Source organism: Leucopleurus acutus (genome assembly GCF_964270905.1).
Source record: "Leucopleurus acutus genome assembly, chromosome: 17".
Classification (NCBI taxonomy): Eukaryota; Metazoa; Chordata; class Mammalia; order Artiodactyla; family Delphinidae; genus Leucopleurus; species Leucopleurus acutus.
In genome coordinates this window covers 61,713,441-61,857,619 of record NC_139159.1, presented here as the reverse complement: position 1 = coordinate 61,857,619, position 144,179 = coordinate 61,713,441, and positions in this window count along the sequence as shown.

The following is a 144,179-nucleotide window of genomic DNA, read 5'->3' as shown; positions in this document are numbered from 1 at the left end:
ACTAGGTTGGTGACCGACAATGGGTGAGCGTAGATTTTTATCTTGGTCTATGTGCATTTGGGGGAAAATGTGTCCTACGCTTACCTTTGAATTATTGAGTACTTTTTGAAAAAAATGTTTCTGATCCACTTTATTTTCAAAGTTTTATTGTCTAAATAATTACACATTTTTCTGCTCAGAATATTAATATTAGAGCTGTAGCTTTAAAATCTCTGATTTTTCTCAGATAAAAGTCAAATTAATAATTTTATGATATCCCTCAGGATATTTCAACTATTACTAAACACTTTTATGACACATTTAAAACTTTGTCGGGCATTTCTACTGTACTATTTACTGAATTAAAGGAATTGGGTCCAGGATATCAAGTAATAAAAGTATTGTTTCCAAGAATTAATTTCAGCTCTACAAATGATTCTCTTTCTGATTTTGAAAACATGATCTACCCACAGGTTCTCCAATTCATTAGATCTTTTAAAAGATGATTGTCTCTATGAACTTTCAACATGCAATTTTGTGCACTCTTTAAATTGTTGCTAGTCAATAAATATTACTGGGGACTTATTTTATGTATAGTGTATTCAGGTTCATGCAATAAATTCTGCTCTGTAATTTTAAAGAGCCGTTTGTAAATAATTTTTTAGATGATCACTTTAGGTATAAAGTATTAACATTTGGGGATAGTTAAGAAGTAGGACGGAGGATGGTAGGGAAACAGTCTTTGCTAATCAACTCACTGTTCATTTTTATCTTTGGAACTGCCAGGTGATGATTTATATGTATATTTTCTTGTAAAACCACAATTCATTAACTTCTCTGAGACCTGTAGCTATGGAAAGTTAAGTTACATTAGATCTGCAGCACTTGCTTGAACTTCAGTAGGTTCGTGGCTAGACTCTCGGTCTCTTTCTGCAAACCTTGCACCAGCAGAAATGCCAGCGCTGCCTTCTGGCACCCTAGTAATGCCATGCTACCATTTTACAGCATATTGAGAACATGGTAAACACTTGAACCTCCAAAGCAGCAATGAGATCAGACTGCGTGACTACTCTCTTGATGGTGATGGTGCCAATGATAGCATTCTACAGAGCTAACCCCTCCAAAAAATAGCATTCTCCTCCTCCTAACTGAAACTATGTTCTTCTTTTACTGAAAACCTTTTTCTCTTCACTCATTTATTTATTTATTTATTTATTTATTTATTTATTTATTTATTTATTTTTACGGTACGCGGGCCTCTCACCGTTGTGGCCTCTCTCGTTGCCGAGCACAGGCTCCGGACGCGCAGGCTCAGCGGCCATGGCTCACAGGCCCAGCCGCTCCGCGGCATGTGGGATCTTCCCGGACCGGGGCAGGAACCCGCGTCCCCTGCATCGGCAGGCGGACTCTCCACCACTGCGCCACCAGGGAAGCCCTCTTCACTTATTTTTGCTCTCCAAATTTTACAATAAAAGAAATGAAAGGCACACTATACATAAATTAACATAAGTTAAAAGCATATCCTTTTATCTCCCCTAACTCTTGTCTCTATAACAGTGAGGCTTATAGTGTCCTCCTTGTTCTTGCTGTTGAAAGAAAGTTTACAATTCATGCCACAAAGTATTCTGGTAAAGCCTCTGGCAAATGCATACAGTACATCAGCCCCGCCCTGGCCAAACTTTTAATTTGCATGCCTGTGTCTCTGGGAACATTCCGGAGCCTTCTAAGACAGCATTCCAGTGTCTGCCTCGGTAAGAGCCCATATGGCAAATGCCTCTGAGATCACAGGACTTTTCTTATTTGAGGCCAAACATACCCCCCTTTACGTTTGGAGTTCTCAGTAGGAGCCTAACAAAGATTCTGGAAATTATGGGGAGAATAAAGGCAAAGTGGAGTCCAGATAATGAAGGAAGTATATCGGAAGACAAAAACCTATATGTGCTGATTAAGCGACCCTCATGTAATGCACATCTTGGAACAAGACATACTTCTTGCTCTTGGCTTCAGGAAATGAGAATGGAGAGGGCATATATCAGATGATGGAGTTGATTAGGTTAGCAGTTCAATTAAAATGTTTAAACGTACCCTCCGATACATACTGATTTTGCATTTATTTTACTCAGGGGGGAACCTACCATGAATGTCCTTTAAAATGAAAGAGGTAGAGATTTTCAGAGCATGTGATTTTTTGAATGTGGCACTTTTAAATGTCCTGAGTGTGCAAACAAAACTTTAATGTGTGTGCTTCCTCAGCTCAGCCCTAAATGTAAAAGGCAGTCATGCTTCTGGAAAAAATAAATCACAACATCAATTTAGTCTCTGAAATGCAAAATTACAACTTGGAAATCACATTTAGGACCTTGTCCTAATGATGAAGGAACTTAAAAGGAATAATAAAAGGAAAGCTATTTCTAAGTGAGTCTTTTCCCCTGAAGACATTGGTGGTATCCATTCATTGCACAAGCATTCATCCAGTGTTTGTTCTGTGCTCTGCACTCCACGATGTGCTGGGGGGAAAGGGAAAATTACACCATAGTTCATCCCTTTAAACAGTCTAGTGGGGAGACAGACATATAGTAGATGACTGTGAAACCATGAAGGGAGAGCATGACAGAGATGGCTACAGAGTTAAATTCCTATTCCCACCACCACCGCTAACCTGATGGAGTCAAGGGTCTTATGAAAAATAATCACTGACTGAGTCTTAAGGCTAGGAGTTAGCCAAATAAATTGGTCTGGGATTGGAATGGCAAAGAAGAGGGAGTGCGAGCACGGGTCAAAGAGGTGTAAGAAAGAGCCTGGAATGTTCTCTTAACCACTCAGAGTTCTGCACAGCTAAGGTGTTAAAGGTCAGGAACGGAGTGATGAAAGGTGATGTTTAAGAGGTGAGCAGGCGTGAACCAGGTGATGTAGGTTCTTGAATGCTTATTAAAGAGCTTGGATTTTTTTTTTTTTTTTTTTGCGGTACGTGGGCCTCTCACTGTTGTGGCCTCTCCTGTCGCGGAGCACAGGCTCCGGACGCGCAGGCCCAGCGGCCATGGCTCACAGGCCCAGCCACTTGGCGGCATGTGGGATCCTCCCGGACCGGGGCACGAACCCATGTCCCCTGCATCGGCAGGCGGACTCTCAACCACTGCGCCACCAGGGAAGCCCTGGATTTTTTTTTTTTATTCTGAGTCTGGGTGTCCCAGAGTTCACGGTTTTTGTCATAGCTCTGCATCTCCTGAAATATATTCTTTCCATTTATCCTTCTTTTTACATCAGTAAATTTATTTTAAAAAGAAACTTTAAGTATGTTGGTCTCAGAATCTCGATTTTAAAGGGGAGTCACTGGAAGTGTGTTGGGTGACAGCCGTGAGGAGGTTTGGGGGTGCGATGGAGCTGCAGACATAAACATGCAGGGAAGTGAACAAGTTCTCCGTTAGTGATAGGGACTCAGGACAGTGCTAACCACACAGCTGGCCCTGAGGTCTGGCAGAAAGAGGAGCCTCAACTGTACAAGCCACAGAGACAATATTTTCAGGGAAAACTAGGTTCCAGTTGAGGGCAAAGGCAAAAGAGTCCTCTGCCAACATTGGGAGGCTATAATAGAAGCTGGTAAATGAAACTTGTGTTCCAGAGGCAAGAAGCAAGGGAGGGTGGTCTACAGTCAGGCGTTCCAGGGGAGGACATTTATGACAAGAACAACAGGGGGGGACTAGAGACGATGACAGCCTTTGTGGGGAGTAGAAGGTATCAGTGAGAGCCTTGGAGAGTGAGTGAACTCGAATTGTCAAGTTTTTACCCAGTTGTGTCTATTGCAGAACTGGTTGAGCCACTGGAGGTCTAGGATGGTATCAGAGTAGACTTGCGATGGTGGTTTGTTTTTTTTAATTTTTATTGGAGTATAGTTGATTTACAATGTTGTGTTAGTTTCAGGTGTACAGCAAAGTGAATCAGTTATACATATACACATATCCACTCTTTTTTAGATTCTTTTCCCATATAGGTCATTACAGAGTATTGAGAAGAGTTCCCTGTGCTCTACAGTAGGTCCTTATTAGTTATCTATTTTATATATAGTAGTGTGTATATGTCTACCCCAATCTCCCAATTTATCCCTCCCCCCACTTTCTCCCTGGTAACCATAAGTTTGTTTTTTACATCTGTAACTCTATTTCTGTCTTTTAAATAAGTTAATTTATATCCTTTTTTTTAGAGTCCACATATAAGCGATATCATATGATATTTGCAATAGTGGTTTTTGATTGCCCTTTATTGACCCTCTCCCAGAGTCCAAGCTACAAGGGAACCGAATTCTGTTACAGTAAGTCCCCTACATATGAATCTTCAAGTTGTGAACTTTCAAAGATGCGAACATGCTACTACCCAGACATCACTAGATCATTTTTTCAAGAGGGTAGATAGAATTGAATCCAGCAAGGAACCAGAACCAATGCCATCAGCGTCAGGCGTGAGTGAGATTGCAGCTCGCCCTCCGTCTCCTATTGCTGAGGATCCTTCAGCTCTACCATCTCTCACCTCCTCTCCCTCCTCCAGTCAGTAACTCTTCTTGCCTGTTCACTCGATGCCAGCCCCTGTATGCCAGCTGTTGTACTGTACTACTGTACTTTTCAAGGTACTGCACTGTAAGATTAAAATTTTTTTCTTTATTTTTTGTGTTTGTTTTTTATGTATTATGCTTGTGAAAAGTATTATAAACCTATTACAATACAGTACTATATAGCCAGTTGTGTTAGTTCGGTACCTAGGCTAACTTTGTTGGACTTAGGAACAAATTGGACTTATGAAAGGGCTCTCAGAATGGAACTCGTTCGTATGTAGGGGACTTACTGTATTAGGATTGCAATGTTGACTTGGCTTCTTACTTGTGTGATCCCATCGCTCAGTTTCCTTAGCAAAAAAATGGGTATAATCACACATACTTCATAGAGTTGAGGCACTCGTTAAATGAGTTAATGCATATAAAGTGCTAATCAGAGTAAGTTTCCCCCAATTTTAGCTAGCGTTATATGGAACTTGAATCACTTGGAATAGAATGCTTCATTCCATTTTCACTATTGTTTAATGAAGTTTTAGTGGAGTATCTTTATAGAGAAATACTTAGGGCATATATTACTCTTGGGTCGTATACAGAATACTTAAAACATTCCAGCATTCCAGGAGCATTCTGGGTTTTTTTGTGTGTTTGTTTGTTTGTTTTCTCTTCCAGGCACTTAAAATTGTCTTTGAAAAATCAAAATCAATGGGACAAGCTATCTTCATGACAAATAATTTAGTCTAAGACACAAGATACGGTATTTAATAGCCGATATGTACACCCATGCCTGCTTGGTGAGAGCTCCTTTTGGTATGTCAGATACCCTTTTGCTCCCACTGCAATATGACTGCCATTTCACCTCTGGGGAAATACTCATTTTTTCACTGTTTGCACAGCTTCCTATACAAAGTCCCTCCCAAGGCATGTTCTTGTATTACTTATATATATTAAAGGAATGCTTTCCATCACTCAGAAATACAGTAAAGCCCTCAGTAGTTTTCCAGGAGCCAGCTCCTAAACACTCCTTAATGGGAACAAACTATTGGAAAGGGAATGGATATTACAGACAGGGAGGATACAAATTAGTGATGGCTGAATCCAAAGGGTAATATTAGGGGTGTTATGGGACCAAGAAATAGAAGGATGGATTCTCCAGGTTTCCTTGTCCTCATACCCTACATTTCCTTGCCTCTCCCAAGTTGCTCTGCCATCCTTATTCCCATTATAAACTTATTTGGCCAAATGTGGAGGGGTGAATAAAATAGAAAGCATTTTCCCAGAAGCTCAGGAAGCAATACCATTGGCTCCCAGAGAGATTGCCAGGCTCTTAGCTACCTCCCTATGGATCAAGTCCAAGGAAAGATACAGGAATTGATGGAACGGTGCAGTCAACTCATCCATGTTGCAGAACCTGCCACGAAACAACCTGGATTTCCAGAAATTTTATCTATGCAGATTCTTACTGTTCTCTGAATTGGCTCCTAAAAAATAGTAAGATTTATTGTCTTTGTTTCCATCCTTTTCTTTTCAAACTTCTGACATCAAATACTTAAAGCCTTCCCAGGATTTTCTGCCAGGAAGAAAAGTGATCTGATCAATTAATTCACATTGAAATGACTGTGACTACATGAGTTTATTCTCCCTGGGGTATATTTAAGGTCTGTTTAAAACGAAAGAAAAAAAATCATTAATAGTAAACCTTTAGAGAAATTGTATTGAAAGGGAAATTTCAGCCATCCTTAATTTTCATCTTCTCTGCCTATCCATAATATCTATTTATTTTCCAATAAAATGTTCCTACATGGTCCTTCACCTATCTGTAGATAATCCTAAAGGCAATATTAAATTTATTTTTTTCTTTTCGTTTGCTACTTGATTTATGTGAAAATTATACTTAAAAGCATTTTTTCCTCATAGTTACATCATGAGAGCAGTTATGCCAGATTGTAAGCAAAAATGTAACTATTCATTTCAGCCTGATTCATCTTCACCTCTTCTTTCTCTTAAATGCCTTTCCTGCAATTTCCTCCTTGAAGTCTAATCTCATCTTACCTTCCAAGGTAATGAAGGGAAAACAAAAAACAGAAAAAGGGAAAAAGAATTCTCACCTGAAGCTATTTGTGTCTGAGCAATGAAACAGCAAAATATGTTTAATTTAATCTCAATATAAAAGTGAATATTTGTTCCACATATATATAATTTTACCTGGGAGAGGCTCTGTGCGTGCTGGTCCTTCATTAGCTCTCTGACCAAGTTTCCTATTCCCCTCCCCGACTTTTACTCAGCTACAACCACTCTGACCTCCTCGTTGCTCTCTCTGTTGCTCTCCAATTCAGAGCCTTTGTATTGCCTTTTCCTTTTGTTGGGAGCAGCACTGTCCACTAGAATCTCCTACAATGATGGACCCGTCCTACGTCTGTGGTGTCCAGTATGCTATCCACATGAGCCTAGGAGCCACTGTATTTGTACAGTATGTGTTTAGAGCCATTTTTCCCTTAGCTACGTTACTCATTCCTTTCCTCTTTGGGATCTTTAATGTCACTTTACCTAACATTTTGGCACCCCCTTTCTCAGCATTTTCTATCCGCTTCTTTGATTTATTTTTTTCTTCTTAGCATTTATCACTGTCTACTATACTCTACATGTATTAGTTATCTCTAGTGCTTGTTTGCCTCACTACTATGTAAGCACCACAAAAGCAGGGAATTCTTTTTCTTCTTTTGTATTGGTTTTTGTTTGTTTTCATTCACTGTTGCATTCCCAAGAACCTAGAACAGTGTCTGGCACAGAGCAGGTTGCCCCAAATATTTGCTAATTGAATGAATAAATGACTATAAATTAATACTTTATAAAACAGACACCATGACTTTTGTGTTGGTAGTGACACTTGCTGAGGGTATTGGGGGTAAATAATAGAATAATTCAATGCCTCTGAAATTCCCTGTGCTTCTGAGTTTTGCACTACCCAAGCTCAAGGAGGAACTGCTATAATTCCAGGCACTAGATGTTCCTGATGCTGTAGTTACTGCACAGGCCTGTGTAATACTCCTGTGTAAATTTTGCTCGAGCTGGGAATCTGGGAATACTCTTTTTCTTTCTTTGTCCAACTATTTTATTTGTCAATTAAAAAAACCTTTCAGGTTGGGTCAAAAAAAAATTCCCATTACTAAAAACAAAAAAAAAATTCTTTAAATTTATTTTATTGAAGTAGAGTTGATTTACAACTTTGTTTTAATAATAAAAAAAAAGAAACATTTAAACACAAAGAAAATGACTCCATGATCACTTACTATTTTAAAAAATCAAACCTACTCCTTCAGCTGCAGCCACCTGGAAGTCTGTTATCTAACAGTATTATGTTCCCTTATGCTGGGCTACATAGGAAGATAGAAATCTAATTGACAAAAGCATACTTCCCTCACAAAAGTGCACAGAGTTTTACTATATCCAATTAAAGCTCTGAATAACTTCCAAAAAACCTGAAATAATACATAAATAAAAATTTCAAAATAATTCCTTTGGCCTTAACCATCTTAGCCCTCAGATGGTGGCTTTAAGAGGAATGGAAGAACACCAGTAACACACTGTAAATTTCATCTGATGCTAGAAATTATCTTGCTAAGGAAATATTAGGGAACAGAGCTTAAGTTTGATTTTATTTAACTGAGTATTGAACACAGTACCTTTATTTTTCTGGTTGGTTTTGGGAGAAGGCGCTTTAAAACGTACTGAACGTGCCCATGATTCTAATAGAATGGGAGGGCAGCTGTCTGTCTGCACTTTTAACCACTCCCATCCCACCCTGCCCCCACCCAAGAAAAAATAAAGTCTGACACACATCATCAAGCTATTTCCCCATGATTACCTGCAGGTTAAACACCACCTTCTGAAGCAGATGGTCAATTGCCAGTCTAACAGAAGGAATTGTTATCCTTCCTCTCATCCATTTGAATATGCTTTTGATACTCTCAGTGCCAGCAAATTGCTACAGGTTCAAATAGTGCCCTGTGTATCATCGAGAAACTGAATAATTGAGACTGTCAGATAGCCTCTCTTTTCCCATCCTTTTCCTTTGTACAGGAAAATTGTTCTACTTTTATATAATTAACGTTCAAGAACACAGCACAAGGGAATACCCTGATGGGATCTTACAACTCCATCAAAATTAAAATCATAACAGTATGTAAGATAAAGGATTAGCAATAAATGCAGAGTTCCCAGAGCAAAAAAAAAGTCTGTTTTCACAAATGGGCATACTCTAGCATGAACCCAAATCCTTTTTGTTAGCCAAAAAAACAGAAAAGAAAAAGTTAACTTGGATTTTTAGTTGAAGCTGTCACAAAGGTGAACTGTCCACCACGGTTCTATCACAGCACCGCAATTTTGTGTTGAAACTTATCTTTGGGAAATTTGTACTTATTAAAAGTGGGATATTCTTGTAGATACAATGTCATTTATTTCTCATATTGAAACTCAAATTCCACAGACAGATGTAATGATGTGGAATGAGCATAGAAAGAAAAAAGTCTGTTCAAGTTCAGTTACGCCGTTGACTGGCCATGTCATCTTTGGCAAGTTTGAATTTCGGTTCCTTCATCTTCCTACTTTATGTGGTTAATTTAGGGGTTAAATGTAAAGTAGATAATGTATCTGGGATGTTATGGATGCTAATAACTTATGGATATCATCATTATTATTATTATTAAATTGTGCAAGGGGTATAATTACAACTAAAACATGTTTAAGAGAATGAATTCATAGAGAAATAAAGAAAAGGATCCACATCAAAGTGTCAACAGCAGTTGTATTTATGTGATAAGAAGCCTTTTTTCTAGTTTCCCGTATATTTCTGAATTTTATTTAATACATTTAATTTCACTGTTAATGAAAACATTTGTTTCCATTTTTATACTAAAAATTCCTTCTATGCTTATCAATATGTTCTACCAGGAAAAGATAATCCAAATTATACATTGGTTTATATAAAATATGAAAGTGCTTTTTTAAACATTTTATATTTGAGAAATATCCAACTTAATCTGCCAATATAATTATCTCCTTAACACTTTTAAAATCTCTGTGAATCTGAAAGAAAACTAGTTTCAACTTATCAATTAACATTTTATTAAGAACTATTTGGGCTTTCCTGGTGGCGCAGTGGTTGAGAGTCCGCCTGCCGATGCAGAGGACGGGTTCGTGCCCCGGTCCGGGAAGATCCCACATGCCGCAGAGCGGCTGGGCCCGTGAGCCATGGCCGCTGAGCTTGCGCGTCCAGAGCCTGTGCTCCGCATCGGGAGAGGCCACAACAGTGAGAGGCCCGCGGACTGCAAAAAAAAAAAGAATTATTTGATGAAGAAGTGTTCTGAAATTTTTATGAATTTTTTTCTTTGAAATAGAAGTTCCTTTTCACCAAGACTGAACAAACTTCTATTCTGAAAACCACAAGATCTGAATAGAAATTCTGGGCAAACCATTCTTCCTATTCTAGTTTCTGCCTCACATCATAGCAGTTTAAACTTTCCACTAACAGCAACTTTTCATTGAAACTGTATAGATTCACACATCTGAAAAAACTGCAGCCAGGGTTTAAGATCACTTCATCTTTGTAAGTTTAAGAACCAAGAGTAATCATTTTTTAGTAGAAAACTTTCCATAGTGTGTGTATATATATATTCTTGAATGCATACCGTCTCATAACATAATGGTCCCAGGCAAACTTTCTGCATTGGTTTCTCTTGGCTCTTTTTTTTTTTTTTTTTTGCGGTACGCGGGCCTCTCACTGTTGTGTCCTCTCCCATTGCGGAACACAGGCTCCGGATGCGCAGGCTCAGCGGCCATGGCTCACAGGCCCAGCCACTCCGCGGCATGTGGGATCTTCCCAGACCGGGGCACGAACCTGTGTCCCCTGCATCGACAGGCGGACTCTCAACCACTGCGCCACCAGGGGAACCCTCTTTTGGCTCTTTTTTTTGGTCATTTATCCTTACTCATCTATCCACCCCTTCTCTTTCACTTGGTTTATTTTTCTTTGTTTGTTTGTTCTTTGTATAAGATATTACAGAGTGTCTTTGAGTTTGAAAGAAAAAAAAATAGATGTGATGGAAGGTAAAAAGGCAGAGAAAGGGAAAAGAAGAAAAAAGAAAAAGAAACCTAGGACAAAAACTTTTCTTACTTCTTTCTGTTCATGATTATCTCAGCCTTCAATGGCTGGATAGCAAAGAGTCACGTGCACAGCACAAAGATTCAGTGAAAATTTGCCAAGAGGTGAGGGACAGTGATACTCTCTTTTACCCATACAGCAAAAAGACAGACAGGACTTCTTCAAATGTAAGTCTCAGCTCCACTACGAAGATGAGGTAGCTGTCTTCTTTGGACAGATACCTCCCCCTGGAAGCATCATTCCTCTCTCTGTGGCTTGTTTGGCCTATTGTTCAACCTTTACATCATTCTGAGACACCACGTAAGCATTCTTACCCCTTTCCCCCAGAAGGTGGCAGGTGCTTATTAAGCACATAGGAGGGGGTGTAGTTTTCCTTTGTCACTCTATTTATCTTTCCTTGAGAGAGAAATCTAAATGTCCCTTGTCACCTTGAGTCTTCCACGAAATGGAAAGAGCTTTGCAAATATCCTCCACAGAACCCTCTGATTTCATTCACAACCTGACATGAGAGCTCAGAGCAGTACTTTATCTGTCATTAATCCCATGGCAGCATGTAGCAGTCATTAAGGGGGTTACTTACAGCTTTCTCACCAATGAATATACAGAAAGGAGTAGAAAGGAAAGTTGGCAGAGTCCATGACAAATGATCCCTGTGACGGGGAACTGAGACCCGGCTACTCTGACTGTTGGGGAGCTATTTCCCCTGTGTCAACACACAGCCCCCAGGGCAGAGGTAATTTTACCATTTTATGATCTACTGTACTTGGCATCTGTTCTGGCACTGGAGACTGTCTATTCTGGGGATCAGTTGTATATTCCCAGATTGCCATTTTCCTCTGCCTTGCGCTCTGTTAAATATTCTACAGTATATTATCACTTCATTTGACTTCAGTTCTTTCCTTTGACAGTGGTGCAGGGCAGTCTGGACTCAGAGTCACTTCCTCTCTCAAACTCAATCTGTCTAAATGTCAAAAAGAAAAAAAAAAAAAGTAGAACTCTTTATGATCGCAGCAATCTGGCATTTCTGAGGAAATATTTGATAGGTGTTGCATTTCTGAAGCTTTATTTGCTGGAGGCAGGGGCGGGGAGGGGGGACACTTGGGGTTGAAAATACTGTTACTTTCAGAGTTCGCTTTTTAGGAAGAGTGATATTTTGTTCTTAAAAGCCCCAGTCACAAAAACAGAGGCTGTGTTGACATAAAGGTTTTTTTGTTTGTTTGTTTTGGACAGTCCTTCCAGCCTTTACTTACAGATCTCAGCTATCTGGCGACAAATTTGGGCAAATGACTTGGAACACAATTTGTAACACTCACGAAGCTGAGAATTTTCTGTGATTTCTTTCCTCTCTCCCCAACTCCCCTCCTGGGTTCTCTCTTTATCCCTCTCCCCTTTTCCCTCTTTGTGTTTCCATGCTGAAAGATTGTCAAATCTACTGACATAAAAGGACAAATCACAGAAAAGACCTTACAGAAGGTTTTGCTTTTGGGGAAGAGTGTCGGCATTAAATATTTTCAGGCTGTTTTGGACCATCCTAATTGAAGGCTATCAGAAATAAAGTTAGAGATGACTTCGCTAGGTCAGCAGAATTCAGTGATCACATATTACTCTGCAGTGGAGTAGCTGGGATTAATGAAATGTTTTACCTAAAAGGGCTTCTATGGAGTAACTTTCAGGAATGATCCTGTGCTTAGAAGCGGCGATAGATCGACTGGATCGACGAATAATGCTGAATAACTCAAGCCACACAGAGACAGGATGTGCCTGTTGCACCACAGATTTCTTAACTTTTAGAAGTCAGGGTAGCTTGATTCCTTTAGTTTCAGTTAAAAAAAAAAAATGAGAAGGAGCGGTCAGTATAGTCAGAAAGCAAGAAAAAGCAAGAATAGTGTGAAGGAGAGAAGAGGGCAAGGGAAATAATTTTGGTTGAGAGTCCACAGCATGAGTCAGGCTCCAAGCTAGGTATTTAAAAGACAATAAATCATTTAACTGTCAGGCCCTCTCTGGGAGATGTTTCTTTCTCCATTTTCAAAACAGAGAAACTGAGGCTCAGCCAGAAAGAGCCATTTGCCTAAGATTACAACATTAATAAATAGCGGAGCCAGGATTTTTTTTTCCTCTTTATTACTAAAGTCCATGCACTTCCCATAACTCTAAACGGAGATCTCAAGTCTGTGTTGACCAGGCTTTTTTTTCCTTCTTCTTTCTTTAGAGACTTGCCTGCTTTCTAAGACTTGAAGCAGATTGTTAACCTTCGAAATCACTGCCCACTCATCTGGCTAGAATGCATGCAAGGCAAAAGGAAAATTTATTCTGGATTAGGAAAATCATCACTAATTTCATTTTCTCACTCCCGAGGACAAAGACATGTTGGTCAAAAAAAAGGAATAGTGTGATAAATATTTTCAATTCATTTTTAATGTGAAAAAATATTGTGAAATATTTTTAAACTTTAAGCTATTTTGCATGGAAGGACTTTATCATTACTATAGTTGCGTATCTCTAGGCATTGAAGAAGAAAGAGGCTACATGAAAATATCGGCCAAAATTATGTATTAGGTTTCAGGAGATTACAACCCTAGCTTTGAAAATAAATAAAACTATTTTTTCTGTATTTTTAAAAATCTATTGCCATGAAAATACTCAGGATCACCTGAGTGGTCAATTTCTGACAAACATGACCCTGATTTTTTAAATGTCATTCAAATATGTTTTTAAATCAATAAAATTTCCAGGACAGAATTTCCTATTTTTCAAGTTTGGCAGCGTTTTGGTAAGGAATTCTGGGTCTCTTCCCACCCTTCCAATGTGGGGTTATTTTCCAGAAGAACGGCCAATAGTTCAGTTATCTTCTTGGAAGAAACAGAGTTGTCTGGTTCCCCTGCTGCCTTGTGAGTTATTTCTTAACTCGACAGGAATAAACCCATTCCCTTAGACTCACATGGCAGAGGCTGGATATTTGAGCCTGATTTTTGGCTGTTTCGTCAGAACTCTTCCTCTGTTGGCAAGCCTGTGTTCCGGATGGTTCCTTTTTTATCAGAGGCACTTTCCATCTACAGGTTCACGGTCTATATCTAAGCTTAGGAATGGTGGAGGGAGACAGTCATGGGGAGATCTGACCCTCATATTCCACACACTCTGTGACAGCAAAAATGTCTTTTAAAAAGAGCTCCAGTACAAGAGACATTTAGTCCGGTCTGGCTACAACATGAAGGATAAGCCTAGAGCAATTTACCCCATGTTACTCTTTCCTTTCACTCTGATTAAATGTGGTCTCTTTGAACACTCTTGAGTGGTAACTTCTAATACCACACCTAAACTTTTTTTTTTTAAATTAAAAGAAAAATAATGCCTGAAGGTACAAAAAGCCGTACGGCTTCTGACAAAGTAATTTCAGAAGGCAAGTGATAGCTACAGACCCCAATCACTATCATATAGTTAGACTGTACAAACAGAAAAAGGATGACTCTAGAATGTTGAATTCTTCCTGACAACATGATGTGATAAGTTTTGGATAATCTTGGGAGCAGGCTTGGGTTACAGTCATGGAAACTCATTACATACATACACAGACACTCATACATAAATACCATATATGTGTGTGTGTATTTGATGAATATAATGTGCTACTGTTAAGACAGTTCTATTTAGGAAGAGAATAGTAAGTTTATTTAGGGAATATATGTACTCTGCAGTTAAGTGGGAATTATGTTTTTCTAAAGCCACTAGTAGCAACAACAAAGTTGCTTTATCAAACTATCATTAAACAAAGAAGCTGCCTTCTTCATCTCTATGTCACTCAGCCCAAAAGTAGTAAAAAATTCCCTGTCTCTGTTGCATCTTAGCAGTTTACGAACACACGAAAGGGGCAGGCACACCCCAACATTTCCATTTTAAACCTTCATTTTTTTCAGTGTGCATGTTGAAATGAGGAGACTGATGAATAGAAATTTATATTCCTGGTATAAGTCTGATTGATATCATTCCAGTGGTATTTTTGTTTTATTTCCACCATAACTCAGATTTCTCTAGAAAAGCCACACTGCATTCACTAAATGGCCTCTAGCAAGGAGAATAAGAAAAGGACCATAGTTTTCTATCAGATTCATAGAAGAGGGTTCCTTTCAGGGAAGAAAGAACCTTGAAGTGTTTGCCAAGAATGTGAAATTCCTGGTTTATCTAGAGTTCAAGTGTCTTCTTGGTGATTCTTACGTAGGGAAAGAATTTGAAGTAAAGAGAAAGGGTTTTTTAAAAATATTATATATTCCAAGGGAGCTAGACTGAGAAACTGAACAGCCTCACTGATCTATGGAAAACTTAGATGTACCTAAGAATTGTCACTGACCTCAGCTGTTTCTGAAACCTGGATTAAGCCATTTGTAGTGGAAATCTAATTGAGTTTCATTCACTTCATTTATTTGCCAGTATCTACTAGCTGCCACAAACTGTGCTGCGTGCTAGGGATACAGGAACGTAGTCCTGCTCTCACAAAGTTCATAAGCTAGTGGGAGAGAAAGCAATTAAACACAATGTGATTAGAAGAGATAAGTAGTATGAGAGAGATGCAACGAAAGCACTAAGTCTGGTGGGCTTTGCAGGGGATGATCAAAGAACACTTTCTGAATAGCATGGCCCTACCATTGATTGCTCTATGATGAGTGTAGAAGGGAGAGGGTGTTCCAAACCTGACCAGGAGGAAAAATCAGAAAACCTCAAGCCATTCATTAGCCATTTATTAGCTACTTGCTGGGGACAATGTGAGATCCTAAGCAGTAGAAAGGACTCAAATCTACTCCTTTACATATTCCAGTGTTTAGAATTTATCCTCAAAGGATTTTTATTGAAGGATTTTAAATAAGAGAGTGGCATGCTTAGATCCTTTTTCTTCCTTCTATGGTTGGAGACAGGTTGCTAAGAGGCTTGGGGATAAGAGTTTGTACAATGGCACTAGTTTGTTCAAAGCAGATTCCAAAGTCTCCACCAAAGCGGTGGAGACCCGCACATGGTTTCTGTGTTGGGGTCTGATTATCAGAAAGAAAAGAAAAACCCAGTTCTGCTCAGGAATTATTCATGGGTGGCTGTGGAGGAATCACATGTGCTCTACACTCTTTCAGCTTAGATAACTCTGCAGCTTCATTGAATATTTATCTCTGATTTTTTTTTTTTGGCAACAAAGACCAGTTCCGTTTCCTTTGAGTCTGTATGACTCAGGAAGGATAGCTCATCGCTCATGACACTTAGGTAAAGCCAAAAGTTAAAATGATTTTTCAGGAAAAATAAACTTTTCATGTAAGCTTCTTTTCTAGTTAAATTTATCATTTTGTTAACAGAGTGAACATAATGACTCATCTTTATCTCTTTCTTTTCCTGTTTGGGGAAGTAAAGGTGGGACACATCTTACTTAAAAAGGCTTCAGGCAAGGACAGTGCCACTTTTGGCAGGAAGCCTGCTATTATTCCTTTAATAGGACACATTCACATTTCTTTCCTTAGCACTACCGTTCTAAGCAAGCATGAGTTGCTAATATAAATTCATATTTAAACTTTTCTTCAAGTGTACTTATTTTTTATAAATCTGCATGGTGGGCTGTGCTGGTTCTTAGAATGGAATCCTCCACATAATCATTTGCCAAAATAAACCACTGCTCTTTTAATTCACTAGAAAACTCGTTACCATTTTACATTTGTAAGTTAATCCATGAGGTTGGAATACAGTGCTGACCTTTCAAAGTGCCCCTCTATTAAGAATATCACTTCTTGGGCTTCGCTGGTGGCGCAGTGGTTGAGAATCTGCCTGCCAATGCAGGGGACACGGGGTCGAGCCCTGGTCCGGGAAGATCCCACATGCCGCAGAGCAACTAGGCCCGTGAGCCACAACTACTGAGCCTGCGTGTCTGGAGCCTGTGCTCCCAACAAGAGAGGCCATGTTAGTGAGGGGCCCGCACCCCGCGATGAAGAGTGGCCCCCGCTTGCCGCAACTAGAGAAAGCCCTTGCACAGAAACAAAGACCCAACACAGCCAAAAATAAAAAAAAATAATTTAAAAAAAAAGAATATCACTTTTTACGTTTATTTTCTGCCCCAGAAAATATGTTCTCTTTGTTTTTTAAGAAAACTCCATAAGACTTCCCTGGTGGTGCAGCAGTTAAGAATCCGCCTGCCAATGCAGGGGACATGGGTTCGAGCCCTGGTCCAGGAAGATCCCACATGCCTCGGAGAAACTAAGCCCGTGCGCCACAACTACTGAGCCCACGTGCGGCAATAACTGAAGCTTGCGCACCTAGGGCTTGTGCTCTGCAACAAGAGAAGCGTCTGCAATGAGAAGCCCGCGTTCTGCAACCAAGAGTACCCCCCCCCCGCCGCTCACCGCAGCTAGAGAGAGCCCACGTGCAGCAACGAAGCCCAACATGGTCAAAAAAAAGAAAACCCCATAAAGACTTTGCTGATCAAGTCAGAACCCTCTAAAAGATATTTAAGAAAGTAATTGGGAAAATATGATTATGTTTAAAGGTAGAAAGTCCCCTTCTAAAAGTCAGATCCTGTTGTTGGTTTTTTTTCTTTGAGTCTCTCTTATGCATTTACACTACCCTCACCCTGTTCCAGGCTGCCTTTACTTCCCTATTGATTTCCTCTTCCGTTTTTCAACTAGCTTATAATGTCATTGTCCAGCTAGTAAAAAATAGCTAGAATTTGTAAGACTCCATGCTAGGAACTAGGCATGTATTATTTCATTTAATGCTCACATTAATCCTAAAAGATGGGTGTTACCTCCCCATTTCTTTACGAAGAAAATGCAGTTCAGAAGAGTTTAGCAATTTGCCCATGGTCATAAAAACAGACAAGCTCACCTGAATCCAAAGCTGATGTGCTCCCTGCTCCCACACTCAATCTCCCAAAGTATGATCACTTAAACCTTGACATTTCTGTGATCAAGAAGTCTTCATTAATTCATCATATTGAATCTAAACTCCTCTGTTTGATTTTGAAAAACCTTTCCTAATTTGCTTCAGTTGAACTCAATAAACAGTAATTGAGGGCAGACTGTGTACCAGGCACTATTCAGGGTACCAAGGATGATGTGTTTACTCTTCACATTCAAAGTCATTGGCCATCACTCCCTGACCTCTTCACCCCTTCAGTCAAATCAGTATCCTTGTTCTTCACGGCAGCCATGTTCCTTCTCACTCTCACACATTTTTTTTTGCCTCGTTGAGCGTTTTATTAACATGCCGTTTTAATATATAGGATAGGATTTCTCAGACTTTGCTCTTTAAGATATTAATAGGTGCTTTCAGAAAGAAAGAAAAAGAAGAAAGTAAATTTGGATACTTGGCAAATGCTGTCAAGTATTAACTACCCATTGGTTACTAACAATGATAACTAGCCTACAGAATTCTCTGAAATACCTGGAAGTAAAGAATTCCTAAATTTGTTTAAGCCAGTCTTTTCCAAACTTTTTTGCCCACAGAACACATTTTTCTTCCAAAATTCTTAAACTTCATTGCATTTAGAGAAGAAAATTCTTAGGATGCATTCTCTCATTCTTCTTAAAATTTAGTTTATTCTTTTGGGTAAATAATCCATATGATTCAAACATCAGAACAATACAGAAACATTACATTTAGATTTTTCTTTTCCATCCTGTTCGTATCAATCACGCTCATGATTAGCCACATTTTTAGATTCTTGTGTTTCTTTCTTCAAACACGAGAAAATTAAAACCATGTATATTTTACTTATCGTTTTTTTTAATAGCACAATATATTACATTTTATTCTCTATATCCTGTAGTGAGGTTTTTTTTGTTGATTTTTTTTTTTTTGCGGTACACGGGCCTCTCACTGTTGTGGCCTCTCCCGTTGCAGAGCACAGGCTCCGGACGCGCAGGCTCAGCGGCCATGGCTCACGGGGCCAGCTGCTCTGCGGCATGTGGGATCTTCCCGGACCGGGGCACGACCCCGTGTCCCCTGCGTCGGCAGGCAGACTCTCAACCACTGCGCCACCAGCGAAGCCCATGAGTTTTCTTTTGTATTTTCAAAGTATAGTCTTCTTGCGAGGCCTGATTTAAATCTCACTTCTTCAAGGAGGCTTGCCCAATCCTTGCTGAAGTAGCTGATGCCTCATGGTTTAAACTCTCAGTATCTTATTGTTTCCTATCTGTTCTTTTGATCTCACCAGTGAGATGATAAGCTGTATTGAACATGGGAATCAGAGGCACTGCTTTTTTCACTTCTTACATACCACCAAGCGTGCAGTAACTGCTGAGTTAATCATCCTGTCTACACATTGGCAGTCAAGAGAGACAGCCACAGAGACCTGTTGGAATCTGACTCATTGCCTAGAATTATGGGAACTTTCTCTCCACATTGCTGCATACAGAGTCTTGTCCAGTATCATGAATCATAGAATATCACCAAATTAATTCTTCCCCAATATGAGAAAATAAAACATTGAAAATATTAAAAAGTATGGTAAATCATAAGAGTAGTCATCACAAAATATGGGCCATGTTCCTAGCTGTAACATTTCCAACCCTTGTATAAGCCAATAAACATTATCTGCACCTATAGAATGAAAATAATTACTTATAGCTACTGAAGTTGTTACATGTAAGGCCAAGAATTAAAGTTCTTAAGATTTAGGTTACTTAAAAAGCAACAACAACAGCTCTTGGAATCCTCATTATTACAACGTTTTGAACAAGCAGCTTTTTCAGAGAAATCCACTAAGATGACGGCTGCTGAAATAAATAAAGCATATTGCGGTAAGATTCAAGTTCAGCAAGCAATGAATGACTGCCCACCTTGGCAAAGCCACATGCAAAACTTGAGGAGGTAAAGCTTGAACAAGACAGACTCCCTGTCTTCTAAGAGTGACAGTCCCAATGCCTCCAATTGACATGAGATATTTTGTGATGAGATGTAGAGAGGTAGAAATTGTTGTTGGCACTTGGACAGATGCCTGGGGGAGAGAAGTCTTCACATTTATTCCCATAGAACGGATCTCATGTAGAGGACTCGAGAAAGGTTTAGGAATATTTATGAAATCAATGTAAAATAATGAGATGCATAACCTGGATATAGACATGATTGTTTTCCTTTCCCTCTCTCCCTTTCAATTGAAACTCAGAGTTTCAGTATTGAAACTCTGGTGCTTTTAAAGTGAAAGGTACTCCTTGACGGATACCCCTGTTGGCAAAAAATCAAGTTTCCAGGTAGACCAGGGAGCATGGTTTTCAGATTTTCTGATAACGCTATCAACTGAAATCTCAGTTCTAAGTACAGAATCAATCATTCCAATATCCTGCCGGGGTTGTCTTTCATAGAATAAGAGAGATGGCAATCACATAACTAAGCCTCAGGTTAGAGTTAGATCATATTCACCACCAGGAGTTTCTATGTAGGATATGGGAAGACTGGCAAGATAAGCCCTTCCTCTTTTGGCTGCAGGGTTTCTGATGTGCCCCTGAGGTTTTTCTGTATTAAATGGCCAATACTTTCCATTGCCTTTAAAGACACACACGATGCCCATTCCTTGTTTCTTTGCACAGTACATTAAACACAGGAGGTTTTCTTCTGGTTCTAGATTGTCAAAAGAAATGAATTTAATTGACTCTAAAAAGGGCCAGAAATAAGCCTTTTTGTGACTGAGTTCTGCCATTTTTACCTGGAAAGAGGGATTATATCCTTTCCTGTGGCTGCAAAGTAGATGTTATGCTTGAGAAGAAGTTTTCGCCATTTCAAAACATGGCTTTTCTTTCCCAGTGACCCATCTGCACTCTCCTGTTAAGATTCTGAAATAAGGAAGTTAACAGGCTCAGAGATCCCACTGTTTCCTATTTCTATTTCCAGTAATAGCTCTCAGGGCTACTTTGTCACCAAGACCCACAGAATTGAATGTGATTGCAGCAAAAGGTACTATGAGTAGAAAATGAATTCCTTATGTTGAAAAGAGAAAAATGTGTGGGTGCTTTAGGAATGAGGCTGTAGACAATGGTAGAGTTTTCAACAACGTGTTACAAAGGGATGGCTAAACTGACAGTTGATTAGATGATTGACACAATTTTTGAAAGTAATAAAACTGAATTTTCCAATTTATTATGGCTTTCATGCATTTTCCTTTTAAACTGCTGGTTATAATGCTTACCCCCAATTTTTATGTGCAATCTATTTTGATGTGTTTTGTCAGCAAAAATCCATAAAGCAATATGAACTCACATAAAGCTGACTTAACCTTGTCGTTTACTTCCAGGAAATAAAAGTCCTTGGCTGGAATCTTGACCAATGATTCTTACAAACAAAAGGCACCCAGATACCCATAGCTACTCAGTCAAAACTGAAATGGAGATGTCATTTGAGATTTGGATACTTAGTGACCTAATGAATTCCGAGAAAACTATTGGGGATTTGAACAATTATCTATCATACTGTGCCCTATATTTTCGTCCATAACATATGTCTAGGCTGCCTTGTTTCACCCTTCTGCCATAACCAGTCTTCTTAAAATTTGAGGAGCATATTCAGTGCAGTTGCATCGTACACAATGATCAGGTTAGAAATTCAGCTTGTAAAATCAATAATTACACAATAAAAATTACCAGTTAAAACCTCTTAAGTTACCCATGAATTATAATAAAATGTGTATCATTTATATAAACAGTCTCATACAATATGTGTACATATGTGATGTGTAAAGTACAGTATTTATTAGCAAATGCATTTTTTATAATTGTGGTAAAATATACATAACAAAATCTACCATTTTAACCATGTTTAAATGTATAGGTCGGTGACATGAAGTGTGTTCACATATTTGTGCAACCGTCACCACAACCCATCTCCAGAATTCTTTCCATCTTCCCAGACTGAAACTGTGGCCTCTTTAAACACTAACTCCCATCTCCCTAATGGCTGGTAACCACCATTCAGCTTTCTGTCTCTGTGAATTCGATTATTCTAGGTGGCTCGTGTACGTGGAATTGCACAATATTTGTCTTTTTGAGACTGGCTTATTTTACTTAGCATAATGTCTTTAAGATTCAACCATGTTATGGCAGATGTCAGAATTTCCTTCCTTCTTAAGGCTGAATAATATTCTGTTGTATGTGTATACCACGTTTTGTTTATCCATTTATTGATTGATGGATTCTTGGTTTACTTCTGTCTTTTAGCTGTTGTGAATTATGCTGTTATAAATCTGTGTGTACAAATATGTGAGTCCCTGTTTTCAAATCTTTTGGGTATATACCCAGAACTGAAATTGCTGGATCATATAGTAATCCTGTTTTTAATTTGTTAAGATACCACCAGTTTGTTTTCCAGAGCTGTATCATGTTACAGTCCCACCAGCACTGCACAGGAGTTTCAGTTTCTCCACATCTTCGTCAGCATTTGTTACTTTCTGGTTTTGTGGTGTTCAGTTTTTATAATAGCCATCCTAATGGCTGTGAAGTGGTATCACATTGTGGTTTTGATTTGCATTTCCCTAATGATTAGTGATACTGACCATCTTTCTTATGGACTAATTGGCCATTTGTATATCTTCTTTGGAGATATGTATCTTCAAGTCTTTTGCCCATTTTTTAATCAAGAGGTTTTTTGTTGTTGAATTGTAGGAAGATTGATGGATTTTTAATTACATTATATACATTTGAACAAGTTGAATGCATGATATGATTCCATTACAATGCATTCTGGGGAATTCTGATTCAGGGGAACTTGAGATATAATGACTTACTATTACACAGCCAATGCCTTGACAACATACTGGATGTTATCAATAGTAGAGGAAAAAGAATGAGTAAAGAAGATATTTAAGTAAAGAGAAGACAGGCAAAAACCACTGAATTGCTGTTCAGGCAAACTTGCCGATCACTGTGTTAGCTCTGATGGGTAAGTTACAAATTTGGAAGTGAGTGACTCATTTTTCCATTCCTTATGATTGTGTTACAGAAAGTATTGCGTGCACTCACCTACTCACCAGCAGTGAGCACCCAAACATATCAGGTCGGCTGGGTGAGTGTTTCAAGGTTGTTGAGCAGGGCTGACTTCTCGGTCGCTGGGCTGTGCAGAAACAGCCTCAGACTGTCTTGACTGAGCAGGTCACTGTGACCTCCAGTGTTCTGGTTCCACCTCTGAAATCCCTCCTCTAGCCCTGCAAGTTCTGCCAAACCCTCTTGACAGTAAATAGCCTCCAACAGGTTAGTCTGCCGCCGCCGCCGCCGCTACCGGTGCTGCTGTGGTTTCCTAGCTGTGTCTTCCTCACCTCTGTCTGGCCCCAACTTGTCGGTTCGCATGTTTCTTCTGCTCACTCTGCCCATGCACTCCTCACTTCAGCATCCTTTACAGCAGTGCTTGCAAACCCCGCCGTCATCCATCCCGAGCACGTGTCGCAAATCATGGGAATCTGTTGCAGCAAGCACTGTTGGGACCTGGGCTGTGTTCCAGAATCTGGTTGTCAGGGTTCCTTCTTACTGTTTTAAGAAATAAGGATCGGGCATGATGCTGATGAAATTGTTTAGAAAGCTGAATGTAGTGCCTCTGGAGTAGGTCTAGGTCCTATCATCTTTAGAAGGATGGTGGTGGGTGGGGGGACTTGCCTTTCAAGTCTGGGTGGATGCACAATTGCAGGGATGCCCCGAGGACTTTCTACTTTAAATGCATGCAGGGCAAATCCCATTTTGAAAACTCCAAGAGGTTGTTTACTTTGCCAACACTATGAAGGTTCTTCACTGATGCACAGACAGATTTTTTTTTTTTAACCACATGGAAGGAAGTCTTACAAGTTTTTTCATACTTCTCTCTATCATACACTTGAAACACTCTTCTTCATGCATTCCTTTCTTTATTCAACAGACAGTTGTTGAGCACTTAGCATGAACCAGGCACTGAGCTAGGGAAAAGGAAGCAAAGCATCTTGGGTGAGATTGCATGCTTAGGAGCCATACGACATGCTTACGTGGCACTCCAGCTCTGCCACTCGGTAAAGGAACTCAGGGCAAGTGTCCCCACTCCATTAGTACTCATTTATCTCATTTGTAAAACTGCAAAAGTGATAGTATTCTTCATAACATAGCAAGGATAGCAAGGATTTTCGGATATTGATGTCTGTAAACTGCTTAGCAATGCCTAGCTTGGAGTAGGCATTCAATAAATGAAATGATACTTTCGCTGTTATTCTTGAATTGAGAGGTGGAATATCAGGTTTTTACCCTCAAGTAATGCATCAGCTAGTATCGAGACAAGCGTGTAATCAATTACAAGATAATCTAAGTACTATAAGGAAGATAGTGAGATAGAAGCTCTAAAGGGGGGGTGCTAATTAATTCTGTCTGGAAGTTGGGGGTATGGAAGTTTTGTGCATGGCATCTCAAAGGAGATTTTACTTGGGCTGGAACTTAAACAGAAAAGATTTTGACAAATCTTTTAATGTTGTAAGATTTTTTTTTGTATTTAATGTATCTCTCAAAATGCCCCTTCAGCCCTCAATATCCTTTCTCTCTTCCATTCCCAAGCCCACATTTTATCAGTCCTCTGATCCTTCAAAGACTCTGCTCAAATGTCAACTCTTTCTTGATTCCTTCCCTGATGAATGAATAAATTAAATATCACTTGAAAGTATACTTGTATGCTGGGGCCTGAAAATAATTCTTCTTATAGAGAAATTTATTTTGTCAAGAGAATTGCTGTAATGCAATATAACCTGTATTAACATGAGTGCCATCCATCACTCTCTGAGATGAGTACGATAAACATTTCCATTTTTGATCCAATTAAAGCTAGTGGAGCTAGAAAAAACCATATGGACTCCTTTTCCTTTTTTAAGTGGGGTATAAATTTTCAAGGCATAACTACCCAACTGATTCAGAGACAATAATATGCCAGTAGAGTTTGGATACAATCTGCTGATATAACATAAAGGTCTTAGAACAATAAACGAAACCCATAATATAAGGAACTGATGGCATCGGGATAATTAGATCCATCAGGACATTCAGTAACAACCAAATGAAAGAAAACCACAACCCAGCAAGCTAGAGGCATATTACTTGTCCCTTTCTGCTGAATATCTCCAACTAGATAATATTCAGTGATAATAAGAAAAATCAGTAAAGTTTACTGCGTAAATAACCAAGGCAAATTATACCTATAATAATTCCAGAAAAATAAAACCCAGTAGGCAGTACACAACATACACCCACGTTTTTATCTCCCACAAAGTATTGCCCAAGTCCTAGTGCTGAGAATGTAAATATCAGCTGCAACAGACACAGGACCATCATTCAGACATGAAATGCTAAGCATATACCATAAAGGTTCTAGCAGAAAGGCAGGAGAAACTGCTGTATCTCATGCAGCGCAGAGGAATATGTGAAGGGAAGATAGAGAGTGGGTTGCTGGGGTTGAATTAGCCATAAGGTGCAGAACTGACATTTTTGCATAGAAAATGGATAATAAATGGATGAAGGGTTGAATTTTACAGAAAACACAAATTGGATATCTTATGTATAAATTCAGTCTATTGGCATGTTTTGTTTGTTTGGCCCATCCAATATTTAAATTAATTTTTAATGAGAAGATTTCACATGAAAGTCCAGATTGCTCTTTTCATTTTAAAACTGGAAACTTGGATACTCCACGTGCAGATATTTGTAATGCTCTCACCCTCGCCTCCTTTAATTCTTAACTCAGAATTCTAACTGCACAGATCACCTTATTTGCAGTCATCTCCTAACTATTCCTTCAAAACTTGCACCCCACACACTCCCTATCACCCTCCTCTGTTTTGTTTTTCTCATAGCACCTGTGACCTTTAATATAGTGCTTAATTTACTTATTTATGAAAGCTCTGGGTGTGCATGGATTTTGTTGGGTTTGTTCATTGTCTCTTTTTCTCTATTTTTCACAGTGTCTAAAATGTGAATATAGTATATACTCAATAAATATTTATTAAATAAGCCAAGCTGCTCTCATTGGACAGGTTCCACAGCCCCCAACTCAGCACCCCCCAATCCTCACACCTTAGCCCTCTCTCAACACATAGTTTAAAAATATCGGCTTCATTCTAATCATACAGTACTCCTACAAGATTAAATGAACGTACAAAATAAGTTTTAAAATACAGTACACAATACGCTGTGTCAAATGCTTTTACATACATCAACATCTATTTTACAAAAGAGAAATCTGAGGTTCTGGTAGGTATGGTCAATTGCCTGAAAAGGGAGCCCTGAGATTTCAACCATGATTTATCTCATCTCAAAGCTATGCTCTTAACCCCTAAGGGTCTTGGAATTTATTAAGACATAATATGAGTATTTTTATCTGTGGCAAAGAGAGATTGAAATGTCTTTATAAAACCAAGGCTTTAGTCATCCTAAATCTAAGAAAAGCAAAAATACCAGCTCTAAGAAAAAAAAAAAAGAAATGTTTCAGGAGATTACTCAAAGATGCCTCAGTAAAATCAGAAATAATGTTTGAGGTGAGGGGTGGAACAAAGACCCCAGATTTGTTCTCTAGCGGGCAGTTCTCTGGGCAGTCAATGGAAGCACCTGCAGATTCTCCTAGTAAGTTGTAAATCCTCCCACCAGCCCCAGTTCAAGACAGCGCAGAAGTTTAGAAAACTTCTGCTTGATATCACTCAAGTCTATGCAGAACCTGTATAATCCCAGAATCCTGATTTTAACGTCAAAAAGAAAAAAAGAGATCTGGCGGAATTGGCGATTCTTATCTCCACCATGGAAAAAGACTGTATGGGTGATTTAACTGTCAATCATGATCTGATTGGTGCTCTCACCTGATAAACGAGAAAATGTCAGCTGTTGCATCCCTGTTTAGTCTTCATGAGTTATGTGACTTTGGACATATCTCCTCATTTTTTATTTTCCTTTGACATAAGCTTGGCTGCAGGAAAATTGCAGTTTCCCTATGGGCCTCATCAGTTGTGAAAAAAGACAAGGGGACAATAACACTTCCTGCCATCTTTGACTATAAATCCACAGAGGACAGTGCCTTGCCCCAAAACCTATAACAATACTTTCTGCTTCTGTTCACACTTGCTTTCCAGAATCCAACCCCAGGTTAACATAGCTCTGATCACTCACAGGAAAATGTTGAGCCATAACTCCTTTCATTAAAGAATGGCCTTGGGGATTATGGGTGAAAAACAAAAGAAACAAACAAAGTTATTTTGTTGTGTTGCTGCCATCATTAAAAAGCTTGGCTCCAGTCCATGCAAATATAGTAAGTTGATATTCAGAGAAAATAGCCACCCCTCGGGGCTCCCCAGTTTTCTTCCTCTCCATTTCTGTCCTCATATGGCCGGAGGAAAGAACTGTTGCCTCCCTCTCACCTTCTTGCTTGACTGTTGGACTTCACAATCCCATCTCAATTGCCTGTTCTGCTCTTGTATGAGGGTAGTACTCATATTTCTGCATCCTCCCTTATATGCATGATGTTGGTATGAAACGAAATTAAAAAATCACCTTGCTGGTAACTCCTAAAGACCTGTTTTTGTTTTTTATTTGGTTGATTGATTGGTTAGTTGGGTGGGCCTACTTTTGTTGTTGTTGTTTGTGTGTGTGTGTGTGGTACGCAGGCCTCTCACTGTTGCGGCCTCTCCCGTTGTGGAGCACAGGCTCCAGATGCGCAGGCTCAGTGGCCATGGCTCATGGGCCCAGCTGCTCCGCGGCATGTGGGATCTTCCCGGACCAGGGCACAAACCCGTGTCCCCTGCATCGGCAGGCGGACTCTCAACCACTGTGCCACTAGGGAAGCCCTGTTGTTTTTTCAATTCTTTTTTTATTATACTTTTTTCAGTGTTTCTTAAGTACCATGATGGGGTATATGTTTTTGGCTTAAAGTGTTTCACAAGTTTGATGAGATATAGAAAAATGTGAAGGGAGCCCCTTTGTTATTAAACAGTTCAGGTCCTGGCATGAAATGCCCCAGGCCTCAGCCCCAGGAAGCCTGGCATGATAGAACCTGTGGTCCCAGACAGCACAGCTCCAAAGGAAGTGCTCAGTGTGGTGTTTGTGCAAACAAGTGACACCCCTTAGGTGGTGCTAAGATGCTAAGACACTTTAAGATGGAGTTTTAGAAAACTTCTGCATGCTATCACTCAAGTCTATGCAGAAGCTGTATAATCCCAGAATCCTGATTTTAATGTCAAAAAAAAAAACAAAAAAAAAAAAAAACAAGGAAGGGGAGGTGATTTACTCTGATTTCTCAATCAAAATGAATAACTACTTGGTTAATGGCACCAAAACCTGTCAAATTGAGGTCAAACGTAAAATGCCCTGATCTTAGGATATCGAACTCTGATCCAAACAATTCAGAGGCGACATGAGAGAGAATCAAAAGTGAGCATCCACAGTATTAATACAAAACATATTTAAAGATGTTCTTCACCCCTCGTGGTATGGAACATTCGTTAGTTAATCATTGAACACGTTTTTTTCAAAGAGATGAATTGATTTTGATATGTACCTTTTTCTCACGATGAATAGAAAAAAAGAGGCCTTTTCCAACAGAAATATTTTTACATGCAGTCTAAGTAGGTATCCTCATGAAAACTTTCCTCAATTCTGGAATGTCTAGGCCCTCACTGTGTTTGAAGATTGCCACCGAGTGTGGAATTTGTTTTTTGCCCATCTCCCAGCTGCCCTGCATACTGAGATCATGAGGTACACTGCTCTTTGGAAAGGAAAAGTAAATATTGGGTTGCTCTAACTGAGGTCATAGTTTCTCCATGTCTAGACATCACTAGTAACTGGTGCCCCTTCTGGACCTGCTGTGCTTTCCATGGATTTATAAATGTATGAATTGCTTTCTATTTGGTTGCATAAAATGTACTGCACTTCCGGACAAGTTTGGAAATTGTATCTCAGATCTTTCTGATAAGTCTCTGCTTGAGCTACTTTTTCCTCCACCTAAAGCAAACGACTGTACTTAATGAATTGGTGGACAATATCATGGCCATTTTCCATATTTTCAAACTGACCAGACAAATCATTTTTAATTTTTGTAAGCTAGCTATATTTTTTTCCCATTAGTATGGTATCTTTCCTCAACAGCTCTGAGTTTAAATGAAAAAGAGGGAGTAGAAAAAGAAATTTCTACTGAAAGTAGTATGAAAAAACAATTGCTTGTTGTAGGAAAAAAAATGAATGGAAATTATTTTTTCATTGTACACTTTTTTTCTCCTTGTAGATGGACCATTTGCTTTGGTTCTTTAATTGCCTTACTATGTCACAATGTATAAGAAAAGTGAAGTATGAAAAAAGACACAGTCATACACATATGTTTTTAAAGATAGCCCAAGGAAATAAGTCTTTATGAATAGGCCTGAACAATTTTACAAATGGTATAACTTTCGAATTCTATATAGTTACTTTCTTAGACTCACCAAATAATCACAAATGCAGATCTATATATGTACTTGTGCAAACAAAAAATAATTTATTACTTGTTATGCCAATGTCCAAATAAAATTTAGGTTCTGTGTGTGTGCCTGCTACAAAAAAAAAATGTGTTCTAAAAAATACCCTGTGAGCCTCTGTGACTATTTCAAGACACAAAGTATTTTTTTCAGCTTCTTTCTATTCTGTGCATAGGATATTCCATAATCCTTATGTCTCCAACTGATCCACATTATGTTATTTAGAGAAACACATTATAATGTATTCTTTGACATTTGATTCCTAGTGATGCTTCAGTTATTTGTGGTTTTAAATTGAAAATAAGATATTAGGAGACTACAAAACCATTACAAAATCTCCTCCTTATACTTGCTATAAAAAATTTTAAATTATATTGATTTGTCTAAAGCTAATTGTTCCCTACAGTAATCTCTTAGCAGTGATTCCACTTTGTTGGTTTTGCTTTGGGGGAAGAGCAAACCTACCTTCATGCCAGCAGCAGCAGCATCAATACTCTGGAAGAGTATTACCCTTGCCTAAGTTTCAGGAAGGCCAAGCCGTAGTAATGAAGATACGTCCAGTTGGCTTTCTTCTCGATGTGTGCAGGGATTTTTGCTTTCTTGAAGGAACAAGGGGGTGTATTGATGATCCATACGTTGTTTCATTCACTTGCCCCATTTCTACTTGCCCTTCAGTTTGTCACCTTATAAAGCCTTCCCATTGTCCTCCCATTTCTGTTAAGCAACCTCAGTGTTTCCTATAACATTTTTTACTCTCTATTAGAGTACTGGTCATATTTTATTGTATCAAGTTATTTCTATGTCTCTTTCCTTCTCTGAGTTTTCTAAAAGCACAGACCTCCAGGGCCTTACCCAGCTCATCAATAAGTGTGAATTAATTAACCAATTAATATGTATTAAGTGAATGTTTTTAAACTAGTTAGCATTTTGAAAGACAATTAATTTCACTCCATAAGTTATATAAAGTAAATTACAGCTAGAGCAAAGGATCAAATGTTAATAATAATACTATAATGAAAATATCAATGTAAGAATCAGGAAAAAAATGTGTTTTTCTTAGCAGTTGAATTTGCCCCTAAGAAATGACCATTTTTTGTTGATAGCTGCATGGGATAAGACCGTAAGAGCAAGACTGAGCAATAATAGTTATTTGCTGAGATTTAGGAAATCAAGTTCAGTTAAATTAAGAGCTTTTATCGTCCTAACTCAGAGTAAGTATGCAAAATTGGAGCAAGCACTGAATTGTTTCAGAAAATAGAAAGAATTTCAGATACTGAAAAAAAAATAAAAAGAAGGAGAGAAGAAAGAAGAGATTTTTGACATACACAAAGGGAACTGGGGGCAAGAACAGCAATATCTATAGAAATACCATGTGAAAACCGTATGTATTTTGAGGGGTGAAATGGAATCATGAATCCAGTTTCAAGATTGGTATAAGACAAGACCACACCACATCCGTGTTTACACTGGTCAATCTAAGAAGCATGTTTATTGATTTTGTGGAAGCATAGAAATGCTTTAGAGTCTAAAGGAATAGGAAGAATAAAGAATAATATTAACATATTCAATTGTAAAAAATTTAAAATTTTATATCGTAGAAAAATATATATAAAATTAAAACTCACCAAGAAAATATTTGTAAAACAGGGTTACTTCAGCTGTAGGAGCTCATAAAAATCCATAAGAAAACATCAAGACACTAATATGGTAAAAAAAAAAAAAAAAAAGTGAAGAGAGTTGATAATTAGTAAACAAACATATTGGAAAATGCTCAAACTCACTGGTTATTAAAAGCACGTAGGGCTTCCCTGGTGGCGCAGTAGTTGAGAGTCCGCCTGCCGATGCAGGGGACATGGGTTCGTGCCCTGGTCTGGGAAGATCCCACATGCCGCGGAGCGGCTGGGCCCGTGAGCCATGGCCTCTGAGCCTGCGCGTCCGGAGCCTGTGCTCCGCAACGGGAGAGGCCACAACAGTGAGAGGCCCGCGTACCACAAAAAAAAACAAAACATGTAAATTGAAAAAAATAACAAGCTACCTTTTTATATTATTAAATAAGTAAAAATTTTAAGTAAAAATTTTAAGTATCATTTTAACCTTGTATGAACATAGATGTTTGCAAAGTGATATGCACACATTCTTTGCTATTGGCAGTTTAAATTGAGCAACTTTTTCAGGAAAAGAAAACGTTACTTTATGTTTCAAAACCCATAAATATGTTCATATTCTTTAACCTAGTATTTCTGGAATTTATCCCAAGAAAACAATCGAAAAGGCAGAAAATGTCATATGGATAAAGTTGTTCATGACAGCAAATTAAAACTGTTGATTTTAAAGAGCAGTGATATTTTAAATGCTTTAAAAGTTTTACTTTACATTATTCTTGTGCTGTATATGAAGTTATTTTTTTTAAAAAAAACCTTAAAGCTTAAGTTTTTTTAAATAAGATCTTCATTTTCTTTTTATCAAAACGTAATCAAGATCATTTTACTTTATTATGCAAATTTTGCTCAAAAATAGAGTGAACAAATACTATACCAATTAAAATATAGCTTAGAAAAGAGTACTTCGGTTTCAGAATTGTCGTGATGTTGAAAAATACATTAATTGCTCTTTCTTCCACTTAATTCATATATAGTGTTGTTCCGCTTTTAAACAAAACAAGATTGGTTTTACAGTACACTACTGAGGCATTATTACAGATTTCTAATAATATTTAGGCTGGACAAGGCTTGTTTTTTAAGAATCCCTTTTTTATGATCAAAGAGTAATACATAATCACTGCAGTATATTTAGAAAAAAAACAGAAATGAAGAAAAAAATAAAATCTTCAGCCTCCTATCACCCCAAGATAACCATTGTAAATATTTTGGCCTCTACTCATTCTATATCTATGAAGAAAAATAGAATCATAACGTGCAAAAAAGTGTTGTAAACCTTTCTTTGCCTTTACATAACATGATGCATTTGTGCATTTTATTAAATATTCTACCGCATCATAATTTTTAATCCCTAGGTTGTATCTAAACCTGCCTCGTTTTTTTTTTTACGGATATATATGTATATTTTTAAGATCTTTATTGGAGTATAATTGCTTTACAATGGTGTGTTAGGTTCTGCTTTATAACAAAGTGAATCAGCTATACATATACATATATCCCCATATTGCCTCCCTCTTGCGTCTCCCTCCCACCCTCCCTATCCCACCCCTCTAGGTGGTCACAAAGCACCGAGCTGATCTCCCTGTGCTATGTGACTGCTCCCCACTAGCTATCTATTTTACATTTGGTAGTGTATATATGTCCATGCCACTCTCTCACTTCATCCCAGCTTACCCTTCCCCCTCCCCACGTCCTCAAGTCCATTCTGTACATGTGCGTCTTTATTCTTGTCCTGCCCCTAGGTTCTTCAGAAACTTTTTTTTTTTTTTAGATTCCATATATATGTGTTAGCATACGGTATTTGTTTTCCTCTTTCTGACTTACTTCACTCTGTATGACAGTCTCTATAAACCTGCCTTATTTAATTAAATATCAAATGGTGAATTAGATCTGTTCTTCTAAAAGCAGAATGGAAAAAGAAAAAGTCATTCAAATGCCTCATAAAGAAAGATAAAATAATAGTACCAGAGAAACGTTTTAATAAAGAACACTTTTGTTCACTTGACCCCCTGTAAGTCTGCTTCACAGAGCAGATTCAAATGTTTTTGCTTTATTGTGATTTTTACCATAGCTCAAAGTCAATATTCTGCTGTCAGATGTGAGCTTATATGTGAAGAATAGGAAAGGAACTTAACTAGGAAGTATGAAGCTCAGAGAATTGAATTTGCATCTAATTCACTAAGCATACATGTTTACATGACCTTTAGAAAAAGGAATTAAACCAGTTTTTCACTAGCTCTAGGCAATCCAAGTTAAAGAGGCGAATGAATCAAGAATCTGAAATACTCCTTACAAGATTGCCAGACTAACAGAAAATTACTTTAATTCAAATATATTTCACTATTAAATTCATAGTTGCATTAATGTGGTACTTTGAGCCTAGTAAGAAACTGAGTGTAACTTTTAGTTCTAGCTGAGTTGTTCCATGAACCACAGATTATTTAACAAAGCACCAAAACAATCCTACTTCTCCCCCCAAATTCAAAAGCAAGATTTTTAAAGTCCCATTTGGAAGCACCCAGATTTTCTTTTGGCACTATTTTAAATCAGTTCCAGAACTCTGAATAGAGATATTGTCTAGTATAAAATTGATATAAAATCAGGAAGCATAGGTTAGGGGCCGCTTTCATCATTAAATGTCTATATGATATAAAGAAGTAACATAATCTTTGTAGAACTTACTTTTATCACCTGTAAAAAGAATATTGGGTTATGTAAACTTTGAGATTCTGTTTAGCTGTAATACTTTGGTGTTCTAGTCTGCATTCCCCACCCTTTCTGAAAAGATAGCAAAGTGGTATGAGTATCTTGCAAGGGACCTGCTGCACTTTGCCGTTGCAAAGATGGGATAAAATAGCTAAATCTCACCTCGTTCTCAGACTTCCTCACTAATGCTGAGGAACATATGACTAAATATTTACTGAATGAAATGAATGTATGAGTAAACTGCTATAAATATGTATGTAGGGCAAAAAGAGGATTGGATTAGTATGCCAATACAGTATTATCTATTGCCAGGGTTGTATAAAGCACAGCTCTTTACATATTTTTTAATTTTATTGAAGTATAGTTGATTTACAATGTTGTGTTAATTTCTGCAGCATATTGACTCAGTTATATATATATTCTTTTTCATATTCTTTTCCATTATGGTTTATCACAGGATATTGAATATAGTTCCCTGTGCTATACAATAGGACCTTGTTGTTTTTCCATTCAATATACAATAGCTTGCATTTGCTAATGCCAAACTCCCAATCCAATCTTCCCCAGCCCCCCATTCCCCTTGACAACCACAAGTCTGTTCTCTATGTCAAGCACACCTATACTGAGCAGGCATACCGTTCTCTTTCCTTTACTATAGACCAGCTCTTATATATACAAAAGATTCTGACCTTATAGGAAAGGCAGTAAGAAGAGGACAGATTAGGGTCCGAATAGATGAGACAGGAATAAATATTCCAGTAGTTAAAAGTTATTTTAGTATTTCTCTTTTTTAAAAAAAAATCTATCTTAATTTCGTCTAAACATTTTACTTAGGAGAGCTGAAGAGATGTGATCAGTGAACAGGAAAGGATCACCAATTTGGAGAGAATTCAGAAAAGAAAAATTAAAAAAAACAAGCTCCATGGATTTCAGAAAAAAATGATTAAAAGAATTACATATAGCCCGACTGAGCAGAGACTGAGAATTTAACGATATTTTTGCTACATAGAATTAAGTTCATACACTTGAGTAAGAGGGATGGGCAGGGCGGCAAAGCTAATGAAATTAATGTGAGAGTCCTGATATTTGAATCCATAGAACTGGATGAGATCACCTAGTAACTGATTGTAGGTAGATACAGATACAGATCTGTCACCATCAATTGTTGCCCTTGGAGTGTGTGTGTGTGTGTGTGTGTGTGTGTATGTATGTATATACATCTATATATGTATATATATATATAATTTTTAAATGCAGATGTTTATGGATTAAAAAGTGAAAAATCATTATTTATTTCCTACAGTTTTTCCACATCTAACTCTTCTCATCACGTCACCCTGCCAAGTCCTTCATCCTTATAATTTTATAGAAATTTTAAAAGTTTACGCTTCAAATGTATCACTCTCTTTTTTTGTAGCTTTTTTTGTCACTTAATTAAGACCTTTTTTTGTCACTTAATTAAGTGACTTTTTTTGTCACTTAATTAAGACCTTTCCCACCTTGAGATCATAAAAAATATTCTCTAATATATTTTTTCCGAACTTCCAGCTTTGTTTTGTCATTATTGTCCAATTGTCCCAACAAAGTTATTGTCCCTTTTTTCCCCACTAACTTAACCACTGTCTTTATCATTGTGTTGGAGAGCTGCTCTTTTTGTCACATGCAGCCATCTTCTACTAACAATAGCTCCACCTTCTTGGGGAGGTACTGTCAATCTTTGCTTCCACACAGTTCTCACGGAGTTGTCAATGATATAATTCCATCTGCTGAGGCAAGAGTGATGGTCAAATCACCAATCCAGGTCAGTCCAATTGTGTCTGTCAGGAATTTGAATTCTAAGAACTGACACACTATGACAAAAGACAATAAATAGAGCCAATGACCTACATTTTGCCAAAGTCAATGACCATCCTTAGCCTTTTCTCACTTGCTCTCTCGGCAGCACATCACATATTTGACCACTCCTTCCTGAAATCCTTTTCTCTAGTCTTCCACATCACCGAATCTAGTTGGACTGCCACCTATCTCACTGGCAGCCCTTTCTCAGTCTCCTGTACTTACTTCCCATCCTCCTTCATCTTCTGCATGTTACCTGGGGCTCTGAACTTAGCCCTCATCCCTGATCTATTGCCTCTTTCTGAAATGATCTTACTTATATAATTGTTGAGGAATTTATTGTTTGCTTTCACTAAAATATAGTTTCTGGGAAGGCAGAATTTTGTCTGTTTTGTTCACTGCTCTATCTGCAGCACCTAATATAAGTACCTGACACATGGTAAGTGATCAATACATGTTTGCTGAATACCTGAAAAAGAATACAGCTCATTAAGAAGCTGTATTTTAAAGTATACATCTTTCAACATACATATTCCTTGTGTGTCTTCTGAGTATCAGGTACTATATTAGACACTGGCTATAAAATGACATAGAATATCTTCTCTATACTTAAAGACATTACAGTCTAGTCAGTGGTTACCATAGAAAAAGAGATGCCTTGTAATTGCGATCATTGTTGCTTTTGTTGTGGTCATCCATTTACAATGCTTGGTGTCAGTTTATTTATCTCTTGTAAAAATAAAATACAGTGTGTGTGTGTAAAAAAAAAGAAAGAAAGAAAGAAAGAAAAAAAAATGAAAAAGATGCCTTGAACATTATGGGAAAAACATCAGAATCAGGTGGGAAAAAGATAGGTGAGAAACTTTTCAGTAAAATAGAGCCAAGATATCCTCTGAGATTAGTATAGAAAGGAAAATAAGTGAAGTCCTTTGCACCAAGATAAAAGGCAATATCTGAGAGAAAAGCTTTACCTGGAAACATAGCCATAGATGGAAGCATCTGATGCTAAGTTCCATGACTATATTCTCACCATTTTGGCAGCCATTAGCTAGAATGCTCCAAATGATCTAATGTGAGGGGAGTAATCCATTTCTAAAAACACCCAAATCACATAACACTTCATTACTCAAAGATAACATCTTCAGTCATACTAGGTAGTAAATCAGCAAATTTATAGCAATAGGCTTGCAATATATTCAAGAACTAGAGTACAATTTGTCTTGACTGAATTTTCATTATGGACTTCAACATTTAATATATGATAATATTCATATATAGAAGTTTGAACTCTTGGTCCTAATAAGTCATTTTAGGGGCAATGAGAAGAGAATACAAACTATGCGGTACACCAGATCCTGACAAAGGGCTTTACTAAGTCCTTCTACCATTCTGCTTTCGGTGCCTTTTTCATGTCCAGGCCAGTTACCCTTTTCATGCTTACCTTCTCTTTAATCCAAAAGTCTCTGGAGACACAGCCAACATCTCCTTCCTTTTTAAAACAGTTCCCATTATACGTCAAGTTGTGGGGAAGTATCCCATTCACAATAGCAACAAGAGATCTACAATATCAAGAACTAAATATAACAAATATGGAAGGAAACCGAACCTGAAGGAAAAAAAGAACAGTTTAATAGAGAGTATGAAAAAATATCTGAATCTATGGGAAGGCAAACAGGCCATGTTTACATGAAAGGATTTATGGAAGTATGTCAATTCTTCCAAAATTAATTTATAGATTATTTGAACTTATTTGAAATTCTAATCTAACTGCCAATGATATTTTTTGGAACTTGAAATTTTAAGTTCATATGGAAGACTGGGCAAAAAGAATGAAGATAATTTTGGAAGAAAATTTTAAAAAAGAACAAGAGAGCATTTGCTCTCCAACAAACAAAATTTTGTAGTAATATAAATTATATACAACTGGTTTTGGAGTAGATGAATGGATCTAAATAATAAACTGGAGAATACCAAATATGACCCACATGTGTAGAAATTAGCATATGATTATGTACGTTCAAGTTCATTGGTTGTAAGCAACAGCCATGTGAAGTGATTAATTCAGAGATTTTCTGAGTAGCCCATGGAATGGAGAGTGTTTTAAATAAGAAATTCGGGAATAAGGGAAGCTCTGGGATTTTCAGGATTAAAAAGAAAACACACAGCAACAACAACAACAAAATCTCATGGGTTATCTCTGCGTGGTGCCAGTATAGGTCTTTGGTGACCACAATAAGGTCAGTGAAGTGGTGAAAAAAACTCTGGGTTGGTGTTGGTTGAAGAAAAAAATGGAAGGGGAGAAAAAGAGAGATGATAAATGTATACAATCATTTGGAGGACTCCTGTTATGATGAGTTACAGAAAAAATGGGTAGTAGCCAAAGGAGACAGTGGGTCAAGGAAAGTTTTTTGTTTGTTTTGTTTTGTTTTTTAAGATGTGTAATATTAAGACATGTTTGTATGTCAGATTGAATGAGCCAGTTCGGATATACGCATTAATAATGCTGGAGAGACAGTGTTCCATTATAGGAACAAATTTCTTGGGGAGGCAAGGTGGAAGTCAAGGTTTTTAACAAGAGAGAGAACATTTCTTTTAATAAGAAGAATGTAAAGTATATGGATTCTGATGCAAAACGATGGTAGAATCAATAGTGGGGAGATAAAGTGGTTCTATTTTCTTCTGTGAACTATGCAATCACCTGAGAGTGAATCAAGAATGGGAGAGTGGAGACTTAAAAAAAGAGAGGAGGATGAAATAGTCACCCCACATTGAAAACATGAAAGCAAGCGAAGGGAGTTAAATGCAGTAAGATCTCCAGACAGTGCAGTAATGTGCAAAGTGAGAGCAATCAGTACAGATGCATGTTTGGGGTTTTTTCCCTTAGTGTTTAACTTCTCTGGTACAGTAATGAGAACAGGGATAGTTAGATTTAGCACATAAATAGCTAGGCTTGGATGTTTTCCAGACTAGATGAGAGGAGAGTGTTTAAAGGAAATCAAGGTTATTTGCAAAGAGACGTTGTATGCTGAATCACAGAATTTAGGCTGGGTGAAGTGGGGAATGAGGATGTGAGGAGAATGATGCAGTGAAAACACAGTACAGTCCATGGATTAGAAGTACCAACAAGGTATCAGACTTGCTCGAGGAAGACTAGAGATAGTGAGATAGGAAGAGTAGTAAAGAAAGCCAAAGGGTAGGATATTTGACTTAGAGATTTTGGATTTGCTCCAATTTTCCATGTTGTTAGGAAAAGGGAAGGGCAACTTGAGTGGGTAGCTGAGATCATTGGAATTAAAGGGTCACTAATTAAAGAGGTCAGAGAGATGGGTGGGTCAGAGACTGTGAACCTTCAAGTCACCAATTATAGCACTAGCGGCAGTAGTGCTGAGAGAATCAGTGAGCTGGATGCTAATGAAACGAATCAATGAATGAGGATGGCTTAGAAGGGGACTGTGGTAACACACTTCAAAGAACTTTTGAAGGAAGAAGAAAGAAGGAGAGTTTGGGAGCAGTAATATGAAGGAAGGAGGACACCCATGCACGTGAAGCCTTGAGGACAAAAATCAAACTACTCTGCTTAAGAGAAAAATAGTGAAAAGAGCATCTTCAAAGCACAACCATGTTTCAGTTAAAGCAACAGGATGAAGGGAATGTCCATAAAATAAATAGAAGATTAAAGTGGTTTGTTGATGATGGACCATGGCTTCCAGAAGGCCAAGTGGAAGAGTCCTGGCAGGGGAGAGAGGTGTTCTAAATAATACACTACAGAGAAGTGTGAGGATGGGTGCTCATACCATGACAAGGCCCAGAGGATGAGCTGGATGGCATGGGCCTGAAGCACCAGGCAGCGAGCATCTCAGGGTGGTCTGCCACTCCGGAGATACAGAACTGAAGCACAATGGAGCACGTAGAGACATTTTCCTTACATTTTTCACTAGGAATTCAGTTTGAGATTTTTAGATTCATCTTTGAATGAATTCACTGTAGGCGGCACTTACTAATCTATATAAAATCATCTTTTTAAGATGAAAATATTCATGGTTATTTTCATAACCATGAAGTTTAAAAACTTCAAATAGTATGGAGGGTTGTAGGGTGAAATGTAAATGCCCCCTCTTATTCCAACCCACCATCGGATATATGCCCTTAAAGTAACTAGTGTTAACCATTTCTTACGTGTTTTTTCAGAAATAGTAAATCCAGAACCACAGATATAATTATGCATATTATCCTATACTTTCTTTTTTCCCTTTTGTTGAATAAGATGGAATTTCTTTAATTCCTCTAACAGTATACATCTCCATACCTCATCCATTTACAGGCTGCATGGTATTCTGTTATGACATATACCCTATAAAAGGTATATGTAATATTACCATACTGGCCACTGTTATTCCTGAAGACTTAGAAGCATCAGGGCTAATTCTGATTAAGACCATCAATCAAGTATCTTAGCGAAGACCTGACTCAGAGCAAATAAATGAATGGAAATACTGCCTTTCAGCAAGCATCTCACCTGGCTCAGTGACTTGCTAGACTTCCCTGCTACTGTTACATATTAAACAAGGAGTCAAAGCCATGATCAGGCTCAGTGGTACCACCATTCAGAAGGAAGCACTTGCACTGATGTTAATGAAACCATTTTTTTTCTGAATTACTGAGAATGGGAATGATGACTCATCTGTGAACTGGGATCATTTTATCTCCTGGTTTTTCTCCTAGTGCCCTAGGAAATGGTACACTATTATCCTCTCCCTATGAATAATTTCTATGTGTTTTATTTAGCTAAATTTGTATACTTTATTTATGTACTCATTGCGGGGAAAAGCAATAACGAAAATAAAAACAGGCACATCACAGTGAAAGACTTAGCATCTGGCACTTCCTAGAACCAGCGTTTCTACAAACTAGTTTTTGCAGAGATACTCCCCATTTTACAGAATAGATGTAGTCCTGGAAAATTGATTTAAACATGAAACTTTTTCCCACTGAATTTTATACAAAATGAAAAATAGTTTGCCTCATAAAATCCATAATCTGTTGATTTTTAAAAAATATTTTTAGAGCAGTTTTAGGCTAAAACCAAATTGAGAGGATGGCACAGAAGTTTCCCCTAAGCCCCTGCTCCAACACATGCAAAATGTCCCCCATTATCAACATTATCCATCACAGCGGTACATTTGCTGTAACTGATGAACATACATTGACATAATCACACAAGTTTAATCACCTCCCAAAGTTCCCACCTCCTAACTCCATCACATTGGGCTTAGGATTTCAACCAATAAATTGGGGGAGGTAAGGGAGCACAAACATTCTAACACGCAGCACCCCCTCCTGAAGACTATACGGGTACTTTCTGTTACATTAGAAAAATAAACTTTTTAAAAATTTTTATTGGAGTATAGTTGATTTACAATGCTGTGTTAGTTTCAGGTGTACAGCAAAGTGAATCTGTTATGTACATACATACATCCACTCTTTTTTAATATTCTTTTCCCATATAGGCCATTACAGAGTATTGATTAGTGTTCCCTGTGCTATACAGCAGGCCCTTGTTAGCTATCTATTTTATATATAGTAATGTGTATGTGTCGATCTCAATCTCCCAATTTATCCCTCCCCGCCTTACCCCCTGGTAACCATAAGTTTGTTTTCTACATCTGTGACTCTACTTCCATTTTGTAAATAAGTTCATTTGTACCCTTTTTATAGATTCCACGTATAAGCAATATCATATGGTATTTGTCTTTCTCTGTCTAACTTACTTCATTCAGTAAGACAGTCTTTAGGTCCATCCACGTTACTACAAATGACATTACTTTGTTTTTTATGGTTGAGTAATATTCCTTTGTATATACGTACCACATCTTCTTTATCCATTCCTCCGTTGATGGATATGTAGGTTGCTTCCATGTCATGGCTATTATAAATAGTGCTGCAATGAACACTGAGATTCCTTTTTTAAAAAACTCATCATCAGCCACTTTGAACAGGGCTTTCTGTCACTTGTAACTGAAGTATTCATCCTGATGAAAGAAAAGGGACATGTGGGGAATTTTGATCTTCCTTAGCACAAACCCGTAGTGCCCAAGGGTAAAGAAGCAATGTGGAGAAGCAGATTGAAACCAGGCTCCCAGGCCATGTTGGTGTTTAAGCTGTTTATTGTTAGTACGGTAAGAATTTGTCCAAAAGTTGGCAATTGGGAAGTGATGTCATTTGGTAGGGAGAGGCAGATGTGGCTACAGGGAGACGACGCTCTAAATAATCCATGTGACAGATGACAAAGGCTTAAACCAAGTGGTGGTAACGGAGATGGGGAGAATTAGATGGACATGAAATATTCTGTAGAAAGATTTATAGGCCATAAATCATAGGCTTCTCCAGCTCTAATATTTCCCATTTATTTGACCAAATGGCACAATTGCTAGTCTTCATTCGATATGCTTCCTTTATGTTCTAAAGATTTCTTTTTCCATTTCAATTTTTATGAGTCTCTGGAGGTAGCACTTGAATATCGTGGATCATTCTGCTTTCCCCTCCCATTAGCATCCCCTGCTCCTTCCTCACCCTTCCCTTCTCCGAAGGAATAAGATACATAAAATCATAATCAATGAAATTTGGACTCATTCTCCTAATAGCCAGCCAATATTATTCCTTAATTGTGTTTTTTTTTCTTTTTAATTCAGCAGTGTGTTTAAGGAGATAAGTTAATCCAGCTGCCAGGATGACATGAAGGGAGACATAAAAGTTATTGCGTTGGGGGCTGCTTCAGTCAACCCTCTTTCATTTTGCTTTACTGTCTCCCTATCTGTCAGAAAGGGGAAAAATATCTTTGGTGTTTGCTGATCTCTTGCACTGTCGTACACAACTAACCAAGAAATAATATTTTTCTAGGTAATGTACTTTCATGTTTGATTTGATGGAATTTCATGAAGTCTTGACATAGTTTTGAAGTTCTCTTTAAAGATCCAGTGACTTTTGCATTTACTGAGCTCCGTCTTACAGAAATGCATTCTTTCAAACCTCCAAAAAAATCTGCAGTAGCATTTATTACTTTACTCCCCCTAAATCCAAATAAGCCAACAGTGTACAAGTCAGCAGCTTGGTAAATTGTAAAGTGTGGGAATATATAGATTTGCCTCACTTTACAGAAAGATGTGCTCCTGAAAAGTTAATCGGTTTTAAAATAAATCAATCCTATTTTTAAAACTCTGCGAAGTGGACTATTTAAGGGAACTCAGCAGCTAATCTTTTTTCTGTGTGAAGCTGTATCCTTTTGTAATGCAAATGTTCATGACTGAATTTATCTGCTTTATTATCTAAAAGCTTTGTATTTGGTTTTGGTTTTTATGAATGGCATGTTTATATTATTACTTTTTAATGACCAGTAATTATAATGACAAGAATCTCTTTCTCAGTCAGGTGCACAAACTTAGTACCAAGGTATAAATTCCCAAGAAAAGAACATTTCATATATACTTCCGTTCTTTCTAAACGAACATCTCTGCACTAAATTATCAATGTGGTGAAAATATCAATAACATTAACATTGGTAATAAGCATAAACAGCTAATTAGGGTCTTATTTAAGTGACTATTGTCTAATATAACCACTTGCTTTTCACTCTTGTGATTCTCTTCATTAAGCTATTACTACCCCTAAACAAATGAACCATTTAAAAAAATTTTTGTGTTGTTCATTTTAAATTTCATATGCTATATATTTGAAAGCAGAAATCCAGACTCTAGACAACCTATCCATGTATATACACCCATAATCAAGGTACCATGTCATTATTTAGATAACAAATGTCTGGAATGGAAAGAAAACAGACATATGGGAGAAAAAAAAAGTCTTGTGCAGTTACATGTTACAGGAATCTGTTTGTCATATCAAAAGTTTTGAAGCATCCCATAGTGAGAGGTACCAAGAAAGGGCTTCTTGTGCCAGAGGAGAGCTTCTGCTCCACCAGGCATAAGAAGCCCCTTCCGAGCAAAGGATAAAGAGTGGTTATCATAGATCAGGGAAAAGAAAATGTGTGATCAAGGGAACATGATGTGAACCCATAATTTTGGAATCACTTAGATGAGGAATGTGTTGGATAGCATGGGTCTTAAAAGAAAATAAGTGAAGTGCTAGAGAAGCATTTACATGGGCATGTTGCTACTGTAATAAAAATTCTCAATACTTCTACTGTAGTATGGGGCTGGGGTCCCGGAAAGGCTAAAACAAAACTTTAGAACATTAAAAGCATTGATTATTTAAGATAATTCTTCTGAATATTTTCCTTCAAGAGTGAAATTTCAGGGTCTTGGGCTAAAATTAGCATAATAAAGAGAAATTCAAGCGATGATAAAATCATTCCAATATTATGTATCTAATGAGTCAACTAACAATGAGTCTGCTACTCAGCCCTCATAAAATATCATGTTTTCCTAACACAAATTATATGGATTTTCTTTCTAGTGAGAAGACACTGAGGAAATCTCAAGTATCCTCATCCCGAATCCCCTCTATCTTCTAATACATAACCAGTTTCTTGAGCTGCACTGCTGTTGCCCCAGGAAACATTTCTTTTCCTTCCACTGAGCGTTTCCAAACCCTCCAGCTCTTAGTTGGCTTCATCTCACTAAGTCTATGCAAGGCTCGTGGAAATTTAACATTTCGTAAGTTGGAATGTAAAACAAGAATGAAGATCTGTTTTCGAAAGTCATTTTAGACATATTTATAATGTCGTATTTCAATGGATGCCCTCCAATAGCACCAGATATCTATCTATAAAGTGCTTCTGTTAATTGCCTTGAGCAATTTTTTTTTTACTCTACCCAAGTCAGTACTTTAAGTTTTCTCTTATTCTTTGACCATATTCTTTAAGAGCTTAAGTAGTCATTCAATATATATTTATTAGAAGACACTGTTAATGTAGTCAATAGACACGGAAGTACAGGATTCATAGAACATAAATCTTGCTTCCAGGAGCAAGATGGTCTGGTAGGAAAAATAGGAAAGCAAAACAAGCAAAGAGCAGGAACACAGACAATAAAATGGGATAAGTGTTATGATGACCATAACTGCAGGGTGCAGATGGTCTACAAAAGCAACTGTAATTTTCTGTGGAAATTACTTTTAGACTTGCTAAGACTATAACGTATAATGTTGAGTGGCAATGATGTTCAGCCGTTAATTAGACTTTTCATTTCCATTTGAGGGGGAAAAAAAAGTAAAACTGAAAAGAAAGAAGATGGGTGATTTAACAGGTGAACCTATTAGAAAAATGTCCCTTCATTATTCTTACCCCGGCCAGTCCCTTCAATACTCAGTTGGGACGGTTTGCAGAGATTGTGGTGACACTCGATGACTTATAAGATGTAATAAGCGATATCCAGGGTTGCTTCTAAAGGATCATATTGAGACAAGAAAATAATAAACAATGAATGTGGATAGGGATAAAAGTCTTACTTTCATGTAATTAAGTTATAATGTGGAGCAAATAGAGACCAGATATTATACTTAGTACATTCATGTTCATACTTTTATATATTTATACTATGCTTCTCTACAAATGCTTAAAATGACTTTTGAAATTTCATTAGCAGGGGGAAGGATATTGCCTACATGATGAAAGTGATGTGGTTTTGGATTAGATATGCTTAAATAGATTCAATGTTTGAACATGATAGGGAAATTATCGATTATGAGATAAGAGTAGACATAGAGCTAATCACCTTATTTATGCAAATAGATTAATAAGAAAATATTGGTTTAGTTGGTTTGTACATACAACAAACAGAGGAAGATGATTTTCACATTTCTCATCTCAGTGACCTAAAACTCCAGAAAGTTAAATCCAACTAAATACAGAATATGTATAAAATATTCACCCTGGGAGTGGAAAAAAGTCTCTTATTTGTTGACTAGTAATATGAACTTCAGTGAGACTGAGAACTCTAATATAGGGAAAACTCGAGGAAAAAATTTTTTTAGTCATCTTAGGAAAATAGAATGCTTGTAAACCACATTTTTATTCTTCTTCACTTTTTTTCACTCCATCACCGGTCTTGATATGATGTAACACATTTTTTAAATTGCTTTTTTTCTTCAATCTTCATCTGTCCCACTTACATTGTCTGGATATTTAATTATTTTTCACTAGTGTGAACCACCTTTTAAGACAGGAGAATGAGCTGGTGATACCAGCTTTATGTATGGTTTGACATGTTCTAGAATAATCCACGTACTTGATTTGTTAAAGCCATGATCCTTCCAGACTTAACTTTCAGATTTACTAGCCATGTAAAAGAGATGCTGTTCTCTCAGTGGGAAAGGATACCCTACAGAATGACTGCATCTCAGCACCCCTCCCCATGGAATGCTATAATGTTAACACACTTCCCTCAGAGGGAAAGCAATTCAAAGGTAAACAATCAGCTACCTCTCCCAGACATCTGACACATTATGTACAAAGTACCCTCAGTCCTGGAGGCTATTTTGTCAGCCTCAATCTTTAAAGTATATAGCATAAAGATTTAAAAGAGCCACCCGACAAGGGCATGGACATGCCTCAACCTTCACTTGGCTACATTTCAAAGAAACTGCACTGGCCATCTGAGCAGCTCTGCTTTATATCGTACAGAAAAGACAAATCTTCTGAACAAGGGGGAAAAAAAAAATCTACCAGACTAGAAAACATCATGGCCAGCATGGTTGTGGAAGACACAGCATACCTGAGCAGTAATGAGCCTCGTCCACATGATGTGAAAATGAAGTGATGTTTCTGGTTTGTTTTGTTTATTTCTTTTTTGTTGTTTGGGGTGTTTCTCAACCTGGTTTTTGCATCTGTAGGAGCTGAGTCTGGTTGTGATCTCTGGGGAGCATGTGGTGACGTGCCGTCAAGCAGTGTAACCCTTTGGAGAGTTTGATGACGATCTGTCCTTAATAGACTGTCTCATTTTCTTCCATCGAAATACAGTTTTGTATTCTAAAATTATCCTGACTTATGACAGTTGCATTTCGAGTGTTTATATCAGTTTGTGCCGATTTACACAACTCCCAAGAAACCAGTTAATGGTCTAGAAGCTGGTTTCTCCAGAATTCTTTAAAACTTTTATTAGGGTGTCGATAGCGTTTTTGGTGATCTTTATTATGTAATTATGAACAAATGCTCTATTATCAATTTGAATCCTTTTGTCCACATGGGCATTTATGATCACGTCTATAGATTTTTACCTATGAAGAAACATGTTGGAGTAAATTGTTCTTGAATAGGAAGAATCACATTAAACTGCACAAGAGTCTGGCATTAGTCCCTAGCTCTCCGACAGAGGGAGCCTTGACAACCTCAGCAAGTATGGCCAAGCATGTTTTGGCCCACAAGGGTCCTCCTGTGTGTGACCTACTAAGTTCCTGTTCCATGCTGTTTGGTTCTGTGTTACAATGGCTGCTTCTTGCTTTAAGGCCTTCTGTGTAAGTTTTGGTTTTAGCACATGTGCTTGCTTTAAAAGAGTCTTTAAATATGAAATCTTCATCGACTGATGTCAATGGAAAGTTTAGCATTCTGCAAAGCACTTTGAAAGCCAGCCATTTGATGAGCACTTGCTTCCCTTTCTCTCTGTGTGATCAGACATCCCCTCCTTCAGAGCTGTACAGTAATCTTCTGCAGTGTAGGCAATGGAATAGATGCTTTGAACTCCTCTTGCCCAAAAGATTATTTCCTACTTCATGTCTACACTGAAAAGAGTCACTCTATAGGCCTAACACCCCACTGCAAGTCCACAAAACTAGCCGAAAGATGGCATTAAAAGAAATAATAACACAATTTCTTCATTGGATGCAAAGAGGTATATTAAAAAAGATGTCCGTTTTGAAGGCTTAGACTTGGTTCAAATTGCAGCTCCTCACTTACTCTCTGTGTTACCTTCAGCAATGCATGATTTAGATTTCTGGGCTCCTATTTAACAGGGATTGTGAAACATAATGCCAGAGCAGCTGGCACATTAAACAGTTCTGAAGTACATGGCATTTGTGGTAGTGACTTGAGAATTGGAAAATTGGCAATAAGTGAAACGTAAACTCTAACTACCCAAGAAGGAAAGAGGAGATGGAAACGCTGCTTGGGTTTGCCGTGTAGCTAAGGTGCCTCTCATGAAAGCACGTGTCCTAGACAAGTTTTGTCCCTCAAGGGCGTTGGTCCTCAAATGCCTAAGGCTGGGTTGGAAGTAGCCGTAATTCCTGACATGCATGATTCCCTTCTGTCATTGTGGTTCAGATAGCACTCCTTATCTGTTCTCCTGCCATCTGTGTTCAGATGGGGTCTAGTACTGTATGTCCAGGAAAAACATTGGAGGAGTAGGTAGAATTTGTCTTTTGTCCACCCTGACTCGACCATTTCTTTGCTTTTGCCTGATTAATCCTCTGTCATGCCTCTCTGCCCTTTCCTTATCTCCCTAATCTATCCCCTTCAAATACTCTTTGGTTTTGTGAATCTTAATTTACGGACTTTTAAAAACTATTTTAGTTCAAAAGGAGAATTATCAACGATAGCTCATTGGTTCTTCACCCTATTCTCAACCCCTCTACTATTTCCTATGTCTGTCCTTTTGTCACAATTTTTATTCACTTTCAATTTGCATTCTTAAACTTTTGTTGAACAGGCTTATATGCCAGTTACTAAGGCGTACAAACCCAAATCACACCAGTGCCCTGCCCTCAGAAAGCTCATGTTAAATGTAACAGCAAATGGTTAAAATCCATTCATGGATATTATAATGTATGTATTTATTCAGAAAACATATACTGAATGACTGCAAGGGGCCAGTCTCTCATTTTACCACTGGTAAGTGAAATGATTGCTTTCTATCTTGGATTTATAATATAGTGTTTCCATGATGGATTTATAATATACTGTGTGTGGGGGGGGAAGATAGAAACTAATTATACAAATAATTATATGATTGCAAATTCTGATTAAGTGATGTAAAGAAGTAACAAATGAATTACAGAGACTAACAAGAGACCAGAAATGCTAATTTTGCTTATCACGTGGTCTGGTAGGAATACATACAGGCAAATGGTCATACATACATATATACGGGAATACAGACAGGCAAATGAAGTTGGGAACTTTCACCTTTTCACTGAAAGGAAGCACTTTACAGCTTCTTTGCAACATTGCCAGAAGCACTACTCCTATGCTTTGGGGCCATTATTAAGTAAAATAAGGGTTACCTGAACCCAGGCACTGTCTTTCATAGCTGATTCTGGTTTTTTATCCACTTTGATCACCTCTGCCTTAAAATGTAATAATTATATTCTGTTAACATTTAATATAATTTTTGATATAGTTAGATATTGATCAACTGTTTTATTAATAGTTTTCTGTTTGTTCCTCTGTGCTTTGGTACCCTTCTTCCCTTCTCATGTCTCATTTGAGATGATTTAAATATTTCTAAAAATTCCACTCTAATTTATCAATTGCGGGGTTTTTTTGGTTTTTTTTTTTTTTTTTTTTTTTTTTTTGCGGTACGCGGGCCTCTCACTGTTGTGGCCTTTCCCGTTGCGGAGCACAGGCTCCGGACGCGCGGGCTCAGCGGCCATGGCTCACGGGCCCAGCCGCTCTGCGGCATGTGGGATCTTCCCGGACCGGGGCACAAACCCGTGTCCCCTGCATCGGCAGGCGGACTCTCAACCACTGCGCCACCAGGGAAGCTCTCAATTGCCTTTTTTAACATATGTTTCTTTGTATCTTTTTAATGACTGCTCCAGGGATTAAAATATACAACCTTAACTTTTCACAGTCTAACTGCAGTAAACATTGTATCACCCCAAATAAAATATAGGGAATTTGTTTATTCCCTCTACTTGAAACCTTTTATTCTAAGGTTGTCAAATGTAATCAATTTAATATACTACAATCCCCAAAAGAAAATATAAATTTGGCTTTAAGTAGTTCTATGAAATTTAACTGAACTTAGAATGAACTTTTTTTTTAATATTTACACAGATATTTGCCACCCTCAAGGCATTTTGTTCTTCTATGAAGATCAAATGTTCCTTCTTGTTCCATTTTCCTCAGACTAAAGATCTTTTATCATCTCTTGTACTGTTAATCTGCTATTGACAACTTGTTTAATTTTCTGTTATCTGAAAATGTGTTTATTTTGCCTTAATTACTGATGGATATTTTTGGAAACTAAACATGTCTGAGTTGATAGATTTGTTTTTTTCTTTCAACTTTTAAAAAATGTTGGTCCACTGTCTTCTGACTTACATAGTTTCAAATGAGAAGTCTTCAGCCATTTGAATCATTTTTCCTCCTATGTATATGTTTGTTTTTTCCCTAGATTCTTCTAAGAATTTCTTTTTATCTTTAATTTTTATCAGGTTGAGTATAATGTGCTTATGTTGGCTTCCCTTTATTCATCCTGTTTGGGGTATGCTAAGTTTCTTGATGTTGTAAATGTATGTCTACCATCAAATTTCGGTCGTTTTTGGCCATTATATATTTAACTGTTTTTTTCTGCTCTTTACTTTCTCTTCTCTTTCTAGGACTCCAATTACACACATGTTGTAACTTTTGATATTGTTCCCCTGGCCCTTTAGACTGTTTACTTTTTCAATATTCTTCTCTTATTTCAAATTACATAACTTGTGAGGATCTCTTGTCAAGTTTACTGACTCTTCAGCACTTTAGTTATCTCATTAAGACCATCCTATGAATTTTTAACGTTAGTGTATATTTCATTTCTAAAGTTTCCATTGGGCTAATTTTTTCATAACTTCGATTTCTCTGCACAGAGTTTCTAATATTTCATTCATTACCAATATAGTTTTTGCATCCAACTGATGATAGTTCTACCAGCTGCTTTAAAGTCCTTGTCTGATAATTTCAACATATGATTCATCTTGCCTGTGGCCTCAGTCGATTGTCTCCTCCTTTCAGGACACCTTACATTTTCCTGGTTCTTTGTGAGAATAATATTATATTGTTTCCCAGACATTGTGAATGTTGTGCTGTGGAGACTCAAAATTTGAATTTTGTTAGATTCCTCTGAAGAGGGTCGGCATTTTGTTTTAGCAGACAGTTTGCTTGCTTACGCCTAAACTGCAAAGTCTCACTCTCACCTCCAGTGAGGCATTTCCTATCTCGGTTACTCCTGTTGTCCTAATTTGAGGTGTTTGAAGTCTGCCTTGTACAGGTGTGAGTCAGGATATACAGTGTAATATTAGCCATAAAAAGCGAAATACTGCCATTCGCAGCAACATGGATAGACCTAGAAAATATTGTGCTTAGTGAAATAAATCAGGCAGAGAAAGGAAAATACTGTATGTTATCACTTATATGCGGTAAATAATACAAATGAAAGTATATGCAAAACAGAAACAGACTCACAGTAATAGAAAACAAACTTGTGGTTACCAAAGGGGAGAGGGAAAGAGGGAGGAACAAATTAGGGGTATGAGATTAAGAGATACAAACTACTACATATAAAATAGATAAGCAACAAGATATACTGTATAGCACAGGGAATTATACCCATTATATTATAACAACTATAATGGAGTGTAATCTGCAAAAATACTGAATCACTATGCTGTATGCCAGAAACTAATGCAATAATGTAAATTAACTATACTTCAATTAAAGAAGACATATTTAAGGGGGAGGGATAAACGTGGAGTATCAGATTAACAGATACACACTACTATGTATAAAATAGGTAAACAACAAGGATTTACTGTATAGCATAGGGAACTATATCCAATATCTTGTAATAACCTATAATGAAAAAGTATCTGAAAAAATATGTATAATTGAATCACTTTGCTGTACACCTGGAACTAACACAATATAGTAAATCAACTGTACTTCAATAAGAAAAAAACATATTCAGTAAATATCTCATTTGAGCTATTGTAATTTTCACTCTTAGACATTCCTCTTGTGTCTTTTCATAGCCTCCATATTTCTATTTCTATGGTTTCCTTTAAATACTGCAATATATGATTACAATAGCTGTTTAATGCTTTTGTCTACTAATTTTTTCTTTGCTATTATTTTTATCTGTTTCTAATGACTGATTTTTGTCACCTAGTTATGGGTCACATTTTCCTGCTTCTGGAATGGCTGATAATCTTTCATTGGATGCTGAGCACTGTGAATTTTTAATGTTACCTTTCTGGATTTTGTTGTCTTTCTTTAATGGCTGTTGGCTTTGTTCTGAGACAGTTAAGTACTCACATTTTGATTTGATCTTTTGAGGCTAATTTTAATTCCTAAGCTTTGTTTGTGTGGGTCTCAAATAGCCTTTACTCTTGGGATATTTTAGTCTCACTACAAGAACCAGCCCTTCTACAGTTTCCACTAAATTTTCCAGTTGACCATGAAGCAATTTCTATTCTGACTGGTGGAGACTTAAATGCTTCTCAGTCCTGTGTGAGCTCTGAGAACAATTCAACTCACAGAACACCGGTTATAATGTTGCACAGTCTTATGGATTTCTACCATACATACATGCATGTTTGTATTCCAGAGATTATAGAAATGTTTTTCATGATTCCCTCCTCCCCAGAACTATGCCACACAACTTCCCACTAGCTCAGACTTGATGACTTCTTCTCAGTTTTCAGACTTCTCAACTCAACAATGCCTCTACCTTCTACTTAGGATTCCAGCTTCCCGTTCCATAGCCCAGAATGTGTCCCCAGTCAGTACAACGTGGTCTTAAGTTTTACCTCATTTTTCCCTTTCTTTCAGGGGTTAAGGTCCTGCATTGCTGGTGTTTCAAAGTCTGAAAAGAGTTATTTTATATATTTTGTCCAAGTTCCTGTTTTTTAAAACAGGAGGTTAAATATGGTCCCCATCCCTCCATTATCCCTTTAGAGTTTTTAACAAATATTTACTGCTGAAGATAAAAGGTGTAGCAAACATGATGGTATAAAGAGGAGAGATGGTGTTTGTTGAGATGCTACAAACCCCATATTTGGTCATTAGTATCGCATCTCATTCAACTTGCAAAGCAGAAAAATAATTGCTTAAATACATTTATTGATTGACTTCCTGGTATATTTTACTTAAAATATTATTAGCAAAGAGCACAAACTCCAAGAATCTTCAAGTTTGGCTAGGAGGTCAGTTTTATATCCATGTGATGCTGGAAGAAGAAACTTCAAGATATCAGTCATCATACCTAACAAATAAGATAGATGGCGTTCCATACATATCCTTGATTACCTGATGACTGTGGGGTCAATAATTAATTAATTTTATTTTCTGCTTTAATAACTTATTGTAGCTCCAGATACTAGACTTAATTTAATGAAGAAAAAGATAGAATTTTTATCTAATATCCAAATACAAGACTCCAGCTCCATCATGCCCCTGTGCACACTAGAAAAACAAAACGAAACAAAACAAATTCTTCAGGCCTTTTTCAAGAGTCTTAACAAGTTTTGTAAGATAAATGTCAACAAATGTGAACAGTTTCAATCACACATACGATTATAAAGGTAACACCAGCTAACATACTATTGTGCCTTTATTTATTATAAAGGATCATATTATAAATTTATTGGATAACCCTATGCTCCCATCAAACATAAAATGCATGACTTTAGAGTATAATTAAACTATTTTAAGCTGTATATTTTACATGAACTTTGGAATTATTACCAGATATTTTTATTTTTCAAAGTCAACTTAGATGTTAGCAAACCATGGCTCACAGGCCAAATACAGTCCATTCCCTCTCTTTGTAAGTAAAGTCTTATTGGAACATATTCACTCCCATTTATTTCTGTATCTCTGGATGCTTTCATGGTACAACAGCAGAGTCCAGTAGTTGTAGCAGAAGCTGTAAGGCCGACAAAGCCTAAAATATTTACTGAACAGGAAAATATAAATGTGTGTGGTGGTAGAAAGAAGAGATTAGAGAACAGGAAGGGAATGGTGGGAAATGAGTTGAAAGAGATGGAAGAGGAATATGAAGAGAATTGTGTCCACATGGTTACTGTACATATTACTCTTTGATCCTCTGCCTCACTTAAAGTTAGAAATTTAAAGATAATTTTTAGCATCTGGAAGAGAATCTAGAGAGCATTTAGACTTTCAGTAAACTCCCCTAAATCCTGACTTCTTTCTTCACTCATGTGAAATAGGTTTGTAATCATCTTTATACCAGATTAACATAAGGCCAAGATGAAATAAAGAGTTTATGTGAAAATGTTTTCTGAACTGTAGAGTTGACCACCAGCAGGCACTCAATATATGTTTGTTGTATGCACAAGAGTTGTCTAGACCCCCTGGTTTTACAGAAGAGGAGATCAAGGCAGGGGGATTAGATGGATTAAGCAAGATCTCCCTGGTTATTTTGTGATGTATGTAGAAATTGATCCAAGTCTTGTATTTCCTCTTTCAACACCATTTACACTGGAGCCCTAAATCTCCTTCTTCTGGATTCCTCTCCCCATTGCCTAACTTCAGGCTAAAAAAGGTTTACTCAACCCTATTCAACCTCCCATCCAGCTCATAAGTATATAGGTATTTTTGTAAATATTTGGCTTGAAACACTCATGGCTTAGGGTTTTGTTTTTAATTTTTCTTTTTCTATATCTTTCCATCAGATTTGGGTTTTTTGTTTTATCTAGTTTTTTTTTCATTTCTTTTTATTCTAGGAAATGAAATGGAAAGGAAAAACATATCCTGTGGTACCCACATCTTATATAATAACATAATTAAGATTGAAACTGACACATAGTTACAGTGGATCTTAGCTGAAATAGAAACATATATGTATGTATGCATACACTTCTATGTTGGGATACATATATGCACAGATGGAAAATAGATGCTTAAATACTACTTTACTTCCTTGAAGTGCCTATAGATTAGTACTGCCCAAACGTCAGTATCAGATCTAAATATGATTTTTCTTAATGTATAAAAGAAAGGCATAAGACCACTTTCTGTTAGACTATACAGTGTATCCCCAGGTATACTTTTAACCATTAGAAGCATACAGAAAAATCCTACTGAAATATAATACCACCCACACCAAGGGCACTTGAAATGTTCCTCCCAGCGAAAAAGATATTTTAGTCATTGTATCCTCAGTATCCGTAATGTCTGTGATGTCTGGGGCTCGTGGTAGACACTCAGTTGTTTAGCAAATGAATATTTTCCTCCCTTGAATGATTCCTTCATTTCACTCTCTTACAGGAAAAAGAAATATTATATTAGTGAACAAAGGACTTTAAAAATTACGTCTTTCAAGCAAACTCTTTAAGTTCAAAAGCATTTTAATTTGTTTTGTTCTTTCTGTACTTGATGCCAAAGGCGTGATGCTGCCTGCCTTTGATTGCTTACAGGTAGAGGCAACTTGAGTCTGTTTCGTGGAGGATGCCGGGGGGGTGAGAGGAAGCGTGAGGTGGAGATATTTCAGAACCAGATTGTACTTGGACTTGTCACAAATCTCCTTTGGAGAAGCGTGGCAGCTCCAATTATGGGAGCAACAATAAAAGAGAGGAATGTCCTGACAGTTTGTGGGTGGGTGGACTCTGCCGGACCCGAAGAACCCACACTGTTCTTCACTTGAGCCCAATTGTGTCTGAATCACTTTTGTTCCCAGAGCTGCTGTCTTTCTCTTGGTAAAAGGTAGTCACATATCCATACTTAGTAAACAATAGAGGCTTGCTGGTCACTCAAAAATTATTTAGATTTCTATTATTGGCATTAGTGGATAAGCACTTACCTCTGTAAAATGGTCCGCGGTGAGGTGTCTGCATGTGTAGAATACTGTTGAAAAGAAAACCTGTATGAAAGAGGAAGGGCTAGCATTTGGCAGGGTGATGCATGGTTTTATTTTTTTTTAAGTTTTTATCTTCTGAAATTTAGGGCAAGAATAAAAGGCACAGAGAAAAATGCAGCTTGTGGGGAAGGCTTGGGTACCTTTAAGAAGTAAACAGGGACAAATGGCAATACCACATCCGTAAAATGGGATGTGTAAGCAAAAGAGTTATCTTTTCTAAGGAAAAGTAAGTTGATTTACTTCTCTCACTTTGGAAGTATTTACTACAAGAAAATTCATGTAACAACGTTATTATTGAATGAATAATATATATTAAATGTTAATTTTTTAGAAGAATGACAAAAATTTGGATTTTGGAAAAATATCAGCTATCAGCCATAATCCACCAACCAGATTTTATTTTTGCAAATCATTCTAGAGTCCATGTCTACAAGTAACCATATTCTTGTCAGTAACAATTATTAAATACACATATACTGTATAAGTTTTCCATAATTAATTCGGTATGAATTTAAATCTGAACTATTTTGATGAAGAAAACTCTCTATATGGCACTCTTTAGGGTATTGAAATGTCGGCTGTATATTTCAAAATTTCATTGACATAAATACTCCCTACCTATCTGTACAGACATCAGAATGTCTTTACACAGTCATCATTTATTTTGACTTATCAAATATCAGAGGGGAAAATAAATGAGTGTGTTTCTTAAGGCCATCTCATCAGTAGGTGTGGCTGGTATTCCCTGGCATCGATTTTCTAGTAGATGGCATGCCAAAGTCTTAAGGCTAAAAGTAATTATATCCAATGTAAGTTAGTTATTCATTGTCAGTTAAAAGTGTCTTTTCAAAGAAGGATTTGAATCTACATATATATAAACTATTTCAAGAACAGAAGTACAAGACGTACAAGTTAAATGACTTATTCAACTTTCAAACACAAAGTGAAAGTCAGAAAATATTGAGCGAGAGTAAGTGAAAAATACGTTGGAGTTACAAAGGCGTTTCTAGGTAAGGAATTTTACCTTGTTTACATTGAAAATAGGTTGGCAGCAGACTAGAAGTTATTGAGCACTGCCTTTTTCCTGTATTGTGTTACCCTTTTCCTCTACTGTATTCATTATATCCTAAGGAAAAAAATGTCATTGTATTGCAACTGTGTATTCAACTACACCTGTTATATAATATTACTTAATTTAGCTAAATAATTGATAATGTTCCCTGGTAGCACAATGATAATATGCTTTCAGTTAAATTATATGAAGTTGGGTAATATAGAAATATACTACTCTATATAATAAGACATAGAAACCTAATTATTTTAAATTAGTGTTACTTTGATAGCACTAAATTTCTTGCTAAGGACATCACGACCTTCTCAAGGGTTTTGGTTGAATCCAACTCTTTGAACTTACATTTTTATTCGTCTCCTTTCCAAGCATTTTGTTTTAAATACATTGGTAATATTCTTTAAATCATAACTGTAATATAGTTTCTCTCTGGATCTTTAAAATTTGTGTAAGTTACATGTATTATGCCCTTAATATGACACAATTATCACTCTAATTAGAGGCAGATGTGACTGACAATTATGGATGTAGTTTCTCTTACTTTCCTGTCTAGTTTTTTTTTTTTTTTTGTGGTATGCGGGTCTCTCACTGTTGTGGCTTCTCCCTTTGTGGAGCACAGGCTCTGGACGCGCAGGCTCAGTGGCCATGGCTCACAGGCCTAGCTGCTCTGCGGCATGTGGGATCTTCCCGGACTGGGGCACGAACCCGTGTCCCCTGCATCGGCAGGCAGACTCTCAACCACTGCGCCACCAGGGAAGCCCTCCTGTCTAGTTTTAACACATCCCCAAATAATATGCTCCCCCTCCAAAAAAAATGCCCCCCCCAAAAAACAAGCTGCAAACTTCTTCATTAGGAAATTTCTACCTAAATGTTGTAACACTATAAGATTCTCAGTCCCAATAAGATTAAAAATAAAGAGATGAACTAGATTTGTGAATCTGAGTCTTCTCTTTAAAGCCACCAAAACCCCCCTCACCCCACTTCTTTTTGTTCACACCCCTGAAATATTTGCAGGCAGTTAGCATGTTCCCACTTAGTCCTTGCTTAGCCAAGCTATACATACTCTTTTAATCTTTTTTTCATGCAGTAAGTCAAACTCTTCCTTCTGATGTTGTCTGAACTCTTTCCAGTACATCCATATATTTTAAAATAGCATTCTAGTGTTGACGATATGTCCATTGTTTTCTATTTTAGAAAGCTTTTCATGGGACCAGAGCAACAAACTGAATTCTTTAGATAGAGTTTATTTCAGAGAGGACGTGTAAATAATAGCATAATTATTACAAATTATCACTTGCCCACGTGACAATGGAGGGATGTCCCAATTTCACTTTTCTACCTTTGTGGGTTATAGGGATAGAGGATTTTTTTTTTTTTTTTTTTTTTTTTTTTTCTGTACGCGGGCCTCTCACTGCCGTGGCCTCTCCCGTTGCGGAGCACAGGCTCCGGACGCGCAGGCTCAGCGGCCATGGCTCACGAGCCCAGCCGCTCCGCGGCATGCGGGATCCTCCCGGACCGGGGCCCGAACCCGCGTCCCCTGCATCGGCAGGCGGACTCTCAACCACTGCGCCACCAGGGAAGCCCGGGATAGAGGATTTTTAAAGTCACATTTATTTTGTAAATTCTTTTTCTCCAAATGTATGTGAGGATGGGTTCTATAATATTTAATAATATCTTCCAAATGTCCATTGGGTAAGTTTGTTTTTCACCCAATTTTATAGATGAAGGTCTAGTTTATAAATTATACTTTCACGTCTACTTATCTTCGCCTCCTCTCATTTTATGCGGACTTGGCAATGGTATGGTTTTAAAGTGAAATCGACACACTGTACCTAGACCCATCAAGAGAATCTGAAATTCTTTATCTTGCTTTGCAGAGGAATAGGGGATTTTTATTTTACTCTACTTTACATTTTATGAAATGGAACATACACATTTCTCTTCTTTCTGCCTCCTTCCTTCCCCAGAGACGTCCAAGCTTCTCCGATAATGCATATGTAACCCACCATCTCTAATACCGTTTCAAATCATGGACTAAAGAGCTGTTGGTCCAGTTTTCATGTCTGTGTTTGTTAATCATCCTCAGTAATTTGGTGCAAAGGGAGATGAGTGAGGATAATAAGGAGATGGGAGTGGACTCTCTTATGTGAATATGATATTAGTGAGTGGGAAGCTGGGACTTTCCTATTCCTAAAAGAACTAATTTCATGGGTATAAGAGACAGTGGTTCTACAAGCCCTCTGCCTGAAGATATATGATTATTATCATCATTACTACTCCATACTTCCCCCCAGAAAGAAGGCTGAACCAAAGAGCTGAAATCACTTGACAAAATCTCTGTTGTTGAAAACCGTTGCCCAAATCTCTGCAAAAGGCACAAATGCGTTAGAGACCTCATCTTACTAGCTCACTATCATTCAAATGTATTGATAGTTTAATACTATCAGAATAAGATGAGGGCTGCATTGCTAATCAAAAAAGTTAAAACCTAAGTAGGTTAGTAGGCAAACCTACTACTTATAACCTAAGTAGGTTAGTAGAAAAGATAAGTAGGCAAAGTAGGATTGAATGCTAAGAGAAGAGTAAAGGGTCTGAAACAATGTAATTGGAAACATTAAAAAGGGCCACATAGCTGGTGTGTGTTTCCTTGAGTGTGATGGTTTGGCCAGGGAGAAGTTACCTAATGACGGTTTCTATCAAACTTCTATATGCAGATTTTTGGTATAGGAAAATAGGATATTCAATTTACTCTCTGAAATTTTCAGTTTTTATCAAAATGTTTTGGTTATGTAGACATAGTCACAATCTTATTATTTTTCCGTAACTCTAAAATGTATTAAAAGACTCTAAAAACATTTTATTGAATGAAGTCCCACTTCTTCAGTGAGCTGAGCCATTGAACAAAACTTACTCAGAGATATTCTCTCACTAGTCAACCTAAAACTTTCATATAAATGCATACAAATTTAACTAGGAAATTCCTAGTTTCCTCTTTCAGGAAGCATTTCCTCTTTCAGGTGGAATTTTTTTTTTCCCATAAGCAGATTATTTGGGAAAAGAGCCCACATATTTTTCAGGGAGGAATATTCTTCATTTAATTCATTTCTTTCTCTTTCTTTCCTTCTTCTGTCCTCCCTTCCTTCTTTCCTTCTTTCTTTCCTTCCTTCCTTTTTTCCTTTCTCCCTTTCTCCCTTCCTCCCTCCTTCTTTCTTCCCTCTCTCCAGTTCTTTCTTCCTCCCTTTTTAAGGAAGAAAAGCATTATGTCCTACACCATTACAAACTTTGCAAGATACTGATGCACAATGTACCTAAACATGAAATGGACGCACGTGAAAGTCACAAGTGTGGTTTCCAATTGGAGGAGAGGAGTCCTGCTAGGATTGTCTCTTATCCTGCAATTTGTTGATTTTTTTTTTCCCTTTATCAAAGCACTTTTCTTGGCGAATTACAATCCATTTTGCAAGCGTAACTGCACATTAAATATAGTAAAAAAAAAAAAACACAAAGTAAATCTAGTAAAGATATAAAGAGCAACGCAGGGGTCAGTTTTCAACCTAAGCAAGTAAATATAAGGAAATATGAAAACTCAGGTAGCAGAGCGTAACTTTTTAAATACTGCATAGACTAATGTAGAATCTATGACTTTGGCAAGGGTTGAAAGAATTAAATTGTTCTCAGAAGTGAGCATGGTTCCAATGATCATGTCGTTTCCTTATTCACGTTCTTTTTCCTGAAAAGAGACATTTTGGGGTCAACGTCTCTCTAAAAGCCAAAGCATTGCTATTGAACTGGAAATAAACTCCAATCGTGTGTCTGAATTAGGAAAAGATTTGGACCCTGTGGGTGAGAAAATGTTCGGTGGCTTTAATTTCCTGCTTGATCTCCGTTCTAGAGTTAGCTTCTCTCTCCAACTCTTGTCTTCTTCTTTTGGAGCCATGGCTGAAGGCAAGCATGGGTCCTCCTGAGCCATGGAACAGAGAAGTGTTTCCCTCAGCCTCCTTCCAGGTTCTCCGACCTCTCACAGGCCATCCCCCTAGGAACTTTCACTGCCATTTCCACTCAACTTGAGAGGACTCTTTCCCAAGGGGAATTCCAGCAACATCTTGGGGAAGCTGAGTGGAAGGACTATCAAAGAAACAGATTTCGGTTGCTCTTCTCAGCCATTCTTTATAATGGTCACCGGCCACCAGAGAGGCTAACATTCTCTGAGCATTTAGCGGGGCCAGGCACTTGGCACCACAGGGGTTCCACTTTGTGTCTTAGCAGAAGGTGGGAGTTGAGAAAACCTTTATCCTTAAACTTCCCATTGATGGGATTTGCTGTTTGCTCTCCCACACTCACAGGGGCAAATTGGACTCAATAATCTTTAATATTTAAAGGTATTAGATACTAATATAATAACACTGTCAAACGCAGTAAACGTCAACTTTGTCTTTGTTTATTTATTTATTTTGGCCACCCTGCACATCATGTGGGATGTGGGATCTTAGTTCTCCAACCAGAGATGGAACCCATGCCCCCTGCATTGGACGTGCAAGGTCTTAACTACTGGACCACCAGGGAAGTCCCTTCAAATTTATTTTTAGATGTCGTCTTTACACAGATTTGCAAGGAACCAGAGAATGTAAATCCCTTTTAGGAGAACACTCTCTCTACTGTACAAGGAATCAAGTCACATTAACATTCACTGTAACTGCTGCTACCTGATAATAGAAGAAAAGTGGTTTTAAAAGAATATTAGTAAAAAATACTTACGATTTCTTGCTCAGCTTAATTCTACACGCAGGATCTAACCTCTAAATCTATAATGGAAATGTTACTTTTATTTTGGTTTTCCTTTAGAGAAAAAAAATTTTAACACTGTTTGTTCTTTCAAAGATTCCCAAATGTAAAGCATATTGATTAAATATTAACCTTTACCGGGCTTTCCTGGTGGCGCAGTGGTTGAGAGTCCGCCTGCCGATGCAGGGGACGCGGGTTCGTGCCCCCGTCCGGGAAGATCCCACATGCCGCGGAGCGGCTGGGCCTGTGAGCCATGGCCGCTGAGCCTGCGCGTCCGGAGCCTGTGCTCCGCAACGGGAGAGGCCACAACAGTGAGAGGCCCGCGTACCGCAAAAAAAAAAAAAAAAAAAAGCTAACCTTTACCGGTCATAAAATAGCACATATACAAAAAAAAAAAAAATAAGATGAGGTTTTCTCAGTTTTTAAGGATATGTTTATTCTTAACTACAGCAATTTCTCTTGTGGATCTTGATTCTTGGTCTTAGAAAAGTAGATTTCGTAGAATTACAGGCTGGCAAAAACATCCTTTAGTTCGTGTAGGCTTCTTAAAAAGATACCTGTCCAGTATATCCTTCACACTGGCAGAGGAGGCGACTCCACACCCTTTCTTAGAAATACAATTCATAAGTCTCTAATGAGCAAGTTTTATTAAGAGGCTTACCTAAAAAACACACTCATAAAAAGACCAGTCTATCCTCATTTGGCTATTTTGAAGGGAAATAATAAGGTCGTTTAGCTTTGTTCCTTGCAAGTATTTGAATATTATTAAATGTCAGCTGCGGCCTTCTCCAGGTTACATGACCAACATTCTTTTTGCTCACTTTGCCGTTCACAATTGCTTAGAGAATCCAGAAAGAATTGAAACATCCTTAGAGCATAATATTGAATTTGAAAAAAAATACGTTATGGAATGATTTGTTGTTAGAAATTAGGTTGCTGCTGAGCTTATAGGATTGACTTATTCAGTAAACATGTCCAGAGTACTTAATATATATATGCCAGGCATTTCGCAAGACTCTAGGCATAAAATGTCATAAGACAGTTGTACAGCAAAAAATTACACTAGAATCTGGTAAATACTATGACAGAAATTTATATAACATGCTATGAGAACATAGGGAGAGAGCTCAGTCCAGAAGAACTGGAAATATTTTCACACAGCAAGTGACATTTGAAATCAAGTGGTAGCTCTCCACAAGAACTGAGCCTCATAGGCAAAGGCAGAGATTTCTAAAGTATCATAGTTAATAAGAAGTAATTTCAATAAGGGTGAAACATAGGCTGTGCACGTAGAAGTTTTGGGAGTTGGGACCAAAAGTTTATAATGAAGCCTTGAGTTGAGGATTATGTACATTGCAAAGCATTTGGACTTATATCATGTTGGTTCAATAATGTATGTATTCATTCAAAAAAGTCTTTGAACACATATGTACTGAGGACATACCATGTGGTGGTAATATAGTAAACACTGGAGGCATAGAAGTGAATAAAATAAAACTCCGTGTTGTTTAAGTGTTTATATTTTATGGGTGAAGACAGTAGCTAGTCAAGTAAACAATTGATATAATTTTAAAACAATAATATGAATATATTTGTAGTAATCATGTGTTTTTTAGATATTGTAAGTGTTATAAAGAAAATTAAAATACTGTAAGGAGAAAGGAACTGATGTGAAATGGAAAGAGTGGATAGGGACGTTTCTTAAGAAAGGTAACACCTAAAAGTTTATCAGTTTGAAGGGAAGTAGTGAGCCTTGTAAGGGTTCCGAATAAAAAGTATTGAGGGCAAAGGAAAGAACAAGTTCAGGGACTGCGAAATGAATTTCTTAGATGATGAGAGACCATCACTGAAATTGAAATAGGATGGGCCTTGGAGGGTATGGCACTAACACACATTCAGAAACCCTATCATTAACAAGAAGATGAATGAAAATATATTCTTCTTTATTAGGAAAAAAAGCTTTACATAACAGAATTAAAATCCTTTCAAATTGTTAACTCTAAATTCCTTTTTATACTCATTGCCTCTCACCTAGAATGAAGACTTTGGGATATGGGTAATTTTAGAAAAGACTAATTTAAATATTGAACATTTGCCTACATTTTCAGATCTTAAAGTTCATAAATGTTCATGGCCAGTATGGGAGAATGTTCCCCAGTTTGACTTGGGAAAACTAGGCTTTCATTGAAATTGTTAATGAGAACCATTGCAGAAGAAATCTTGATAAGGTAAATAATGGCAACTCAGAGTTCAATACATTCTGGGGTTTCCCATTCTCTTGTTTTCCCTATGAAAAAATGCCACTCCTCTTACTGTCATTCTAAGCATTTGTTATGAAGTCTTGATGCTAAAATACAGAGTATTATTGGGAGATGGGATTTTTAAGGGTTGTTTCTGACAGCAGCTTAAAGTTTGCCTCTGTGTTCTGAATTGGATTTAGCTTCAATTTAGCCCTTGCTCATGTACTGTTGGAGACATGACAAAGACAAATAGATTGACTAAAGGGACATCAGAGGCCAAGATGAGTTACCGAAGGAAGCATCTTTAGTTTCCCAGACTCACAGCAGATTTTCAAGGCAAAAGAGAGTTTCACTCGCTACGTTCTCAGAGCTTTCCTTTATAACAAGGACACTTGCTTTCTCTGTCCTGATTCTTTGTTGTTTTGAAATTCAGGTGCAGGGGACAATATTTACCATGTTAAATGTCCTCAGATTTGCACTGCATTTGATTCTATGACTAACCTTCTCTTCTGTCACCTGACATTTGCCAATGAATTTCTGTTCATAACTAAAGCCTTAGACAAAGACTTGATAGATCTTCCCCACAAGAGCACCGTATCCTGAGTAAAACAAGCGATGGTTTCCCATATGTTTTATGAAGCGACACACAAGCTGTTTAATTACAGTGTGTCTTAAGAGAAGAGTTTGAAACTTCAGGTTCAGGGAAAATGCCTTCCTTTTCTAGAGTAAAGCAACTCCCCAGAATTCCCATGGCCTCCCCCTATGCTCAACTCAGGGAAAGATGTATCCCTGCTTCCTTGTACTATCACAGGTAAATAAGGAAAAGGAATAGTAGCGGGTGTGTTGGAAACCAATTCAGGAGTGAACAAGGAGGCGCCGGCGGCATGTCGACTCTTGCGTGTCAGTGTTTCACGTCAGTTTATGTTGCATTCAGCCAAACTTCTTCCTCTCTTCTCACTCCAAGGGCAAGCTATAAATCTCATCTCAGCACCTTAATTCTGGACAATGCTGCAAGCACTTTATCAGTAAATGTAGACAAATCTATATTTGTGTTTTATGAGTTGGTTGAGTTTACACTGTCGTAGGAGAGTTATGGCCACTGAGGGTTTAAAATATTTGCTTTGGAAATAGCAGAGTTTGAAGAACTCAAGTTCTCACTGACAAGGAGCAGAAGAGGACGAATGGGGGATGAGTCAAAGAGAGCCAGTTTGCTCTGTTCCAGACACTTCGCTACTCTTTGTACTTCCCACGGTCCTTCAGCCTGAAAATGAGATAGATGCCTGCCTGTCGGGGGAATGAACCTGAGGTTTAAGGTAGAAAGTGTGGCGTTATTTTTCTACTAAGAAAGTATTTTGAATTCGTCTTTAAAATTTTAATTAGATAAATAGAAAAACTAAGAGAGAGTTGGATTTAACCAGTCTGTGGGACAAAAGCATCCCATAAAGAACTGTTAACCTCTTTAACAACAATAGAAAGGAGAGGAAAACTGTGAAAGCACTCTTTTTTAATATATATATAAATTTATTTATTTAATTTTATTTATTTTTGGCTGCATTGGGTCTTCGTTGCCTCACGCAGGTTTTCTCTAGTTGCGGTATGCAGGCCTCTCATTGCAGTGGCTTCTCTTGTTGTGGAGTATGGGCTCTAGGCACATGGGCTTTGTAGTTGTGGCTCACGGGCTCTAGAGTGCAGGCTCAGTAGTTGTGGCGCACGGGCTTAGTTGCTCCGCGGCACATGGGATCTTCCCGGACCAGGGCTCGAACCCATGTCCCCTGCATTAGCATGCGGATTCTTAACCTCTGTGCCACCAGGGAAGCCCGAAAGTACTCTAATACCTTCTGCTTCCTTGTTCAATGCTGAGATCATTGAAGAGCTTGTGATAATGAATGTGATATTTAGCTCCCTCTTTCTTCAAAGTGCATGTTATTTAAACCACACTGTATACCCATTCTTTCCACAAGTGTGAACTGAGTATGTAATATACCATGTGCCTAGCACTATCCTAGGCATTGGAAACATAAAGGTAATCCATATAGACCTTTTCCCCACTGTTCCATAGCTTATAAGCAAATGGTTAATTATTTAAAATGATCAAATACTGTCCTCTTGGGTCTGGAAGGGAGAGATTCAGAAAAAAAGGGGAAAAAAAATTCTAGTATAACGGTGCATTTGAAAAGGTATTAAATAGAGAATCGTGACAAATAGACCTAGAAAATAATAAAAATGATTAAAAACCATTGGCAAAACAAACAGCTGCTCAAGAAAGACGTATAAACATAATATCTACATGACTTGAAGCAAGTGGTATTTATGTGGTCATGTGCATGTAAACACTGATTATTAGTCTAATTAAAATACTGCTATGAGTATAATAAGAATGGGAAGAAAGAAGAGGGTTAGTATAAGTGATCTAAATTCCCATCTATCAAAAAGAAGTAAAAAGCACCAAAATTTATATATCAAGAAATTATATTACTTAAAAATATTGCTTTAGTTAAAATTAAAATAATATTAAAACTGTGAAATCTTCCTTTGACCTCTTTCATATCCTTTGTGAGTCTGTAAGCTTATTAATGTTGAGCAGAGATGTGGAATACAATTGATGAACTCTTCACAGAATATTCCAAGTGGTATTATCCTCATATATCCCGTGTTACCTATCAATTCAGTCATTTATAATAAAACTAGGAGCAAGGCCATAGGTCTTCAATGGCCTGCTTATCTGTCAACTGGTTTTCAATTATAAATTAGCATTTTGGAAGGAGAGGTAACAGGCAAAAGATCATAAATATCAAGGTGATCTAACTATGTGTATGTCTCTAAATACTAGAGAGACTTTGAGAAGGAAAATGGGGGGGTAACTCCTCCTACATAAATTGCAAATCACCTTGTACTTCCTAGGGAAATGGTTTTGGAATATAGGCAGCAGTTCCATTGCCCCTCACTATAACTTTGGTGATAATGTATGGTAATGAATGAATATTCAAAATTCTAGAAAAAATACATATACACATAAGCAAATTTGAAAGCTATCCTGCATTTTCCTATTTAACCAAACTCACAAAATTGCTTCCTACCTCAAAAGCTGTTAAAACAATGCAGAAGGAAACAAACAAACAAAAGATCCTGATACAGAATAAAAGATATACCTCAATATAGATAGTCATCTGTATCATTTATTGAAGAAGAAACTTAAACAGCAGATGAACAGTTCAGTTTCAGAATTAAGGCTTGTTGCTCAGACTTGGAAATCCAACACATCTAAATTCAAATCCTGTTTCCACCTGGAGCAAATTACTTTAGTTCATTTAGCCTCAGTTTCCATATCTGCAAAATGGGGAATAAAAAGACAGTATTACAGTTTTGTGAGACTTACATAAAACAATGCCTATAAATCACATGGTGACCAAACACAGAAAACCATCTCTAAGTACAGGCAGACCTCAGAGATATCGCGGCTTCTGTTCCAGACCACCGTAATAAAGCAAATATCGCGATAAAGCAAGTCAAACAAATTTTTTGGTTTCCCAGTGCCTATAAAAGTTATGTTTCACTATACTGTAGTCTATTAAGTGTGCAATAACATAATGTCTAAAAAACAATGTACATACCCTAATTTAAAAGTATTTTATTGCTAAAAAATGCTAACCATCCTCTGAGCCTTCACTGAGTCATAATCTTTTTTGCTGGTGTAGGGTTTGAAATATTGTGAGGACTACCAAAATGTGACACAGAAACACAAAGTGAGCAAATGCTGTTGGAAAAATGGTGCTGATAGACTTATCCAATGTAGGATGGCCACAAACCTTCAATTTGTAAAAATCACAATATTTACAAAGCACGATACAGCAAAGAACACTAAAATGAGGTATGCCTGTATAGTTTTTTTCCTTAATTATTAATGCCAAATCACACTATTGCATGCATAGTGCAATTTTTAGTAATAATGATAACTGCCAGTCAGTGACTATCCCATTTGTACTCAGTGTTTTACATGAAGGTCACTAATCCCCAGGAAACCCTGTGGGATTATCACTCATTTGACACAGAGAGAACATAAGCAAGCCCACAGAGGGAAAAAGGAACTTGCTTTGGGTCACACAGTTAATGTGTAGCAAAGATGGAATTTGAATCCAGAAATGTTTGACTCCAAAAACCCAGGCATTTTATGTTATTATTGTACATCACTAAGAATGCTGCATTTCTATCAGGAGGTCAGAATTATTAAATAAAAGTGCTACATTCAAAACAGGTAGAAGTCCCACAGAAATGAGAACAAGCTTCTAACTATGTTTAATATTAGTAGCATTAATACAACAATGCTTTCTCACAGGGGCAATTTTAAATCTGTGTCCATTCAAATTAATTAAAGCAGCACCTGTCTCCTTAAAAAGAAAAATTAGGGCCAATACATTGAGCTGTGTATGGGAATTACTTATTTGAGCATTAAGATAAAATTTAAAGTCTACTAATATGAGTCTTTAACAATGTAATATATTACACAGGTATGCAGGGCTTCTGACAGCAAAGTAATTTACATATATTATTTTAATATTCCTCATAATTTTTCTGCTGGAAGATAAGTAGCAATTATTTCTCAGATTTTTCAGATAGTGAAACAAAAGCAAAGGGGAAGAAAATCTTTTATATGTATCTCTCAATAGATCTCAAATTTTATTTTTAACTTTGGGAGCATTTGCTGTATTTGAGGATGATTATAATAAAGTATGTCTCTATTTTAAGTGGGAAATAGTAATGACTAACCTTGAGGTATACTCTGAGTTATAACAAAAATTGAGAAGTAAATCAATTTGTGTGTTCTTCCTACAACTACAAAAAACATCCAGGGGTACTCTGGCAACTGTTTCAATCAAATTAACAACAACTCTATCAAATAAGTCATTTTTGGGTATCAACATTTAAATTGACTTGAAATGCAAGTGATAGAACCACCCCCTGGAAAGCAATTAGCCATCAGATTCCGCATCTACCTTATACTGTAATATGCAGTGCAAGAATATTTCCTTGGGATGTTTGTTTGTGATACCAGGATCACAGCCCTCAAGTAAAAACTCAGACTATAGGGGGCAAAATGTCAGCATGGAACTACCACTAGTTTTATTTGAAAACTCATCATATGGTTTTTATGAGTTTTCAAACAAACTAGAAAGATGAAACCAAAATGGAAGTAAGGAAATCTGATATCCCTCATGAGTCAGATTCTGTTTGCCTGATTGTGCCAAGTTGGGCTTTACTGCATCTGTGATGAGTAAATGGCAATTTAAGCTCACTAATTCGTTGCAGAATTCTCCTATCAGCAGTTTACTTAACAATAAGACTTAAATTAGTTGTCTCCGAATAGTGAATGATGTTACAATTTGATAGAGCAGTTGTCCTTTTGTTAATTTTGCTTTGGTGAGATACAGAAAGTTTTAATTTTATGGGAGAAAAGCTATAATAACTGATTGGTGCATTCCCTATGAAAGAAAATATAGGAACTAATAAAACTTTGCACAAAAGATGAATTTGGAAGTAGTCTCATTTTGTTCACCTGTCCTACAAATATTTGATGAGCACCTACCGTGTGCCAGGCACTGTACTGGATAAAATGATAGGCAAAGACAGAGTCCCTATGCTTATTACAGTTTTGAGGAGGAAATAGACATGCATCAAATAGTTATACGTAAATGTAAAATTAGAAATGAGGTAAATGTCATGAAGATGTGTTATGAGAGTATGTAACAGGGAATCTGACAATTTAGGGAAGTCAGAGAACACTTCCACTGGAGAAGTGATGACTGCATGTAATCTGAAGGGTGAGTAGGAATTGAGTGGACAGCAGGAGGGAAAAGCAATTTGAGCAAAGGAAAGACTATGTACAAGGGCCCTTTTGGGAGTTAGCTCAGTATATATGAAGATTGAATGAAGTTCAGTGTGCCTGAAATAGAGGCAGAGTGGAAAGGTTATACTGTACAATTATATTACATATAATTCATGTCAAGAGCTGTAGTGGAAAATTCTGTTTCCAGCCACAATGGAGTAATGGGGACTAGATACACCCTCCTACCTTAAACAATGATAAAAAGACATGAAAATATATGAAACAGTGATTTTTCAGACATTGCTTAACAGGCGATGCAGCACAAGAATTACTACAGGAAGGGAAGCAAACTAGATGGGTGCTATGGGCCCCACCTACTGCCTAGAGAGAGTATCCAGGCTACAAGTCAGGGAGGGAAAAACAAAACAGAGCCTGCAGGATTCTGAGTTGAAGAGAACAAGTTGAGAAATTGGGGACAGCAGAGTAGAAAAGAAAAGAAAGATACACAGAAAGGGGAGAGCCACACAGAGAAATAATTTGAAAATCTACAGAAATCTGAAGAAAGCGCCGAACACCAAGAAAGAGCCACCAGAAGAGACCAGGCTGAACCATACCGAAAGACCATACAGAGCCAGGAACACCACTTAAAATAGTACAAAAATTGAAGCCCTCATATAAAAATCTAAAGGAATATATTCAGAATCTCTGTGCTGTAAACTACAAAAACATGGGTAAAGAAATTTTTAAAAGATCTAAATAAGTGGAGAGATGTATCTGTTTTGTGGATTGGAAGGACTCAATATTATTAAGATACCAACTTGATTTATTCAACACTATCCCAATCAAAATCCCAGGAAAGTTTTTTCTAGAGATCAATAGGATGATTTTAAATTTTATATGGAAAAAAGGAACTAGAATAGCCAAAAAAAAGAATCCTGAATAGGAAGGAAAAGTTGGAGAACTCATGCTCCTTGATATCAAGACATTATAAATCTACAGTATGACAATGTGATATGGTGAAAGGATAGGTACAAAGGTCAGTGGAACAAAATAGAAAGTTCAGAAATAAACCCACAAAAGTGTAGTCTAACTGAAATTTTACAAAGTTTCAAAAGTCATTATAATACAGAAAGAATAGTCTTTTCAACAAATAGTACTGGAATCATTGGGCATCCTTTTGTAGAAAAAGTAACTTCAACACCTGCCTCATATATTATATCAAAATTAACTCAAAATGTATCAAAAACCTAACTGTAAAATAAAACTATAAAACTTTTTAGATACAACTCCAAAAGTACGATCTATAAAAGGAAGCATGACCCATGGGTTAAAGAAGAAATCAAAAAGGAAATTAAAAAGTATTTTGGACTGAATGAAATGAAAATGAGAGCATGATATATAAAATTCACAGGATGTCACACTTAAAGAGAAATTTACAGCACTAAACCTCTATAACAGAAAGAAAAAATGTTTCTAATCAATGACCTAATATTCTATATTAAGAAACCAGAAAAATAAGAGGAAATTAAACAGAAAAAGGAAAGAGAGACATAAAGGGAAATAATAAAAGGTTGGAAAGCAAAGAAATAAAAAATATAAAACCAATAGAAAAAAAAAAAATCAGTGAAACCAAAAGCTGTTCTTTGAGAAGATCAATAAGAGAAATAAGGTTCCAGCCAGACTGATCAAAAATAAGAGAATACACCAATAACCAATATCAGAAATGAGAGGAGGGGACATTATTATAAATACTACAGACATAAAAAGGATAATAAGAGTATAATGAATAATTTAGGTCAATACATTTGACAACTTAAATGAACAAATTGCTCAAAGACACAATTTATATATACTAAATAAATTGAATATATTGTCCAATTCCTTCCCCCCACCCCCCAAAAAAAACTTCAGGCCCAAACGGCTTCCTAAATGGATTCTACCAACTATTTAAGGAATAAATAATGCCAATTCTGCATAGACTCTTGTAAACATTGAAAAGTAAGGAATAGGGAATATTTTTCAATGTATTCTGGGAGGTCAGCATTATACTGTCAAAATTAATGATATTACAAGGAAAGAAACCTACAAACCAATATCCCTCATGAACATAGATGTAAAAATTTCTAACATTTTAACAAATTGACTCTAGTAAGAATAATATATCAATGGGGTTTATTCCCCCCAAGAATACAAAGTTGATTTAAGAAAAATTCAAATCATGCCATATTAACAGACTAAAAAGAAAAAAGAAGCATAATTATTTCAATGGATGCAGAAAAAAAAAATTGATAGAATTCAGTGTCCCTCTATAATTAACACTTTTAAGAAAGAAAACTGAGAATAAAAGGGAACTTCCTCAACCTGATAAAGGGTATCATCAAAAATCCTACAGCTAACATCACACTGAGTGATGAAAGATTAAATGCTTTCCCCTGAAGATCAAGAAGACCAGAGAGTCTCCAATCTTACCATCTCTGTTCAACATTGTATCAGAAGTTCTAGCCCGTGACATAAGACAAATAGAAAAGTAAAATTGTCTTTATCTCAGAAGACATGATTGTGTAGAAAATCCTAAGGAATATAGCAAAAACAAACAAAACAACGGCTGTTAGAACTAGTGAGTTTAGCAACTTTGCATGATACAAGATCAATATCCAAAATCAATTGTCTCTCTATCCTTCTTACAGTGAAACAGTTGCTATAATAGCAATTAAATCACAGACTCTAACACCGAAATTCACCCCACCTGAAGCCATGTTTTACATGCACTATTTTGTAGACTTATTAAATGTCTGAGTTAGAGTAGGTGATTTGATTTTTTTATTTTTACATCTCCCTGACTTATTATTTTGGAGTTGGAAGTTTGTAAATGAGGTGATTTTAATACTGCCCTTAGACCTGGGTCAGAGACTTCTGCCCTGAACCCCATCTCCAGCTGTATCGCTTCCCACACTGGGGAGCAAAGAGGACATGCCCTCCTGGAGCCCTTGCTCCCACTTCTAGACCACACTCTGGGTACAACACCCTGCCCCAAATGGTCACTGAGTGCGCCTCTTCCCTGGGTCTGTCTTTCTAAGGGTGGGCTGTACCATAGTATGAATATTCCAAGGCCATTGGGTTGGCCCTGGGCTTCCCTTTGCTGTGGGCTGTTCAGATGTTGAACCTATAGGCTCAAGTGTCTATGTGCATGGGCACAAGACCCTGTGGTGTGGAAGGAAGATAAGGGTGAGATAAGGGTGGGTAGGATGAGAATGGGTGAGCCAGGGGCATAGGCCAGCTCTTCATATTGGGCCACAGGTCTCCAAGTCTTCCAAGAATCCTGCGTTCAAACCTGGCCTTCTTGACGTTGAGAAGTATATTTGTCAAGGGATGTGGATAGAACATATTTTACTTAAACCATTTCTTAAAACTTTTAAACGTTTAGGTCCATGGCAAGTGGGCCACCATTTATACTCTTGTTCCAGGCTCTGCAAACATCCAAAGCAGGCCTGTCTTTAAACAGTAAAGCTTTAGTTGAGTCACTACTAGGTACTTAACACTCTAGTAGAAGTTCTTGATGATGTCTACTCTTCTGACATTTCTAGACTAACCATTTTGATTTCTCACCTACACCATAATCTCAGGTTAAGCAATTCATTGCCTCATAGTCAAACCGTTCATTCCTCTTCCTCTCTTTCCATCAACAACTCTTGTTTTTTCTAATTCATCTTCTTTCATTGTGGTTTATGTTACTGTTGTTGATCTAGCAGACATTTATTTTTTCTCCGTATGTAGTTTTCCATTTTGTTTCTGAACAGGTGCTGTTCTTTGCAGGAGAATTGTGAGGTATTTTTTCTCATTTCAATCCTGACTCTAAACCATCAGTTCTGTCTAACTGAAACAAGAATATAGACTTTGTTATAAGAAATAAAAAATAATTCAGAATTTTAAAAGTACAGGCTGGGGGCTTCCCTGGTGGTGCAGTGGTTGAGAGTCCACCTGCCGATGCAGGGGACGTGGGTTCGTGCCCCGGTCTGGGAAGATCCCACATGCCGCGGAGCGGCTGGGCCCGTGGGCCATGGCCGCTGGGCCTGCGCGTCCAGAGTCTGTGCTGCGCAAAGGGAGAGGCCGCAGCAGTGAGAGGCCCGTGTACCGCCAAAAAAAAAAAAAAGGCTTAACCAGGAATAAAAATATTTTAACACATTGAATCATTCATTCAAAATGTGTTCATTCATTGAATCGTTCATTTCAAATGTCACTTTTTCCTTTGCTGTTCTCTATCTTCAAAGTGATACTTTTGCTTACCTTTGGCGTTCTCTGGCATTGACAGCTGAAGAAAACCATCCTAATTAAAACGTTTGACTTTTGAGGCGAAATAGCCTCTATCTCATGTATTTCACTGAGCCTCTTTAATTGAAAAATGTAGATATTTTGAGATGATGTGCTCCATTTCTGTCTTTTTATTATTTGCTTTAATTTGTGTCTGTATGCACCATGGTTATGATAATAAATAATGTGGCTTTATAAGTTTGTATTAATGTCTCCATAAAGCTACAAAAAGCAGCTGCTACCTTCATCTCACTTTATCTTTTTAAATTCCTCTGTCGCTTAGCATTTGTTTAAATCAGTTTAACTTTCCTTACAAGTCATGCCTTGAATGTGATGCAGGGCTTCTTAGTGATTTAAAATTTGCCATTTAGGATCAATTACTTCTTCCTTTATTTTAACCTTGAAGCTAAAGTATATGTGTTAGAAAAAGAAAAAACCCATACATTTAAGAAATGTTAATAATCTTCTGCAGATTTTCTCCCACCAAGCTGCAGAAAGAACAAGGTATGCCTTAGCTATCATTATCATCATCGTTAGCAGAACATTAGGTTTATTAAATTATTTGTAAAAGAAAATCATTTCTTAGAGCAAGAATCAGATAGGAATCAATAATGTGGAAAGGAGTGGAGAAAAAAGGATAAATAAATCAACCTGAAATCTGTAGAATCTATAGTTTGTAAGATATTCAGCCTCTAGACAGTTTTTTGGAAGTGGGGAGCCATCCAGTTTTAAGTATCTGAAAGCCAGAAGACTGTGTTTTTACCCATGAAAATCTGTACTGTTCCTCCTGGTTAGGGTATAGTTTTACTTAAACAGGCCAGCGTTTATTTTCAGGAGAGAAAGTGATAGATGGTGGCTTCCTGCTTCCATGTGTGCTCTTCTGTGCCCAGGCACAATCCAGTTGACTGGAAAAGGAGAATGTGACCAATCCTCCCATCCCACTATTCACCCACTGGCAGGGCTCAAGGCCTGGTGCCAAGGCTCTGGCAGGTTTGAGACTATTTCCTGGCAGCCATTGGCTTTGAGAGGCCATATGACTCTGCTTCTGTCCGCCTGGATTTTGTTCTGAATTTCTTAAGGGCTTACTTCTGAGCAGCATCTCCGCGGCAGCAGGAGCCCTGGGATTCAGTGAAGCCGTGTTAGCCAGGAACTTTGGGGCCCTGAACTGCCCCAGGCTGCTGCCAGCCGCTTGCTTCAGGGCTTCAAAGGAGGGCTGGGCTGGAGGACCCAGGATGCTTTGCAGCGGCTGCCACAGCCCCTCTTTAGAAGCACCATGGTAGCCAACAGAGAGGATTCTGTGTTACGTACAGTATGACCCTGGAGGTGCCAGCCAGCTGCTGTGACTCAGCTAAAAACAGGGAACTCGCTGTAAGAGAGAGGGAGTAAAGGGGAGAGATTACTGAGGGGGAGGGAAGAGAGGAAAAGCAGCGGGAGTTTATGATGCCCAGAGTGTGTCAAAGAGCTCAAAACACATTTCTGAAAGAGCTTTCTGGATGGGCCAAAGGAAGCCCATCTCTGTGAGTCTCAAATCTGCTTGGGCAACATAATGTTTAATGGCCTGGGTATCTAATGAAAACAGGCAGTGGAAGGATTAGGGCAAACCAAGAAAATAAATTCTCTGTCCTCTGACTCTCAGGTGCCCTGAGGAAATGTGTACTAATTGACCCTTCTAGGTTTCATTTGTGATCAAACACACTGATGAAAAGAAACAGAATCACTCTCAGTGCAAACTTTTTTTGTTTGTTTTTTGTTTTTTGCTTTTTTCCTGTGATGCCCTTAGAACAGGAGAGGTTACTGTCTGAACTGATAAGCTCAGAAGCAACTCTGAATCCAAATTGTCAGGAACATAACACAATATGGAGGAAATTTACTTATGGAACATTCTATTATGCCACTCCCCTTGGCTCTGGACAGTTGTTTAAGGAGAAAACTGATGCTCAGCTAAAGGGAGGTGTTAAACAGCAATCTCAGTTTTATTTTGTGAAACATTTGCTAGTGTACATTGCTCAGTTCAAAGACAGAAACTTATAGACGTATAGAATATAAGACGCAAAATGCACCTTGGCTGAGAAAACAAAGACAGGCTTGGGAAAAGTGCTAGAGAGGAAGACATCGCAAGAAGAAAGGAACAAGATTTGATTCAATCAGCATTTTAAAGCAAAGACCAAGGTACTTTGTCCTTAACATCCCATATGAAGAAGGCATCTCTGAGATGATGCAGTGATCAGTCTGGTTGGACAGAGAAGAAAATCAAGTTTGTGTCTTTTATCCATCAGACTGGAGGTTGTGAGTGAGAGAGAAGCTTAGGGTTAAGACACCAGAATGATCAAGTTTGTTCATGACAAGCAAGAAGGTGCGTACGGCACATGAGCTCAGGCCTGGGTGTGTCCAATCCTGGCAGAGTTTCTAAGGTGCAAAAACCTTGAGCAAGTGGTGACAGCCATCCTCTGGGAAAAAAACTTGGTCTCCAGAATTTTCCCAACGATTTGTTTTCTCTGGTCGGTTCAGCTCCCATGAAACATGTCAAATTGATAGCAAAGGAAAAGAGGCTGGAACCAGGTCTAAGGTTTGGATTTGCTGTTTTATTTTTTGCTTTGCCTGTCCATGCCAGCTGGTTAGGTAAGCAGATAGGTTTGATTCAAGAAGAGTAATTTTCCTCTTGGATCCAATTCACACATAAGCTTATGAAAACTGGATCCTCAAAAGAAACTTAATGGGATTTCTGACACATTATTTTTATTGTGGAGTATATGTTCTTGATAAGGGGCATATGCTAAAAAAAGGAGAAGAGAAACATATATTTTCTTTTTCACATGGGGCTCTCTTTTGAAATTCTGTTTCCGTGTGAGAAGGAACTAGTATCTCCTCGGTAGGCCTTCTGATGAGTGCTTGAAAGCAAACTGAGGTTCAAAGAGGGCAAGTTAGAGGTAAGGACGGAAGCCTCATTTCTGCTTAATCCTAAAAGATTATAAATAGCTTCAACAGGAAAATGATATGAAAAGAAGGATATGATCAGAATATCAGAGAATGGTGTGAGGAAGGAACATAGAATCAGTAGAATTAGGACTTCCTCTAATTCAAAGAGTAAAAGAGAACATCGGGGGACATCTTCCCAAATGCCCACCATCTTGCCATTGAAATAAGAAAGCCATGGGAAGCAACAAAAATGAGGATGAAAGTCTGCATGATGTGCCTGACAAACTGGACTGGTTGTAGCCCCAGGTGAGATGGGGAGAATCAATTGGCTGGATTTCAATACTTATTCACATGGTTTATGTGACTCATTTATTCCAAGTCCCATTTGACCACGCAGTAGTCGTTGCCTGATTCTGGGTATCTGGTGTGTGGTTTACTAAGCAACTGCCACTCCTAGTAATTTACTTGGAAGTTTTAGGACCCTGTACTGGACTGAATGGCAGTCCTTCAAGAGAGTCATCTATAAGCTGTGACTATGACCTTCTACGGGAAAAGGTCTTTGCAGATATAATTGTGAAGGATATTGAGATGAGCTCATCCTGGGTTGGTATGGGCACTAAATCCAACAACACATGTCCCTATGAGAGAAGAAAAGGGGGAGAACATGCACAGAGGGGAAGACCATGAAAAGACCGAGGCAGAGATTGGACTTACACAACTATAGGCCAAGGAATGCCAGCAGCTTCCAGAAGCTAAGAGAGAGGCAGGAACAGACTCTCCTCAGAGCCTCCAGAAGAAACCAACCCTGCCGACACCTTGATTTCAGACTTCTGGAAATGGTGAGAGAATACATTTGCTGTTCCAAGCCAGCCGGTTGGTGGCCATCTGTTACAGCAGCCCTAGGACATTAAGATGGACTCTCTTCAAAGCCGGCATTGCAGGACTGGATGTGCTGAAGATGGGACGGGGCAAAAAAGCAAACTGGATTGATTTGAGCTGATTATAATACGTATCTATATGAATTCCTCCAGAAATTATAAATGGCTTGGTAAATCAAGTCAAGCCATGTGTGAACTGAGCCCTTATTGTGTGCTGAGCACCAGGCTAGGAGGTCAGACAATAATCAGCTCTCCTGCCCTTAGGAAGCTGATAGTCTAGCTGTACACAGAAAGTTTCTACAGATCACCAAAATCCCCCGGGAGATGGCAGCTCCTGTTTGGGGGATACGAGCACGTTGGGAATTACCAGTTCTGATTTTCAACATTGATGAACCCAAGTTTCATCCTGAGTACCCCACACAGTGCCTGGAGTATTCTGGGTGGGGGGAAGGTGTTAATTGGATAAATGAATAAATGGATGCAATTCTTTTTGCTCGAAGGTAAGGGCCCCGGGTGAGATATCAACAGCAGATGGTAAATAGTAGGTGGGATCATCAAGGCCACAAAGTGCCGAGGGGGTTTTGGGATCAGCCCCAGAATCCCTCTTCATAGGTCTCTTGATTAACTGCTCTGTCAACACTTGAAAACTCCCTGATTTCTTTGACCCTCACTCAGTTAATTGCGTTCTGAATGAACATCTGCTCCAGGGTGCCGTGCAATTTCCGATGCTCAGTTTGGAAAGGACCCATGAGCACGATGGGGGAGGCATCTCTGGAGGCTCCAAGTCTGAGAAGTCTGCTCTTTTCACAGCCGGCACTGCTGTTGGTTTTGCCTTCTGGCTTACAGGAATTGGCTTCTACATTTCTTAATTTAGACACTAGCAGTATGGAGACATATATGTATATACATAGACGTTTTTTTCCTGTCTGAGGAGAGCAATGTTTTCTGTTGCACAAATATGGACAACTGCCAGCAGCCAGTAGGCACACAGAGCAACACACAACCCACAGATGCGTCACTTCGAGTCGTGAGGCTGGGCCCTGGGGACTCAAGGTCTTTCCTGTGATTGGTTTAGACTGTTCCTTTGTTTGTTTGTTTGTTTGTTTTTAAATCTGATTAGGAACCAGGATGTTTAAATAATAATGATGCTCATTCCATAGCAGGGGAGCGAATCTCTTCTTTCTGGTGTTTCCACATGTTTGAGAAGGCATCATGTTATCAGAATCCCCAATCCATGTAGCAAGTAATATAACAAATAGTATAGCTGATAATATAAATAGCTACACTCTGTGCCAGGTGTTATGCTAAGTGCTTCAAGAACACTTCATACCTACAACAAAATGATAAGGTCAGAGTTAGTAGCCATCTCATTTTAGCAGAGGAGAGACCAGAAGCAGAGAGGCTGTCACTTCCCAAATTCACCTAATGTCACAGTTCAGTTTCCCTAGAAGTAGAACCAAAGTAGTCACTTATTTAGGGGAAGACTGGAGCCTCAGCTGGCGTCCACCGTCACTCTGATCCCACACGGAGTTCTGAAGTACAAGGCACACCATAGAGTTGTTCCCACCTTGAGGCAAGAAGAGGCCTTCTGTACCAGGCCGACAGCCAGCCTCTGGCTCTCAGGAGGTCTTCGCATTTTCGCCAAAGGCAATTCTCTGAAGCATGGGGTGGATTGAACACGGCTGGCAGCCAATGTTCATAGCAGATGCCGTGCGTGCAAAGGTTGGGTAAAGGGAATCCTGATGTGGCGATCACAGCGTCCACTACTAGTTAACAAGCGGAGGAACTTGGCTTTAAATCCCCTGTGACTCTAAAACCCAGGCTCTTAATACTGTGCTAAATTGTAAACATGAAATTTCTTAACAGGGTTAAAAAGTGCCACATTTTTTTATCAATCTCCAGCTTCCCAGGAATATGTAATCTCTTATACTGACTCCCAGAGAAGGTGTCAATAAAATCTCATACCTTTGCTTTCACAGTTGAAAATGACATGATCTCAGACCTCTTCTAGGTGCTGCAGAATACAGTACCCACTCCTGGCCCCAAGGCTACTCGCCTTCCCCCCAGCTCACTCACGGCTTGTGCCTCCCACTTCCCTGTGGTCCCCAGGTTCATGATGAAGAACAGAGCCTGGGCGACAGCTGCATTTGGACATGTGTATCCCTGCTCCTTGCAGCCAGCAATAAACAAGAAAGAGTAAGGAGAGAGAAACTTGTTAACACCATGCTGTATCTAAACAAGCAATCCCAGATGGCATCCTTTATGCCTTCTGCCTCTGATAAGAAAAGATTGAGCAAGGAAAATAAGCAGCAGCTGACAAGCCATACCCAGCATTGAGACCAACAGGAAGAACAGACCCCAGCCCTGTGTTCTGTCCTCAGTCATGGCTCAGCACCCCACCCAGAGGCCTGCCCGCCTCCAAACACCTTCAGCTGTGTGACTCTTTCATGGGACCCATAGTCATGGAAGGTTATGGGCCGAAAGGTTTTTCTTTCTGGTTCAACACTTAGTTTGCTGATGAAGACTGAGGCATGGAAGCAGTAAGGTGATTCACTTAAGGGTATTTTGTTGTTAAAAAGACAGAGAAGAACTTAAATTCACAAGCTCCTGACTCCTGGGCACTATTTTCCCTGGAACCCAAGGCTGACTTTTCTTTAAATGTGTGTCATTCATATACCTACATACATATATGTATATGTATATGTATATATATGTATGTATGTATATACATATATATGTGTGTGTGTGTGTGTGTGTGTGTGTGTGTGTATTCCTTGAACAGCATTCCCTGCACTTCAGTTTTTCCATTGGCAAACTGAAGATAATAATTGTACTATGGAGGTTTGGGAAGCATTGAGACAGTCCCTATGCAGAGCTGAGCAAAATACCTAACACACGGTAAACCTTCAATGAAGTTAACACTTGCTAGCATGTGTCTATTGACTCAGGTAAAAATATTGAATACCTTCTTTGTGCCAGGGACTGGGGTAGCTCCGTACAACATGGTATCCTTCCACAAAAAAAACTCAGTCCAGTTGTTTTAAAATGCTGTCTTGGAATTAAATGTAGCTTATGAAACTTCACTATTTCAACATGGACATTGTTTATGTAAAGTGCAATAAGACATAAGTTTTAACAGGCTCCTTCCGAAACCCAAGTCAGCAATAGTGTTTATTAGTGAGAGCATGATGTTGAGATGAATTAATAGACATGTTATAAAACGATGTGGAAGGAATACCTCAATGTTGCCACTAGACAACCCATTATATCCTAACCAACCAAGCATCAGGATAGGTTTTATTTTCACAACTCGATAAATGTGAAGTAGTCAGAGATGGTGCTGAAATGATGCAAAACTTTTAATGAAAACCCTAGAACCAAAGGTCAAAGACAATAGTGTGGCTTTTCACACAGACGTGAAACCCAACTGGATTTGACATTCTCCCCTTCCTTACAATTCCAGAAGATGGCTGAATGTTCCATCTCAGCAAGAGACACTGAGATTAGACAAAAGAAGAATTTTCTGATAGTCAAATTCCAGAAAGCAAAGGTTAGGTAGTCATAGATGACACAAATGCGTCCTTTGAAAATGCAAAAATGCAGCAACTCTTTAAAAAGAGTTTAGATAATGGAATGGAAATGAGTCAGAAATATGCAAATTAAATTCACTTGAAATATATATGTCTTTAAAAATTAAGTGATAAATTGCTTTGTCAAATGCTTTTTGTGTGTGATTTACCACCCTCACAGCCCCATATTTAAATTTGAGTTTAAGATGCTTTTCTTAACCGCGAATGCGTGTTCAGGAGTGACTGAGAAGGTCAGAGGGGAGGTATTCTTAAAAATGTGAGAAGAAATGGCAGAGTTCTTAGTTCAGCATAAAAGGAAAAAGAAAAATGAGGGTAGTATAGCACAAGTAGATAAACCAATACAATATCACAGGAATTTTAGTAAATTGGTCGGAGACAACTGAAGGACTTACATGCTGTAGTGAGCCCAGTGTGAGATGTTCCTTAAGAAGAGGGCTCGCCATCCAATACACTATTCTTAGTAATTAACATAGAGCTTAGCACATTGTCCATTCATGAAATGCTTATGGAATAAATCTGTGTGCATCATTTTCCTGAAATCCTCATGCACGCCTTCGTTGGAAGTTGTCATCACAGATGAGCCTTAACTCTTCTAGGTACTGGGAGATGACAGTGCATTTGGTTGAGATGCTGTTCACTTAAAAATACCTACATCTGATTGTTTCCAGGAAGAGCTACAACCAGGCCGAGAAACAGCAGTGGATTAGGGAAACTAAGGTGCAGCAAAAGATGGATAGAACTCAGGCTAAGAATGAAAATGGGAAAAAAGAAGTTGAGGAAGTCAAAGTTAAAAGTTACGCTTCCCAAACTGGAAAAAAACAAAACAAAACAGTGGCCCAAAGCTGACAGAAAGCGGAGAACGAAAAACCCGGCACCTAGCCAGGGGCAGGTGTATGGACCCGAAAGCCCTCGTCAAATTGCATTCATTAAGTCTATGCTGGTTTTTGTATATCAATTATACCTCAACAAAGCTATTTTAAAAAGTGATGGAGGCCATGCAGTGAATGAAAGCAAGGTGCCCAGCTGAGAAAGCAGGTACAGACTCATGGCTCCGGAAACAAAGCCACCTTGAATTCAGCGAAGCCCTGACTCAGACAGAAGGACGTGGATGATATTCCTGCTGCAGCAGGCATGGCTGATGACAAAAGGAGAGAACAGAAAAGCACCCAGAACCTCAAAGTCAGCTGAAAGATGGCAACTGCCTTTACTGGGCAGCTTCTGACCCGGGCTATATTGAAAGCTATTGGGGAAACACAGTCAGCAGAGCTTAAAGGCTCCTTGAAAATTGATACATATTTTTCCAACTATCTGTAAATCCCCAGAACATTGATAATGCCCTGCCGCTCATCTGAAATGAAAGTGACTAATGCAGGGCTTCCCAGTGTCTCTCCTTCCTCCCATTGCTTTCCTTCTCTGCACCGTGAATGTGGGAACAAATGAAATGTGTTCTCTTTTGCATAATTTCTCTCTGTTTGCTTAAGCAGTGATCACACATCTTTGATTTTTGTCACTGAACTTTCAAAGGTCTTAGCATACTCTGAGTTCACAATGTCAGTTACAAGAACCACTGACAAATGTATATTCTCACCCTTCTCGAACCAGTTTGCCAACGTAATTCCTAAAAAAAAAAAAAAAAAAAAAGGGAATATACAACAGATACTCAGCAGATATTTCAAAGAGTGTAAGACAGGAAGAACCTCTCCAGATGGCCAGACCAATTGCTTGCCCCATCTAAGGGCTCATGTGTAATTGCAATTCATAGGGGATTCATGTACAGTTTCCCCTAGAATTCCTCAGGAAAAATGGCTATTCATTGTACCTTGTTCCACGTGCTGTTAGAAAGTTCTATGATACAAGGAAATTTGACTCTCTGGAGTTCATCATGTTTGATACTAGTTCCACCCTCTGTAAGAACAACATTTTTATAAACGTAAACCTTTAAAATATTTGAAGACACTTACCCAATCAGACAAACACAAATCCTCAGCCCTGAATCATTTCTTCTGTGTGTTATAATACCCAGGTTTGCATATGTCATGATTTTCACGTCTCTCAATATTCTGGTTACTCTCTTTGAGTATAATCAGTCTCTCAGCGTCCTTCCGAAAATGTGTCACCCAGAAATAAGCTCAATTTTCCAGGTATGACCTAACCTGTGCAGAGAGTTTTATGTACTTTCCTACCTGACACCGTCTTTGATGCAACTGTGATTGCATTAATTCTTCTGGCTGTGCATTACACACTTGACTCGCTGAGTGTCCAGTCAAGCTAAGTCTTGAGGTATTTTTTATGTATGCTTCTGGGTAACTACAGTTGCTCTAGTCCATCAACTTGAACAAATGAATGAATGAATACAAGCAAAAACACAAAGACCTTGAAAATGATATATGTCTTTCTTACTAATAGCAGCTTAGCTGTTAGAAGACATCCAAGCAGAAAGAGAATTGGGAAAGATTATTTTTATAGTTAAAGCTGATTTTTTAAAAACATAAGTCTAGGCTAATCCTTTTTTTTAAATTTTATTTTATTACTTTATACAGTAGGTTCTTATTAGTTTCTATTTTATACATATTACTGTATACATGTCAATCCCAATCTCCCAGTTCATCCCACCACCACCACCCCCCCCCCCCCGCCACTTTCCTCACTTGGTGTCCATACGTTTGTTCTCTACATCTGTGTCTCTATTTCTGCCCTGTAAACCGGTTCATCTGTACCATTTTTCTAGGTTCCACATATATGGAACCAGATATGTGGAACCTAGTCTAGGCTAATCTTGAGTTTCAAGGTCATTAAAGAAATTGTCTGGTTCACATTTACGTGTTGCATCTATAGTGGTTCTGACTTTTAATTTATACCTGACCTCATTTAGATAATTATTTTAGACAAATCACTATCTTCAACTAGTAATGTATTGTTATCCAGGCCACAAAATGTCTTTACAAACTAGATTTCCCATTTGCTGAATGGTTTTAAGAGTTTTTAAGCACCACTGGGAATCTATAAGTCATTCGCAATTTGGTTGTTAGCGTTAAGCACCATATAAAGTTTAAACCAAATTAGTATAAAGCAAGTAGTTTAAAAATGATTTGGAATTTTCTGATAGGCTTTTGCTTAAAAACAGATTTGTTGCTTTGCTTCCAAAAAATATCATTTTCTTGAAGTTTGAAGCACATTTCTTGATAAATGATGATTAGGAAATCAGTACCTTACATTATTATTTTATATCATATTACTTTTCCTATTTTTGCTCAAAAGAAGGTTGAGGAATCAAGATGGTGGTCTATTTTATTGTTTGTAAGTTAAGTGACATGAATTCTCAAATAAAATTTGACTAAAAATACCAAGTCCAAGACTTAGCCCCATAATGAGTTAAGAGAGATCTATAAAGCCCTGAACATGTGGAGGACAGTTGATACTCGCCCTGCCTGCCTGTCACGGGATGCATATTTGGATCTAGAGGAGAAAAGAAGGGGACATACAGAGGAGAGAGCATGGGACAAATCCTCACAACCGAACATGATAAGCCTCTAGGTATTTTTATTAACTCCTTCACAGTAAGGGTTGGGTGCAAAACAATTTGCTTAACCTCGATATCAGAAATTTGGAAACCCCAGATGTCTCTGTCATCCCTGGCCATAGAGCAATGCAACTCACCTCCATGCCCTGAAGAGGAATAAATATGTACGTTTCAACTAGAAGCCATCAATCCCTGGGAGCTCTGTCAGTCATGTGCAGATGACCAAGGAGAAGGGTCCTCAGGTGAGCACCCCTACGATGGCCGCGAGAAACATTTTAGAACGACATCATTGTAGAAGCACATGTTAATAAATACATTCGTGTCCTTATATATGCATAAGCCAGCACACTCACATCTACACATGCAGATAATTTTACATCTCTAGGTTCAATTTGACAAAATAGGTCTATTGTGTGAGAACAAGCCATAGGAAATCTGCCTGACAGTTACAAGTATCAGGGAAGGCCTAGTGCTACATAATGAATCACTGTTGTTGAAAGAAATAGCACAAAACAGCTATTATTTCTTAGATGAAGGTGAGGCTATTCTGGCTCTTTGGGTGATTGTAAATAAATCTTTTGCAACGTCCTGGAACCTGATCAGCCAACAAGAGAAAGAACAGTTGTGAAGCTTCTGAGCTGTTTGACCACAGCCTGAGCTGAGAAGGGGAAATATTCTCCTTGAAAATCTTCTTCCTTATACCTTCCGCATTTACAGGGCTTGAAACCAAAGTGCAACACCGCCTCTACTCCCTTTTTTCTCCTTATAAATGGAACAGAAGTGTTGTCCTCTTTACTGGGAAAAGTTCGCCAAAGGGTTCAAGGTTTTCTTTCATTTGATTGCCAGTAACAGCTTACAGCGGTACCATTCGGCAGACGCAGTGTGATCCCAGGCTCACACAGGGAAAGGTAGTGGGCCAAGTGGTACGAAGCCTTGGGACATAAGAGAGCCACAAAACTGTTGAAACGGCCTTCTCTGATGAATGGGCAGGATACGTGGAGAAAGCATGGCACCCAGCCACAGAAGCACATTCGTCTTGGGTGGAGTCTTTTGTAGTAAAAGACGAGGTAGACGCTGACTGTCCCTGGCTCAAGATCTGAGTGGAAAGGTTGGAATGTCTGTTGTTCCCTGTAACTTGTGGATCAAAACATCTGGAAAAGAAGGGGAAGGAAAACAGGCAGGAACAAATGCCCTGGTTGGGATCTGCTATTAAAAAAAAAAAAAAAAAGACAACTTAGAGCAACACTCATTGGGAAAGTAACTCTATACTTGAAAAAGTTTGGATTCCCATGCCTGTGTCAACTCAAAAGTCCACTTCCCAACCCGGCGGATCTCTGATCACTGCAAGGTTCAGGGCCCCATGGAAACATGCATGAGTTGCTAAGCCCCCTCTGGTACGTGTCATATTCTAGACCCTGTCCAGTATAGTAGCCACCAGGCACATGCAGCTCTTTGAATTTAAATTAATTAAAAGTAAATATATATTTTTTAAAATTAGTTCCTTAGGCACACTGACAACACTCATGTGTTCAGTAGCTACGTGAGGCTGTGGTTGTCATATTGGACAACACAGACTATTTCCTCAGAGCAGAAAATTCTATCCGACTGCACTCTTCTGGAATATTGACAGATTGGTAAATTTCTCACAGATTTCCTTGGCGAGGTATGAGAGGAGCAACACCTGCGTGGAGCCACCTGAAATGGTGCTCTGCAGTTAATCTTGTGTGGAAAACCTGATGCTCCGTGAGAAAAGCATTCCCTTTAAAAAGTATACCATCTTCTATGCCCAGCTGAGAAAACAGGAATACCCGTGGCATGTTCTGAGAAGTCCCATAGTAAAAACCTCACTTGTCATTGATTAACCCAAGTCCTTCCAAGATAACTTAAACATATGACCTCTATTTACAAGACATCTATTAACTTTTCACAGAACTTGGGTTCCGTGAAGCACATCTTGAAGACTTTTACCCTGAAAGGAGATCAAGCCAAGCCTCTATATTCACCTGCCCACCTAGGATCACCGCAGACAATTAGGACAGTCCGAAGTAGAGTAAATTGACCAGGGTCTGACCAGGTGGGATTTAGGCATTCTGATTTTAGCGAAATCAAATTAGCAGGTATAAATTAGAAGAGCTCAGTGGTGAACATGAAATCAGGTACTTCTTAAATGTCATTCCTGGAGATACTGAGCAGATACACACTGCCCTTTCTAAGACGGACTGCTGATTATCTACCTGAAATCGAGTCTATCACATAATCTATCCTGGCTTTATCTCCCATTATCCTGTGATATGGAGTCCTCTTATTTCAGAAAATTTACTGAGCCAAGCTTGTCAAGTGGAATTCCTCATTGGATTTCTCTGTATACACGAGCTCCAAAATTTTTAATCTTCTCAGCTGACAGAGGCTTAAAATTTCTTAAGAAAAATAGAAACACAGTTTGTAAGCAAGCCATGCATTCTCAGTTCACTGATCCAGCGCCGGTGGCAGGGGCTGTGTGTGGGGGTGGGGCGGGCTTGCTGGTAGGGGGGGATCGTGAAGTTCCTGCCACTGAAATGCTTTGCTTTACTCCATGGAGCAGAACCGGGATTCCTTCAGATTCCCTCAAGTTTCTTTCCTCTTCTTTCCTCCTCTCCTCTTCTTTTCTCTCTTCTCTTCCCTTCTTTTCCTGGCTTCACTGTCTTTTCCTCTTCCATTGAGTTGGTCTGATGGCGTCATTGCACTCCAAAGGCTCTTATTATCCAGGACAGCCTCCTGCAAGAGTACATCAATGAAAATAAAGAGGTGCCTAGTATCTGTCCTCTAAAAACCATCAGCAGTTCCCCCTTAGAATTTTACACCCTCTTATGTGTGCTGTGCCGTCTGAACAGAGAATTATAAAGTGAATTAACTCCATACGGATTTCCGGGTTTTTCTCTCTGATGTCTTCTCACCTGAGGGATTTGTTCTCGCTCGAGGACCCTCAGGTATAAAGAGGGTTAATGCTAAAAAGTACAAAAAGAAAGGAAAGAAAAAAAGCCTCTGTTGCTCATACTAATGCCACTAACATGAGGATTCCTGTTTCGAAGCATGTTCTTCAAGCCTCAGACTAAAAGGCTTATTCAAGATGACAGCAAGATTCAGGTTAATAATATATTTGAGCACTTTAACTTTAAAATGTAATGCGGATTATGTGGTCAAAAGTCAGTGATGTATAGTAAGAGAAAGCTAAGATAGAAGGTTTAGGTTCATTGGCTAAATTTATCTAGTGTTTATACTTGCAGTACAAGTTGTGAGATTAAAAGGGTAATCATTTAACTTTTTATGAGGCATTTTTTTTATAACAATACAGAGTGTTTGTACATTACCTATTGCTATAAATCAGCCACAACCCAAGAGAAGATGTTTGAAAATATCCAATTTCCCTCAGTGGAAAGGAGTCAACGTTTACAACTAAAATCCCAGCAAAAAAATATCATTTTGGACAAGATTATAATAAGGTCATCTCCCATGTGTTTTAAAAAAAGTATTAGACAAGTCTAAATATACACTGACGGTACAGTTCCTGCATCATCACATTAGTGCTTTCTTCTGGGGCACTAATTCAATAGAGTCTCTCTCCCATGAGTTGCAGAATTTTTTACTTTGGCAATATAAATAGCGCTACAGTATAACTGGTTCACAAATCTGATTCATCTGTTGAAAACATGACCTGGATAGCTCTGCAATAAAAGCAAGCATAACAAAACTGTTTTGCTGAGAAAAAAACCCACAAGCCAGCAAATATAAAAGAAAGCTGAAGAAGTAAATACGGTGTTGGTGCTAATCCAAAATTATGAGAGTAAATGTCATCTAAGTGGATGTATTTTCTCCTTTTGAGGTTCTCATGCTTGACAGTGAGTCCAAGCATCTTTTATCCACTTAGTAACTAGAAGCAGAATGAGTTTGCTGGATTCCTTAATGAACTAATTTCAAAATAGCCTTGAATTACACCAATAATTTTGCTTCTAGAGATTGCACCTGCCTTTGTTGTTTCAGGGACTCCGGGCATAGATTTTTACCGTACAAACCCCTGGAGGAGTGTTCTTGTGAGAGCAGATTTTCTGTAATCTCAAAGCACCTAGATTCTAGGAAATATTCCCCCACTCTTGCCCTTGCGTCCCAAGAATCCTAACTTCAAATACCTTCATCTGAGCTTTATGTTCCATGAAAGGGATGAAACTGAAAGAAAGCAGGAAATGAGAATTAGATGTTATTTTTTCCTTTCTAAAGTTGAAAGTACAATTTATTGAAAAGAGGTTTTACTATTTCAACTACATATGTCTCTATTTCTATCAATACTTTTAGGATCACACATATTCATTTCAGCGATTCCTCCTGTAAAAGCTTTGTTTAGATCATAGAACATTCACTCACTCTTGCACGGTCATCAATCTGGTTCTTTTTACCTGCTCCCCATTGCGAGTGTTAGGAAAACACAAAAGCATAGACCTGCAGCAAATAATTAGTATAATATAAATGCATGTACCTGTAATAGTAGCCAAAAGGAATAAAAGTAAGAGAAAACACATATCTTCTAGGCTTTGCTAATTTCCTACGTGTGGGCCATTTTCACTGGACTCTTCAAGCAGTGTTTTTCTGTCAGTCCTAGATGAAGATGTAGGACATCTAATTACTAAAAGGTCCCTGCTTTTTTGCCCCCAGAGGACTATTTATTGTTCACCTTCTATGTCTTTTCATTGTACTATGTTTACACGACTACAGAGCTTTCTTCACATGCTATTAGGTTTGCTTGTCTTTCTCCAGATAGATGGCAAATTTAAAAGGCAGGGATCTTATTCATCTTTGTCTCTAGCTTCTAGAATAGTACCTGGTACGTAGTAAACACGTTAAATAAACATTAGGTTGCATTTAATTTTTCCCAGTAGAGGTGTGTGTGTATGCACACGTGTGTGTACAGTGTACGTGTATGATAGCAACATTCAGATGAATGATAATTTATTCTGAGCACATGTATGCACACACACATATATTGATCATTTATATTCGTTTTGTACCCTCGCACACATGGCAAAGACAATGTGATGTTTCAACACCATGCAAGTATGAAAATCGAACTTTGATTTCCAGCTACCAGAAGTTACGTTTTATTTCCTCTAAGAAGCAGCAATACTCTGCTTCCATATAAATTCTCCTAAATCATGACACTTATCTTGTTCCTCATCTGCTTAGAAATCGTCACTGAAGTCTCACTACCTACATATTAAAATCTAGATACTTTCACATTCTTATTGGCTTAACTTTTTCCACTTCATTCCCCATTATTTCTGTCATTCAGTAATCAATGCCCTGACCTTGTTTACTCACAACTCCAACTCTGCACGTTTGATCCTGCAGGACCACCACACAGAATATTTTTTTCCATCTTTGCATATCCAAATGTTACCTCTCCTGCATGGCTCAGGTGAAATGTCATCACTACCTTCCGGAAAATTTCTTGATCCACTAGTGAAAAGTTAATTTCTCACCTGTCAACATCTGTAGCGTTTGCATCTCCTCTGAACTCTGATAGCATGTGTGTTTCTGGCTTATTGATCTTATTGAACCAGCATTTATTGAATATCCACAATAATCAAAGTGTCAAGGGAGTGCTTGTCTAATCAGCTCACTCAGGGTTCTCTTGAGGAGAGAAACAGCAAATGTTGGGTGGATGTACTCTAAAAGGATGTTTTTAATATACCGTTTAATGTGACCAAAAGAACAACTGAGAAGAAAGTAAACTACATAACGAGGCTATGCACAAGGTTACCATCAACCCAATTTATACGTAATGTATGATCTTCATTTACTATCTATTATATCTGTAGACATATACAAAATGTTTAGTGAATTATGAATAATATGCAGGCCCTGTGTGATTATAATTTAACATGGATACTGGTAACATCTTTAGCCAGACGTCACTGGGCTAGACTTACCTCTTCACTTCATCCATCACCCTGATTTTTTTATTGCCAACCTCAGATATCTACTTGTGCACCTCAGAGGGATCTGCATTCTCCCAGACATTTCTTCGTTTCAGTGGCAATATTAGAATTTCCAAAATGCCCACTCTAACATTCTCCATCTCTTTCTCAATTTTTAAACCTGGAGGGTTTCCATTGTGCTAGCTACTCACAGTTTCCTTAAGCAGTTGCTACAGAAGTACAAGGTGAGGAAATGGTAGGTGTTCCACCTGAGTCTCTCAGCATTTTGGCCTCTCGGACACTCTCAGTCCTGGTCTTAGTGACGTTCCCCATCCTAGGTTAATATGTTGAAATAACCCAGCTCCTAGGCACCCAGGTTCCCACTATTGGCATGGGGGTCTATCTGTAAGAAAGGGAAGCTGCGTTAGCTACCCAAGGAGTACACACATCTCAAGTCTAATTCAGGATCCACGTTTCCCATGTGACGAATGCCCTCGGATACCGCACTGTTTCTTAGCCCAGGCTTCACAGTACAGCAGGGGTTGACCAGAAAGTGACAGTGGTTTGAAATGATCATAGATGAGCCACACTAGGGGAAAGCATGAGATAACCACACTGAAGACATTCGTGTGAAGCAGATGGCGCTGTTAATTCCACGATCTTGATTTCTATGCCAGAGGAGAGGAAAGCTGCCTGGGAAGAACTAGAGAGGGGTAACAATCAACTTTTGGTAGTTTTTTAAATGCCTGAGCTGAGGGAAGGCAGAAAAGGATGAGATAAAAGAACACACCTACTACATCCAAGCATTTATCCCCAAAACTGCAGGAAACTTTTTTCACCCCGTAAGACTAACGAGGTGAACTTTTGTTAAGAGTGTTGGTCCGTTTTCCAAAAGGAAAATTGGAGCTCAACTTGACACAAATTGCTTCTTCCTCCTTATGTCTTTATTATGCTTACTCAGGATGGTATTTAATGAGAGACCCTTGCCTAGTTTTCTCAATTCTGGGAGGACCGCCTTTGACTGACATCATCTATACCTTTACATATAACAGTGGCTGTAAAAGATGTGGTCCACTTTGTGACCCCTCAGAATACACATTCACACACACGCACACACACACAAACACACAAATATTGGATTACCTTCTGTGACAGTTGGAAGGAAGCTGTTGGTGCCTCCACTGGGATTAGAAGGGTGAAATAATATATTCCTGGCAAAAAGCTAACAAAAATCTTTTTCATCTATGGTTGTGTTGTGTCTCCCACTACAAGTGTCCCCAAACATACCCTAGTCCTATGTTCAGTCTAGTGCGCATTTTAACTGCTGTATATTAACTAGTCTCACTTTAAGGCTGACTTCATACATTATTCATCCAACTGTATTACAAGAAACTTGAAGGACAGTTCTGCTGTCTTCATGTCCCCTCATCATTCACCCTATACAGAATAAGAACTTAATGAATAGTTTTTTATGTACAATTATAGCCATAGTCTAATTCCTTAAAATTCTTCTTATTTGGGAGTTTCTTACACTGTACTGTTTTATCTTGAGCTGGTGCACGTGCTCTTGTGTGCCAGCAGTACAAAAGATACCATACTGACAGAGTGTTTCTTTAAACAGTTCTTTCATCCACGCTTTTTTGTGGTCACCTCATGGCAACTCATCATATTGAACGGTTATTTACAAACCTTGAGACTGCTTTCAACTTGGTCCAACCAGTAAAGCTGTATTAGCATGAAACTAGTTTGCCTGTCAGTGGATTAGATATATACCATATTCTAATGAGTGATCTTTTATCATTTATGTCTTGGAGGTGTCTCAGGAAGGAAGGAAGGGAGGAAGGAAAGGAGGGAGGGAGGGAGGAAAAGAGAGAAAAAAAGGAGGAAGGTGAGAAGGAGAGAAAGAGAAGGAAAGAATAGGATCTAGTAGTCCCATTACATTTCATAACCAAATTGATTATATACAGAAAGGCATACCTGAAGAAATAAAGAGAAACTTATAGATCCTCAAAACTTGGTCAGTTAATTCTGCAGACTGACCAACCTCGCCTCAAAGATGTTTACACGTTAGAGTGAGGAATTTGGTCATTGGTATTCAATCTACTGGGGCATGAACAGATTATTGCAAAAGATTTCTCTGAATTTTGATGTTGGTGTTAACTTGGAAATTAATAGTTAACAAAATTATGCCACTATTGCTATGAATTAACTTGTATCTTGTAGGATCTGAATAAGGTAGGTCCCTGGAAGGCAGCAGTCACTTTCATCCTTGAGTATTTGTAACTGTTTTTAGTATCGGGCATTGAAAGTGTTGTCTTTGGCATCCCCCAGCACCTCTTAGGATAACAACTCTACCAAATATTTTCAAGCACAACGCAAGTTGTAAAGAATGCTTGTAAGTCCTCTCTCTCCTTTGTATGGCTCACATTCTAAATAGCAAGTACACAGAAGTTTCCTTAATCCCTTTCTAAGAACTTCATTTTCCTTTTTTCTTAAGATTATTTGGCTTTGTATTCTGCTCTTTCTATTTCAGTGAAGAGAAACTTACCACAGTTTTCAGACTGGTTAGGGATGAAAGTTAAACATTCCTCTCTTAATGTTTCAGCAAACATGGGAGGGTCAGGAATTGAGTTAGTCATCTAGTATTGATCAGCCATCCACCATGTTAATAGTTCTTAGCACGTGATCTAAATGATGTCCAAATTCTCCTCTTGACTTAAGGCTCAGGTCAAGTGCCACCTCTTCCGGGAAGCCTTCCTGACTTATTGGCTGCTTTCCATGTTCTTCTTCACCATCATGAAATCCCATAGCACTTTTTGTTTCTGCCATATTTGTTGGCCTTTGATTTTCATCTGCCATATGTTGTTGCCTGATTCCTTTTTTATGTCTAAGATTTTCTCCCCTGTGAGAGTATAAAATCCCTGGGGGATATGTGTAGATAATTTTTGACTATAAAACTATAGAAATGATTTGTCTCATAAAGAAACCTGAACTTAGTCATCCAAGTGAGAGCCCTCACCTTCCAAGCAGCCGCTGTGCTACGGAATGCTTGTATTCCACCACTCAAAAATACCTGGGGGCCTGCCCTAAGAATCTATGACCAAGCAGATTCTCTGGAATATTCCCTAAGATGACAAATCTTTGACTTTTGAAGGTGGATTTGGGTTTTGGAAATGGCCAGGAGTCATTTGGGGCCTGGAATTATGAATCGTCCAGTGATTAAGAAGGCGTCACAGTTTCTAGTGAGGAATAAAGTAAGACTCTAAAGCATGGACACTGACATTTTGTGTGTTATTTATAAACCAGCTGTGATGGCAACGCCAGGGCTGTAGGGATACATGTTTTAAAGAACGACACTTCATTATTCTAAGTGTATTTCTTCCAAAGGTGAATCGTTTGAAGGAGATGGTTCTAACTGTGAACAAAATTCCTGGTCATTTGGTTAAACAAAGAAATTGGTCCTATTGCTTCATACACATACATCCTAGTTCTTCTGTTTATGTTTCTAGCCCAGTGCTGAGTAGTAGGTTGTAAATAGAAACTACTACACATTCTGAAGCCAGATTGCCTGGGCTTGAGGTATGCCTTTGCTGCTTCCCAACTGAGTGACCTTGGACAGGTAACCTAACCTCTCTGTGTCTCAGTTTCCTCACCTGTAAAATGGTATGGTTCATTTGTACCAGTTTTTTAGATTCCACATATAAGCGGTATCGTATATTTGTCTTTCTCTGTCTGACTTACTTCACTCAGTATGACAATCTCTGGGTCCCTCCATTTCACTGCAATGGCATTATGTCTTCCCTTTTTTATGGCTGAGTAATATCCCAGTGTATGTACGTACCACATCTTCTTTATCCATTCCTCCACTGATGACATTTAGGTTGCCTCTATGTCCCGGCTATAGGAAATAGTGCTGCAACTAACAAGAACCTCCTGTAGAGCATAGGGAACTCTACTCAGTACTCTGTAATGACCTATATGGGAATAGAATCTAAAAAAAAGAGTGGATATATGTATAACTGATTCACTTTGATGTACAGCAGAAACTAACACAACATTGTAAATCAACTCTACTCCAATACAAATTAATCAAAAAGTGAAATAATAAAGTAACATAAAATGGTATGGGTTTCTGTGAAAAATTAAATGAGTTTACATATGTGAAGTGCTTAGAAACAAGCCTGGCACATTGTATTCACTAGTATATTAGTTATTCAATTAGAATTGACTAATTATTATTATTTTATTGTTCTTTTTAAATTATAATCATCATCATCATTTTAACTCAAAGTTGAAATCACATTTTTAAAAGTCACCTTCTACAAATGTGATCTTTTTCAACTTAAATACGGGAGGACATTCAAATAATGCTCTCTTCATGAGGTCATTACTTAATACCTGTGCCACTGGGTCTGCCCTAATATTCTACAGCGTGGAGACCGTCAGCCTGAAGATATCATGAGTCAGAAAATCTTCACATTTCACTGGGTGTTATCTGGTCTCGGCGTAAAGCAACACGCAATACAAAATAGGAGGTAGAAAGGAACTTGGAAAGAGGCAAGAGAAAATATCTGGGTTCTGGACCAAGGCACCATACATGTCAAATGGCTTTGAAATATCTGGCTGCCTTCCAACATTCTACCCTTTAAGACCACAGCTCTTAGTTACTCCGCTATATAGAAGTGCAAGACACCTCTACTACCCATCTATCCCTTGGGTTACCCCAAGAATCACAAAGGAATTAGAGGCCATATATCTCAGCTCTCCAGTGCAAGGGTAAATGTTCCTTTCCTCATGGATCATGAAACACCAAGGACAAGCAAACCCTCTTTCTCTTTTTCATGGCCTCAGATATCTGACCATGTGGGCAGGAAGACCCTGTGACTCTCCAGTGATGGGGCAGCTGCCCCTGCTTCCCGTCACCTGGAAGTGGGTGGCCTTCAGCTGACGACCCATTAGTGTTGCAAACATGTATTGTGTTGAGTCCATCATCCTGTTTAACTTGGCATCACCTACAACCACTCCAACATTTGTGAATGAGATGACTGCCAAATCGGTATGTTTCGGATTCAGTTACACTTCGCCCATTATCTCTAAGTGCTTTCATGATGCTTATACTGGTGATCAATCCTGCATTCAATCTTCTTTTTTTAATAAGACTAAGTTTTCTCTTTCTGTCGAGGAGATTGAAAGCCATGAGACTCTTTCCAAAAACTTTTCAGGATCTGCAGTGGCATTTTCAGTGGGAAATTGGCAAGGGCTTATGTGTGAATGAAGACAAAGAAAGCCAGTGAGCAGTCGAAGCTATGCAACTGAGCGTCTGCTTGTCCACATGTCAGAGAAGAAATGTGCAAATCTTCCTTCAACTCCTAACAGAGTATGTCTGCCTGAAACTCATGAGGTCTGATGCATTTTAGGAACTTAAACAGAGGAGGAAGAGAAGGAAAAAAAAAAAAACAAAACACCTAAAGCATTAATGCAAGCTTGCCTGGAAATGTCATTCCTTTAACAACTGTGTGTAGTCACACCCTTCCTCTACTGCCTCCAACAGAAAATGGAAGATATGACATAGGTTGTGTCTACATGGTGCCAAGCATCTGGGTTAAATTCGATCTTGGTGTTTTGATCTCATATGGACATAGGGTTATTTTTTTAACACATCTGCAAAGCTGACATAATCTATGTTAGCTAGGATAGTACAATCACCAGACTGCGGAGAGTTTCACCAGATCATAAAATTTTCACCAGCCTTTCTTTCAGTGACTACTGTTTTATCATCATTTTTAAAAATAAAATTCAATTAATCACTTCCTTGTATAGGAAGCTGCTAATCGTTCTTGTTGAGATGGCTGTTTTACAAGCAAGATATATAATCATCTTTACCAGAAGAATCAGCCTCGGACAGTGTTTGAATGGCCAAATAGTAGATTCTGGAATGATTAGCCAAGTTTTCAGTTTTCAGCTCAGTTATTAGCCAAGTTTTCAGTTTCAGTCACCCAAGAACTTGGGAGTTCCTGACAAGCCTCAAAAAATACTGAGACATTAATAGAGGTAATGATGTAAAGCAGAAAGAGTATGAACTTTAGATTAAGATAAACTGGTATATGAATGCTAGCTCTGCTTTGTGATATCCTGAAAGTTATTTAATCTTCTAGGCCATAGTTTTCCCATCTGCAAAATTGGGTTATCGTAATATTACATAACAAGTTAGAGTCGTTGTATGAGTATCAGATTAAATGGTAGGTGCTCAAAACCATAGTAGCCATTATTCTTTTATTTTTATTCTTATTAAAAGTGACAATATTGTAAGCAAAAAGAAAAATGTAACTATTCTTAAATTCCTTGATATGCTGTTAGAGATGGGCTCAAAAGATGCGAAAGAGACATGGAAGAAAGAGTACTAAGCTGGAGTGAATTTTCAGTCAGTCAGTGTTCCAGAACTTGTTGTGGTGACCTTGGGCGAGTCAGTTTCCTTGTTTGGGCTTCATATTATTTATCCTCAATGGTGAACAGGTTAGATCTGCTGTCTAAGATCCCTTTAAGCTCTATTATCAGTGTTTCAAGAGTTTCAAAAAAGCTAGAGCTAAAATGGGTATGTGAATACAATTCCTCCATTTTTGGATTTGATTGTGCTTAATCAGTATTAGTTCCTGAAACAGGTAGAGGTAAGGGGCAATCGTGTTGAGACTTTGATATTAGTCACCATTACTACTATATTCAGTATTGTTCAGATACTTTAGGTTGTACTGGTGACTTTATTTTAAAATTCTTCACTGTAACTTCCTGTCTTCACACTGGCTTTTACAATCTGATTTTAACTCAGCAACTTCACTGATATCCTGGTTGGAAAAGTCAACACTTCCACTCTTCTCCACATCTTACTTGGCTCCTTGAAAAGATTGGGGCATCAGGTAGCAGCATCTAAAGTTTATGCTGATATGTGTGAGAGTTTCATGGAATTTCATTCTTTTTCTCCACTCATGTGTGTTTTCCTAATGTCTTGTCTTGTGTGTGTCCACAGAGGGCAGAAATGATTAGCTTTCATTATTTTTTAACAAGGGAGGACACATCCAGTGGGAATCTGTTCAGTTATTGCAGGCGGAGGATTTGCTTCGTCTGAGTGGCAGAACTTCGCGTCGATTGTGTATATTTCCTATCAACTGCTTCCATGACTTCAGTTGCCAAGTACTTGATTCTTGTATTTTGGTACCAGCATCACTATGCTGGGATTGCTCCTCCCTCCGGTGAATTAGGGGGTGTTTTTAAGTCTATGTTTAGAAATGTCCAAACATGTTTTCTCTATTATAATAATTCCCAGAAGAAAGGCAACATTTTTGGCTTTTTAACACTTTACTTGTTTTGATCCATCATGAAGAGACCATATTTCTTCCTTACCTTCATCAGCTTTTAAACATATATAAAATACCAGATTGAGTGAAATCATGTGAAATGTGCCACAGAAATCTGGCTAATATTAGAGTGATCATTTTCTTAAGGATGGGTCTTATGTATGTAAACACGACTAGAACTGAATTTTCTAGGTGCTAATCCAGCATAAGTCATTTACAGGGATTAAGGAGTGAATCCATGTTTGTAAAACCAAAGAATAAGTAACAATATAATATAAAAACATATAAAATTAAATTTAAAGGTGACAGGAGGGCTTCCCTGGTGGCACAGTGGTTGAGAGTCCACCTGCCGATGCAGGGGACACAGGTCTGTGCCCCGGTCCGGGAAGATCCCACATGCCACGGAGTGGCTGGGCCCGTGAGCCATGGCCGCTGAGCCTGCGCGTCCAGAGCCTGTGCTCTGCAACAGGAGAGGCCACAGCAGTGAGAGGCCCGCGTAACGCAAAAAAAAAAAAAAAAAAAAATGTGAGAGGACTATCGCTAAGAGTATGAAAAATGATTCTTGAATATGTAAAGAATACCTGTCTACAATATGAAGTCCTAAACAAGACTCTTTAAAAAGTAATTATTGAAAAGAGAAAAGGAGTATAAAGGCCACAGATAGAATTTAGAAGAATTCTCGACCTTAGAAAAGAAGGCAGTCTGTTACTCTAGAGGCAGGAAATAATGCAAAGTAGAGTCCTTCTCAAGAGACTAGAATTGAAGATGTTCGGCAACTTGAAGACTGACAAATTCCTAGAGTTAGCAAAATGTGTTTGTCCTATATTTCCCTTCCAAATGTTTAATATCAATATTTTTGCAATCATTGAAAGTTTCCAGATATGAGTATAACCATTTGACTTATGTCTACATTAGTCAGAAGAGTAGATCTAGAATACATGTTATCATTGCACTGTACATTTTAATTCAAATTCATCATCACTAGTTTTCTTTTTCTTCAAACATGGCTAAAGGATTTAAAGGCATCTAATATTTTTCTGTGCTTTATTATGAACTGTATGTTCATATTCAACTTTCTAATATCATATTTTTATCCTATGCCTTTTACGTTGATTTCCTCTAGACTAACAACATCAACTATTTTTGTTAGAGTAGACTAAGCTCCTGAGACTGTTAAACCCCCAAGAATCAGTAAGGTAACAAATAGGAGTTTACTTTTTTCTTACAAGCCCGGGCAGCAGCTTTAAGTCAACAGCATCTCTGCTCCCTGCATAGTCTTTCAGGGAAACTGACTAAGACGGACACTGCCATTTTTAACACATGGCTTCCATCATAGACTTCTCCATTATAGTCTTCAGGAGTCAGAAGGAGTATGGTAGCCCATATCACTTCTGCTCACATTCCATTGGGATGACCTCAATCATATGGCCACATCTGAATTCAAAGAAGGCTGGGAAATACAGTCCAGCTCTGTGCCCAGGAAGAAGGGTAAGGCTTACTTTGGTTCTCCGTCTACCAGTATTTACCCACCATATCATTCTCCTCCCCATACTTCTCTTTTATAGCATGAATAGTTATTCCTCTCCATCTTTCTTCACTTTTACATTATTTCTAGCTCAGATCCCATTTAATTTTGAGGGCTAAAACTGAGAAGAAATTCAACCCAAGAAATACTAAAAAGCCAACCTTGAGGTGGTTGTCTGGCTTAAAATGAATTTTTTGTTTGTCATCAATAAATGGGATTAAAATAACAAATATCTGAATCAAATTGTATAGTTTGTATCCACAAAACTTATGTGAGAAAAAGTGTAATATAGTTCTAATAATAATAAAGACTAAATCTTAATAGTTACTGAATTGATCACTCAAGAGAGGTAACAAGTAGAGCTATTGAAACAACTTCCATTTATATTTAGAGAGAAATCTAGAGGTTATCCAATGTTCTTTTACATTTTATTTTGAAGCCCTTAAATATATTCAAATTCAGCAATAAAATGACATAATATGTCTTATATTTGATATATTTGTTAGGTGATTGTCACAACCTCTCATGTTATTTAAGGACCTTGGTGATGACACATCAAAAATGAAGTACAGAGTAAAGCATGTAGAAGCTGCACTAAATGCATAATAAACCTTAGACATTATTATTTTTTTATAATCACGCAATTCTTTTTCCTATCCTATTACTTGTTTTCTTTATAAATGGGCCCCAAATACCTTAATTGAAATTAATATAGCAGGAGGGAAGCAGGCTTTAAAGCAAGAGGTAAGAACTTGCCTTTTCTGGGGGGGGAGGGGAGCATCTCTGAGATTTAGTTATCTCACTTTTGAAATGGAAGAGAATGCCTCTTCCCAATGCCTGGCATGGATCCTTTGAAATCAAATGAGGTTTTGCATGTGAAGGAACTGTGAAAACCCAAACCTAGTGGCTCTCTGACTTTTATAAATTTAGTTATTTGCAACTGGCCCCAGAGGTCCTTAGGATGAATGTGTTTCTGTTTAAACACAAATTTGAATCCACGCGTTTCCTATGTAAAAAAGATTCTGCTATTTTAAAACGCATGTTTGGCCACTGCCAGGATGGTGTACCTAAATTGCATAGCTAGTAGATATTTTTGAAGATAGGATGTAATAGGAGTGAGGAGGAGGGGAGAAAGGGAACTAACCCAGGGTGTCCCTCTTGCATTGCAAGTGCAATCACAGATATTAATATCCTTGCATGGGGATGATGAAGAGAGACCCCCAGGGGAACTGAAATCCTATGGTCCTGAGTAAGCACTGTCCTCTGTGGTTAGAGAGTCGGGAAAGCACAGTGCTGGCATGAGTCAGTCAGTCAGAAAGGCTGAAGGAAAGGGGAAGAAGCCCTGGCCAAGGAAGGCGTCAGTAGGCTTATTGGGCAGAAACACCCTCCAAACGCTGAAGGCGTCACTTAAAAATCATCACTTATTGCCTGCTGCTCTTTACGGGGTAAATTATAAGCTATAGAGGTGTCTATGGGTTTAGGGATTTGAGATCCCTCTAAAGGAAACTTCTGTAAATGTAAAGGGCTCTAAGGTCATCCTGAAGCTTTAAATGGACCCATACTTCCTGTCTTTAGAGCAAACTTTAGAAATAATGTGGAATAAGAAGCCATTAAAAGACAGATCTTCATGTCATTTATCACAAGTGAATTGATTTGGAGAAATATTTTCCTCCTCCATTCCAGCAGCTGCCTGTTTCTTTCTTAAACTACTTCACCTCCTATCACAGAGCATTGTCTATTGAGGTGCTCCTTAGCTATGCAGCTGGAATGACAGTTGGCTTCTTAAGAAGTGCGATTGGAAACTTGCTGATGAAATTGCAAAGACACCGAGAGGCTGATTTGGCATTGCCCAATTCACTCTTTATTAGTAGATATATTACAATCAGAGCTAGTCTAGTCGATAGAGAGGGCTTGTGTTACTGCAACATTTGCCATACACATGCTGAAGAGAACGCAATACGTAGTAGGTTAATTAAAATTTTATTAAATAAACTGATGGTCCTGTTTTATAATTCTGACTCTCAGGAACCTGTCTGGTTTCTACCCATTGGCACAATAATCAGGTTTATGTCACTAGCAATTTCTCATGAAAACTTGGATTTCCAATGAATCTATATAAATTTATGATGTAACTGTAGTACTTTTCCTCAAGCATAGATAAATGACTTTATTTTTGTAGATTCTACTTTGTTTCAAATTATTCACTTTCCTTAGAAGGACCTCAGGTTGCCAAAATTCAGGTCCCCATATTCTGCTCTTGAAATCTCTTTGCTCATGACCAGTGGACACAAAGTCAAAATAGAATACACATGACCTCTTGCTTATGAGATGGCTACACGTCTCATTAAAGCATGATATTGAGACAATTGCTCAGCTGGCCCTCATGGGATGTGAAAGGAGCTAGTAAGAATGGAAACGGCTTACATGTCAATCCCAAACATCCTAACTATTCCTCCCCCCACCCTTCCACCCTGGTAACCATAAGTTTGTTCTCTAAGTCTGTGAGTCTGTTTCTGTTTTGTAAATAAGTTCACTTGTATCATTATTTTTTTAGATTCCACATATAAGCAATATCATTCGATATTTCTCTTTCTCTCTGACTTACTTCACTCAGTATGAGAGTCTCTAGGTCCATCCATGTTGCTGCAAATGGCGTTATTTCATTCTTTTTAACGGCTGGATAACATTCCATTGTATATATGTACCACATCTTCTTTATCCATTCTTCTGTTGATGGACATTTAGGTTGCTTCTACACACTGCTATATTTAAAATAGATAACCAACAAGGACCTACTGTATAACACGGGGAACTCTGCTCAATATTCTGTAACAACATAATTGGGAAAAGAATTCAAAAAAGAACAGATACATGTATACGTATAACTGAATCACTTTGTTGTAAACCCGAAACTAACACAACATTGTTAATCAACTATGCTCCAATATAAAATAAAAAGTTTAAAAAAATAAAATAAAAATAGGAAAAAAGAAAAGAATGGAAATGGCTTGGAAGATTGTACCAAGGACAGGAAGAGAAATGCATTGGTAGTGAAAGGAAGTTGCAAGCGTTTATGACCATTATGCTAGAGTTGTTTTTTTCCAACCCAGTGAGCTCTTTGAGAAAGTCCTGATGTGCTATGACAAAGCCCTGCCTCTTCCTGTTACTTCATACCCGTCTCCTGTATTTAGCCTAAGCCATCTCTTGCCTGGTCGTCTTGTGGTTCCTCTAGCACACTAAGCTGGAGTGCCTTTGACCTTGACATTCCCTTTCCTGAAAACACTGACCTTGCTCTTGTGGCTTGCTGCTCACTTCATTCAGACCTCTAGTCTAATGTCTCACTTTGAAAGGTCCTGCCTCTCTACTCCATCTAAAATAGCCCCCTCCCTCTCTCTACCACTGTCTTCTTTATTCTTCTTGAAACGATTTCTCTTTATCTGACTGAAATTACCTTTTATTTATATTGGTTTATTAGTTTATGGTTCATCTCCTCCACTAGAATCTGAGCCCCACAAAGGCAGTTTGTCATATTCTCCACTCTACCTTCATGGTCCTGAGAAGTTCCTAGGATAGAAGAGATGCTCAGTAAACGTGTGTTGAACGAATCAATGAATGAATGATAGTTTGAAACCATAAAGTTCAAATCCTAGTTTGCCTGAGATCTGATGTTGTTTCCTGATCCTCTAAATGAGGACAAGAATTTTTCTGCTTCCAAGATACTATGAGAATCAAGTAGAATTATGTATGTAGAAGGACTTATAAACCATAAAGCACTACATAAAAGTTAGTGACTGTCACTGCTCAGGCACTGTGGTATGGTGCAAAATTAGCTGACCCTGAGTTCAAGGTCAGATTGTTAATGGGGGCTTTGCCATTTCATATGGCATGTGCCTTTGAACAAGTGTGTAACCCTCTGTACCTCATTCTCCTTTTCTGCTGTGTGAGAATAAAGTGAGATAATGTATATGCTTGCACTCGATCTGTAAAGTGATACAGGAATATATCACTTGTCTGTATAGAGTACAACCACTCCCCTCACTGCCTTTATCCCTGATCTCCCATGTTCATTTATATACATGAAAATGTATACAGATGAGAGGGAGAGGTAAGCAACTTATTCTGTTACCAGGCTGATGCTTTCCCAGAGGTGGAAAGAGACCTTGGTAAATGGATGAAGGTATAATCCATAAATAAATAAGTCAAATTATCAGATAAATTTATATGCTACTGATGTCACCATGATGCCAAAAGATAACCTATTCCTTGATGACACTTTGACTTTAAATTTGTTTTAGGTTAAATTCTAAGGTTAACCAATTCCCTGGAATTCTTCAGCTGCAAAGAGCCTGTGAAGATCCTTGACACTTTGGTTCAAGTTAAGCCATGCATGAATTGAACCTTCTTCAGATTATCTGCTCAATGCTCAAAGCACTGCATTAATCAGAGAAGGAGGCTTCAGTCTTGGGCTTGTTCTCAGAGGCTCTGCCACATTGTGTTGCCTTTGATGAAAAGCTTAAAAGGCAGAGAACAGGAAATCCACTCTGATTTCATTGTTTGCTTTGAACAGTTCTTTCTTCTTAGGAACAATGTTGGTTTGCTTAAAATGGCTAATAATCACTACTATTTATTGAACATTAATTCTGTCCCAGGCACTGCACAAAGTAGTTTCTGTACATCTTTACATTTCACTCTCACACCAGTGCTCTGAAGGAGATTTTATTATCCCCATTCTACGGAAGAAGAAACTGAGACTGGGAGATGCAGAGAAGTAAAAACAGTTCTGCTGTGGTCACCTAGTGAGAGGAGCATAGCTAGGGGGAAACCACATCGATCTGGCTCCCAGGTTTATGCTCCTAACCACTAAACTAGAACCAATAGGAGCTGAGGCCTGGAAGGAGTTTGGGAAAGACCAAGGGAATCGTTTCACATTTCCTGGAACAGTTTTTGAGACCTCTCAAATTGTAGACTACCAACTCCATCCATTGACGTTGGAAAACCAACAATTCCATTTCTCATTTGGTGTCTTTGTATATCATTACTTATTTTGTTCTCTGAAATTTGATTACCTGATTTTGTACAATGAAAATATGTCACCTTGGAATAATTGATTCAGAGGGATCATTTTGAAGTATGGACATAGTGCCTGGCATTGGCTGGATTTCAGGCAATGTATGTCGTAGCCAGTTAACCAGAGTTATGTTTATTGACGTTAGCATTGTGGTTGCAGGGTGGGCTTTGGAATCAAGCTTGACCCGCCCCAAGCCCATGACCTATGACTTTAAGCAGTTGCAGAATCTCTCTGATGCTCAGTGTCTTCATCATTTAAATGAAGGCGATGATAATTCCTCTATCACAGGCTTATTTTGAAAGTTAAGTAAGATAATGCGTCTTTGATGTGAAGATTACTCCAAATCAAGTGTGTTAAGCATATAATACAGAGGTAGCGCTCTTTTGATAAATGTCAACCGCAGTAATTTTTTATAAAATAGAAAATTTTTTTTGCAGAATCAGGACTATCAGATATGTTTTCATGTACAGTATAAATAAGTATATACAAGTTGTTTATAACCTACATATTTCCAAAAAGGATTTGAGATTGCTAAATCGATATTTTCCCCAGTGGCTGGCCTCTAAGCAGATCACTGTCTTTGAATATTTGGGAAGAAAAATTAATCTCTGTAGCCTGAAATCAACCTACAGTTCCTTCCAGCATTTTTTCATTACTCTCAAAAACAAAAAGCAAAATCTCTGCTCGAGATTAACAAATTGCCCTCAGTTTTTAAAACATATTAGCATTTTTCAACACTGCTTTCCTGTTCAAATTCTCTGCCCTCATCTATTTATTCTTCAAATTAAGTAGCCACGCCAAAATCTCCTCTCTTTTCTTTTCTTCTGAACTCAGCCAATACTAATGGACTGTCTACTCAATTGCAGTTTATCATTTTTCACCTGATTTTATTAGTTGGATTTTCATGTGATTTTATGTGTCTTCTCTGACCAGCTAGACAGTAAGCAGACTGTCCTTTAACTTCTCTGTACTACCATTCACATTGTGGAATTTTAGTTTTATAAATATTTATTCATTATTAAATTTTCATATAAAATCGTTGACAAGCAGTAGGTAAGGAATGAATGAATTCTCCTTTCCATGGTAGCTTGTGCCCAAATCCAGGCACTTGGATTATATTTGCACTCCAGCGTCCCAACTTTTGAAAAGTCAAATTTTAGTCATACAGCTAGATTTTTTGTTGAGCAGTGCTATGTAAATAATTTTATCTTTGTTTGTTTAGTTAGTTCATTATTCATTTTTGAATATCAGCAATTGACTTGATTACAAAGCAGTCAGTTTTTTTGGCTATTACATAGACATAATGCTAACAAGATCAAATGCTGATGTGCCCCATTTAGTTGATACTGTATTTAATCTCATAGTTTACAGGAAGATGTATAATCGCTGTCGATAAGATAATAATTTGGTAAGCGAAGCAAAAAATTGATGCTTGCTGTGATCAACTAGCATACCACTTTGTCCCAGACAATGTTTTCAACAAAGAAATGAAACAAATTTTAGAATCTTGATAAACCTGTTTTTATACACCCACAGCTGATGGATGAAAATCTTTAAACCAATAGCCATTTTATCAAGTTTTGAGTGTCTAAGAATTATTTCTATTATGTTGAGGTTTCCAAAAGTGACCATTCAATGTTAATATTCTTGGTTGATTTGGGAAATGCTGACAGCATGATTTACATTTTGGTCACGATGTTTTCAGGTAAGTTAATAGAATAGATAATTCAAAAACAGATTCCATGTGTGCACATAAATCCGCCCTTATTCTCACTGCTAAAAAGAGAAAGGTGGTATTTGCGGGATTTCCTGAGATCAAATATTTTGATGTGTTTCAGCCAGGCACTCAATGACATGAGAGGTATTGACAAACGCACAGTCAATCAACAGTGGCTGAGTCTAGACAAAACTTGAGGAAAGTGTGGGAGGAGCCAGCACATTTTGGTCATTACAAGAGTTGTTTACACAGCTCCAACCTTCTACAAAAACACAAGAACTTTTTCAAGGATCACTACTACCTGGATACAAAACCTTGAACCGCCACCCATGGAACCAACGTGGATATTGGAAGTTTTGGAAACCAATGTGGGTATTCCTGATGTGTTCCCACACTTCCGAAGATCCCTCTTTAAGAGCATTCATTGCAATTTGTGATATTACTTATTGGGTTGTTAGTCTTTTATGCCAGGCTGTGAGCTCGCTGAAGAAATAGTTGTGTTTATTTTGCTCTCTATTCTACCCCTTGCATCTCCAAGGCAGTTGGCACACGGCAAGTCCTTAGTAAATATTTATGGAAGAAAGGACGCAGACAGGGTGAGAAGAAAATAGTGATGTGTGGGGTTAGCAGAGCCTGTTTTAGAAAAAAGTGGTGAAGTTTGGTTCCATGGTCGGCCTTCACTGCGCTTGTGTTTGTCCCATTTCAGACTTCTTTTTCCCACTTCTGAACCCTGCCCTCCCATCACCCATGGCACTCCAGTGAATGGATCCTGCTCTGTACTCACAAAATAGGTAATTTTATTGACTAAGGCTGCTCAGTATTGTACCATCACTGCAGCCTTTATTCTTAATCCTTAACCCCAAAGTGTCAATCATTAACAGTGGTGTAGAACAGAGCGGGTAGAGCAGAAGTTTCCCAGCACCAGATACAATCAGCTCTGCTTACTGTAAGACCAACTATCCCATGTAGGCAAAACTTCTACATTCATTCATTCAGTTTTGTGAGTCATTCGTTTAACCACTATTTATTTAACCAGTATTTACTGAGCATCTTTTTTATGCTAAGCTTAGTGCTGGTCATTGTCATCATAATGTGAAAAGAAAATAGCAAACTTATAAGGAAATGACCAAATTTCTCTTTGGGGGTCCTCTCTTGTCTTCTTGAACCAGCTTTCAAGATGTGAGAGTATGAGAGACCAATATCTATCCAGTCATTGACTGAAAAGGTACAAGCAAATCGTAAGTTGCTTTTAATCTTCAAGGAAACAAGCATCACTTAAGGAAGGAGAGCCAGTATGCCAGGCAACCTTTGGAAATTTGACTCTCCTTCACTGAGTCATCCAACAAACCTGTACTGAGCACTGTCTGTGGGGCACCCACTGTACGAGGCCCCGGGACATGCAGATGAAAGAGAGTTCCCTCCCTAAGAAGGTCACAGTCTAGCGACAGACAAGAACAGACAAATTAACACTTACAATAAATACAGCGAGATAAGTACAGGGCAGACGTCAGCAGAGGGTACTATGGCAACCCAAAGGAGGGGCACATAACTAAGCCTGAGGCAGCGGGTAAGGCTTCCCAGGAAAGATGACACTAGGAAAGAGGGAGCAAGCCAGGTGAGAGGGTGTGGAGGGGAAGGGCTTTTTCAACAAAGGAAGCAGCAAACGCAAAGACTCAGAGGTGAGAGAGAGCAAAACACTTGTGAGAATCTACACATCATTCACTAAAGTAGGGACTTAGTCTGGTGGGAAGGAAAACAGCTGAAATGAGGTAGCCCAGCAGGGATGGATTATGAAGGACATATCTGGGGAGCCACCAAAGGTATTAGAAAGCTTATGATGTGATGGAAGTAGCCTTTTAGAAAATTTATTCCAATAAGATGGATTAGACAGAGGGAAATGGGAGGGGAGGGTCTAAAGAGGTGAGTATTTTTATTTATTCGTATGCTTTTATGTTTTATACTCAACGTTGCTCTTAGAAAAGATTTTAGAGTCTTAAAAAGGCATACAGCACAGTGACATAAATTATTAAGTAATGTTAGAAATAAGGCAAAGGGAAAATAAAGGTAGGGACATGAAATGAGATAGAACAAAAAAAAGTATACTATGCACTTAGAATCAACATATAAGGGAGGCAAATTTAGCTCTCAGCTTCCTATGAGCCAATGATTTATTATATCCATAAGATAAACATGTTGATCAGGATTATCCTGGTGCTATGATTTGAATGAATATCTGTTAAAGAGTCATATACAGGAAGTCAGGAACAATCTTACCCTTTGTTAAAACATAAGCTCCATGAGTATAGGGATTTTTTTTCATTGTTCTACCTTCAATGACTTGAAGAGTGATATATATCCAGGGAGGGATCAATAAATATTTCCTGAATACATGGATGAATGAATGGATGAGATTAAATAAGCAGTTATGAATTAGAGTATTCTTTCTCCAAATGTGAGATAAATAAAAGCTGGGTGAAAAGTAGACCAGTATAGAATAGATCTATGGGATCCCTCAACCATTTAATCTATCAGAGAGATTAATGTTTCAACCACAATCATTCCCTGAAAAGAGAATAGTAAAGCCAAACTTTCTGATTATTCTATCAAACTTTGCCACCTTGAGAAGAAAAGGAAGGAATTTAGACAATTTTCAGTCTATCTTAATGAGCAGCATTTTCGTGAGGACTCTGAGAGTCAACCAAGCAAGAGTTTTTATGAAGGTATTTCAAATAATGCTCTACATTTAGGATTAGGATATCATACCAAAAAGTAACTTAATAAAAATGAATTATGGGCTATCTACTCAGTTCTCTAATAGTCTGGCATAATCTAAGAATAGCTTTTAGAAGAGCTTCATGAATTTCTTCTAAAAGACGTCATGAATTCCTCTAGAAATATTATTTCTCCTTGCCAAGCCATGCCAAGTATCAGGCAGTAGTGAAATTAGAATTAGACTCTCTGACAGTTTTCTACTAGGCAGCCATTTGGTTTGTCCAGTTCAGGTTAAAGCTCTTAGCCAAACTGTGGATGAAGCTGATAACCTTTGAGACTACTGTAAAGCGTAACTAGGATAGTCACTGGATATAAGGAAATTCCTTTTCTATCCAGAAATAAGCGAAAGGGAAAGGAATAGCATCAGGTAAAAGCAATACATCACTGAAAAAATACTCACATATGTGTTCTAACACAAAATTCTACATAATATGACATGACTGGAGCTATAGTCTGAAAAATGTAAAAGGTGGTTTGACTCTCCGCCTAGGTAAGGACTCTCCTAGGTCCTTAAAATATATTAGTAAAATACACACAATAATGTAACTTTCGTATATACCCTTGACACTGAGGTAACTGTACGGGGTGACTTGATTAGTGAATTTATTGATAACAAAAAAAGTTAAAAGTTGTCAAATACTGATTAAAATGATGGCTTTTATTTTAAAATAGTGACCCATGGCCTCTTGTTGGGACAAATGTTATCCAGCTGGGCCAGTTTTCTTTTAAGGCCAACCTAGGTCGTGGTAATGAAGCTGCATCATCTGCTTAAAAAAAGATATTCACCTTTTATTGACAAAGAAAATGGACGTGCATCCTGATGATAAAAATAATGAGACTACAAGATTAGAATATTAGAAGGAACTCATGCAAGTACAAGATCCAGAGGTTTAGGTTTCATCAGCTTCGTGGAAAATTTGATTCTCCTGGAGGATCATTTCACTAAGAGAGAAAATATAGAATGAGAAGATTTTCAGGGTCAGTGATAAAATAAATTTTAGATATGTCAAGTTCTGGTGAGTCATCAAAATGAAAATGTCCAGTAACTAATTGGATATACAAATCTTGCCTTTAAAAGAGAAGTCTGAGTTGGAAATAGATAATTTAGGAGTGATCATTTAGATTTAAATCTGTGGCAATGACTTAGAGGGAAGTCTGAACCCAGTTATTAAATACAAAAGATAATTTTGCTCTGTGAGAGAGTCACAAGTCTTCTTTTCAACTGCTTAGCTCTAAAGCGAGACCACAAACATTAGTAATTTATTAAGAGCAGTTTGAAGATCATTACGTAAGTAATCTCAATTCCTGATACCATGTCAGGCAAAATTGGAGGTGACATTCTCAAACTCTGGTTTCATCATCTATAGTCATGAAGTGGAACAAATCAAAGGAGGGTAAAGCATTTCTGAGAATGAGTAATTGGTGCAGTAAAATTTATAGGTTAAAGGAAGTCTCAGTTCTGTGAAGATTGAGTTAACAACAAGTTTAAACAATGGAATGATGTATCATGGCATGCTTCTTATATCCTGCATACGTTGGAAAGGCTGATAAACTCCTCAGAAGACTTTAATTTGGGAATTTTGAGAGTCAGAGTTGACCTAGGACAAAACCATGGAGTTAGCAGAATGTGGTTTTTAGACCCCCTTCCACTAGCCCTTGCAGCTTCACCTTTCCCACCCCCTCTCCCGGGTCTCAAGGGTCTTACTGCTGGTCTAGGTGCCTTGAGTTTCCAAACAAAACGATCTGATAACCTAATTCATTTCAGTGGATTCATTCATGCATTTATTTATTCAACAAATATTTATTGAGTATCTATCTATTCTGTCTCTGTGTTAGACATTGTCCCATGTCTTAGAATATGGTGGTCAACAGATAGATGAAGAAATAAGTAGATATAGATGGATTGATTGATGATGAGAGAGAGAAGAGAGATAGGGAGGGAGGGAGGAAGGATGGGAAGGAAGGAAGGAAGGAAGGAGGGAGGGAAGGAAGGAAGAAAGGAAGGAAGGAGGGAAGGGAATATGAGGCAGGATATATGATATATTAAGTAAGAATTTTTAAAAGCTGAGAGAAGAAAATGATACTATTTTAGATACAGTTTTCATAGATGGGGATATTTGTACCTATGAAACAAGTGGAATGACATAATGGAGCCAGTTATACAAAGAATGGAAGAAAAAAACTATTTAGACAAAGCGAATAGCAGGTGTGTGGCAGATTGTATTTTCCAAAGATGGCCAAGAAAATATGTCCCATCCAATATGCGCTACTTAGAGTGTGCCCCTGATGCTCTCCCTTAAACCTGAGCAGAACCCAGTGACGGACTCCTCCTCAATGGAATCTGGTGGAAGGGACGCTAAGTACTTTTGAGACTAGGTCATAAAATTGCTATGCAGTTTTCTCCCGTTCTCTTGGGATGCTTGCTTTTATTACTCAGTTTCCATGCTGTGAGGAAGCCCAGGACACAGAGAGAAAAAAAGCAGGTGTTCTAGCCAAGAGCTGCAAGTGAGGCCCCAGCCAATAGCCATCATCAATCACCAGACATGGGCATAGAGGTGTTTCCAGGTGATACCAGAGTCACCCGCAGCCTTTGAGTCTTTCCAGCTGAAGATCAGACGTCATAGAGCGTAAACATGTTGCTTCTGTGTCCTGTACAAATCTGTGATCTGCAGAGACTATGAGCATAATAAAATGCTTGTTTTGGGGGCCACCAACTTTGGAGGTGATTGTAATTCAGCAGTAGGTAACTGGGACTAAGTACTAAAGCCCATAGGTGAGGATGAGCACAGGATATTCAATAAACACATGAGGGCTACCGTGACAGAGCAGAGTAGCTTTGGACTGGCTGTAGGGATACGACTGAGAGCCTGGTAGGACAGAGTACCTAGGGTCTTGCAAGCCATAGAAAGGAGTTTAAATCTTTTCTAAGTGTGATGGGGCCCCATTATCCTTTTCCTATTCATCTTTTGAACTCTTAGCTTCATCAGCAAAGTAAGGAATGAAAATAATACCTACTGCTTGACAAGGTTGTCGCAAGGTGATCTCTTGTGTGTGAAATCACTCAGAAAGGAAAAAGCATTCCAGGCTTTAAAAAGTTTAGATAAATATGTTATACAAAATTAAAGTTTTAGGCTGAGAAATTTAAATGCATCAAATTTTCTTTTCCATGTAACTTTCCATTAACCAATTACACCATGCCTGCCCATACGGGATTATTAGCCAGCTTGAAATATATACATCCCATACCTGACTTCAAGCCGATGGTCAAATAAATGTGGTGATATATCTGGTAGATAAATGGAAGATAACACTTGCAAATCTTGCTAGGAAAAGGGGTGATGGTATTTATAGAGAGAGAGGGAAAACAGGAACTAGTGAGCCTTTTGAACTCTTTTCTTTGAAAGCCACCTCTCCTCTCAGAAACCCAAAGAATATGGATGCCAGTGAACTCTTCATTACTAGCTGGGTTTTTGACCCAAACTCCATGTAGAATTTCAGTGATATAGGTTGGATTATCAGAGTTCCTTTTTATTTTGACTAGATTGACTAATGCAGACGAGGACCAAAGCCAACTCTATAGGACTCTTTCCCCAAAGCCAACACCCAGGGGAAAAACAATGATAGCAGTGGCTTGGTGGATGGAGAAAGACATGCACCTGTAGTTGGATTCCTCCTGCAGAGAGAGAGAGTGAGTGAGAGAGAGAGAGAGAGAGAGAGAGAGAGAGAGAGCACGCACTGGGCTTAGACCAGCTTGACAGCTTCAGAAAACAAACACAATCGAGAGAAAGAGCAATGGCTGGAGATTGTCTCATCGGTGAGAGGCTTAGGTTCCCTCACTGATCTTCCTAGGTTAAGGAATAGCAAAGCTGTTATGAGCAATAATAATTGTAGTAATAATAACATTTATTTAATGCCTACTGCTTTGTATGGAACACATTTAATATTCACAATAATTTACAGATATCCAAGTAATCACTGATAATATTATTATCACCTTTTTCAGGTAAAGAAAAATGAGGCTTAAAGTGGCTAAGTATTATACAAGTCAGTTCAGCTAGTAGGTATTGGAGCTGAGATTTGAACTCTGGTTTATTCTGACAACAATGCTGGTAGTCTTAACTTCTAAGATGTATTTTGTTCCTAATTTCCAAAGGGAAACCACACTCAGTACATTCCAACTTTAGGTACTGCGAAAGTCCTTCCCCTCTGGCATTGTGCATCAGTCTGTATGGTCACACCTCTTTCTTGGGCTCGGAGTAAAATGTCTGAAAGTTGACTACGCCCTGTTGGGGGTAGGGGGAGTAGAGAAGTTGGACAATGGGAAGGAAGCTTCACCAATGGCATTCAAAGACTGACACATCAAATTCATCAAACTTATCCACATGAAACTACTCCAGTTTCATCATCATTGGTATAGTTTATATATTCTTTAAAATTTTAAAAGCATAATCTACTTTTGGGAAAAATAAGTTTTATATATATATATATATTATATTCTAAATTCAAGCCCAAAACAGTACAGGCAGTTGCCTATGTGAGATGATTTTATACCTTTACTTTAAAATATCCTCCCCTCTTTGGTCCCTAGTGCCTGAAATCCTATCATTAGATGCTCATTCCTTGGAGAGCATTGTCAGCCATTCAGATGATGGAAATTTTTATTTTTCTTCTAGAAGTCTGACTTTGAAGACACAGCCTTCATGAATGATCTAATTCATTATTTGTGATAATAATGGACATTCTGACTAGTGCATGTTCCAACACAGAACTGGGTGCAGAGATCAGATAAAAGGCAAGCAGACAGACCATCACAAAAGAGCTTTCAAATCCCATTTAATGATCAGTTTCTAAATATTTTACAGCTTCAGGTACTGCCAAATTGGGCAAAAAAGGAGACAGTCAGAAGACATTGTAATGGAGATTTCTGTCCTTTTCACTGTGCATATTCCCATGAGTGAGCTCTTTTTGACTTCAAATAGTATCAATGGATTACATTTTAGTAGGAGTTAATCACCATTCTTTTCTTCCTTCCTTTCTCCCTCCCTCCCTTCCTCCATCCCTCCTTTCCTTCCTTCCTTCCTTCCTTCCTTCCTTCCTTCCTTCCTTCTTTTCTTTCTTTCTTTCTACTGTTGAGCAATTCCTCTGTGAAACACTCTTTTCTCTTGACATTTGTGACATGATTCTCTGCTGATGTTCCCCCTACTTCTCTGGCCACTCCTCTCACTTTCCTTTGTCAGCTCCTTCTTCTCTATCTGGTGCTCAGTAGGCCTCAGCTTTCGGTGTTGTTTATCCTCACTCTCCATGTACATCTTAGGTACTTTCATCTGCTCCCATGTCTTTGAATACATCTGTAAAAGAGCAATGCCACATTCGTATTTCCAGCCTGCATTTCTCTTTGTAACTTCAGTCTGGTATAAGTGACAGCCTACTTGAAATATCTACTTGCATATTTCAAATGTAACATGTTTAAAAACCAACTCTTTGATCTTCAACATTTCTCTCCCCCAAAGGCCTTTCCTCCAGTGTTAACCTTCTCCATAAGTGATACCCCCATTCCCCAAGATACTCATGCCAGGGGTCTGCCCTGAAGCCTCCCTTTCCTACACCCCTACAAACAATCGTCAATTCCTTTTGTTTCTACACATGAAATATACTTAATAATTCATCTGCTTAAATCCATCAATCTCCACTGCCTACCTCCTAGTCCCAAAAAATCATCTCTTCCCTAGATTACAGATTCCTATTAAATTTAGGAATGATTCCGTAACAGTCTCCCTATAGCCAATTCTCTAATACAACCCTTTCCATTGAACTTCAAGTGATATCAAAAGTCTGTAGAAGGGGATGAAAAATCTATAAGGAACACCCTGTCTGGCAGAGGTCTTCTCAGTGTAGTTTCTTCACTCCTAAAAACAAGACAAAGGGAGGCAACTTTTTTTTTCCTCCTCTGGGCCTTTTTGAGCCTGGATGTGACACACGGACCTGTGGGCAGCCATCTTGCAAAGGTGAAGGAAACATGCATGAGAGCAAAGCTGAAACACTGAATCTGGCAGAATCAAGAGATGGAAGGAACCTGGATCCATGACAATAGCCTTGAGCCCTGATGAAACTCATACCCTGATACTCTCTGATGGAGCTCATTCTACCTCTAGAATTGTTTACGTGAGATGATAAATGTACTTATTATTAAAACCAGTTTGAGTGAGAGGTTTTGCTACCATAGCTGAAAGCATCCTAACTGACAGAAGATAGACCAAGAAATCAGTTTAAACCTATAGTAATTATAATCTAAATGAGAGACCACAGGAGAGAGGAAAGATGGATTATATGTTTAAGAGATTTAATCAATAGGACAGATACAGAGGAAAGAACTAACATGGGGGAAAAACATGAACACAAAGTAAGAGGGAAAATGTAATAATTACAACAAAAGTGCAAACAAAAGACTATGCGAACTCAAAGGAAAAAGACCATGCGAACTCCAAGGAGAGTTCATGTCTCAGAAATAGGTCTTAGGAGATGCTTTATAACATAAAGATATATGGACAGAACTTAACAGAAAATAGAATTTTGACACTCACCAAGGTGAAGAGATAGCTGCAAGCATAAAAAAAAATTATAAAGGGAACATTCCAGGTGGGGAGATTAAAGAAGAAATGTAATAAATACATTTATAGGGAAAAAGAGATTGTAAAGTACCCCGAAGTTTGAGTTTAGAAGTTCAATGCACTATCCATTGTGTGACAGAGCCCCGAAGTTTGAGTTTAATGTGGTGGATGATTATGTCTACTGAAGGTACATTATATTTGCTGCTAAAAATGTTTCCAATACCTTTCCAAGAAAGATTCTCTTATAAAGGTGCTACTTCTGGGTTGTATTCTGAATTCGATGGTCTGCTAAAGCAGAATTAATTAAGAATAAACTCATTTATTGCTAGTAATTTTAATAGATACTCATTATTTCCTTGGTAGATGAGATATTTAATATTTTTAATGATTTCCAAGTTCAATATGACAATAAATACTATTAATTTTCCCTTACGACTGGTGTTAATTTTCTGAAAGATTGTGGTGCAGGATGTTAAGATCTTATTATTTTTAATAGGATTAATAGGGCCAAGATCATGAAAAGACATGTGATGCCTTTTTGAATTTTTAATTAAAATTAAATAATAAAGGTAGAATATTAAAGAGATCAATGAAATGTTGCAATTACTAGGTTAATAGCAATGGATTTGAAACACATTGAACTATATGAGATTATCAATATTTGGTAATTTGACCTACAAATTGTATGTTTCAGTCAGTTTAACCTGATATTCTATTGACAAGTTCTTATTTATTAACAAGGATATTATAGTTTTAAAATACATTGGTGAATTTATTCTGATTTGTAGTGAATAATTTTCATTTTAAGAGACATAAGTACTAGTGATTAAGGGCATGGACTCTGAAATTAGAGTGTCTGGATTAAACCCTGGCTCCAACCCCCACATATGCTAGTTTTGAACAAGTTACTTGACTTTTCTCTGCCTTAGTTGCCTATTCTATAAAATGGGTATAAAGATAGTACTTACTTCATAGAATTATTCATGAGGAATAATAATTACACCTAAAGTATACAGAGCAATGCCGGACACATGGTAAATCCTCAACAACTATTAAATAGTAGTCATAGTCATTGTAGTAGTAATAGTATTCTTTATTTAATATTCAAAACTTTAAATTTAATGGATCAGAGTTATTGGTTCCTATCAACTGAGTCCTGTTCTATTTTCTTCCCAAGATAATAGGATAAAAACAACATCAGTCAGTTGTTTTTATTCTATTAAATATTACTAAATTGGAAGTTTCCCATCTCTTTCCTCAAAGGAGAGCTTTAAATGGCCTCATTCCACACATGGGTGACAGAATGCCAAAGGTCATACAGTCTGTCCTTCTTAAACAGTCTCAATTTTCAACCTCTTCCAACACCAGACAATACTTGCATAGTCAGGTTAACTTCATTTTATTTTCATTTGTTTCTCTCTACGATACATTGAAAAAGAAAATTCTATTTCCCTTCTGCTTTCTGGAATCTCTTCCCTTTCAATTCATCTTTTCAAATCTGACTTTTTCTAATGAGCCTGACCAAGGAGTCACTTGCAACTCACATATAACGGAACTGTACATTTCACAATTGCAGTAAAATTTTACAGAAATAAATTAGCATGTGCTAGTATTTTATATGAGGGAAACCATAGTTTGGATTTGGGAAAGGATTATATGTATTTTTATCAAGTATCTTTCTTATGATTTTAAGTAATAGAACCCTTAGACATTCATAATAGTCATGTAATCTAGTGCACTCAATTAAGGCTTTAAGTAGGTGGACTTTGTTCTGTTCAGGACTTCAAGTGATTAGATAAGTCCCATCCACATTATGCAGGGCAATCTGCTTTACTCAAAAGTCATCTATTTAAATGTAAATCTCACCTGAAACCACCCTCACAAAAAAATCCAGAATAATGTTTGAACAAATAGTTGGACACTGTGCCCAGTCAAGGTGACCCATAACATGCACCATCACCTCTACCCAGAAATATAAATTTATGTGTTTAAGGACAATGGACCAGCTGGTCAGTTCCTCTACAAAGAGGCTTTTACCATGGTTAGTTTATTCTTTTCAGGGTTTTTAACCTATCTTGTCTGATAAGAAACCTATGTTTACAGGTATAATCAACACAGATTCAACTCTTTTTTTTTTTTTTTTTTTTTTTGTGGTACGTGGGCCTCTCACTGTTGTGGCCTCTCCCAGTGTCCCCTGCATCGGCAGGCGGACTCTCAACCACTGCGCCACCAGGGAAGCCCCAGATTCAACTCTTTGACTCAGGTTCACATTAAGCAAATTCACAGATTGTGTAAATATAGTTATGTTTGTGTACACCAAATTCCAATGTGTTCCTTGACAATGAAGAAACACTATGAAGCCAGGACAAAATGAGTGAGTCCACAAATATTTATTGAAGGCTGCCATGTTCCTGATACCATGTGGATGCTGAGGTATGTAATAATGAACACCGCAAGCTTGAGTCCTGCCCAAAGGCAGCTTGCAGTCTAACTGGGTGTATTGGAATGTGCCAGACTATGATATCTGTTCTTCGTGTGTTGTATTAGTTTTTTATTGATGTGTAACAACCTACCACAAACCTAGTGACTTGAAACAATGCCCATTTATTAGCTTACATTTTTGTGGATCAGAAATATGGCCAGCTGTAGCTGGGTTCTCCACTTAGAGTATCACCCAGTTGCAATTAGGTGTCAGTCAAGCTGAGTTCTTTTTTGTAGACTCTGGCAAAAATCTACTTCCAAGCTCATTCTTGTTGGCAGAATTTAGTTCCTGGAGGTTGTAGGACTGAGGTTCTTGCCTTCTTGCTGGCTTTCAGACAGGGAGCACTCTCAGCTCCTAGAGAACTCCCTCCAGGAGCAGTTGTACCTCAAAAGCATAGCATATTCTCTATCTGTCTATCTATCTATCTAACTGTCTATCTTTCTGTCTATCTATCTATCAATCTATTTATCTCTACCTCAATCTCTATCATTTCTATCTCTATCTCTACCTCTCTGTTGTTGCTGAGAGTCCTTTTTACAATAAAGCAGGATTTCTCAACTTCTGCACTATTGACATTTGGGGCAAGATAATTCTTTGTCATGAGGGGGCTGTCCTGGGCATTGGGACAGCAAAATCACCCTTGCTTCAGTTGTGACATCCAAAACTGTCTCCTACCACTGTCGAGTACCTCCTGGGGGATGAAGAGTTCCCATTGAGAAGCACTGTCTCAGGGCAGCCAAGGCTCAGATGGCTGCGGAATAGAGTTATGTGAACTTAAAAAACTCCTTTCAGTCTATCCATGTTGCTGCAAGTGGCTTTACATCATTCTTTTTTATGGCTGAGTAATATTCCATCACATATATATATATATACCACATCTCCTTTATCCATTCATCTGTTGATGGACATTTACGTTGCTTCCATGTCCTGGCTATTGTAAATATTGCTGCAGTGAACATTGGGGTGCACGTATCTTTGTGAATTATGGTTTTCTCGGGGTACATGCCCAGGAGTGGGATTGCTGGATCATCTGGTAGCTCTGTTTTTAGTTTTTTAAGAAACCTCCATACTGTTCTCCATAGTGGCTGTACTGTGTGAAGTGAGAAAGACAAATATCATATGGTATCACTTATATGTGGAATCTAAAAAAAAGGGGGGCATACAAATGGACTTATCTACAAAACAGAATAGAGTTTCAGATGTAGAAAATAAACTTATGGTTACCAGGGGGTAAGGGGGGAGGGATAAATTGGAAGATTGGGATTGACATACACACACTATTATATATAAAATAGACAACTAATAAGAACCTACTGTAGAGCACAGGGAATGCTACTCAATACTCCATAATGGCCTATATGGAAAAAGAACCTAAAAAGGAGTGGATATATGTATATGTGTACTTTGCTGTACACCTGAAACTAACACAACATTGTAAATCAACTATACTCCAATAAAAATGTTTAAAAATCCTCTCAGCTAAGGCAGCTTTAAATTTTCTCACCCTATGCTCTTCCTTGGTGAGGAAACTGTAATCCTCAAGTTCCCTTAACCAAGGTAGTTTTCTTCCCCAACAGCACTTGGTAATGCTTCTTGCCGTTTCTGATCACTGTGTCTATCTCCCAATCTATTCTATTGATTATATTTCTGCTTATTAAATTAAAACTCTGTCCTCCCTCTCTGGGATTACTTCATGCTCACCCTGATGGAAGGTTTAAATGTCTCTTACCTCTCTAATTGCATCCTAAGGGACTCCCACTTGGTTTACCTTGGTTTGCTTCTAATGAACACAAGCACAATCATCATGCTTGGATTTGGTTTAATTCAAAGGACATTTCAAATTCTTACAACATGAGGAGAGGGGAGATTTCTCATATTTTATATTTAATATCCATTTCTTTTCTGTCTTTTTTTTCTTTTTTCTATAATTTAAATTATGTTTTTTAACTGTGTTTTTCTTTTTTCCCACTAGACAAAGGGCTCTCTGGAGGCAAGGACGTTGCCTATTTTACTCCACACTAAAAAGCGTAGACCTACATAGTGCCTGCCTTGTAGTAGTACTGCTCAGTGAATATTTATTGGATTAAAGAAATGTGTGTGTGTGTGAGCACTCACATATACCTATGTATTGATACATGCACATACATAAAGCATTCTGAAGAAACTTTAACATTTCTGTCATTACAGAGTATCCTCGCTTCACCTTCAAACAAAGTAAGATGTCTAAAAATATACACTTAATATGTGTTGCTGTTGTTTCTGTTCGATGGGGAAAAAGGACATCTGATGGCAGCTTTGAGACAATAGCATGGGTGAGGGATACTGTACTGACTTCAATGTTTAAATTCATAGCAATGGAGTTATTTTGAAAACTGGGTTAAGTCAGGGAGGCAAGCCATGCCTATCACAGTAATTCTCTCCAGTACCCAGCAGGCATATGTCTTTTTTCTTTTTTTTTTTACTTTTCTAATGAAAATAAAATAAAATTTAGAAGTACATGCTTTATTTAACCAAGTGACACAAATAACTTGAATAGCTTGCTCAACGCAGTTTCTTAAGTATCATCACTATTATAGTTGAATTGTTACGATACATTCAGGTATGGTGATTAACAAGTACTATAAATGATACATTTTAAGCCATAGCATAAATCTGAAGAAGTGAAGTAAAAGCTCTCATAATTTCTTCACTCCCCTTTCAAAGGTCAAACAATTTTCCCCCCAAAAGATAGAGCATGTGGTGGTAGCTGTGATCTTACATCACGTTACTTAACCCCTTATGCCTTGGGGAGCTCATCTATAAAATAGTGATCAGATCATTTACTGATCAAGGTTGTCACGCCTTACACATAGAAAGTGATTAATAAGTCCGAACTTTTCTTCTCTGTTGGCAGTCACCTTTTTTGTTAGAAATACCCCTTTTTATGTACCATAAAGAAAAAAAAGAAGGGGTTACCACTTAAATTGTGAGGCAATGCTATCCTTTTATGTAGTATAGGCCATAAGACATACCCTAGGTCTTGAATGTTAAAATATAAAAAACAGTGTGTTTTATAATGAAAGATATATACAGACGTAAAGTTATTTAGAAAGGAATAATTCACACATTCACTCATTCATTCAGAAGACTTTTCCTGAACAGTATGGAGGTTCATTAAAAAACTAAAAATAGAACTACCATATGACCCAGCAATCCCACTACTGGGCATATACCCTGAGAAAACCATAATTCAAAAAGAGTCATGTACCACAATATTTATTGCAGCTCTATTTACAATAGCCAGGACATGGAAGCAACCTAAGTATCATTGACAGATGAATGGATGAAGAAGATGTGGCACATACATACAATGGAATATTACTCAGCCATAAAAAGAAACGAAATTGAGCTATTTGTAGCAAGGTGGATGGACCTAGAGTCTGTCATACAGAGTGAAGTAAGTCAGAAAGAGAAAAACAAATATACAGTGACCGGTATTTGTTATATAACACATATATATGGACTCTAAAAAATCTTTTAAGAATGGTTCTGATGAACCTAGGGGCAGGACAGGAATAAAGACGCAGACATAGAGAATGGACTTGAGGACATGGGGGAGGGGAAAGGTAAGCTGGGACGAAGTGAGAGAGTGGCATGGACATATATACACTACCAAATGTAAAATAGACAGCTAGTGGGTAGCAGCTGCATAGCACAGGGAGATCAGCTCGGTGCTTTGTGACCACCTAGAGGGGTGGGATAGGGAGGGTGGGAGGGAGACGCAAGAGGCAGGAGATATGGGAATATATGTTTATGTATCGCTAATTCACTTTGTTATACAGCAAAAGCTAACACACCATGGTAAAGCAATTATACTCCAATAAAGATGTTAAAAAAAAAAACTTTTCCTGAGCACTAATTTCAAATGGTCAAGATAAAAGTTAGGTTTAGTTTCTTTTAGGTTGCACAGTTATTTACAACATTTTTAACAAAAGATTGAAATAAAAGCTAGCATCTTATTATGGTACTAGTATTAATTAACCATTTCTTTAAGAATTGATTTATTTTCACTTTCTGTGAAAAAATGTCTGAACCAGGCTTTGGCTTAGATATTCAGGACAGAAAGATGATAAGGAATTGACCATGTGCCGAAGGCATTCACAGTCCAGAAAGGAGACAGACAAGTAATTATAATACAATGGAATCGACTCACTGCCAGGAGAGCACAGGGGAGGGAGGAAATACCGTGCCTGCTCCAATATGCAGTGACCGAAATGTAAGATGATTTCCCCCATTTTCACAATAAGAAGGAAAAAAAGAAAGAAAATAACTAAACAACGTTTTTGACCAACTGGAATTAATAACATTTTAGGATGATGATGAATTAGTTAAGAACAATTTCCACTATTTAATTTGTTGACCAGATTATAAAATCTATTTAAAATAAGATATCAATTTAGCAATTCTGTTTTAATACCATTCACATAGTCCATGAAACATTTTTTTCAAACTCTTCCTAGCCTTTGACATCAATTTCTTTATCATCTCTAGAGCTGCTCCTTGACCCATCAAACTGTTTTTTTGGGAGCTTGCCATCTTCATTTTGTCTAAATTATTAGAGGTATAGCATTTGTTTAATCTTGGTGTCATCATTGAAAATTTTATCCACAGTTTCAAGTGCCTATGTAAATAAACACTGGAATCACTTAAAAAATATTTATCCTTTACAAATAATATTTTTGGGATCTCCACATTATAACCACTTCCTATACTACATTTTAAGTGACTGTTAAATGACTTATTTTCAATAATATAATTTTTCAGGTATGATATCACACAGGAAAAAATAATTTTAAAATCTGTGTAAATGTATTTGCCAGCTTTTATTACCCAGTTTCATCAGGGGCGTCTCTAAGAACCAGTAGCAGTGGGACTTCCCTGGCGGTCCAGTGGTTAAGGCTTAACTTTACAATGCAGGGGGTGCGGGTTCGATCCCTGGTCGGGGAGCTAAGATCCCACATGTCTCGGGACCAAAAAACCAAAACATAAAACAGAAACAATATTGTAACACATTCAATAAAGACTTAAAAAAAAATTGTCCACATCTTTAAAAAAAAATAGCAGTTATTTCTGCTTAATATGACTTCCCCCAAATAAATTGTTATTCAAAATAGAAATGCAAAGAATTTCCCATAATAGAAAATACTTTTAAAAGAATTAAGGTGCCCCTCCTTTTTTTGAAAGATGATTTTGAGAAGGAAACTCACCTTACATTCAGACGTATATGGTACTCCCGAGACCATCATGGGAAAGTTGTATCTTTGGAGGATATGTGACCGAGTCAGAACTTGAAGGATTGGTTGGGTATTCCTAAGAACAGAATGAAGGAAAGAGAGGAAGAAATAAATGTATTCCATGCAGAAGGAGAATGCAGACTCAAACATAGTATCTTCAGGAAAAGATAGCTGTATTCAGCAAGAGCACAAAGTACAACGTAGGTGAGAAATGGGAACTAAAGCTAGAGAAGTGTGTAGGTCACGTAGAGCTAATGAATTTCACTTTTATCTTAGAGGCAATAGGGAGTCTTACAAGGTTTTTAAACAGACAAATGATAACTTTAGATGTTTTTAAGGTACATAACGTAGCTAAATGCCGGTGACCTTACACTAAAGGATATTTGTAATGAAATAGGTATAATGAAAGCTAGGCCTATGCAAAATGAATTTGCTATCCACACCCATCATTTTTGTTTCTGTACCCAGTTTCCCCTCTATAGTATACTCACTTTATTCTATACAACTTGCCCAGTATCCCCATACACTCTGCTTCTTCCTCCTCTATCAAAAACTTCTCTTGGAGAAAGATAGGAAACCTGTCATGGACATCTCATTTAACCCAACAGACGTCATGAATAAGTTCTATTATCACTATTTTACAGACAACAAAACTGTGCCTTACAGAGTTTAGGTAAGTTTTAGAGCTAGAATTTCAGAAACAGGTCTCTGGGAGCACACATACTTGCTCTTAAACGTGGTATAATATACAGGTCTAAAACTGTGCTGAGTTTGATGGGCAATATCGGGGAATTTACAATCCAACCAGGGAGGAAAAACTAACAGTTGGGGGAACAAAGAGGGAAGAATTCAAGGGTGTATATAATTTAGTAGTACATTCAATTAGAGAATTAAAGAGATCTTTGGGAGATGTAAGAGTCATGAAAAAAGAACCTTCAACATAGAACTTAGATAGCCAATGAGCAGGGGTGATGGGAAATCTGACAGTGGGAAGTGCAAGAACAGACACATGATCTAGAATGTTCAGGAACATAAAGAGTGACTAAAATAGGAAGAGGTTCCAGTTACAGGAAATGAGATTGTATATGGGTAAAGGGTTTATATATGAAAGACTCTGGTGTCAAATAGAGCTTACACCAGATGTGCTAGTCCTTATAAGTTATGATATGCTGTAGGTTTTGATATGATGAAAAAGAGAAATTATCAGAAGATTCCTCTGGCAGCCATATACAGGATGGATTAAGTTTGGGAAGGGACAGACTAGAACCAATAATAATCTAGGTGTGGAATAATGACAGCCTGGACTTTCTTTATCCATTATGTAAAACTCATCGCAACAGTCATGTCTCTGAAGCTTTTCAGAAAATAATACAAAAACATGGCCTTGCCTACTTGCAGATTACCAGTTTCACTGGACAGAGGCCATGGACCAGTGAGTCACTGGAGACATTTTAAACAATGTACTCAGACAGTCTCGCTTTGTATTCAGCTGCAGTGTACCTGGAAGCTATGGCAAGGTTATCATCAAAAACTGTGCTGAGTAATTCTGTGATGCATAAGCTAGCCATTCAACCTATAGAACTACAGCCTATGACCCAACCAGCAAATGGAATTATATGTTGAGAAAAAAAAGTCTACATCTACTGTTGTATATTTATGTCAATAGGTTCCACTAATTGAAAAAAGGTTGAGTTTATCAAGATTTAGAGAAAGCAGCAGTTTCTGTTGTCACTCTCAAATTACAGGGAAAATCCCTCAATTTGCTGTCACAGACAATGTCTTTAATGTAGGAAAATGGAAGAAAAAGTGTTAATGTTGTTAAGCACTTCAAATGTTTTTGGATTCCCGTTCTTTTTATATTTGCTTTTTCAGAATGTTTCTGCCTGTGTGTTCTGTTTACTAATGTGGACAGTGTAATAAAGGCTTCCAGGATAGAGGTACTCTTCCTATTGGTATTCTACAGGGTAGACAGAATCTACTTTAGGAGCCTATATGGATAAGCAGCTGAATTTATTTAGATGCTCCTGGCATTTCGGAGAACTTAGTGCTTCTCTCTGCTTTATCCCTTTAGATCTTACAGGAGAGGCAGAACCTACGCTTGCCTAAAATAATTCACCAGGGAGTAAGAATAGTTCTAGGAGTGACACCCATGGTTTAGTGAGTGATGTCTCCTGAATTATTGTCTCATCAGATATGGAATGTACATTCAGCTGTCAGGTTGGGGTCATTCTGGGAGAAAGGAGACAAAGCCACGTGACCTCTGAGGACAGCAACAGGGGGAGCTAGAGGGGAAATAGGGAACCTGAGAACTCTGGCCACAGTATTCGTTCAATGTAGACCAGCGCTGTCTAACAGAAACGTCATGGGAGCCAAGATGTGATTTTAAATTGCATGTCATTTTAAATTTTCTTGTACCCACATTAAAAAAGTAAAAATAAACAGACAAAATTCGTTTTAATAATATATTTCATTTACTCTAATATGTTTGAACTGTCATCATTTTAACAAGTAATCAATTTAGACATTATTTATGTATATTCTGTGTTCTATTTTGTACAAAATCCGGTATCTATTTTACATCTTCAGCACATCTTAGTTTGGACTAGCCATGTTTTTTCTTGTTTTTTTTTTTTTTTTGTTTTTTTGCGGTACGCGGGCCTCTCACTGTTGTGGCCTCTCCCGTTGCGGAGCACAGGCTCCGGACGCGCAGGCTCAGCGGCCATGGCTCACGGGCCCAGCCGCTCCGCGGCATGTGGGATCTTCCCGGACCGGGGCACGAACCTGCGTCCCCTGCATCGGCAGGCGGACTCTCAACCACTGAGCCACCAGGGAAGCCCTGGACTAGCCATGTTTGAATTGTGTAATAACTACATGTGGTTAGTGGTTGCCCTGAGGTACCCTAACCTTTCACAAAATTTTTTAAGCCAAGAAAGGTGTTCTCATTCTGAAACAAGCATGGAATGTCACTGAGATAAGCTCCTCGGAGTTGAAGAAGAACAAAGAAGGAGTTGAAAAAACCCCTCAATCTTACAGTCATTCTAACCCAGTGTTGAAGTTTATTCTCACGAGGGAATTCTCTCCTTGTGTGAAATGCAGAGAGCTTACCAATGAGGACACAATAGTAAAGGTGAATACTGATTGATGGTGAAGGGTTTGCTGGCCTCCAACAAAATGAGCAGAACAAAGAAAATGTAGTGAGATTTCCGTAAAGGAAAATTTATTTGAGGTAGAATGCATCCTTTTATTTTGATTGTCTGTTTTTCCTCTTTTGTGTGTCAAAAAGTCATCTCTTCTATCAAATATTGGTAATATTGTTGGTGGATGTGTTTTTAATGTCTCCCGTGACAAAATAAATTTTGGCAAATGTACATTGATTCTTTAAAAATGTCTGTTTGAAATATGAAAATCATGAAAATAAGTCTAGAGACAACTGTTACAGGTGATAGAGACCTATTTTGGGAATCAGAAGTTCAAGTCCTATTTCTGCAAACACCTGTAATGAGTCTATTCCTATTTTGTTACAAACATTCCTTTGTCTTATATTTTAAATTCCACATATAAGTGAAAACATACAGTATTTGTCTTCCTCTGTCTGACTTATCTCCCTAAACGTAATACCCTCCAGTTCCATCCATGTTGTTGCAAATGGCAGGCTCACAGATACAGAGGACAAACTAGTGCTTCAGCGGGAAGAGGTTTTGGGGAGGAGCAAGATAGGGAAAAGCGGTTAAGAAGTAGAAACTACCATGTATAACATAAATAAGACACAAGAATGTAACGTACAGCCCAGCGAATATAGCCAATATTTTATAAGAACTTTGTATGGAGTGTAATCAATAACAGTATTGAATCACTATGTCATACACCTGAAACTAATATAATATTGGAAGTCAACTATATTCAATCAATCAATCAATTAATTAAAACAGAAACAAAACACATTTAATGGCCTGAATCCACTCACTGAGTCTTTCTGATGCTCACATATTCATCTGTAAAATGAGAGATTTGGACCAGGTTGCCACTAAGGTAGATTATACCTATGAAAATTTTTGCTTTTATGACTCAGGTAAGATCTTTTTAGGAGGGCAGTGACAAGATACCAAAGGCAGACAAGGGCTCCTGACACAGAACTGTTGCATATTTTCACTAGAGGCAAATTATGTGATCCCTTTTTCAGAAACTCCTCCTTCAATGCCTATGAAAGTAGATATGTTACATAAATAAATTATTATCAAAGGAAAGATTTGCTTCTAAAATATAACCTATATGTACATGGTGATGTAGATGTGTAATACCTTCTGAGTCATACCGACAGAGCTGCCCCATCGCCTGACATGACTAATACACCTTCCCCAATCATTATGTGAAGCTACATTATGCTTTTGGCAGTTAAACTGATTGATATTTGGCTTTATCATTTTAATACTTCTATAAAATACCTGTTTAACCTGTTCTAATCTGTTGGTGAGTAGGAGTTGAAGTAGTTTCCAATAAGAAAACTGAAATACCTCTCTTGATTTACTACCTAAAGTTAAAAGGAAGAGGAACTGAGGATATAATAGTATTTGAATATATTGTATAAAAATAAAACTGAAAATTATCCACTGTACCATAGTATTGATATTTCACTCAAGTTAATGATGTTAAATATTAAGTCCCTGTAGAACTTTGCGTAGCTTTAAGTCTGAATTCTGCTCCCTGGAACTTACTGGCCTTTGGTAGTACTAGCAAGGATCAATCTTCCGTGCCAAAGCTTTCAAACTGACCTTTTGTTTTTAATTGTCTTGGAAATGTGCTGGTGCCCAATTTTGAAGAGCAGAACTAGCTTTATAAAGTGTGTGTGTGAGGTGGACTTACTTTTTGTTGCTTAAAGTTTATGTGTGGCTATTATTTATGACTCTAGTTCCTTTCCATTTATATTCTTCATGACAGTAAATAATGAATGAATGAATGAATGAATAAATAATAAAAGTAAATTTTAAGAAAGCTTGTCCTCAGTGAGTGGTCATGCCCCCAAAACAAATTTTAAGTGCTTCAAACATCTATGAAAAAATATAAATGAAAAATATAAAAATTAAAAGTGAAGGTTTTTGCAATAAAACTCTTTAAACCCTAACCTTCCTAGTCTGATGTTTACTTATTATAGAGCACACTTCCCAATATAGACCTTTAGCTACCAAAGAGATAAATTTAGCTTGATTTCTATTTACCTTATATATATTTAGGCCTTAAATGAGTCAGGTTCAACAATTTTTAAATAAAAGTTTCCATGATTTCAGAAAGTGAAAATTTTCCATATAATAGTTGAGAAGTGACATTTACTATAAAACAGGCTGATCACATTATCATTTTCCTCTTCACATTGGAGAAATAAGCTATTCTGGCCTTCCTTCTGAGTAAGAATTCAATTATTCGGAAATTACATGTATGCTTATTATCTGAGAAAAATAACTAAATTCTAATCATTTTAAATAAAGATGAAGAAAATACACAGACAAATCAGTTCACATAATATAATTTTTCTCTGCCACGTTAAGTTTTTGGTTGATAGATGTAATAGATTTTATCTATGCATACATGACTAAATATAATAGAAAATATATTATTTTCTGAAAATTTAATGTTTCAGCAAAAGCAAGGAAGTAAACCAGATTTTTTTCCCTGAGTTACTTAAAGCAATTCCTCTTAATATATTTAGAATAGAGCTAAATGTATGTTTCTAATGTGCCTTTTTAAATCTGAACAGATGATTTCTTTCATCTGAACAGTTGAAGATAATGAAGTCATTTCTGCAATAATAAATCTCTTCTTTGCAAGTATTTGTCCACCAGTAATGAGCAAGTTAGGCTATCTTAGCGCTTGTTGAAAAATTCCACTTTCTCTTAAGCATATGAATTATGTTATTGAATCTGGACTTAATATTACTGAAGTAGTCACATTCAATCCTTTGTAGAAACAAGAATAAGAATAAAATATAATTGATCACTTCCTTGGTTCTGCACTTAAAACTGAGTTGTTTAATACATAGCGGGACACCAAACTGTTCATCCAATAAATATTTCTTGAAGAGCTTTTGTTCATGCATTTGTTCCTTTGTTTGTCCTGCAAAAAGTTTTTGAGTCCCTACTATGTATCAGTCATTGTGTTGGACACACAGAACACATTAATGAAGACGACTTTAGATGGCCTCCATCTGCATGGAGCTTACAGTCTAACATGGGGAGTTCCACATCAAATAGGTATGCACATGTGATGAATGTTATAAAAGATAAGAGGGCATGGAGAAGATTATGAAAGACAAAGGAAAATTGAAATGAGAGTTTATATAACAGCTCTTTCTGATCTGAGAGGCAAAGAGAAAAAATTCTCATGAGGAAGTGACACGTAAGCTAAGAAGTAGAGAATGGGTAAGAGTTAGTTAGGTTGGAAGAAGAAAAGAGGGAACAGACAGAGCATTTTAGACAAGAAGCCAATCATGGGTTGAAGGTCCTCAGTCCTGAGAGATGTTGGACGTTTGAGGCATAGGACGAGCAGATGGGAGAACAGTATAAGGTAAAGTCTCCAAGAGCTAGTCAGGAGGTTCATGGTGCAGGATCTTAGGGGCCGTGGTATGGGCTTTGTATTTTATCCCAAGTGCAATGCGAAGCCAGAGAAAGGTGTTAAACAGGAAAAACCAATCTCAGGATGGAGTGTGGAGAACAATTTGATGGAAGGCGAGAAAGAAACAGAGAGACTATCGTAAGGTTATTGTAGTAGTCTAAGCAATAACGTGGGCTAGGAGCATGGCTGTGGCGATTGAGAGATGGCCGTAGATTTTAGATAATTAGAATATCAACCAGTAGGACGTGGCTATTAGCTTAGCTATGTGGATAGAGATAGACTCTTAGATTTCTGGCTTGGGCAACTAGGAAGATGGTGGATTTTTGAGGAAACCGGACCAGGAAGACAAATTCAGGGAAAGTCAGATGAGCTTACTTTGAGCATGCTGCTTTTAAGGTGCCTGTGAGACACTCAATTGTCGATGACAAGTAAGCATTTGAAAACATGATCTGGGGTTCAGAAAAGAGGTCTGAGCTGGAGATATAAATTTCAGATTTGCTTTTATGGATGGTAATTGAAACCATGTGAGTATATGAGATTGCTTAAGGAGATTTTGTATAGAATGAGCAGGAAAGAAGTTACAGGACAGAGCTCTGAGAAACCCCACTACCTAAAAGTCAGACGGAGAGGAGCAAGAAGAAGAAACTGAGAAGCAGTAGTCTGAGTCATAGAAAACCAAGAGCGGAGCCCACAGAAAAGAGAGTTTGGAGGAAAAAATCGATCCAAAGTGTTGAATTCTGCTGAGAGGTCAATTCAGGTATGTGCTGTGTAGGAGAAATTGTGCTGAGGACTCTGGGGAATACAGAGATGACAAGACGTGGACCTCACCCTCAAAGAGCTAACTAACCAGTGGGGGAAATGGGCATGTAATTAACTTTCAGCAGAGTAGAATACGGAAGTTCTTGCTAGGTTACATGCAGACACTTGGAGAATAAGGAAAAATTAAAGTTATTGTCTAAATGATTTGCAAATTTGGTTTTAAAAATTTTAGGCAAAATTCATATTTGAATGCTCTGTTGAGGTATTCACTTTAACAATGGCATTAAGAAAAATAGTGTTCTACTTTATGTATGTGTTGTTTGGCGGGTACAAAGCAACCATGTATGGCAAAGGAGAAAGAAATACTTTCCTGTTCAGGAATCTGAGAGTTTTTGACTCTGGCTCCGTAACTCAGCTACGTATTAGCTTATTCAAGGAAGAGGTTCAGGATGGGTTTCTTCTGGAGTTGGCTTTGCCCCATCCCGGCCACTTCATAGAGATGCAGGAATTTGGCCTTAAAGAAGATTGGACCTTAAGGCAAAGGAAGATATTGTTTTTTCCTCTTCAGGGTGACAAAATGGCCCATCTGTTAAAATGCTCAGCAGTAGCTGGGACAAATGTCCTAGACACTTAGTAATTCAAAATTGGAGATAATTTGGACACACCATAATGCAATTATTACTTAAACTATCATTAATTATTTAAAAGTTGTTCCCAAATATTTACACATTTTGTATGTATATTTCTCACTTTATCTTACAGTTCAAAATTTAAACTTTCAAAAGAAACAAATTCAAAAGTTCTTTTTAATAAATTATTATATTTGCTATTTCCTTTAAATAACGACCTCTCCCAGGAATTTAACATTCGTTTTCATTCATTTTCACCCTTATTTTACCAAAATTTCTGGCAGTTAAGCCTGTTTTTTGGTTTATTTGCTTTTGCTGTTGTTATTGTTGTTTTAGGAATACCCTGGTTGTGTGAATGAGACATTGTTGTAATATTCTTATTAATACTTTTTAATATCATACTAGAAAATGCCTCGTGCTTAAAAGCAATGATTACATTTCATTAAAATGATTTAATTTAGAATATTCATTAATTAGCTAGAATTTCTCTTTATTTTTATGATAAGTTGGTAAAGCTTTATAGACCGTAATTAAAATTATCAACTTAATTTAAATACCTTGAGAGACTTTGTCTTGGACATTGATTTTATCTTACCATAGGGCATAGTAGGCAAAAGGCCTTGTGATAACCCTGCTGCTATTAAGATGCTCTTCTAGCCCATAGCCTCCCTCTTAGCCTTCTTAAGTATGTCACTAAAGAGTTATCATTATAATCTGAAAATGTTTAAAGTCTGGAAAGAAACAAAAAAAAATACTGGTTGTCTTGGGCATAATGAATTATTTCACATAAACTGTATGAACCTCAAACAAATTGGACAAGCCTTTATATTTATAGATGTATGTATTGAATCAAGTTGTAGTTCTGTATATTTTGTTTTTCTGTATATTATGATAAAAGTTCATATCTTAGGTGACATTTAAGGCTCTTTTGACAGGAACAAACCAGGAATTTTAGTTTATTTTCTTCCTAATATATTCTAAGAGAGTATCCTTTTTGCTTCTCTGGGAAATTTTTTATTGACATTTCAGAGCATCTGTCACGAGAGTTTATATTTATCAGTTTGCTTAGTGCTTTTAAATTTAATCCCTAGCAATTTTGTCATCAGAAAGTAGCCATATTCATAACAACCCACTCTGGGTTTAATTCGCATGTCAGAGATTCAACACATGTGGTTTCCTTTGGGCTCTACTGGTTGTGACTCAATATATGAAGAGCTAAAGGAATACGGGTGCCAGACGTTAAGCTGCATTCTCTGAAGGATGCTGGAAGGAGCCAGGGGAAGGGGGAAGCAGCACGAAATAGTGTGAATGGAGGATCCAATTTCTGTTTAAAAAGGAAAAGAGAGAGAGAAAGGGATGTGTTTAAACATGCAGGTGAATAGGGCAGTGAGCCTGGAGATGATTTTTTAAAACCTCCTCTATATTTTCTATTGTGCTTGAATTGTTTTTACTAAAACATAATCAGTAAAAATACCTATATTGTTTTCATTTTGGAGGAAAATGATGTAGACAGCTATTGAGAGGAGAATCTTTTAAATATCAAATTTGAATATTTAATCATTAAGGACAATTTTGAGCAAGAAATAGCATTAATATTTTGTTCTTATGTTTTAACATTTAACAATGACCAATGCAAACCTGAGTTCTATTGCAATTCTGAGTCTTTAAATAAGACACCCAAATAGATCCTGCATATGGATTTTATAGATTTTAGTTTCCAGATTTCAGATTTGAGGGTGCATACTTTCCTCTACAAATCTGCAAGAAATTTCTGCAGTGTTCATTGGTGTGCACAAAACATCATTTCCAAAACTGAACTCTCTCTTTCCACACACAGACATTTTAGAATATTCTTAAAGTATCCCCCAATTAATCTAAGTCACCCCCATAACTCTCTAATTCTCCTCCTGTCTTTTTCCCATTTTTTAACCTTTTGCTTCTCACTGTTGCTCTTGCTCATTCTTGGGAAAACTCTTGGATGGACTGGAAAGAATTTCAAGTTAGACAACTTGGACTTGAGTCACATCTCAGCCACTCACCAAGTGAATAACCTTGAGTATCAATTAACCTTTCATGTAATTGTCTCAACTTCCTCATCTGCAAAGCAGGGATAATAACACCTGCCTTAAGTGCCTCATTGTGTGGATGTGGGGATCATATTACAGGACATATGTACACTATAAAGTAGTATAGGAGGAAAAGGTAGTGCTGTGATTATTAATATTATTCTTAGTAGGTTCAGGAAGGCTAACAAAGATCATGTGTTATCTTTTGGCTGTCTTTATCTCAGACCATAAAAGAAAGCATTTAGAATTTTGAAAATTACAGTTTTAGGAGCATAAGTAGAAGGTCACAATTGTCTGGACAATAAAATAACAGGGAGGTTGGAGAGAAATACGAAATATGTAAATACGAATGCATGTTTGTAGGTATGAGAAAATTGAGTTGCATGCTAACTGGGTCAGTGTATACTTCCCTTTGGGTGTGGAAATGCAGAGACAAATTTTCTTGAGTTTATCTCAAAAGTTCTGTGTTCCATAATTTCTTTCTTTCTCTATGTCTTAATTTGTAAAATGAACTTAATAATATCTAATAATAGGATTTTATGGGGTACTGCTTTATGGTATTAAAGAAGGACTTAGTCTCATGACAATTTCAATAGATTCAACCCAACAAATACCGATTAATTAGTGACTATGCACAAGATATTGTACTTGGCAGGTAGAGAAACCACCAAAACATAGGACGTAATCCTTGGCCAAACATACATTCTGAAAAGTAGATAATATGTACAAATAAATATGATGTAAATTTAAAAACCAAGTGCATAATGGGGATAAAAACAAATTGCCATGGGATTCAAAGGAGGGAAGAATCAAATTTGGTTGCATTAAAATCCAGAAGCATTATAGGAAGGCAGAGGAGTGTGAGATAGTATAGTAGTGTAGTTTGGCTCCCAGAGAGGATTGTCATAGTGGCATCTGACATAGACCTCAAAGGATTGTGATAAGGAGGAAGAAAGGCAGAATTCATTCATTCACTTCTCTGAAATTCAGTGTGAGCATATTTTTGGCCGTGCGTTGTGCAAGGACCTGAGAATATGATGGTGAAGCAATTACACATGAGCTGTCATTAGGCAGTAAGACCAGGGGAGGCAAGCATGAGGCACCTCATTCAGTTTGGTGGGAGCTGCAAGGAGAGAGGATGTGGTCATAGGATGTGTCCTGGGAATAAGGACATGTTGAAGAGGACACAGAATGACCAGTTGAAGATGAAAAGGCATTTTTGAACCTAGAGTTGAAATATCCAGGAACCGGTTTTGAAAGTTTAATCTGACAACAGAATTCAGAATGAATTGAGGTGATTTTAAATACCCAGGTGCATATTGAGGACTTCATGTGAACGTAAAACATCTTATGTATATTCTTTCCTTTAATCCTCACAATGGTACTTAGAGGTGGGTGTCATGATTCCCATTTTAAAGATGAGGAAACTAAAGTTCAGAAAAGAAAAATGACTTCTTCAAAGCTATAAAGTTGATCACTGGCAATGCTGGGATTTCAATCCCGACATTGACTCCAAAGTCTGTGATCTTGAACTCTGCCCTACACTGAATCCCAGGGAGAAAGAAGTGAGCAGATAGAACCAGGCTGTCATCCTTGACCCTCATCACTGACCCTGTGGAGTCATTCCTTCCGATTGACTCATTTTCACAATGGGGATTTGATGAGAAACTATGCAAGACATTCACACATTATTCATTTATTCATCCCTTCAACCAAATTATTATGCCAAGTGTGGTGCCAGGTGTTTAGATATGAGATGAATGAGAACCTTTGTCTTCAAAGATCTTAAATTCTAAAAGAGGGGAAACTTGGGTCAACAGGCTAATTAAGGGCACTGAGGGAAATACTATGGTAGGAGTCAAGGAGAGGACCTATAGGAACAAGTAAGAGAAGCCCCTGATCCAATGCAAAGAGGATCAGGGAAGACAAGTGGAGGAGCGGCCTCTGACGTGAAATGGGAAAGAGAACGGGGTGCTTGCCGAGGAGAAAGCAGTGAAGCCCAGGGAGACAGACAAGGAGGCCGAGAACGCGTGGGGTATTGGCGGGCCTGTGAGTAGTTTAGTACAGCTGCCTGGTAGGGTTATCCTAGTGGTGGTGAGAGAGGCGAGTTCTGGAGAGAGAATCTAGATCTTTCTGGGGCTGGATTGTGAAGGGCTGCTCAGCGTTTTGGAAAAATGACACCTACACATCACTAGTGGGAGTGTAAATATAGCCAAGTCTTTAAACAGCATACTACAAATGCTTTAGAATTGTCATACCCTTTGATTTCATACTTATGACACCGCTGGGAAATTCCATTAAAGGAAATAATTTGAGATGTAGACATAGACTTAGCCCCAAAGTTATTCACTGAAGTTTCACTTATAATACCAAATTTTATAAAAACCTAAATGCTTAACAACAGAGGGACGACAGTTCAGCCAGTCATGGTGCTTCAGTATGAATGTGAGATACAGCATCGCTATACTATTATAGAGAGTTGAACCTCAGTATTTGTGGATTCCGTATTTTTTTAATTTTTATTTTATATTGGAGTATAGTTGATTAACAGTGATGTGTTAGTTACAGGTGTACAGCAAAGTGATTGAGTTATACCCATACAAGTATCCATTCTTTTTCAAATTCTTTTCCCATTTAAGTTATTACAGAATATTGAACCAAGTTCCCTGTGCTGTACAGTAGGTCCTTATTGGTTATCTATTTTAAATATAGTAGTGTACATGTCAATCCCATGGATTCCGTCATTTTAAATTGGCCAACTCACTAAAATTTATTTGTAAGCCCCCAAATCAATACTCATGCACTTTACAGTCATTCACCGACACGCAGAGAGCAGCAAAAAAGTTGCCAAAGACATACATTCCCAGCTGAGGTTAACAAGGTCACTTTCTGCCTTATCCTTTCAGCCCTCATACAGTAAACAAGGGTCCTTTACACTTAAGGTCATTTAAACTTAATGCCACATTTTGTACATTTTTGTGCTTTGTTTTTCTTGGCAATTTTGCTGTTTAAAATGACCCCCAAGAGTAAAAGTGCTGAGGTGCGGTCTCGTGATCCTTAGCCCAAGAAGGCTGTGGTGTGACTTACAGAGAAAATTCACGTGTTAGATAAGATTCGTTCAGGCGTGAGTTACAGTGCTATTGGCTGTGAGTTCAATGTCAATGGCTCAACAACATTTATTAAGTAGGCTCTCTTTAAACAGAAACACACTTAACACAAGGTTATGTATTGATCGGCTGAGGAAGGTGTTGTGACTAGAGCGTCTCAGGAATCTAACCCCGTATTTCCCCTAGGAGCAATGGCTCAGGATTCGCTAATTCAGTATTATCAACAACTCTAGGAACATAACTAGCTCAAATAATGCCTGTATTTATACACATACATACATATATATGTGTGTACATGCAGGTACATGCATACCTATGTGTGTGTATATACGCAGACACACATTACCTAAATATTAACTAATTATATATCTTTCTGTATTATAGGAGAGTAATTTTCTAGTGATTTTTTAATAACATTCTGTATGCCCTATACCCCTAATTCAGAATGAAAGAAAATTGGAAACGCTTAACTAGAGGATCTGCTTTGTTTTATCACATTAATTTCTAGTGATAGAATAATGCAACTAAGTAGCAGCAAACTTAGATATTTAATTCTGCTTCAGTTGAATGGCATGGGGATAGCTAGAAGGCTCGTTCGATATGGTGTTTAGAGGAAATCAAGGGCTGAAGTCAGTATTCCCTTAACCTCCCCTGCAAAGAAGGCTGAGACACTGTCATATCATAAGCTCATTCTCCTTAATTCTCACCCTCCTCTGTAAATTACCTCAGCCTCTGCTGATGTCTCGAAGCTGAGTTGATGAATATCTCAACTACAAAGCTGTCTATATCTCTTGGACAAAGTCCACGTGGGAAGGGTGATTTGCTGAAGGGATGAGTTGGAATATTTTGAAGATAACCGAGAGAAAAATCATCTTTGCCTCGGTGCATGCCTAGAGAAGGTCTCTGAGACATTTGGCTAGGAAATAAAATAATTTGACTGGGATAAAGCCAAGAAAACATATATACACACAGTTTACGATGGCTGCACATGAAACACAAGACATGCCCCACAGTAGCAGGATTAATCTGAGGATTCCATCAAGATCCCACCAGGTGGGCAGAGGCAACAGGAGATTCAGTGAGTTCTTCTAACCATCTCCTTAGGATTCTTCATTCTTGCTTACGCAGGAAACGCCATGGTGGCAGTTGTATGGTTATGACTAGGATGGCCAGATTTGGATTAACCGTGGAGAATTTTGACAACGAAACCTCACTGTTTAAGAGCCTGCAGTGGATCTGTGCACAATACAGCTCAAAAGAATCAACTAAATCGACTTCCTTTTTATTCTCCCCTGTTGTGGGTGTGCACCAGTTTGGAGGCCGACTTTGGGGAAGCCGGTTCCTGGGAGCAGATATCTGAGGGGGGATCCCCCTGTCATTTCTATTCCAAGTTTTAGCATAATTCCTCAAGCACAGACTCTCTAAGATACCTTGAGTTATTTACTAATATTTAAAGAGGTTATTTGGCATGAAGCATGGAGTATAATTCTTAAAAGGAGCTGACAGCAGAATGCATTTGTTAACTAGAAAGACATGTCTAAACTTTGCCAAAAGAAATACTGTGCACATCAAGCACTGTTGATGCGGAGGGTTGTTTTTCCTACAGACGTGTTTGTGTATGTGTGTCTGTGATTTTTTTGTTTCTCCTCAATTTCCACTTAACGCTCCCCACCCCTGTGTCTTGGACCCTTTTTTGAACAAAATACTAAAGATAAAGGAAAGACAGGCTTGCAATGGCCATGAAGACTCACCGCTCCCCCCATCTGCTCCCGGGGCAGTATCTTCTTCGGGTTTAGGATTTAATAGTAGACCACCCCTACCGTCCTCCCATCTAACTTGTTTATACTTTGTTCATTTTCTTCATTTTAATGAGGTGATGAATAAATGTGCTTTACAAGGAAAAAGGGACTCTCAGGGCTAAAGACTGGAGCGCTCTGTTCATTCACACACTAGGTAAGGTACAAACAGGCAAAATGCAGCTCTATCGGTAATCATACATTTGGCCCGGGGGGAGACTCAGTTAAGTGAAGGTAGTTAATTTTTCCTCCTGGCTGCTTCATTCCTGGGCCTCTTCAGAAGGGGAGTTGAGTTCTGGTTACTGATTTCTTTCTTTCCCCAGACCACTGACTAACACATTTTGTTTCTCCTGCAAGCTTCATAATACCAAGATTTTCAGCATGCAGTGAAAATGTTGAAGTGTGCCAATAGCAAGTAAAGACAAATCAGTATTCTATATAATTGTTTGAAAATGCTCTGAGAGCTATCAGAACTATCGAAATGAAATACAGTTTAAAGTATAATGTCTAGGGATTCATGCTTGGGTGCCAAACCATAAAAGTAAAAGCAAGGAAATGATTACTATAAAAATCAGGATGGTGGTTACATTTGAAGGGAGGGAACAGCTACAGTTAGGATGAGGTACGTGGAGGGGCTTTTGAGTAGCTGGCGAAGTTCAGAATTTTGACCTGGGTGGTGGGTATTAAGAAGGGGTTGACTTTATAATAATTCACGAAGTTCTGTAAAAAAGTTAAGTAAAATTCAGGATAGTTGGTGCCATTGGTAGAGAGAAGGGACCGGCCTGAGAGGTACTTCTGGGATGCTGGCATTGCACTGTTTCTTGATCAGAGTAATGGATATAAGAGTTTGTTCAGTTTGTAAAACTTCTTCCAGTTGACTACTTAGGTACAGTAGTTTATATGGAAATTATATTTCAATCAAAGTGTAAAAATTGAAAACTAGACTTCTCATAAGTCTTTAAAACAGTTGTTATTAAGATTTCACCCCAACTCTGTTTCTACCTCCAATAAATCTCTTAGTGATTAACAAAATTTCTATGATTTTCCTGAACTTTTCAGTGAAAAGGCCAAATCAACTACCAGGAATACAAACTGTTTTCACGTCGGGGGGGGGGGGGGGGGGGGGGGGGATAGGAGTGGAGGGAGGAATTTAGAAGGTGGATTTAGAGAAAAACAGTTTATCTAGGGAATGCCATAAGACTTCCCGAGGCTACGACTTTCTATATATACAAAACAACATTGCACAACTCAAGGCAGCAGGTCAAAATAAATATATAGTAGCTTCTCAAACTTTGACCTTGTATGTGTTAGGATAACCAAACAGCACTCAATGAGAGTGTTTTGATTTGTTTTTCAGTTTGCTGATAGAATTTTTCTTTCTCATGGGCTGTAAAGTCCTGTTAGGACTGAAGCCAACAGAGATATTTTGGTAGCTGAATTAATTTTTTTTTCCATCTATTGTGAATGCTCCTCACTGAAAGTCAAGTCAGAGTCCATTTGGGATGTAATCTAATCTTTTTAATAGCTGATAAACGGAAATGAATAGCTTCTTGGATGCAACAGAGGTGGAGCAGGTTTGAACAGCTGGCATTCTCCTTTTTTTACATGTCCATGCAAAGATAAACAGCTCTTCTAAAACATGGTGTGGCTAGAGAATCGAGCAAGCAGATTAGTAACCATGTTCTGATTATTTTTTTCCCCAGCATTTTACACGATTTTTTTTTAAATAGGTTTGTAAAAACATAGGAACAGTTTTGAAAATCCTAGCTGAAAAAAAAAAAAAAAAAGACTGCATTAGAATGCTCTGCTGAAGATGTAGTGGATGCAAAGACTGTAGGAATGATAACAATAAAGGGCGTGGGAAGACTTTCCCTGGCATCACGAAAATTAACGTGGGCAGATTGTCTTTAATCATCACCTAAACTGACAAAAAGAAAGGGCAAGGATTTCTGAGTGAGGAGAGGAAAGTGCTCTTTTTCTAAACCAGGATTACCATACAGTTCCCCAAGAAAAGCCGGGGTGAAGGTAAAGGAAATACAGTTTAGTGTAACATCCCTTAATTATTTACAGATGTTTATGAAACTCCTAGTTGTCTCATCTGTTCAGCAGGGGAAAAAACATAAATGGAAAAACAGGGATCGTATCCCTCTGTCTGCTATCAATTAAATCATCAAAACAAAATTATCATTCAAATTACAATGTATCATTTCACTTTTAGAATGTATGGGGGAAAACCATCTATGAAACAGAAATCTGTAAACCATCAAAGCAACAAAGCAACATTAAAGTTCAATAAGCAGTTTGTTCATGCATATTTTAATCTAGTTAAAAAATGGAAACCATGTTCACGTGGTCAAAATAACACTTGCGTCAAAGGAGTCTTTGAGGTTCAATCCAGTGAGACAGGCGAACGATTTTTGTGAAACCCCAAAATATTTTCAAGAGGAGAAAGGGTTCCCTAGAGATCTGAATACGGTGGCATTAGTGGAATTTTAATGTGGGAAAGTATCTAGCATTAAGGCAAGCTTGTTAGAGGGAGAAAATATCAAATGTTCAACTTCTAAATGTGTTCTTTTCAATGATTATGTAATTGAGAGCTGTTTTTTATTTTCTATTAATACTTACGTTCTATTGTTTCCTAACATGCATATGCTAAGCTTGCTTTGTATTAAGTCCTGTGTTATTGTGTCTTGCCATGTTAAAGTAATTATCTGTCTCTACCAAAGAGATTTATTACCTTCATGAATCTGACCATACACACATCTTAAATAAATTAATGAACTGACAAACAAAGAGTGCCCCATCATTCTAAGTAGCTGACAACGTTTAAAAAGCAGTCACATTGCGGTGGCAAATGTTTTAAAGAGATGGGCACCTCTGGAAAAGTAAAGGAAATTCTTTTCTGAATAGTCATTTCGGTAAGTATCCTAATTGGATCTAAAAGTTAATCAAAGATCAATGCTGCTACTCCATTTTTCTAGAATATAGTTTTGTTAGAGATCCTTGAGTTATTTTCTACCGAAAGACCATGTCACACTGGTGTTTCCCAGGAAGCAGTTTTCTGGATTGCCTTAGTTACTTTATCCAAAACATTACTGACCAGTTTGATTTAGTAATTTGAGACCAGGTATGTGGAATTTATTGAAGATGAAAAAAGATTATTTATTTATGGACATGTGTAAAGAATTAGCAAAGAAAACAAACACTAGATATGTTTAAGCAGAAATCGTTTTCTCCAATAAAAACTAAAAAAAAAAAAAGATTGTATTTCTTTAAAAAGACTGCATTGTCATATTTTTAATCTGAAATTTAAATGTTGGTTGATCCTTAGGACTGCCAAATTACCTCTCGCTCCCCTAAAGAATAAAAAAGGGTCCATGTCTCCTTGTTTATCCATATTGTTCTTTTGAATTTTTAAATATAATGGCAGGAGGAAAATAAAACGGAAAATTCAAGAATTATGTTGACCTGATTTTACCATGATTGAACTATAGGAGATAGGCACAGAATTTTCTCTGAGCCAGATTACTGCTATGCTACTTTTCTTTCACGTAGTTAGTTAGCAAAGGGTATTATTTTCTTATTAAATTTTAAGTCGATAAAGTGGATACAACAAACATTTGATTCATCACAGGATCAGGGATGTCTCATTTCTGCATTGAAGATTCATCATAGGAAGCAGGGAGGGTGCTTACTTCTGGGTCTCATGGATCGTGGGTTTTGAAAAATTATTGAGACAAGTGGGCTCTGCTAGGTGCACAAGTAAGCAATTCCCAAACATTCATTTTTATGGTTTGACAATTGTTTTTCTCCTCATGAACATTTGGAAACTTGATTCCAAGAGAACTTCTAAAAAAAAATGTCACAAAAAACAGTAATTCCTCCACCACACAAATGTCTTCACTGTTGTGATTTTTTAAGGATGCTAAAAGTGTTTTTAACCTGCCAGATTATATTTGAGGGTTCTAAAATGTATTTTATAGAACTAGTTAACATATCAGACCCACATTTCAGAGACTAACTTTCCTAGTAAACAAAACACTCATGTTCCCCTAGTGAAGTATACATCCTACATTTTCCTAAGCCGCTTGACACAATTTTTAGGTTTTTTTTCAATAGATTTTCAAGGCATTTTTGATTTGCTCATAGAGGGTTGATGCTGGTTTTCTTTCCTTAAAATTCAAAATGAAATGCTTAACTTGAAAAAGAAAACAAAATTTCTGTAAATTTGAATTTAAAAGTGTAATTTTCATAAAAATATCAAAAATATTCATTGCTAATAATAAAAATATTCATTCTAATTCATTGTTAATAATCTTTTTTTATAAGCCCAGTACCCTAGATCTTAAAGTGTAAGCTTGTGATGTTTTCTATGAATTAAAACATAAGTAACTATTGCTTGCAGTTAGGATACACTACAGTAGCTACTACCTGTTCTATGTATCATTGTATTTTATCATCATCGTCACATCATAATGGAAATTTTCCAAGCACGTGTTGCGTGTGATGCACTGTGCTAAGTGCATTGTGTGCATCATTTCATTTCTTTATTTAGCTCTCACTTCCAGGAAAGTCTCATAAAATCAGCACTTGATCAGGGATGTCTTAATGTGAAGTTGTCTCTTGGTGGGAAGATTTCACCTAACAATATTGGTCCACATAGTTAATGTCGCTATTCGAATTAATGGAAAAAAACTCTTAACAGTTTTGTTCCCTTGTTCTTTCCAGTGCCCAGTAGAAAAGGAGATATTGGTGGGAGGAGGGTGTGGGGAAGGAGGAGGGTAAAAATAATTGCATGGGGAGAAATAGGAGAGTGACCTCTATTTAGATTGGAGGGAATGGAATGATTTTCAAATACGATACTTATTTTCATTATAAATTTCTCCTTACATGTACAAGAATGCAATTTATTGTGAATGCTATTTTCAGTGAGTGTTCAAACATACACAAAACTGAGCATTCTGAGGCCTGTTTTAGAAATGCCATATATTTCCCTCCCAACTAAAAACTATTTCTTTAGAAAGGAGAAACCCCAATGTTAGCAATATTTTCTATAAACTGTGCATTTCAATTTTGATTCTATTGCGTAGCTTTCGGAGAAAGACAGCACCTGAAACACATTCAAACTTCATTTTATCTTTCATGTCATTTGATACTATTCCACACTTCCAGGAATTCATTTTTGTTTTTTATGTTCTTCCACAGATGAAATAATATTAAGTTCAGTTGAGCTTTTAATTTTAACCCTTCTGCCAAAAAATAGAGCTTTTGAATCCCCCCAACTCACCTTTTTAAAAACGCTGATTTCATATTTCCTAAGTAATTTAGCAGTGGCAATTTATGGATACAATTTTATTACTGAGGATAGTTTTTCTGTTACTAAAATTTCGTGATATTAATCTCAGTACAAATAATTTTCTAAGAATCCCTTTTTTCCTTCCTCCCTGTTTCATTTTTATTGAGTATTTTGTCTCATAATTATACTCCATAAATATTCATGGGTAATAAAAGCTGTCCTGTAAACGCACATATGCTTTAATGAAACTCTCCTCTACCAAAGTGAGGTGGGTGAACATTCATTATTTTGCATGTCCTGGAAGAGAATCATTTCCAGAAGTAAGTTGCCAGTGGTATGAGTTCACGCAAACACTGGCCTCTAACTCATTCCCCATTTCAGCACTTCACTAAGAATGTTTTCTAATAAGTCCAGCTTTGCTAGTCCCTTTCAATATATAACTTGATTTTAATGTCCTTTGGCTAGAATGCAGCACTGTTTTCAACTTTCAAAGAGTTCAGAGTAAATACAGAGTAAAGATAAAGTTGTGTGCTTCCAAAACAGTATGATCCTTTGTTAAAATTTCAAATGGGCCAATCACGCTTATTTAAATCCTACAAGGCAGTAAGAATCTTAAAAAAAAAAAAAAAAAAGCCATCTACAGAAAAAAGAAAAAAAAGACAAGCTGTTCCTTTAAGATAGAGAAGATCTTCTTTTGGGGCAGTCCTCACCTATTCTAAAGAATGTAGGTGTGGAGAATTAAAGACTGTTTCACCTGGAAAATTAGAGGAACTAAATCCTTACATTGTAGGAGCAAATTATGTAATGTATTTTTTCTATCGCAAAAAAATATGCAAGTCAGAAAGTAATGTAAACTATTCAATAGAAACTGGTTTATGATTGTAACACATTTATTAATTCTCCTAAGAGTATCACCTATTTTTTAAATCAACTGAACCAGCCC